At 57.4% G+C, this 116,617-nt stretch overlaps 32 protein-coding genes and 3 non-coding genes across 35 annotated transcripts; 14 read left to right on the top strand and 21 right to left on the bottom strand.

The window, feature by feature from the left end:
- Window positions 1–5,904: 5,904 nt before the first annotated feature.
- VTJ83DRAFT_788 (uncharacterized protein) lies at window positions 5,905–7,392 on the bottom strand (the record flags this gene model as incomplete). The annotated part of the gene is made up of 3 exons (XM_071014469.1): window positions 5,905–6,228; window positions 6,306–7,201; window positions 7,335–7,392. The coding sequence occupies 3 exons, from the start codon at window positions 7,390–7,392 to the stop codon at window positions 5,905–5,907; spliced, it is 1,278 nt and encodes a 425-aa protein (XP_070870141.1).
- A 1,323-nt stretch (window positions 7,393–8,715) lies between these two features.
- On the top strand, window positions 8,716–9,220 carry VTJ83DRAFT_787 (uncharacterized protein; the record flags this gene model as incomplete). The annotated part of the gene is made up of 2 exons (XM_071014468.1): window positions 8,716–8,850; window positions 8,918–9,220. The coding sequence occupies 2 exons, from the start codon at window positions 8,716–8,718 to the stop codon at window positions 9,218–9,220; spliced, it is 438 nt and encodes a 145-aa protein (XP_070870140.1).
- Window positions 9,221–10,929: 1,709 nt separating this feature from the next.
- Window positions 10,930–13,025, top strand: VTJ83DRAFT_786 (uncharacterized protein; the record flags this gene model as incomplete). The annotated part of the gene is made up of 2 exons (XM_071014467.1): window positions 10,930–11,617; window positions 11,683–13,025. 2 exons carry the CDS (start codon window positions 10,930–10,932, stop codon window positions 13,023–13,025), a joined length of 2,031 nt encoding a protein of 676 aa, XP_070870139.1.
- A 1,620-nt stretch (window positions 13,026–14,645) lies between these two features.
- VTJ83DRAFT_785 (uncharacterized protein) lies at window positions 14,646–15,704 on the top strand (the record flags this gene model as incomplete). The annotated part of the gene is made up of 1 exon (XM_071014466.1): window positions 14,646–15,704. The coding sequence occupies one exon, from the start codon at window positions 14,646–14,648 to the stop codon at window positions 15,702–15,704; it is 1,059 nt and encodes a 352-aa protein (XP_070870138.1).
- A 394-nt stretch (window positions 15,705–16,098) lies between these two features.
- On the bottom strand, window positions 16,099–17,066 carry VTJ83DRAFT_784 (uncharacterized protein; the record flags this gene model as incomplete). Its single annotated transcript, XM_071014465.1, has 2 exons — window positions 16,099–16,978; window positions 17,062–17,066. The coding sequence occupies 2 exons, from the start codon at window positions 17,064–17,066 to the stop codon at window positions 16,099–16,101; spliced, it is 885 nt and encodes a 294-aa protein (XP_070870137.1).
- Window positions 17,067–17,748: 682 nt separating this feature from the next.
- VTJ83DRAFT_783 (uncharacterized protein) lies at window positions 17,749–18,430 on the bottom strand (the record flags this gene model as incomplete). Its single annotated transcript, XM_071014464.1, has 2 exons — window positions 17,749–17,973; window positions 18,065–18,430. The coding sequence occupies 2 exons, from the start codon at window positions 18,428–18,430 to the stop codon at window positions 17,749–17,751; spliced, it is 591 nt and encodes a 196-aa protein (XP_070870136.1).
- Window positions 18,431–23,106: 4,676 nt separating this feature from the next.
- Window positions 23,107–25,226, bottom strand: VTJ83DRAFT_782 (uncharacterized protein; the record flags this gene model as incomplete). The annotated part of the gene is made up of 6 exons (XM_071014463.1): window positions 23,107–24,088; window positions 24,148–24,224; window positions 24,280–24,585; window positions 24,651–24,718; window positions 24,774–24,810; window positions 24,891–25,226. The coding sequence occupies 6 exons, from the start codon at window positions 25,224–25,226 to the stop codon at window positions 23,107–23,109; spliced, it is 1,806 nt and encodes a 601-aa protein (XP_070870135.1).
- Window positions 25,227–27,503: 2,277 nt separating this feature from the next.
- VTJ83DRAFT_781 (uncharacterized protein) lies at window positions 27,504–28,824 on the bottom strand (the record flags this gene model as incomplete). The annotated part of the gene is made up of 3 exons (XM_071014462.1): window positions 27,504–27,565; window positions 27,643–28,387; window positions 28,450–28,824. 3 exons carry the CDS (start codon window positions 28,822–28,824, stop codon window positions 27,504–27,506), a joined length of 1,182 nt encoding a protein of 393 aa, XP_070870134.1.
- Window positions 28,825–32,535: 3,711 nt separating this feature from the next.
- VTJ83DRAFT_780 (uncharacterized protein) lies at window positions 32,536–34,021 on the top strand (the record flags this gene model as incomplete). The annotated part of the gene is made up of 2 exons (XM_071014461.1): window positions 32,536–32,537; window positions 32,638–34,021. Coding segments are annotated over 2 exons (1,386 nt in total).
- Window positions 34,022–34,885: 864 nt separating this feature from the next.
- On the bottom strand, window positions 34,886–36,263 carry VTJ83DRAFT_779 (uncharacterized protein; the record flags this gene model as incomplete). The annotated part of the gene is made up of 4 exons (XM_071014459.1): window positions 34,886–34,913; window positions 35,108–35,276; window positions 35,349–35,675; window positions 35,756–36,263. 4 exons carry the CDS (start codon window positions 36,261–36,263, stop codon window positions 34,886–34,888), a joined length of 1,032 nt encoding a protein of 343 aa, XP_070870132.1.
- Window positions 36,264–36,886: 623 nt separating this feature from the next.
- Window positions 36,887–37,924, bottom strand: VTJ83DRAFT_778 (uncharacterized protein; the record flags this gene model as incomplete). The annotated part of the gene is made up of 4 exons (XM_071014458.1): window positions 36,887–37,050; window positions 37,145–37,419; window positions 37,508–37,748; window positions 37,834–37,924. The coding sequence occupies 4 exons, from the start codon at window positions 37,922–37,924 to the stop codon at window positions 36,887–36,889; spliced, it is 771 nt and encodes a 256-aa protein (XP_070870131.1).
- A 2,137-nt stretch (window positions 37,925–40,061) lies between these two features.
- On the bottom strand, window positions 40,062–40,819 carry VTJ83DRAFT_777 (uncharacterized protein; the record flags this gene model as incomplete). The annotated part of the gene is made up of 3 exons (XM_071014457.1): window positions 40,062–40,227; window positions 40,318–40,541; window positions 40,607–40,819. 3 exons carry the CDS (start codon window positions 40,817–40,819, stop codon window positions 40,062–40,064), a joined length of 603 nt encoding a protein of 200 aa, XP_070870130.1.
- A 1,859-nt stretch (window positions 40,820–42,678) lies between these two features.
- On the top strand, window positions 42,679–43,217 carry VTJ83DRAFT_776 (uncharacterized protein; the record flags this gene model as incomplete). The annotated part of the gene is made up of 2 exons (XM_071014456.1): window positions 42,679–42,925; window positions 42,979–43,217. 2 exons carry the CDS (start codon window positions 42,679–42,681, stop codon window positions 43,215–43,217), a joined length of 486 nt encoding a protein of 161 aa, XP_070870129.1.
- Window positions 43,218–43,589: 372 nt separating this feature from the next.
- On the bottom strand, window positions 43,590–44,702 carry VTJ83DRAFT_775 (uncharacterized protein; the record flags this gene model as incomplete). The annotated part of the gene is made up of 1 exon (XM_071014455.1): window positions 43,590–44,702. The coding sequence occupies one exon, from the start codon at window positions 44,700–44,702 to the stop codon at window positions 43,590–43,592; it is 1,113 nt and encodes a 370-aa protein (XP_070870128.1).
- A 1,788-nt stretch (window positions 44,703–46,490) lies between these two features.
- Window positions 46,491–48,238, bottom strand: VTJ83DRAFT_774 (uncharacterized protein; the record flags this gene model as incomplete). The annotated part of the gene is made up of 6 exons (XM_071014454.1): window positions 46,491–46,493; window positions 46,551–47,166; window positions 47,230–47,496; window positions 47,548–47,688; window positions 47,951–48,058; window positions 48,111–48,238. The coding sequence occupies 6 exons, from the start codon at window positions 48,236–48,238 to the stop codon at window positions 46,491–46,493; spliced, it is 1,263 nt and encodes a 420-aa protein (XP_070870127.1).
- A 6,897-nt stretch (window positions 48,239–55,135) lies between these two features.
- On the bottom strand, window positions 55,136–60,998 carry VTJ83DRAFT_773 (uncharacterized protein; the record flags this gene model as incomplete). Its single annotated transcript, XM_071014453.1, has 2 exons — window positions 55,136–60,715; window positions 60,831–60,998. The coding sequence occupies 2 exons, from the start codon at window positions 60,996–60,998 to the stop codon at window positions 55,136–55,138; spliced, it is 5,748 nt and encodes a 1,915-aa protein (XP_070870126.1).
- A 1,133-nt stretch (window positions 60,999–62,131) lies between these two features.
- Window positions 62,132–63,814, top strand: VTJ83DRAFT_772 (uncharacterized protein; the record flags this gene model as incomplete). The annotated part of the gene is made up of 2 exons (XM_071014452.1): window positions 62,132–62,648; window positions 62,715–63,814. The coding sequence occupies 2 exons, from the start codon at window positions 62,132–62,134 to the stop codon at window positions 63,812–63,814; spliced, it is 1,617 nt and encodes a 538-aa protein (XP_070870125.1).
- A 1,755-nt stretch (window positions 63,815–65,569) lies between these two features.
- VTJ83DRAFT_771 (uncharacterized protein) lies at window positions 65,570–67,943 on the top strand (the record flags this gene model as incomplete). The annotated part of the gene is made up of 4 exons (XM_071014451.1): window positions 65,570–65,648; window positions 65,753–65,783; window positions 65,844–66,160; window positions 66,217–67,943. The coding sequence occupies 4 exons, from the start codon at window positions 65,570–65,572 to the stop codon at window positions 67,941–67,943; spliced, it is 2,154 nt and encodes a 717-aa protein (XP_070870124.1).
- A 596-nt stretch (window positions 67,944–68,539) lies between these two features.
- On the bottom strand, window positions 68,540–69,611 carry VTJ83DRAFT_770 (uncharacterized protein; the record flags this gene model as incomplete). The annotated part of the gene is made up of 3 exons (XM_071014450.1): window positions 68,540–69,281; window positions 69,351–69,504; window positions 69,560–69,611. The coding sequence occupies 3 exons, from the start codon at window positions 69,609–69,611 to the stop codon at window positions 68,540–68,542; spliced, it is 948 nt and encodes a 315-aa protein (XP_070870123.1).
- A 1,117-nt stretch (window positions 69,612–70,728) lies between these two features.
- On the top strand, window positions 70,729–71,908 carry VTJ83DRAFT_769 (uncharacterized protein; the record flags this gene model as incomplete). Its single annotated transcript, XM_071014448.1, has 3 exons — window positions 70,729–70,742; window positions 70,813–71,593; window positions 71,678–71,908. 3 exons carry the CDS (start codon window positions 70,729–70,731, stop codon window positions 71,906–71,908), a joined length of 1,026 nt encoding a protein of 341 aa, XP_070870122.1.
- A 382-nt stretch (window positions 71,909–72,290) lies between these two features.
- On the top strand, window positions 72,291–72,378 carry VTJ83DRAFT_t20. The gene has a single exon. It is a non-coding gene; the product is annotated as a tRNA-Lys (tRNA).
- Window positions 72,379–73,304: 926 nt separating this feature from the next.
- VTJ83DRAFT_768 (uncharacterized protein) lies at window positions 73,305–74,681 on the top strand (the record flags this gene model as incomplete). Its single annotated transcript, XM_071014447.1, has 3 exons — window positions 73,305–73,337; window positions 73,469–74,529; window positions 74,594–74,681. 3 exons carry the CDS (start codon window positions 73,305–73,307, stop codon window positions 74,679–74,681), a joined length of 1,182 nt encoding a protein of 393 aa, XP_070870121.1.
- An 806-nt stretch (window positions 74,682–75,487) lies between these two features.
- VTJ83DRAFT_t7 lies at window positions 75,488–75,647 on the bottom strand. The gene is made up of 2 exons: window positions 75,610–75,647; window positions 75,488–75,522 (listed from the first exon to the last, which is right to left on the bottom strand). It is a non-coding gene; the product is annotated as a tRNA-Ser (tRNA).
- A 2,014-nt stretch (window positions 75,648–77,661) lies between these two features.
- Window positions 77,662–78,556, bottom strand: VTJ83DRAFT_767 (uncharacterized protein; the record flags this gene model as incomplete). The annotated part of the gene is made up of 2 exons (XM_071014446.1): window positions 77,662–78,481; window positions 78,534–78,556. The coding sequence occupies 2 exons, from the start codon at window positions 78,554–78,556 to the stop codon at window positions 77,662–77,664; spliced, it is 843 nt and encodes a 280-aa protein (XP_070870120.1).
- Window positions 78,557–79,156: 600 nt separating this feature from the next.
- Window positions 79,157–79,969, top strand: VTJ83DRAFT_766 (uncharacterized protein; the record flags this gene model as incomplete). Its single annotated transcript, XM_071014445.1, has 3 exons — window positions 79,157–79,226; window positions 79,294–79,527; window positions 79,611–79,969. 3 exons carry the CDS (start codon window positions 79,157–79,159, stop codon window positions 79,967–79,969), a joined length of 663 nt encoding a protein of 220 aa, XP_070870119.1.
- A 2,934-nt stretch (window positions 79,970–82,903) lies between these two features.
- VTJ83DRAFT_t6 lies at window positions 82,904–82,975 on the bottom strand. Its single transcript has one exon. It is a non-coding gene; the product is annotated as a tRNA-Thr (tRNA).
- Window positions 82,976–84,363: 1,388 nt separating this feature from the next.
- On the bottom strand, window positions 84,364–86,269 carry VTJ83DRAFT_765 (uncharacterized protein; the record flags this gene model as incomplete). The annotated part of the gene is made up of 4 exons (XM_071014444.1): window positions 84,364–85,344; window positions 85,434–85,637; window positions 85,708–85,906; window positions 85,959–86,269. The coding sequence occupies 4 exons, from the start codon at window positions 86,267–86,269 to the stop codon at window positions 84,364–84,366; spliced, it is 1,695 nt and encodes a 564-aa protein (XP_070870118.1).
- Window positions 86,270–88,946: 2,677 nt separating this feature from the next.
- On the bottom strand, window positions 88,947–91,300 carry VTJ83DRAFT_764 (uncharacterized protein; the record flags this gene model as incomplete). The annotated part of the gene is made up of 3 exons (XM_071014443.1): window positions 88,947–90,425; window positions 90,485–91,206; window positions 91,276–91,300. The coding sequence occupies 3 exons, from the start codon at window positions 91,298–91,300 to the stop codon at window positions 88,947–88,949; spliced, it is 2,226 nt and encodes a 741-aa protein (XP_070870117.1).
- Window positions 91,301–93,579: 2,279 nt separating this feature from the next.
- Window positions 93,580–94,848, top strand: VTJ83DRAFT_763 (uncharacterized protein; the record flags this gene model as incomplete). The annotated part of the gene is made up of 2 exons (XM_071014442.1): window positions 93,580–93,611; window positions 93,717–94,848. The coding sequence occupies 2 exons, from the start codon at window positions 93,580–93,582 to the stop codon at window positions 94,846–94,848; spliced, it is 1,164 nt and encodes a 387-aa protein (XP_070870116.1).
- Window positions 94,849–96,951: 2,103 nt separating this feature from the next.
- VTJ83DRAFT_762 (uncharacterized protein) lies at window positions 96,952–97,301 on the top strand (the record flags this gene model as incomplete). Its single annotated transcript, XM_071014441.1, has 2 exons — window positions 96,952–97,142; window positions 97,235–97,301. The coding sequence occupies 2 exons, from the start codon at window positions 96,952–96,954 to the stop codon at window positions 97,299–97,301; spliced, it is 258 nt and encodes an 85-aa protein (XP_070870115.1).
- A 695-nt stretch (window positions 97,302–97,996) lies between these two features.
- VTJ83DRAFT_761 (uncharacterized protein) lies at window positions 97,997–100,864 on the top strand (the record flags this gene model as incomplete). The annotated part of the gene is made up of 2 exons (XM_071014440.1): window positions 97,997–100,494; window positions 100,570–100,864. The coding sequence occupies 2 exons, from the start codon at window positions 97,997–97,999 to the stop codon at window positions 100,862–100,864; spliced, it is 2,793 nt and encodes a 930-aa protein (XP_070870114.1).
- A 941-nt stretch (window positions 100,865–101,805) lies between these two features.
- Window positions 101,806–104,440, bottom strand: VTJ83DRAFT_760 (uncharacterized protein; the record flags this gene model as incomplete). The annotated part of the gene is made up of 4 exons (XM_071014439.1): window positions 101,806–102,932; window positions 102,991–103,932; window positions 103,981–104,080; window positions 104,141–104,440. The coding sequence occupies 4 exons, from the start codon at window positions 104,438–104,440 to the stop codon at window positions 101,806–101,808; spliced, it is 2,469 nt and encodes an 822-aa protein (XP_070870113.1).
- A 2,646-nt stretch (window positions 104,441–107,086) lies between these two features.
- Window positions 107,087–108,022, bottom strand: VTJ83DRAFT_759 (uncharacterized protein; the record flags this gene model as incomplete). The annotated part of the gene is made up of 2 exons (XM_071014428.1): window positions 107,087–107,583; window positions 107,644–108,022. 2 exons carry the CDS (start codon window positions 108,020–108,022, stop codon window positions 107,087–107,089), a joined length of 876 nt encoding a protein of 291 aa, XP_070870112.1.
- A 1,922-nt stretch (window positions 108,023–109,944) lies between these two features.
- On the bottom strand, window positions 109,945–111,288 carry VTJ83DRAFT_758 (uncharacterized protein; the record flags this gene model as incomplete). Its single annotated transcript, XM_071014417.1, has 3 exons — window positions 109,945–110,310; window positions 110,375–111,141; window positions 111,219–111,288. 3 exons carry the CDS (start codon window positions 111,286–111,288, stop codon window positions 109,945–109,947), a joined length of 1,203 nt encoding a protein of 400 aa, XP_070870111.1.
- Window positions 111,289–112,762: 1,474 nt separating this feature from the next.
- On the bottom strand, window positions 112,763–115,772 carry VTJ83DRAFT_757 (uncharacterized protein; the record flags this gene model as incomplete). Its single annotated transcript, XM_071014406.1, has 4 exons — window positions 112,763–112,803; window positions 112,903–113,572; window positions 113,660–115,634; window positions 115,750–115,772. The coding sequence occupies 4 exons, from the start codon at window positions 115,770–115,772 to the stop codon at window positions 112,763–112,765; spliced, it is 2,709 nt and encodes a 902-aa protein (XP_070870110.1).
- Window positions 115,773–116,617: the final 845 nt, after the last annotated feature.

Here is a 116,617-nt window from a genome sequence, read left to right as displayed (position 1 = left end):
GCCCGGCACCGCCCAAGAATCGCCCCGGCCGCCGTCCTCACCCCGGCTCGTTCTCTTGCCCCCAGCCCCCGCCCCGACCCCGACCCCTTCGTCCTCCCTCTCGTCGTCCTCCTCCTCCCCTTCTTCCTCCTCGTCATCCTCGTCGTCCATCTCCGCGAGGGGCAGCACCTCCAGCAGCGCCTCGAACCCTGCTTGAAGACGGCAGCGGTACTGCTTCTCGACCCGGTTGTGGTTGGTACGCGCCCGCTGGCGCGCCGGCGTCTCGCCGGGCTTGGGGGCAGAGGCGGCACTGTGCGGATGGCGGCGGGCCGCGGTGCGGAGAGCGGGCGCTTGCTTTGCACGGGGATGGTTCTTGCTGTGGTTCTTGTTGGTGACCGGGGCCGGGTCCCCCGGAAGGGTGGCGGAGGGGGCAGGTTTCGAGTTGTGATGGAGCGTGGGCGGGGCGGCGGTCTGCGGAGCGGCGGTCGGGCTTGTGCCGCTGGGCATGTCGCTTGTGGTCGCAGCTGGGATGGAGAGAGCAGAGGTGTCGTTCGGAGAGACGGCCGGGTTGGCGTTGGTTGCATAGGTTGTTGTTATTGTTGTTGTTGTGGTGGTGGCGGTGGTGGTGCTGCTGGTGGTGGTCTCAGGTACGGATTTCGCGCGGGTGGGGTTGATCATGCCGCCGTTGCCTTGATCGACGTCGGGCGGAGCGTAGGCGGCGACCTCGCGAGAAGGCTCCGCGGCCGTCGTGTGAATCGCGGCGATAGCCACGGCGTCTGGTGGCAGGTCGGTGGGTTGCACAGCAGCCGTCGGTTTGCGCTGGCGGGGCGCCCTGATCTTTTTGGGTGGCTCTTGTCCTTCTCCGCTTTCATACCGCGACGCGGACGGGGCGCGCTTCATACCTTGCAGCGCCGGACGGCCGCGTGGCTCTGTTGACGAAAAGGGCTCGGCCGTGCTGGCTCGGTCTTCCAAGGGTCCGGCGGGAGGTATTGCGAATGACGCGGTGGAATCCATGGACCGCAGGCTCGACGGCGGCGGCGGCATGGGGATGTGCTCGGGCCACGGGGCTCCGGCGACATGGAGCTGCTGGTACAGGTCTTGCGGCACGGGAACTCCCGACAGATGGTCCAGGGACCGGTGGAAGTCGGCATCGGTGACGGCATCCATCGATGCGCGCATGGGCTCGAGCGTCGCCGGCGTGATGACGCCGTCGGGGCAAGGAATCGTACCGTACGCGACGCTGCTGTAAAGCCCGGCCGTTGCTGCCGCCGCGTCTCCTAGGCTCGGGCTCATGGGGCTGGCCGGAACCCAATCCTGAGGGCCCGCCGGGGCGGCATGCCAGATGGTAGGCCTAGGCCAGGCCGGCGGCGATGTGACGCCGGTGAGCGCCGGGCTCGGCAGCGACTCGATGAAGGACGAGGCGGCGTGGCCGGGCAGAGGATTCTGCGTCCACGGAGCCGGAGGGTTGCCGGCAAACAAGAGGGGCTGGTCCGTCGGGGATGACGCTGAAGAGAGCATGGCGACATTCGGGTTGCCAAAGGCCTGAGATGAGAGGGTCTGTGAGCGAGGATGTTCATGCTCGTCCTGCTGTCCGGGAATGCCCAACGGCCAACGGGGGGGGAGGGGAAGGGAGGGGAGGGGGGGGGGGGCTCAGCATATGTAAGCACGGACCTGATGATGACTGTTGACGATGAACATCGGCGGCTCCTCCACGACTGCGATTTCGGGCCGCCCGAGCGGTACCGAATGGTCGGATTCCATCGCGTCGCAGTCTGAGCTGCGTCGTGGGGTTGGAGAGAACGTAGGGTTCGTGCTGGGAACTTGCAGTGAGTGACACAGGATGATGCGGCTGCCAACGGGGAGGAACCCAAGGGCCGGATGGCCGGGGGAATCGCGCAGTGCAGTCGCGAGATTTGTATGGCCATTACCGAGAGCTTGCTGGCTTTCTCTGAGCTGAAGGGGGCGTGTTCTGACGGGATCAAGATGGCTGAAGGTGCATGGATGTGGAGGATGGGGGGTTATCGTTTGGGGCGGCCAGCCCTGAATCCCCTGGTCGATCAGAGCACCCCCCCCCCCCCCCCCCCCTCCCCCCCGGTTTTCCGGCCCAAATAGTTCCCCGTCCAGGCGCTGGCCTATTCACAGCCGTGCTGTGTCAAACATATGCGACTCAGGCCGCCCGTATGTAGGGTTGCTGGCAGCCGCCAGCCGGGCAGCGCCCTTCAGAGTTGACCCAAAAGCCCTCTCGGCGGCGATGCCGCCGCCAGAGTGGATGTTAAGTACCGGTATTAAGTAACTATATATGTCCTTGGAACCAAGCGCAGGCTTGGTTCCAGGGAGAAGACAGCGGCTGCTATGGGGTTTACCGCTCCCCGTGCTTTCGGGCGTCCAGACATGCAGCAGAGCTCTTCGGCTCGGCCAGCGCCCCGGCGGGGAGGGTCATTGCAGGTTGACGACCGGCCGACGAATGAGATGAGCCGGTTTCCTTTCTCCGTGATCCGCCTGCCAATGAAACGTCCCGGAAAGAGAGCCACCAATCCGCGCTGCGGCCGCCCCCGGGGGATGTGACACCCTGGGCGCCTGGCGGCGGGCTGATCAGCCAAGGAAGATCACAATCCCATCCCCGGGGAGACCGGATTGTGCGTTGGCCTGTCTCGGCTCCTAGAGGGCACGACGTCCTGGTCAATAGTCCAAGGCAGAGAGGGACGAGGATCGGGGCTGTGGCTTTGCGTATCCATGTCCTGGTGTCTTGTCAAGGACACCATGCCATGCCGGCTCCATTCTCCTTCAACAGGACAAGCAAAGAATGGCCGAACCAGCATCTTGTCGCTGGCCTGGCGTCCCAACCGCCATGGACGGGTTCCATCTACGACGCCGTGAGGATGGCCATGGATGGTCGTTCCTCGAGCGGACGGCCAGCTGGCGCAGGGAGGCCAGAATTAGGTACCAGAGCACCCTTCTGCAGCAGCCACTCCGGCATCCCGTTCGTACGGCACCTCTGCAGATTGATCCCGCCGGCCCAAAGCGGACGGAACCTCGGGGACCCTCCCCATGTTCCCGTGAAGAAGCGTCGAGGCGGTCTTGAGCGACCAGAAAGCCGCCAGAGGCAGGAGCCTGGGTTTTTTTTTTTTTTTTTTTTTTTTTTCGCCACAACCTGGCAGCGGTTCTCGGGACCTGCGCGCACCCGCGCACCCCAACCAGGCACCGCGGGCACGAGGGCAACCGGTCCGCGCCGTCAGGCTGGTTGGCAGCGGCGGAGGCTGAGTTGTCAGTGAGGGAGGGGGCCGAGACAACAAGACGCGACGGCGTCCATCGAGGTGGCGCTCGTGAGCCACGAGCGTCAAACGCCCGTGCTCGGGTGGGTTGTAGGCAACTATGTACAATCCAAGTACCGTGGACTTGCGTACTGACTAATAGTTCGCAGATGGCGTTGGCAAGCGCCTCGCGAGCGAGGCACATGGCCGCTTCCAGCTGGTCAAGGAGAGGCTAGGCGTGTTCTTGTGCAGCACCGCTGGCTCTCGGTGTTCGCAGGTGGTAATTCATGCAACCCGCACCAAGGAAGGAAAAAGGAGCCCCTTCAACACAGCACTGCGCAGGGTGCTGCGTAGGTACTGCGTACGCAGTACATACAGGACTCGTGATGGCTCCGCGGTAGCACAAAAGTAGTCATCCGGAAAAAAAAAAAAAAAAAAAAAAAAAAAAAAAAAAAAAAAAAAAAAAAGAATGCAGGAAATCCTAGGGCGCCCCGATCGGGAACGGTACCTAAGTAAGGTGGCCCTGGGGAGGAAGACGAAAAACATCGAGCGAGCGACAACGAATAAAACGGGGGCAGAGCCTTGACGTTGCATTATCGACTTTGCTCATGGGAGCTGACTCGCGCACACACCAATCCGGCCGATCGCCGTCCTAGAAAGGTCCCGTGCATCGAGGTGCCGCAGGAAGAAGCATCGTAGGGGTTGGATTGCGTCTCGAAACAAGCAATCAAGAGCGCCGCCAGCGACCACCAGCAGCATCTCGCCGACGTCGACGTGCATCGGATACAACCCTAGGCCCGGGAGGAGGCGAGCCGTGGGAGAGAACCACCAAGACAAGCTAAGATGCTCGGCTGCCACACCCGACGGGAATCACATCCCGCCCCCCCCCCCCCCCAAACCATCCGAACCCAACCTCGGTTTCACGTTGTGTATTTGTTTTCCCTTTCTCCTAAACGCCGAGGGTCAACGTTCATCACTGCCACAGGGGGCTGGGGGGGAAAGGGGGGAGAGGGGGGGGGGGGGGGAACGGCGGCGAAGGACGAAGCCTTCAAGAGGAACCTGCGCAAAAGAAAAGAAAAACCCCCTCCAAACTCTTTTCGGCGGCCCTAACGCTTGGTCCCCGACTGGCAGACGCCATCGTACGATTCCGCGGGCCTCGAGACGTGGACGTGCCAATAAAGAGGCCCCCTTCCCCCCTTCCCCTAGGACCCCAAGCGTCTTCCACAAAGGACAAACCCCGGCGCGCGGCACCGCGGGCACGCAGGCCGCGATTCTGCGATGTGCAGGCCCTGCGTGCACCCTAGGCTCTCTCTCGCCAGTTTCTCCGGTTTGGGAGGTGCTGCAGACGGCCAGGACGCTAGCTAGCTAGCTAGCTAGCCGTCACCCCACATGCTGCGTACTGCGTAGGTACGCAGTACAGGACACCCGCATGCCCTTGGCTTTAATTATGCGTTCGGGCCGCTCGAGATGCGGCGTTAACGCCGAAAGAGTTGGCCGCCGAAAGGGGGGCAGAGAGAGAAGCGACGCGCCCGGGAGATGCGATGATGAGAGCACATCGTGGTAGGGGGGGTTTTCAATCGCAGGTTCGATCGCATAGTATTCAAACGCAGTCCCTTTGAGGCTCGTTATGTGCAAGGTACCTCAAGTGGTCACACACCAAAGCCCCCGTGCCGTTCCTGGTGTTGGGATTTTGGTTGGTGTCGGGTTGTCATTGAACGTCTCCACTGAACTCCACCGCGCCGATCAACGTACTGCATAATACTGTGTAGTTGGTTTATGGCCCGGACACTAATGTAGACAAGGCCCGCTGCCGCCGTCGATCTTGGGATCTCCACTCCGCCGGGAAACGTTGGTGGTGGAGCCCCATCGTCATCATCATCGTCGTCGTCGTTGTCGTCGTCGTCGTCGCCGCCGTTGCGCTGTCGATCCTGTCGGCCGCCAAGAGCCCATCAAGGCACCGCTCGGGAGCTCCCAAAGACGAAGCCAGCGTCCATTTCTGGTTCTTTTTTTTTTTTTTTTTTTTTTTTTTTCATAGGTTGGGTAAACCTAGAAGTGGGACGCCAGGACGGGCCTCCCCGAGACCGAAAACGCCGGCGAGGGGAGGCGAGCGTGTTGATGCGTGCTGATCAACCTTCTCTGCAGGCGTCGTATGAGCGACGGAAAAGGCGTCAAGCTAGAGGGGTAACAACGCTCATGTGTGTCTGGCGTTGAAGAAGGGTGGCGGCCACATGGTGTGTCGCAAAGACGATCGTCGATGTAGGTAGCAAGACACGCCACACCTTGTCTATGCGCATCTTCCATCCACAGGGCGGGGAAACGCTTGAGCTGGCCCCAAGCAAGAGTGCCTTGCAGGTGCCGCCGGGAATTCTCGTGTATCCGGGAATGCACCTTGACAGGCAACATGGTGATGATGATTGATCATCATCTTCTGGGGGGGGGGGGGGGGGAACACCTCCTTGGCCTTGGCGACGAAGCGAGATACATATAGTAACTAGTTACCTACCTACCCTTACACCCAAGAGAAATACGAATCAAAAAATACAAGACCGCACCACACAAAGAGCCTTCCATAAAACCTCCCTTGGCTAATTACCTAGAAACCCCCATCCACCCAGACGTCACCGCCTCTTAGCCCACCCCCCCCTCCCCACCTCTACCCTGCCTCTCGCACCCCTTAATTGATGCGGTACGCATCATACACAATCTCCCCGCCCCTCCGGCAGCCGCTGGCGACCCAGAGGCCCGTGTTGATGTCCTGGTAGCGCTCATCGCCCGTCTCGAGCTCCATGGTGGCGCGCAGGCGGTAGCGGTGGGCCGCCACGTTGTCGGCGGCGACGGGGTCCTGCAGGCGCTCCATGACTTCGCGCTCGCCCGTCAGCCAGCCCGTCATCTTGCACTTGATGAGCGCCGGGTGCTCGTCGCTCGTCTGAAGAAGGTAGGTGGCGTCGATGCGCGTGGCCGTGTCCTTGACGGCGGTTTGGATGTCTTCGCCGCTGGGCTGTGCAAAACGAAGGTGAGCCAATGGGCAAGCAAAGGAAGGAAAAAAAAAAAACCGATAGACGTTCAAAAGCTTACCAGAAGAACGCCCTTGCCCCAGCTGCCGGCCCATTGCCCGCCCGTGCACGCGATCCAGCTTTGCTTGCCCGATACCGTGGCCCCGATGCTCAGCTTGGGCTTGACCTTGATGCTCATGCGGAAGTCGAGGTCAATGGACGGGGTCGGCAGGGACAGCGAGCTGGCCACGTCGTCCTCGTCGAACTGGTGGCGCAGGCTGTTGGCGGGGATCTTGTCCTTGAGGACCGCCTGGTAGCCCGGGCATGTCATGAGGTGCTCGCGCTGGCGAGACGTGTTCTTAGCCCGTACTTGGTTGCAGTATTTACACCTGGCCGACAGGCACTTGTCGTCCTCCTTTGCGCGGAACTCGACAAAGGCGGCGTGGACCTCGCGCAGCGGTATCTCGGGCAGGTTGGACCCGAGCGAAGGCTTGGTCTTTTGCTTCTTGGCCGGCGTCCCGTCGCCGGGGCCCAGGGACGGGCGCGGGTGGCTGATGGGGGAGCCGTTGATGCGCGGGTTCGGCATGAAGCTCAGGCTCGTGTGGTCAGCGGCAGCCGCGGCGGCGGCGGCGGCGGCGGCGGCGGCAGCGGCGGCGTCGTGAGGGCCGTACCCGGGGACGGGGCCTACGGGACCCGCGCCCGGGTGAGGGGCATGCTGAGGATGCTGAGGGGCCTGCGGGGCATCGCCGGCGGCGGCAGGGGCGGCGGGGATGACGGGAGCCTGGCCGGCGGGAGGCGGCTGGGCCGAGGCGTCCTGGGTGGTGGTGGCTGCGGCGGCCGAGGCTTGCTGGAGGGCCACGTCGGGATGCGAGGCCAGGTAGCCGGGGCACTGCAGCAGATGCTGTTTCTGGCGCGTCGTGTTCTTCGCGCGGACCTGTTGGCAGTAGATGCACTGCACCGACAGGCACTTCTCGTTGCCTGGAGCGGACGACGAGGGTGAAGGTGTTAGTCAGGGGGTTTGACGGGATCATGAAAGGTAACAAAACATGACGAGCCTCTGGTACTGCAAAATACAAGAGTAACGAACAGGACGGGGGCCCGTCATTCTTACCTGACCCGCGAAACTCGACGAAGCAGCTGTGGACGTCTTGATCCACCGCACGCGGCATGGCTACGACGCGTAATCGACAGCTTGGTGGGGAAGGGAGATACGAAACACACGGCGGAGTCGTCGCCTGGTCGTGAATGAACGGGCTGTCGGGTTTGCGATGATGTCGATGCTGCGCGACGCGTCGCAACAGAACGTTGCGAAATACCCGTATTCGGGTGGAGTGCAAAGTTTCGCGAGGACCAGCGGGCGGGCAGGAGTCAATGGCGGTGCTTGGTTAGGTAAGCACAGGGGGTGGGGAGAGGGGGGGGGAGAGGGAGGAAGGGTGGTTGATTCGGTCACGTGAACCGGACCCATAACAGGGCATCGCGGTCTTGCTGCGTACAACGTCCAGAGGCTGGATCTGGACAGCTCCATTCCAACTTCGCATGGGGCTCCAACTTGAACCCATTCAAGGAAAAGGTCTTTTCCGCGTGCACGCCCGGGTGGCCAACAGCCCTTTGTATCGGCATGCGAGGGTTCCTCTGCGGGATGGTAGAAGACAACCCGAACCCAAGTCGTTGCTGCTGGGGGGTTTCGAATCCACACAAGCCATGACAGGATACAGAAGCAATACCGTATGGTAATAATGGCGGGACCCTGGACGCCATCGTGGAGCGTGAGGTACGATACGCGCGGGTTCACATGTCCTCATCTTGCAGTCATGGGCACTCCAAGGGTTTCAGGAAGCCGTCATGGGGAAGCGTTCTGGACATCCATGGGGTGAGGTCGGCCCAACAGCAAGATGAACACTTGGCCACCTGCTGACGCTATCATGAGATCACCTTCCCGGGTTCTCGGCATCCAAACCGCCATCAAGGGCTGCCTCGCTTCTGCCTTGTGTAGGTATCTTAGGTACCTCGACGGGGAATGAACGCATCACCAACCACTTCTTCCTGTGCTCTTGCAAGTGGCATCGATCCAGGTCCGAAGTCTCCGTTCCCGACTCCGCGCCGTGGCTTCTGTCCGATGTCCTGGCCCTCGACCAGCCTTTGACCCCCCTCCAAAAAAAAACATCGGGTTCTGTGCCTGTCAGAATCCTCCGTGTGTAATTATCTCTAGTAGGTAGCTTTGGCACCGCGTCTCCCTGCAAACGCCCTACCTGAAACAACAAATTCCTCTTCGGCGCTCTGGCCCCGAACAACCATTGACCTCTGCCGCAACCTGATTGTATGAATCTCCCGTCCCTTACGCCTGGACGGTCGGGTTCTTCCTCCACCGTCGTCTCAGGGCTCCGCAGCGTACATCATTCAACATCCACCAGCTGTATCCTTGGGTTTCGCCATCCACCCGATCGTTATCCGCCCCGGCTCCATCCCTATCGTCAACAGCCGGCATCGCAACCATGTCGTTCAAGAACCCCTTCGCTCCGGAGCGGCCCGAGTTCGATGGCCCAGAGAGGGTGGCGAAGCTCCTGCGCGCTCTGGAGGGCAGCACCGCTCGAGCAGAGACCTCTCGCCAACCGCAGTCAGCACAGCTGGTGGGTGGGCACCCTCGCATCCTGCTGGATGAGGCACAGGTCCCCGCGGCTGACACATGGTCGCCAGCATTCCTATCCACGCTGGGAAAGACCAGAGCACAGGGTCAAGGACTTCCTCGACTACCGCTACTGCTGCTTCAGGACGCTGCCAATCCACCAACGCTACATGGCGTTGGTCCGTTCGAAACTCCGGACAGTCACGCTGGTGACCGACCTCCCCGATGAGCCCGAGAAGGACGAGTGGGCCGGCGACGATTCCGACTCGGACCCGCCAGACATCAGTGGCAGGAGTGACTGCTGCCATAGCGATAGCGCAAGCGGCCCCGAGAGGAGCGAGGCACTCGGGCTCGATTGGCCCATGTTCCTATAGGAGGGGGTGATTCAATTGGGGCATGAGCCGGTGTACACCGTGAGTTGATGGATCACATATACACAAGAGGACGCCGAAAATAGAGAAGAGCCGGTTCGTGGCCGAGCGTGGACGAAGCGAACAGGGGGGGAAATTGAGAAGAGGGAGGAGGAAGAGCGGAGGGTCAACACCGTCCTGGGGGGACAGTCATGGCACACAGCGACGATCGTATGCCAGACACAGACAAGCAAAAATAGTATTATAGGAACCCGACGATGCTAGGAAGTCGTCGAGAAGTGTAGCCAGCCCCTGCCGGATTAGCGTAGGACATCACCCTGCACCGAGTCTAGATTCATTCATCAACGCCCTGGATACGCAGTACACCATCAGAGTAGAAGTTAGAGTGAACCAGTTATGACCGAGCGAGTGGAAGTAGGCTGTCCTACGACAAGAACGCTGCTAGCAGCGTCATTTGGCACGCATTTCCGGTTGGTCACTTGAGACGACGCGTGGATTTGGCCGTGGTTTTGATATCATGGCCCCCCTGGCCTTTGACCATCATCACGACGTCACGCTGACCCAGTCCACAGCTTCTCCGATGCTGGGGCCTTGGAGAGGGCTCGATGCCAGGCCCGAAACAGCAGTTGCCAGTCCTTTCCCAAGCACGGCCGGACGGCGACAACCCTCGCCTTGGCCGCATCAGAGCTTGTTGTGTATGGAACATGGAGAATGACACATGGGAACCCAGGCTGGTGGCTGCTCCGTCGATGCCTTTCACCATCACGGGTTTGAAAACCAGCTAGGCGTGTAACAGGGCATCTCCGCCGGTCAACCACGGTGGATCGGCAACCACTGCGAAGCAGCAAGGTTGATCCTCGTCATGCAACGCAAACCCGATGCTCCCGGAGGACGTTGTTGGATCGAAACCCCACGGGTATCAAAAAGGGCCCCAAGTCCATCGCTATGAATATTGCTTTACTATACATACGAACGGTTGCCTCCCTGCGGCGTGGTACCCAAACGCTCGGTTTCGTCTCATGACGCCGGTGGGAGTTCATGGATCGACGAGACCATGCCGGGCCGCTCGCACAAGGAGAAGATGAACATGTCCACGACGGCCGCGATCGTGCCAAGGAACCGACAACGTCAAAAGAGTTTGTGGTGCCCGTGGAATGCTATACTCGGATCCTTCAGGGATTCGCTGCATGCGTTGCACACACTGCACTGGGCTCCTGGATGGCTAGATGCGCACGCGCCGCGAGACAAGCAGAAAATAGCCCAGCAGAAGCAGATTCAAGCTAGCCTTATGGAAAAATTTCTGCTTGCGGCTCGGGACGCGAGTCTCAGCTTTCGGGCGCTGGAGCTGGCCACAGTGCGGGCGCCGCTCGCGTTTTTGACGGACGGCGAGAGGCCGAGCACGGCGGGCCAACCACGGCGCCCGACGGCGAAGGCCGTTGCGAAGAAATCTTGACATGCCCCTAACCACCTTGCCCGAATCGACGACGGAGCTCCACCGTAGCCACTCCTCAGGGTAGGCCTTCTGCGGTTTTGCAAGATGTCCTTGCCGGATCGGGGGTCCGCCATTGGCCCGAAGGGCTGCTCGCCGACGGGGACCATCCCGGATCGCGAAGTGCTTGTTTTTCGGGCATGCGTCTTGCCTTTCAGCGATGGCGATGTAGCCCGTTTCGCGGTCCGCGGCGCGGAGTCGAGGTTTTATCGCGGCAACGCTCATGCCCGAGCGGCCCCGATCAAACGCCGGCCCCGGGGGCCATGGAGCCATGCCTTATTATAAGACGTCCCGGGGCCCTCGGGGCCGTCGTTATGTTGCCAGCACCAATAGCCGTTGGCATCCCGTGTGTGGTATCTCGCGCCCCTTTCATCCTCTCTGCTGGCGAGGCGATCCCTCTTTTTCCAGGTCGCTCGTTGCCCTTCGCGATATCATCTCTTCGCTCTTTTACACGCAGCCGAGGGGGGCCAACTTACACATCACTCCTTTTTCTTCAGGGGCCAGGAAGCCAAACACGCACGATCGCCAACCTCGAATCATATCCACCCGTCCTTTTTCTTTCTTTCATCTTTCTTTCTTTCTTTTTTGTTTTGGGCCTGCCATACCGGACATAATAGCAGAGCCCACGCAGACACCATCCGTCATGGAAAAGTCCAACAAGCTCCCCAATGGGGAGACCAGCCAGGACTACAAACTGGTGTTCTTCGCCGAGGGGGATCCAGAGAACCCCAAGAACTGGTCCAAGGCGTACAAGTGGTACATCACAATGGTGGTCGCCGCCACCTGCTTCGTCGTCGCCTTGTGCTCCAGCATCGTCACCGCCGACATCATCGGCGTCGAGGAGTCTTTTCACATCAGCCACGAGGCCGCTCTGGTCTCCGTCACCGTCTTCGTCGTTGGCTTTGGCGTTGGTAAGCCGGTTCTCCTTCGGGTCGGCACGCATCGGCCGGGGCAGCTCGCTAATAACACGGTCCAGGCCCCATGATCTTCGCACCTCTGTCTGAGGTCTACGGCAGACGCATCATTTACGGCTCGACCCTCCTCATCGCCGTCGTCTTCATCATTCCCTGCGCCGTCTCCAAGAACATCGGCACGCTCATCGTCTGCCGCGCCATCGACGGCATCGCCTTCTCGGCGCCCATGACCCTCGTCGGCGGCACCCTCGCCGATCTCTGGCGCAACGAGGAGCGTGGCGTGCCCATGGCCGCCTTCTCCGCCGCCCCCTTCATCGGCCCCGCCATCGGCCCCCTCATCGGCGGTTTCCTCTCCGACGCCGCCGGCTGGCGCTGGCTGTACTGGATCCAGCTCATCTTCTCCTTCGTCGTCTGGGTGCTCATCACCTTCACCGTGCCCGAAACCTACGCGCCGACCATCCTCGCCTCCCGCGCCAAGAAGCTGCGCAAGCAAACCGGCGACGCCGGCCACGTCACCCAGGAGGAGCTCGACCCGCGCCCCTTCTCGGAGCGCCTCGGCGTCTTCCTCATCCGTCCCTTCCAGCTCCTCTTTGGCGAGCTCATCGTCTTCCTCATCAGCATCTACATGTCGGTCCTCTACGGCCTGCTGTACATGTTCTTCATCGCCTACCCCATCATCTTCCAGGTCCGCAAGGGCTACAGCGCCGGCATCACGGGTCTCATGTTCATCCCGCTCGCCGTCGGCGTCGTCCTCGCCGCCGTGTGCTCCCCCCTGGTGAACAACCACTACCTCAAGCTCGTCGCCAAGCACAACGGACGCCCCCCCGCCGAGGTCCGCCTCATCCCCATGATGCTCAGCTGCTGGTTCATCCCCATCGGCCTCTTCATCTTCGCCTGGTCTTCGTACCCCTGGCTCACCTGGGTCGGCCCCTGCCTCGCCGGCCTGCCCGTCGGGTTCGGCTTCATCTTCCTCTACAACTCGGCCAACAACTACCTCGTCGACTCGTACCAGCACCAGGCCGCCTCCGCCCTCGCCGCCAAGACCTTCATCCGCTCCTTCTGGGGCGCCGGCGTCGTGCTGTTCACGGAGCAGATGTACGACCGCATGGGCGACCAGTGGGCCTCGACCTTTTTGGCCTTCCTCAGCCTGCTGTGCTGCCTCATCCCCTTCCTCTTTTGGAAGTACGGCGCGACCATCCGCAAGCGCAGCAAGTACGCGTACGGCGGCGATGACGAGGCGCAGAGCGGAGAGACGACGGCCGCTTCAGGGTCTGAGACCGATTTGGAGGACGGCCTGGCCGCGCACCGGCGCCGGAGCCGGCGGGGCTCGGCCGGCCCGAACGCGCCCATGCACGAGGATCCTTTGGATCTCGAAAGGGCGTTCAGCTACGTGGCGAACCCCTAAGATGGTGATGCTGTAGGAGGGATGGGACGAGGGGATCGAGCGAAGCAAAATACAAAAAGAGAGAAAAGAGGGAGCGGGGACGATTTTGGTTGAAGGCTTTGGTTTGGGTACTCGGCGTTCTTTTGGAGAGGAGGGATGTAATCCGGGACATGGACCCTTGGACGCTGCATCTTCACGTCGTTCATGGAGTCGGGGGGTGGTTTGCAAAGTTTGCGTTGTCGGTTGCCAGCTTCAAAGAGATACCACATAGGAATAATGAAACACCAAAAGTACAATCATCATGGTTGGATCCCATCTTGGATTCCAACTGGATATTCTGTGCCGTTGTTGTTGACCTGGGCATTGCTAACCGGCCCCGTGCGCTTCTTCCATCGTCCTGCCAACATCCGGCACGCGGTACTTCGCTCCGAACAAAGCGACCCGGCGGGACGGGAGGCAGGGGCCGACCCGGTTGTGAGTATCGCCTCATGCCCCCATGCACACACACAGACACACACACACACACACACACACACACACACACACACACACACACACACACACACACACATGCACCCCAAGCTCTCTGCGGAAGACTCGGATGCTCGGTGCTCCAGCAACGCTCATGCAATTTGACACACTTAGCAAGACAGCATCCTAGGCCAATGGTATGCCAGCTAGGACCGAGGAATGCCCAGTCGACGGGGACGAACCATGGCTCTCGACGGCAAGGCCCTCCCCCAAAAGAATCCCTACCCGGTCCTGACCAACTGCTTGAGAACGCGTTGCTCGCCGGGGCCAGCCCAGCCCTACCGGAGGCCGGCCATCAGCCCATCCGCCTAACCATTGAGCACGCACCCTGCTGCAGGTTCGCCAAGGAGCGGGGTCGGCACCACGTTGTACTGCCTACATAGCTCCGGCTGTTGATGGCCCCGTGCCGGCCCGGATCCGGGGGTGGGGGTGGGGGCGGGAGGCCTGCGTTCTCGCTGGGACGGAAAACCGTCGCTGGAAAAAAACGAATACTTTGTAACTCTTGGGACATCGTGGGACGTTCCTCTAATTGCTCATTAAGGCCCTGGAGCGGGCTTTTAGGGTGGATGCTGCGGGACTCTTCCATTTTGTCACGTATGTACGCTACGCTACGTACTGTGTACATACGGTCGGTGTACCAAGAGAGAGGCCTTCGGAACCCCCCGGTCGGTGAAGCATGGCCACACCTTCGGAGCCCGGAAGCGACCCCGGCTCTTCACCCACGCGCTAGCGAGCAAGCTTCCCAGGTTGGGGATACGGCTGGCAGCTCAACCATAGGACAACAGCGATGCTAGAGAGGGGGGGGTCTGGGGGCCGAAAGAGGCAATGGAACCAGTCACCATGCAGATATAGAATATTCGGGCACCATGGCGAGAGGCAAAAGCGGAGGAGCCGGAGAGACCGCAGAAAGGTATAAAGCCGACGAGGGTTTCGCGTCGTGGTCCTCTTGTCGGAGGCTGCTGTCATCTTCTGTCCGTTCACCGGGTGCAGCAACCCACTACTGCTATTTCTCCCGCCGCTCCTTGTAACACCGGGGGAGGACCTTTGCCACACTCCAACCCGCCGCTCTTAGCTCTTCGCCCAGAAGCATCCCCGCACGCGCTCAAAAACATGCGGGTCACACGCCCCGTCCTCCTGGTCCTCTCGGCGGGAGGCGGCCCCCTCGCCGCGCTCGCCGCCACCCTCACCACCCTCTTCACCGTTCCCGGCCCTACCCTCCCCGGATCCTGGTTCGAGAACGTGGCCGTGCGCCCCAACGGCAACATCCTGGCGACGCGCGGCGACGCGCCCGAGATCTGGCAGATCGACCCGGCCACCGGGTCGGGCGCGCTCCTCGTCAACGTCACGGGCGCGTACAACCTGACGGGCATCGCCGAGGTGCGCTGCCGGCCGCTCTGGCGCCGCGACGCCGACGCCGACGCCGGCCCGGGCGGCAAGGGCGGCAAGGGCAAGGACCGCCGGCACCCGCGCGAGACGTACGTCTTTGGCAGCTCGCACATCCCGGCGCCCTTCACCGTGGCGCCGGGCAGCGCCAAGGTGTGGACGCTGACGTTTGGCCCCGGAGGCACGCCGGCCGTGGCGCTGCTCGCCGCCATGCCGAGCGCCGGGTTCATCAACGGCGTGGCGTCGTGGGACGCCGGCAGGGTGCTGCTCAGCGACACGGAGCTCGAGCGCGTCTACCTCATGGACGTCGACACGGGCTCCTACACGACGCCGCTGACGGGCCTGGCCGGCATCAACGGGATCCAGACGCGCTACTCCGCCGTCGGCCGGGGCCACGGCGGCCACCGGTACGTGTACCGCGCCGATCACCTGCTGTCGCAGCTGAGCCGGATCCCCGTGGACGCGGACGCCGTGGCGACGGGGCCCGCCGAGGTGCTGGCGACGGGCACGCCGATTGACGATTTCGCCATCCGGGTGGATGCGACGGGCTATGGCAAGGCGTACATCGCCGCCATGTACGACAACGAGGTGGTCGAGGTGGACGTGGCGGCCGCGCCGTCGAGCGGGCCGGGGGCCAGCACGCTGCTGGCCAGCGATCTCACGGGCACGGGCGTCGGGCTGGTGACGGTGGCGGCGTTCGGCCGGAGGTCGACGGATTCGAATGTCTTGTACGCCACCGCCGGGCAGGGTGGAGGAAATGCGGCCATTGTGAAGATCGAGCCCTGAGGTGCTGAGGTGATTCGCTTTTTCGCTTTGTAGGGGGTTGGGAGGGTGTCCTCAAGAGGAAAGGATGAGGTGCGGGGTGGGAGCTGGGTAGCTGGGGATGATGATTTTGTGCATATGATGATGAAGATCATGACGATCATGATGATGATGATGATAGTTTTAATAATGATGATAATGATGGTGAATGATGGTATTTCACGCTACAATGAGACCACCGATTCTTGGAGATGCGTGGCTCGGATCCGGCTCGGATCCGAAGTGTTTGCCTTCCGTTGGCTCCCGTCGTCCTCGTCGTTGCGCGCGCGCAAGCGAGAGGTCGTCATTGGATTCGTGCCATGATAAAGCTAGGCAATTCGATGCCATGGCCCATCCATCAGCAAGGCCGGAGAAGCCCTCACGGCCCCTGGATCCCAAACCGCTCATACGGAAAGCCTTCCAGGGTCTCCAACCTCTCGGCCCAGCCATCATCCAGCTGGCCCAGCTGGTGCTCATCCCCGAGCTCGGGCACCAGCCCCGTCCTCCCCGCGAGCACTTCCCTCGCCTTGTCCTTCCACTCCTCCCACAGCTTCTCGTGCGGCACCCACACAACCCGCATCCCGGCCCTTCTCCCGGCCTCCACCCCCGGCACGCTGTCTTCAAACACGAGGCACTCGGCCGGCGTGATGGGCGGCTCGTCCGCGTTCTCCTCCCTGAGCGCCGCGTTGATGGTGTCGAGCGCCAGCAGGTAGATATCCGGCGCCGGCTTGCCCCGGCCGGGCCTCACCCTCGGGTCGTCCCCCAGCACGCGCAGGTTCTCCGGGATCATGTCCAGCAGGCCCTTGGCCGCCGGGCGGCTCGTCTTGAGCGCAAAGTTGTCCGTCGCGGTGCTGCTCGCCAGGGCCACCCTCACGCGCCTCCCGTCCACGTTCCGCGCGGCGGCGGCGGCGGCGCTCTCCCCTCCTCTCCCGCCGCCGGTCAGGTGCGCCAGCAGCTCGGTCGCCCCCGGCAGCGGCTCGCACTCCGGGAAGTGGACGGCGTGGTGCTCGGCCTGCTCGCGGGCGTACTGCTCGCGCGAGATGGGCAGCTGGGCCCAGGCGTGGAAGACGTCGCCGTTGCTGCCGCCGGGGACGCCCATGAGCTTGGCCTTGACGGACCACGGCAAGGGCGGGCGGTTGTACTTGGCGAGCACCTTGTTGGCGCACAGGCTGTAAATGTCCTCGGTGTTGAGGAGAAGCCCGTCCATGTCGAAGAGGCAGGCCCGGATGGGCGGGAGGCCGGAGGTGGCATGTTGGGAGCTGGCGTTGGTGAGGTTAACAATCAAGATTGGAGGGATTGAGGAGAGAACGAGAACGAGGGGAGGGGGGGGGGGGGGGCGTACCCCATTGTTGACTCAAGGTTGACCACTCTTGTCTGTCTGTTTCTTTCTCTCTCTGTCTCTCTCTCTCTCTCTCTCTCTCTCTCTCTGTGTGTGTGTGTGTGTAGTGTGTGTATGTGTGTTGGTGGGTGTGCGTGTGCGTGTGGGAGGTCCGCCGGTTGCAACCCAATGGGATCCCAGTGTTGCCGTCTCACAGATTTAATTATGAAACCCGCACCGCCATGAAGCGAATCACGAAGGATTTGTGCAGCGCTGAGTGGGGACCTCAACCTTTCTGCAGCTCAAGCTTTTTGTTCGCCGACTTCCCGCCAGGCCCGGCATTTGGAATCCAAACTGGCCTACCTAGCCAGGTACCTCGGGTAGGTTGAGTTTTGAGTTGGGAAGTCCTCGCAGATGAACCAGACATGGTTGCACGGATTGAATCACACCAACACGACTTTCCAGAATCATTTCAATAAACAGGAAATAAAAAAAAAAACGAGTAAAAGACAACAATCAACATGAACAAGCCAACCAACCAAGCCTTTTCCAGCCCTCTAATATGGGTGTGTGGGTGTCCACGATGCTCTCCCAACTCCTAAGAGAGACGGGGCCTCTCCCACGGATATCTCAAAACACCTCATCGCTTTCCGTCTCTCTCTCTCTCTCTCTCCTCTCTCTCCGGCTTTCCCCTCCGCCCGTTCATCGCGTTTAGCACTTCCTCCACTCAACGTCCCACTCCTCGCTGTTGGCCTCAAAGTAGGCCTTGGCATCACCCGAGAGCACGGCGCGGAGGTTGACGTTGAGGATACCCGTGTACCCGTCGCTGCCGATGCACGGCGACCACACCGTCCTGCTGTCAGAATCGCCCGTCAGGACGACTGCGCGGTTGATGGTCTTGTTGCCATCGTTGGTGATGGTGTCCTTGAAGGAGCCCTGGAGGAACCAGCTCGGTCAGTCATGCAAGCCCATACTACCCCCCATTCCCCGTCGGAGAACCCTGATCTCGGGCCGGCGTTCTGCTTACCGTAGCGGTGGGGTTCTGGCTGAAGAAGATGGTGGTGTAGCGCGTCAGGGAGGTGCCCGGCTGCAGCACGACGTGGCCGCGGACCGTGTTGCTCTTGAGGGCGAACTGCCAGCCCTTCGAGCCGTTGCTGGCCTGGATGTGTGCTTGGCAGTGGGTGGTCTGGTTCTTGCCCGGAAGCGCGGCCGCGAAGTTGGAAAAGGTGAGGGTCGGGTCGTTGAAGGTGCCCGAGAACTTGGGATCCTTGACGCACCCGCTGCCCGAGAAGGTGATGCTGCTGATCTTGGGCACGGCAGGGGTCGCGGCCGTGTCGGCAACAACGGCCGAGGTGGCCGCGAGAAGGAGAGTGAGGTTGGAGAGGAGGCCCATTGTGTCTTGGTGTTGTTGGAGAGTAGCAGTGGTACAGGATCGGTGGTTGACGGGAGCTTGAGTCGCGAGCAGGCTTTCAGTCAAGGAAGAGCGATCGCTGGCAAATCGCGAGACCAAGGCAGGCTGGAAATCGACTGGATTATATCTTGAAGGTTCCTGATGTACGGTGACTGCTACATGGTGCAGAAAGCAAGACCCCCCCCTGAAGCTGGATGATGTCCCCCGTTCTTATACACAAAAGTCAACAGCATGACCTGGGTGGATCGCCCGTCGGCGCCGGTCTCCCCCAACGAGGCAAAAACATCGCGATGGTCCTGGATCGTGGTGGTTCCTGTTCTGTCGCCACCGTGGTTCTCGCGCGATGGCCGGGTCGTCTAAGACGTGCGCGTGCGGAGCTTGCAATTTATCCATATTGCGTCGCCGCGAAGCCGGGTGCCCGGATTGGCAAGACCCAGATTCTAAATTAACATCCAAAAATAGGTGCCATACATTCAGCGTCTCGTTTGCCCGCCAAGACGACCCCAAGCCTGGCTCGATGGCTCGGAAAGAGGCGAGACTCGGAGCTTCAACCGGGGGAGGGAAGACGCAAACCCGGAATCCCCAGCCCAACGTTGCGCCAGGAACCGCACATGCTGCTCTCGGCGCATCTCGTCAAGCAGTGTGCAGACTGAACGGCCTCGATTGAACCGTGAAAAAAAAAAAAAACAAAAAAAACAAACGAACCTTATGCATGGCGTGGCATAGCAGAGCTGTTTTCCAAATCCTCAAGACAATAAGAAAGAAAAACAAAGGGCCGGATCTGTTTTGATCGTTACGTTACTAGCGTACATCAGGTAACTAACTACCCACGCTACCTCCACGCCGGTAACTATGTAGCTTAGACATGGACAGCGGGGGGAATTCCGCCTTGAGACACACACACACACAAACACACATACACACACACATAGTCCTTTCACCCCCAAGAGCCGCACGGGTTTGATCCAGGGCAGCCCTCCCTGGATTGGCAACGTCTTTGTTCATCATGGGAAAAGGTCCTGTCGTCCCTCCCCAGTGACACCTCCGCACCCGCAATCTGGGGTTGACGGTCGTCTCCGCCGCCACGTTGCGGCACAGCACAGGAACGGCCACTGCGGAGCTCTATTCCGCGCCGTATCTGGTGTCGATGTTACTGCGCCGTCCCCTCCCCCCCCCTTCCCCCAAGCCAGAGAATGTTCCGACATTTCCAAGAGCCGCCCCCCGCCAGGGGGGGATTCTGCTGCTGATTCGCGGTGCCTGCTGTAAGCTTAAACGGTCGATGCCAAGCCGATATGCGTGTGCATCGCTAGCTGCGTAGCATGAGCTGCCCGCTACCAAGCAACGAGCGCTCGCTCGCTATTTTCTCCTTCCGCGAACAGCACATGCAACCGAGTCGGTTGCGTCGCCTTCCCAACGAGATGCTTTCCCCCTTGCTCAACCAACGTTGGATGGCGTGCGACATGATCGAGACAAGGGCCAATGCGCTTGTTCCTATTTATGGCAGCTATCAAATACCCCGATGTTCGGGGAGCCAGACCCTCGCGGAATCTGGTCCAGCCCGCTGCAGTACGACTAGCTATGCTAGACACGGCAGCCATGGAGGCACATGCTCCTGGCGGCCGATCAAAAGTTCCCAAAGGCTGCTCTCGATAGATATCCCCGAACGATCACAACACCGTCCAGCACTTCCTACCGTGCAGGCGCGTACCGCGTTCCTTGTCGTTCGGGAGACGCCTGGCGTAGGCTGCTCCCCGATGGCTCCAAACAAGGGACGGATGCGGGAAAAGACGCTCGTCGCACACAGACTCGGCTTGCCGTGGAGGGTGGCGTTCCGAGGCCGACAGGCAGAGCCGACTCACTTCGTTTGTACCGTACCTTACATCACCGCCTGGCGTGCGTCAGGCACTGGTGCATGGCGTCGTTAACGGGCCGTCTGTGCCCACTCGAGACACAGGGGCAACGGCGGCCTCAGCAGCACGTCACCAACGCTTCTTGGCCACCGTCGCTCGTCGTCCGGTCCCCGGCCGAGCTCGGCTTGGGCCTCCCAAAGCTCGGAGCGCACATTAGGCTCCGCTCACACACCTGTTTTCGGCCTTTCCGAGACAGACGAAGGGTCTCCTCACAGCAGAAGACACACCGCATCTTCCACGCGTTTCCTTCCTCAGAGCCATGCCATTGTTCACTCCAAGCCAGAGGGCCATAAGGCCATGGCGATCTAGGAAACGCTCTGCGCAACGCTTCTTCGGCATCCAAGGACGAGGATCAGGTGATCCCAACCAAGTTCCTCCAAGATCTCGGGTGATCCTACCTACAGTTACACCTGGGGAGTGTTCGCCACGAGATGGTCAGGGCAATATGTTCTTCGGTTGATATGTCCGGTACCAGAAGCATCAAGACATGGACGGTACTTGCTCGTCTCGGTCGTTTACCGCCCCCCCTGCCTGCGCAACAATGAAACCACAACGCCCAGGAATAGGTTCTCCGTTGCAACTGACACATATTGCTGTGATAGTGCTCCGCAGCGGACTGCGGTGCCAGCACTTTGGTAATCTCATCAATGGCATCGTCTACGGAAGGTGGCCGAAGCTTTTTAAAATGCCGAGCGCCCCTGGTTAGCGTTACACCACAGCATCGTCGCAGGACCTTTGTTAATGCCAGTGTACGAAGCATTATTATGCGGCCGATTCAACTTGCGAGATTGCTGAGGCCTTTCCAAAAGAATAAACGAGAATCATTATTCTTTTTTTTTTCAGAGTTCAAGGATCACCTGTTTCAACCCCTCGTTCAAAAACGATGGAAGTAGAGGACATGTTGATTACACCAGTCCCGAGATTCATGGAACGGGAGGGAGGGACCTTTACAGCATCTGCCTACAATGTCCGCCGTTCAGCATTACGGCAGCCGTCTTTGGCAACCTCAGAAAGAAATCCATGGATGCTTGATAAGCTGCCTGGGTGAGATATTTGTTTAATATTAAGGTGTGCTTTTCTTGGAGAAAAGCGGGCGAACTCGAGCACAGAGTTTCTGTAATGAAACCTCATCATCCCTAGCCTAACGACGGCCGGTTGATCTTTGCAACTCACGCACTGAACCACACGAGCCTGTTTCTACCGGCTTCCCAAAGCGAGGCCTTGAGAAGTGACGGAATGGTGGCATGCTGCCCGCGTCCCAAGCGACTTCTCCTATGCTGAGGAGCCTCATTTCAGTGCGGCGCCCATGGGGATGAATGGGCCCTGGCGTGTTTGAATGATGGACAGTCGGTTGATTTTCGCTCACACATTTCCCACGGCACACACAGCCAAGGTGCTAACCAGTACAGCCGTCGTGCCAATTAAGGTTGGGCACCGTTCCTGCGGGTCCTGGAGATCCGGGACACAAAGCCCGCGCATGTTCGGCAAGATCCCGGCGTGACCGCGTCCCCTCCGTCTCGTGGGAAATTGGGAAGAACGCAAGAGCCCCGACATCCGGAAGAGAGAGAACAAGGTTTTTGTAAAAAGTCCAAGAGATGTCTTGCAGCCACCGGTAGAACAAAGATCCACCAAAGACAAGAAGAGATCCTCCCGGGATGGACCAATTGATCGAATTCGAATCAAGATGCACGGCGCACCTGATGTTAAGAAACCGTCTTTGCGTTGTTTTTATTCCAGAGGCAAATAGATGATGCAGCCAAACAAGATGCCTGGGTTTACAGCGTCTTTTTTTGTTTTGTTGTTGTTGTTGTTGACAGGAACGGAGGGTGGACATGAAGCTCAACGACCATCCGGATGTCTGGCGACTGTGAATAACCATTGTCGAGATATATGAATGACATGTATATACATAGTTGGCAGGGATCAAGTGAGCCTGAACCGGACTGAGGTGAGCGGCGTAGTCGGCGTAGGCAAAGTAGGCAAATAGGTAGGCAGGGTAAGATACAGAACCTGGGACGGAGCTTCAAGCATGACGGCCCCAATAAAAGATCTGGACAACCTGGGAGAGACAAAGCCAAGAGCATGTGCTGAAGGAAAGCGGATGGCGAGGGGCCTCAACCATCTCAGAACCATGCCTACCGGAGGGCCCCTCGCCGTAATTATTCAAGCAGGCTGAGATGATAGAGCTCGGTATGGCCCTTGGTACGCCGTGCTGTCTCTGTTCGTCTACGGCATGCCGCATATCAAGGAGGTCTAGCAAGGCACAAGATGTTGAGACCGTGATGAATTAGGTATTTACATGTGAGGTGGTGATGAAATAGGTATTTACATGGATCCTAGATTAATACATAAGGTGTAGCTCATCAGCCATGCCCATTTTACATGACTCCCGCATCCTATTACAGAACCCGCCCTTGTCCAATTGATGACATGCACATGAGAATGGTATCATGGAGTCGCTCCTATCCCGCCACCCCCCCCAAGTACCCGAACGCCTGAAAAAAAAAGAAAAAAAAAAAAAAAAAAAGGGGGACTAAGAGAGTCGGCCCATCCGATAATCTCCCTGCTACCCCCCATCGTTTGATTGGGAAAGTTGGCATTGCGCTTGGTCGACTCCTTGCTCATCGGCTTGGCCGGAGAGTCAGGTTAAACAACTCCCCCCTTTCGTCTTGTATTAAAAAAAGAGTCCACCGCTGGTTGGGGTGAAACCCGAAATGTCCATGGCTGCATGGACGCTGGTGTCTGGATTCATCCCCCCTTTGGACTCAATCCCTCAAGCGCGCATGGCACCATGAAATGCGCCCTGGGTGGCGCCCTCAGGGACCCCCGGTCCTCGCCGCCGCCGTGGACCATGCCCCTTGGGCTAACCGCTGGGGAGCCGGGCTCGCTGCTCCTCACGCTGGAGACGCTGCTCGACCTCTTGGGGTCCTCATCGTTATCGCCGGGTCCGAAGGGTCTTTCGGTGCCGCCGGCGCTGCTCAGAGCTCGCGTCACGGCCGTGGAGGCGGTCAACGAGGAGAAGCCTTCGTGCTTCTCGTCCATGCAGTCGTCCCGAAACGCGCGCTGGGCCTCGAGGTCCAAATCGGCGTCGAGGTCGTACGTGCCCCTGGCGACCACAGTCGCGTCACCTCCTGACGCTCCACCTCCGCTGTGGCCGCCCACGCTCGGCTTCCGCCCGGCGACGGCCGTAGGCGCTGTAAAGCCGTGGTAGTAGCGCGACGTCTCGAGAGCGTCGTGCTCGTGCTCGTGCTCGGGCAGGTTCCGGAGGCCCGTGCCCCCGATGCTGCCGGCACGACTGCGTACGGGATAGAGCGCCGGGGCGCTCATGCGACGCGGGGCGTGGGCTGACGATGGCGGCTGGTGCGTTGGCGTCAGCGGCGCGAGGGGGAACGATAGCGAGGTTGGAGAGCAAGAAGAGACGCGCTTGACGGGGCTGCTGTTGTTGTTGCCGCTGCCGTGTTCGGTTTCGAGAAGGCTCCCGTTGGAGATGGGCGTGATCCACTGCAGGGTTGGGTCGCGTCGGTCCTCGTCTGGGGAGAGCAGACGCGGGAAGACGTGTTCGATGAGCGGCTTGAGGGTCATGATGCAAGCGCAAGAGATGGCGGTGTTGACTTCGACCGTCGTCCAGAAGATCATGTGAGCGCTTGTGTAGGAGCCATCCATGGTCCACCAGTCTTGCTTCGTGGACATGATGAGGTACGCGAGGCGGATGATGGAAATGACACAGACGCTGTGGAATCGTTGTTAGAAGGGCCAAAGTAGGGGTTGTGTCCTGAGGGGACGACGCACAAGAAGCCGAGAGCAAAGACGCCAATGATGGCGTATTTCTGCCTGCGGGGGAGGGTTAAGCCGGCGAGCACAGGCATCTGCGGTGGTTAGACTCTTGGGTCGTTTCGCGACGGGGGCTTCTAGGTCACGCACCGGAAGCGCCATGATGACGAAGTCGCTCCCGATGTGGAACGCGGCGTTGACCCACCACAGGTGGGCAGGCTGGCAGTAGACATGCGTGGTCCAGTACAGAGACCAATCCCAAAAGGCTTGAAGGGGAATGCAGACGGTGAAGACCGAGATGGCGAACCAAATCGAGGTGGCTACAACGATGATCAACACAATCTGCGTAGCGCGCTTGATCCAGTCGTAGACAAAGATTCGCTTGTACAACAGAAGGATCGAGATTCGAGAGAAGCTGAGGCTGAGGTTGTAGAAGAGCATGCCATACCACGCGGCCTGGCGACGGTTAGCCGAGCAACAAGGCGTCGGGGGGTAAGGATGGTCGGTGCGTAGGTGCGTACCCGCTCAAAGTTGAGAAACTTGGTTGGGTCAAAGTTCCACCAGTGCTTTCCTGCCCCGTGCACCATTTCTAGATCGAGTCAGCCCGCGGCTTTGTGGCTTGGGAGGGGAACAACAAGACGTACGCTCGAGGGAGCTTCCTGTGACGCCGGCAGAACATAGCTGGACCGGGGGACCCAGTGTCAGCGTCGTCGGGGTTGATATGTGGCAGATCGCCTTGCAAGGCGACCAGGGGAACTTACCAATGCTGGCAATATCAACCAGTCGCTCCAACCGAGGACATGGCTTACGTAGCCCCGCGTATAGAAGCGGAGGCCGACAAAGATGGAGGCGATCAAAAAGGTGATGACGGAGCAGGCTGCGATGTCGGCCTGCAGCTGGCGACTTGGATGTTCCGGAATCAGCGAGTAGGGATACGTGGCGTTGAATTCGGTGCCGTTATTGCTGTATGGCAAGTCTCCGGCGGGGGCAGAATCACCGGGATATGCCGCGCTGGGATCGGCCCAGGCCACAACGGTGTCGTTGAGGGCCATGACGGCCGCCGGGCGACGGCGGACGCGGACGCGATGGCCGCGCATGCAGCCCTGTTCAACAGCAGCCGCAGCGGGGACGGCAGCAGCAGAACCTTGCCGGCGTTGCGGGGTGACAGGGTGACGAGAGCGTGTGGTGCAGGTGACCTTGGTATGTTGACCGTGCCAAAGCCCCAGTTGTAGTCGGGGCCGGAGTCGGCGTCAGCGTCAGCGTCGGCGTCGGCGTCGGCGCCGCTGCGTCCTCGTCCGAGTCGGGTCGGTGAAATCGATGCGGAGGCCGTCAGAGGTGGTTGGACGGCGCCGCGCAAGGCGGGAACGAGGTCTTTTGGTGTGGGACGGCAGCCGAGAACACATGGACGGGTGGCTTTTCCCCGAGAATCAACTTCCCCCGCAAAAAGCTCCGGGGTTGGCGACAGGACATGTCCCTGTGTTTGGATATAATAAAAGTCGATCTGCGCCGAGCGGTGCTTCCCTCTTAGTGGTGCAACCCAGAGAGTCCGGGGTAAGGCGCATTGATCGGATCCTTTCAGCCGCTGTCAAAGAGCCATGCCTCTTGCGTGCGTGCATGCGTGCGTGTGCCGGTCCGTCTGGGGAGTCATTGACATGTGTGGATGTAGTAGTATTTGTGTTGTCCCGGCCCGTGCGTCCATCAATGGCCTCAAGTCGCCGGGCGGGAGGAGTGGGCTGGTGGAGAAGGTTGGCCGCCGTGCTGGCGTGCGCCCTAAACAAGTGCGGGAGGGCAGGAGATGGGAAAGCAGAGCGGCAGGATCGTCGCAAGCCAGAGAGGCGAGGGGAATCAGCCGGTGATGGATGGTATGTTGCTGGTTGGCTGCTTGGGCCTCCTCTTAGGGCCTCACGAGCCGGGTTCCAACTTGACGTACCCACCAACGTCGACATGCTGAGCCCCCGGGGTCGGATACGACGTGGGGTTGCATACTCCAGAGCCCGAAGGAGTTTGGCCGACCTGGCCTCCTCTGGCCAGGCCTGGCTGGCGTCTTTACCGTGGGAACGCGGAAACGGCGAAATGGCGGCATGGATTCGACAAGGGCTCCTCATCAATAACTAACGCTACCTCACTTTCCCTTCGTTTTCGTGTTCACGCTTGCCGGGCCGGAGATGCGCTTGGAGAGGTGGGGGATTGGCCTTTTTTTTGGCTCATGGAATGCCGCTGTTTGTTGGTTTCCCCTGAAGTGAGCAACTCAGTACGATGAGGCCTTGCTGGAAATGGCTGCTGCTTCCAACAGGCCGGCTGGGTCGATCCGAGCCAAAAGACCTGTTATCTCAACGGCCTCTAAGCCTTTTCGCTTCTCCCGGAGATCGTGCTTGCAGGACCGCCGAGATGTGCAGATGGCCATTCCAAGGCCGGTTTAGCCCCGACAAAACTCTCTCGCGCCGAGGCCTGACGGTGGATCAAGTGCCGTGCCAAGATGGCTCCACCACACCGAGACTTCCGCCAATGCCGCCTCGTGGGAGTCGAGAGGCTCCAAGGCCCCCCAATCGGGCAACCTACGCAGTAACGCTTCAAGCCCAAAAGGGGTATGGTTCCATCCAAATCTCTTACCCTCACTTGCCCTCTCTGGTCGTGTGTCATGATCAGGTCTGTGCAGGCAGTGACAGGGGGAGCGGCTGCTGGTCCCGATCAGTTACTCAGTACACTACATACAAGCACCCTACACCCTACAACAAGCACTACAAGTACCTACCAGTACATGCTGTTCTTCCTACTAGGTTCGCTTCAAGTGCGATGGCCCTGAAACAACCGTAGGGATCGAGCCAACTTGACCAGGTGCACTTGCATTGGCGCGTCCGAGCATTCCATTTGGCTCTTTTCACTTCCAGGTTTCCTCGTGCAATGGCAGCCCCATAAACATGTGGCTCAGGGATCCAAATCCCTCCGTTTCAGGGTCAACGGGGCCACCAAGGCCGTGCGTACTTGTACTATACCCTAATTACGGCATAGTACATGGTCCTCCTCAATTCCAAGCTGGTGCCCCTCAGCGGGATTCCGCTTCAGCCACTGTATGTACTACTACTGAGTAGGTAGTTATTCCGTGGACGGACATCAACAACGCATGGTATCCCGTCGGAAGTTTCCGTGTTCAACCGAGCGCTGTGGCAACGAAAGCACGCATCATTGTCACCCACGGATTTGACAGAGATCTAGACGGGAATGCGCGAGCATGGACCCCGAGACAGGAGAAAACTCATACCTTTACCAGACATACAAATACAGGGAACCCGCTCTCGGGGACCTACTTTTCCCCTCTCAGCGATCCACCATGCGCCCCTGGCTCCACCCCCCCGAGGCGGCGACCTCATGGCACCTCATGGCACATATTTCTTGAGTAGCGAGTTGTAGTAGGTGTAACCCGTGCCCGAAGGCGGCTCTGCGAGAAATCCCTGTTAGCCTCTGTGTACCGTGGCCGCAAGCCAGCGGGGCCGGAAAGAGCTTCGAGAAACCTACCAAACGAATACATGTAGTCGCCCCACCACGGGCCGCCCGCCCACCACAGGGCGCCCGTCCACACGTCGCTGTTCTCGTGCAGGTGGTTGAGCATGCCCTCGATGGCCTGGCGGCAGACCGAGTTGGCGCCGCCGGCAAACTCGCCCAGCAACCCGAGCTTGCCGTTCTCCCGCAGCCACCGGGTGGCGCCCACCACGCGCTGCACGCCGACCTGGGTGCTGACGCACGCCTCGCTCGTGCCGGAGCCGTCCGAGTCGAGGTACTGGTGCATCTGGAAGACGAGCTTGCTCTCGGGGTCGCGGAGCGCGCCCAGGTTGGTGTTGGTCGTGTTCCACGTCCACGCGCCTGTCCACGAGTTGCCCTCGACGAGGATGTACTGGCTCGTGGCGCCGGCGGCGCGGATGGCGTCGATGGCGACCTGGTTCAGGTCGAACACGAGCTGCTGGTCCATGTCGTGGTACTCGTTGTTGGTGTCGAAGACGACGCGCGGGTTGGAGGCGAAATGCGCGCCGAACTTGGTGAAGAAGCTGCCAAAGGCGGCCTTGTCCGTGATGATTCTGCCGTAGTAGCGGCCAAAGTTGTGCGGGTCCAGGACGGCGTACGCGCCCTTGCTCGTGATGAAGTTGACCGTCTCAGTCAGGTTGCGCAGGTAGCCGGCGTCGAACGAGTTGGTCAGACGGTCGGGAGCCAGGCGCTCCATCGAGAAGGCCACCCGGAACATGTTGAAGCCGTCATTGATGTGAGTCTGGGAAGGAGGTCAGCTGCCGCTCTAGAATCCCATCATCCTGCTCGGCTTTGGCGTCTTACCTGAATCGATGACGTCGACGGGAAGGTGAAGTGCTTCCCCCAGAGGCCCGGGTACGTATCCTTGCCGAACTCGGCACACGACTGGTTGATGCCGAACCACTTGAACTTCCCCTTGGACGGCGTCGTCGATGTCGCGGCGGGCGCCGACGTGGTGGCGGTAGTGGCCGCCGCCCGCGTCGTCGTCGAGGTCCTCAGCGTTGTCGGCTGAGCGGCGCCCGGCTGGCACTGGCTGTACCACTCGTTCATGTACACGCAAGCGTAGCCGGACACGCACGTCGTCGGGCCGTTGAAGCCGACGCCGCCGCATTGCTGCCACGCCCCTCCCTGCGCTACCGCGCCGGTCGCGAAAAGGCTGGCGAGAACCGAGGACTTCATGGCGGTGATCGTGGCTGTCGCGAGGATCCTGCGGGCTTGACCTGTCGGATCTACGATGGCGAGGACGGACGAGAAAAGGACCTATCGATCCCGTCCTGGGCATGCGTTTTATCTTCTCTCGGTGCCCTTTAAAGCGAGCATGATGATGGAGTCGGCAATGCCGACAAACGGGCAGTTTCGCCGTTCAGTGTTGCACCACCCCTCGGCTTTCGCCGCACCGAGGACTCGGACGCCCGGGACAAGGCAGGTGGGTTGATGGGACGAGGTGGCATCGCGAAGGCTTGATTCCTCGTGAATCGGGACTCTGGGATCACGACGGATGCTGGACGGGGAGAGGGCCCCGCCGAGCTGCCATATCGGCGCCGAGCGAGCGCGGGATGGCCCAAGCCGAGTTCCTTAAAACGTCGTGTTGGGCCAAACCGATTGACGACAAACGTGTGTATCCCCCACCGGTGCCTAAACTGATTCCGTTGTCATGTCATTCTACAGACCCCGGAACCCCGGGGGCAGCACGGCCGGCACCGCCAGCTTGGGTTGCTGTCTTGAAAAAGGAGAGGTGGAAGGGCGGATGAAGGGGCTCCGGCATTGATTTGGGGCATGAGGCTCCGCGCGCCAAGCCGTCGATCAACGCCAGAGCACCCCGTACTCAAGAGTCGCATTCATCAAACGTAGACGACATGGACATGGACAAATGACTTTCATAAACGGTAGAAATGATCAAAAGATTGATGGTGCTCCTTTGATGGCGCTGAGAGAATACACTACGCGCTTTTCTCTCACATCAACGTATCTACAAGGGCCGGGGCCCAGTGTTACGGCCGCCGTTAGGACCATCTCTGCAGAAAGGCGTCCGTGCTGTAACAAGCTCTAAACTCTATATGGTATGTTCACACGATTGGCAATATGGAAACAGGGCTGGCAGAAAGATTATGTGCTCTGTTGCAGTCATGAGTTCGATCAAGAAGGACAGACGCCTGGCGCTGTTGGCTCCAGCGCTGGCTGTGGCTCGCGCCGTCAACACTTGGTACGTACACATGGAGACAAAGGAGCAGCATATCATGTAACAGACCTCCATTGTTTCAACGGGGTCTGAACTTCTGTGATTTACTGCATGGGTTCTTCAGCATCGGGGTTCTCTCGTCAGCGCCAAAGGGTTGGCCGCCAGGCGGGGTTGCGGCATCTGGCTGTTCGTATAATTATCTGGATTCCTAGGTAGGTAATGAAACAAGTCCAAGGAATTCGGTGACCCGATGCCTTGGTAGAGAGTCCCTGGCTCGGGAAAGGTGGAGCAGTCCCCTAGACGGTGTGGAGACTCGCCGGGCACTCTGCCGGGACGGAGCGAGCCTCGGGTCGGCCCCCGGGCCGGGGTGGGGGTGCGGAGGTCGGGGTCTTGTGCAGCTCCAAATGTGTGCCAAGATCACAGGCGACTTGGAGCGCTACGATAATGATAGTTCGATGCATAGCTACCTTGCCTTGTCTGGATATATGATCATGCTGTAATATCCTTCCCTTCGTTGCCAGTCACCGAGTCCGCAACGCGCTGTTGTTCCTTGGCCGTTGTCCTTGAGTCTTTGCAACTTTGGCGCTGCCCGGTTCGGCGGCAACGTCAACGAGCTCCAGGGCATCGCGATGCCGCGCCTATAATTATCGAGCACCAGAAGTGATTCTTGGCATGAAATGGGGCCATCCCGTTGATCTTTGTGGTGTCGGGATGGCGGTAAGATGCTGTGCCTCGTTTCTCTACTGTGTCGCGTTGCGAAACACTGACAGCATCAGGCCTGGACCATGATGCCCGCGACCCGTCTCTTTGATATTCCTTATCGCTGCGGATATGACAAGGAACTGCAGGATGCAGTGGTCCTGGCCCATGTTATGGTCGCCATCCTAGGACTGCCGCCCCCCAGAATTCCTCGCGCGGAACCAAAAGACTAAGAAATACTGGAATGAGAATGGCAAGTTTCTGCAAATGGCACATTTCTGGTCACAATCGCTTTCCAGGATGCCCTCACCCACCGTGAAGCTCAAGTGGTACACAGATCTAACGACGCTGTTGCTTGCCCAGGCAATTGGAAGCTCCAAGACACCGTGCCTATCCCTAAGGGGAAGCCCCTTGAACCACCGGCTAATACCCAGAGCATGTCGGAACAAGAAAGGGGCCACTTTGTAGACTTCATACGGTCCTTGCTCAAGTGGTTCCTGAGGAGCGGGCGAAGCCTGGGAAGGCTTGATTTTCTGGGTGGCTCATGCAGTGGTAGTAAAAGAAACCCTCTTGGGTACCATGGCGCAAGTAATTCATAGTCATAAGTAAGAGTACAAGATCTAGGTAGTCTTGGAAGAATGGATTGAATCAACCAGAACCTGGAAAACAGGATTTCCCTGCCAGACTGCTCCAGCTTTCCTCTGATGTGGCTGACAGCTGCGCGAACCTTCGAGCGTCCGTGGCCATTCCTCCGGACCAGCCCGAAGCACGTAGAAATGAATCGCTGGGCAACACACCCTGCTTGACTTCTTGCAGCCCTGGCACCAAGTTGTCCATAATCATTTGTCCATACCATTGTGGCGCATGGAACCTCTGATGACAAGACAGACAAGCATCCCCCAGCAATTCCTTTACTGGCTAGCTGCAGGCAAGGTGACACGTGAACCTCTTAGCGTGCATTTTCTGATTCAACATCACGTTGTTCCCGTCGCGATATCGTTTCGGGGACGGCTCCGTTCAACAATGATCAGGTAATATGGGTAGTGCATTACCATCACGTTCCAGAGTATTCTGCTTCACTCTTGAGTGCACAATGTGTGTCATGCTAAAAAAAATCCCAACCACCTAATTTCAGTGGATGTGTGCTGTCAATATGCTTCAATAGGCCTCATACAGCCCGGCAGATTGTATGCTGTGCTGCGCATGTCGTTTGGTTGGTCGAGTGGAATTCAGGGGCGTCGTATGCAAAGTGCAGCCCTACACAATCCCAACGCAAAAGCGACAAACCGTACCGAGTTTCTTACATGGATTGTTGCTGCAGGCACCACGTCGAGAGAATTGAGTGGTCGGAACAAGCCTCGTATGCGGCTGAAGAAGTTTGCTGCGGCCTGCCCGTCCGTCTGTGCGGCTCCAGTGCCATGTGTGGCGATGCTCTTGCGCGATGGAGGGGTAGTGCATCCGGTTACCATTGGCCATGGCAAGAAGCTTTCTCATGAGCCCTTATGGATGTGCCCTCATGGAAGAGGGCTGGTTCGTCGTTCCTGGCGTGAGACTTGTTGATCGCTTGCGTGCAACCCCATCTCCTTGGCCATCGGATTAAACCTGCGGCTGGCTTGTTGATTCATGGCGAACCGTTGACACCACCATGACCGGACGCCACTAGTCCATCACCAGGGTGATTCTCACGGTATACGAGAGGCTATTGACAGCCCCAGAGGCAGTGCCGTGGCAGATGAACTCATTACGGAGATGACCCGGCTGAGAGGTGATCTGATGAGTTGCTGAACCGCATAACAGGCTCTGCCCTGTAAGGTCCCAACCCATAAAAGGCGGTGGTGTTCGTTGCTTGAAGACTCGAGGTTCTAGCAGTCTCAGACATCCAAAGGTTGACCAACTTCTCTCCGTTCGCTTCAGGCTTTGTGACGCCCGGAATCACTCCCTTGTAAATCGGACCCAGAGGGACACTCGCTACCAGTTCATAACACAAACGGCACATCAACCGCATAGACAACATGTAGGTTCTTTTCCTGCTTTCATGTTCGGTTTGTTTTCTTTGGATGAGCCGTCGTCCAGCTCGCTTCAAGGCTTCCGTTAACATGATTGCCCGCTCCAAGGCGCCTCATCGATCATGGATTGGCCTTGCTCACGGCCGGTCTCGCCCTGACGAGCCAGGCCTTGGCGACAGACGACTCCCCGGCCAACGCCACCTGCGATCCCCTCTTCGGCCGAATCGACGCCGGCAATGGCGGCCGCAAGGTCGGCATTGTCATTGACGCGTCGGGATCGATGTATGACAACGACCCGGACGACCTTCGGCTCCAGGCATCCAAGCTGCTGGTCGACAAGCTCGTGTCCGCCTCCGAGGCCTCCGGCAACCAGACGGCCGACCAAGTGACCGTGGTCGAGTTCACCCAGAGCGCCAGCGTGCTCTACCCGCTGGGCGACCCCGACGGCGCAGGACCCTCGATCGACGGAATTCTTGCCGTGGGCGGTACCTTCATTGGCGGTGGCATCAACGCCGCTGTCCATGAGCTCACCAAGGCTGAGGCCGGGACGACTGCCGGTCGGACCGGCATCCTTGTGCTGACCGACGGCGTCGATTCGACCGCGAGAAATGCCATCGACACCGTTGCCGCCATCCAACGCGCAGCAGGGCTCGGCATCCGCGTCAACTTTGGCTTCCTGTCGGTCGACTCGGCCCAGCAGGAGCCCAAGATCACCGAGGCCATTCTCAGCTCGGGCGGCATTTTCTCCACCATCAGCTCCGCCTCGGACATCTCCAAGCTCGTCGCTCAGGTGCTGCTCAACGGCCTGGTCGGCGAGGCGGGCGACCAGCCCACCACGCTGCTGCCGGGCCTGGACACCGCGGGTCTGCTGAGCCAGACCGGCTCCAACACCTTCAGCTATTCGGCCCAGGCCGGCGAGTTGTTGAACCTGACCGTCACGGCCATCGACGACATCTCCCTCAAGGTGACCCTCAAGGGTCCCGACGGAGGCGAGATTGCCTCGGCCGTCACCAACGCCACCGGCGTCGCCGTTGTCGAACAGACCATCGACGATGACATCGTCATCTCCATCACCGTCACGGGCGTGGGCGGAGCGACGTCGGGTCTGTTCTCGGTGCAGATCAGCAGCTCTCTCGATCCCTGCGTGGACGTCCCCAGTGACAGCGACAGCGACAGCGACAACGACGACGATGACGTGCCGTCTTCGTTCACCACCTGCTACGGATCCTATGGGTCCTACGGATCCTTCTCGACATCTTACACCCGGTCAACCGCCTCTGTCCCTGCAACCTTCACGACGTACACTAGTGACACCCTGACCTCCGTCCCAACCTCCGTTCCGACCTCCGTCCCGACCAAGGTGACCTCCACGCCGTCGGTGACTGGTCCTGGAACGGTGGTTACGGCGGGGGCCGCTCCGGTGCGCGACGCTGGTATGGCTGTGGGGTTCGGCATGTTGGTTCCGGCCGCCCTCATTGGGCTTGCATTCTAGTCGATACGGGCTTAGACGACTTTTTCTTTTTCCGATGGACTAGCTCTCTACCTTGCTACTGCAAACATGAATGTTTCCTGAGGTTTTCATTTACTGATGCTTTCGATCGAAATGGTCTTTTTTATCGTACCAAAGGTGTTGGTGGTTGGTGGTCATGTCCCAGTTGTTTGGCCGAGGGCCAACTCAGTTGGAATCTCATCCAAGCTGATTGATGTCCCTTTAAATGTCTTTTTTTTTAGCACGAAACTTCGATATTGCATTTCCTGAAAGCCTACTTCGGCATCAGGTTTAATACATCCTTCATTTTCCCTTGTTCCCGTGCAACACCGCATAGCCATGGTCTCTGTAGTGTTGGAATTTGCTCCTTGGGACATGGTAATGTTCTTGAATGAATAGAAAGAGGTGGACATGGTTGATATAACGAACGTTGTTAACGGTTGACTCTAATGTACCTATCTCCGATAAAGATATTATCTCGAACCACCACGCTCATCTACTAGAAAGAGCTGCATCCCAAGACCACACGGAGCCTACTACCCCTTTCCTGGAACCTCTCTGCGTTTTCGCCTTCATCGCTGCCTTGGCTGTGAGCAAATAATACTCTTGTACCATCCAATCCTATCATATGTGTGAACTCTACCCAGGTTGGGTCTTGGTTCATCGTCTTCCAGAAGAAATGGAAACCTTCAACTGAATATTCTTCACAACCGAAGTCCTGGAGACCGTGGCATGAGTTCCACAGGTACAGCAGCACCTCCTGTTTCCTTCACTCCCGGAGCCTGGTTGATCAAACTCTTCGCTGGGCTTTTCAGCTGCTCATGCAACTTCTCAGGGTCCGCTTCCAAAGTTTTCGACGTCACGGCCTTACGCCGAGACCGCCTCCTCTGCCCATCTGCTACCATCAACGTGTTCGTGGTTCGGGGGGCTAAGGGTCTGCGCATCGCCTGTTGCATCTTGAGTGCGCCAGCAGCCTCTAGAGATACATATGCCACGTGAAAGCTCTCTCGCGGCCAGTACAGGGCAATTAGCTCATCGCGAAACATGGCAAGCCGGCTCAACCCGGGACTGCTAGGTCTCTCGACAAACCCTGCCGCGAGAAGGGCATCCCTCGTTGAGACGCCCGTCGCTGATGCCAGCGTCTGCACGCCGGCCCAGCCCTTTTCGGTGCACCGCTTGGCGCCCCAACTCAGGAGCAGCTGTCCGATGCCGTCGGCGTCGTGCCAATGGAGAGGGGATATGACGAAACTGCGCAGAACTGAGATAAAGCAGTTTGTCAGATAGCTGGCCAACAGAATGGCAATGAAGGAATCCATGGAAAAGGACGTACCCAGGTCCCGTCCATGCACATCGCCCCAGGGACCAAAACAGCTTGGAATGACGTCCTTGCACCACAGCTTCCAGACAGGCGAGCTCTCGGTCAAGGCCCTGGTTCCGGCGCTTTGAATTGACTTGAATGCGTCGTCGAAGCGAACTGCTAGGCCATTGGGCAAAACAAGCAGCGTATGGTGTTGGTGGTCAAGAGAAAGGTCATGGAGCGCGATGTTGAACCTGGCCAGATCATCATCTTCAAGTTTGATCTCGTCTTCTTCATTGACCGTCTTGCACAAATCCAAGGCGTCGTTGGGCGTCACCAGCGGATCTTGCCATTCGGCCCCTGTGGATGCATGGAAAACGAGGTGTCAACCGCAGCCTTTAAATGCTCTTTATGAAGCTAGATCAACCACATGTACTTACAGCCCAGGATTTCCTCCTTTGCCCCTGACGCGAGGGAACGACTTGACAGATAGCCCGCCGGCTTCTTCAGGTACGTGGCGACGAGAAGATGGCGTCCTGGAAGGCGGCGGCAGTCTCGGAGAGCCGCATGTCTCCATTCGCACTCGGCGGTCAGCAGACGCTCGGCGGCAGCTGCCTCGTGTTCGTCGCCCATTTTGATAGCCCGGTGGCGGTTGAAGTAGTCAATATCGCGCTCGTGTTGGAAGACCTCGTTGGCCATGCGTGCCATGCGCCGGAGGTCGTACGCCTGTGCGGACCGCAGCCGGAGGCCTGGGAAGCGCTCTTCGAGGCGCCGAGCCAGCTTTGGGGGTTTCGTGGGGAGTGGCATGGTTGGATGAAAGAGCGTTTTCTTAAAGTCTAGGCGTATGCCCCCGGCATCACAAAAGAACAAACGGGGAGTAAACGAGCGGTATTGCCCAGAGAAAATAAGGGTATTCTCTTCCCTATGAGGAACCAAGAGACCATTCATTGGCTGAACGGACGAATATCAGCGCAATAATAGGCTTGTAAGTCCTTGAGGTCAATCACGCTGGAATGGTTCCATGGGAGGAAGATGCGACAAGCACAAGCAGGCATAGAAAGACAGGAAGACCTTGCATACCTTACCTTCTCAGCGTTGTGCGGACCTATGGATACGTGCTACCTTCCCATGATCGCGTCGCCATTTCCATGGACGAGGGCCTGATATGATATGGCATGAGCCCATTCATCGTGTATTCCTGCTACTGACAGAACTTCAAGCACAAAGGCAACATCTCACCCCGACCCGAAGGTGCTAGTGGTCAATGCCACGAGGCCAAGTTTCGCCCTCTGCCTAAGGAACAACCCGAGGACACGTTGGGCTTTTCTTTTTGGACTAGGCAATTTTGCTATGGAAGCTAATACCCGTCTTCCAGGCAGCTACGCATTGTTGTTCCGGCCATCGCCCTGATAGCTCGAGCTACATTGTGACGGGCTGTTATAAACCTATCCAGATCCTCTCAGCCAGGTGTGCTGCCGATGCGACAAGTTGGTCATGAACCTCCCTGAGATGTCCATCATCCAGTGACACGCCTACATGAGCCAGGTTGTTCTTTTGCCTCTGTGCGAGCCTCACCACCCAAAGTGGGACGCCGCTCTCCGCTTGACTGGGTCCGTCCCGCCCGGCAGGGTGAGCGTGATGTTCCGGATCCGTTCCATGTAGATGTCGAGATGTTCGGCGGTAATGGCTTGGCTCGGCTTCTTCCAGCCGAGGTGCGTGGGCAGCCGCTCGTTCTCTGGGAGCGACACGGTCAGCCCCAATCCATGCCGCGCAGAACAGGAAAAGTCATGAATCGACGACCTAAGGGGGCGGAGAGGAGGGGCACTCACCAAACCAATACTCCACCCACCTTCGCTTCGCCTTGCCCGTGTTGATATCGCCGAGGACCATGATGTATGCGACCGATTCGCCGTAGGTGAAGGCGTCGCCTAGCTCTGACATGGTGTACTCCGGGTTGGTGGCTTTCGAGGTGATGATGCGGCCGAGACGCGCCCGCGCCGCCGCGGCAACGTCGAGAATCTTGCCATGGCCCCAGTGCTGCTTTGTCTCGGCGAATACGGTCTTGTTAAACTTCAGGACGTCGCCAAAGTAGGCATCGGTGCGGCTTTGGATTCACCAGAGCTTGTCAGCCGTCGTACACGAAAGAGCAGAGAAACACCGGCGCCAGAGGACGAGGTTGGTAAGAGACACACCTGAGACTCGCGTCATGCTCCAAGATATTGTGTCGTCCTAGATCATCCAGAGAGACGGTGGTCGCGTTGGGTTCGGGGCTGGCCATAAGGGCAAAGTTAAAGAGGGTATCCCCGGTGGTCTTATTAATGTTGAGGCCGTTGTACAGGCCATCGATGACCTGCTGGCGAGTGAGGTGCTTGCCGTGGTGGGGGAGGAAGCCGTGATTGGCGAGGGTGTTGAGCATCGGGCATGGAGCGCGCACTACGCATGGATTGTCAGACGAATTGATGGCCGAGCCTTACATGGATACATGATGACAATGGCTTGACGTTCGGTTTGCTCGTACCGTCATTCTTTCCAGGGGGCTTCCAGTCGTGGAAGCCGGCAAACGCCGGCGTGATGATGAGTGGAAGTATGGAGGTTATTGCAGCCTTCATCTTGTTGACGACAATGGAACGGCGGATTGGAAAGGGAGGTCCCAACGGCAATGGCAACACGGGGATGGATATGAAGTGGGAAATGGAACGAAATCACGGCGGGCATTGGTGATATAATAGAGGGGCTTATATAGCGCGATACTGCTGTTTCCCCTCGCCCCTAACAGCCTACAACCAAGGAGACGAACCTGTCATCCTCGTCGACCACACTTGTACACGGCGCTGTAGAGCTTCTGGTGGTCAGCATCGGTCGACTGCAATGCAACATGAGGCGGATATCTGGAACGCGGTGGTGTTGTTGGGTGTGATGGACATGGTACCAAACCGCGTCACTTTGTGCTGCAACGCATCAGATGCATTCCAGGTTTCTCCCCATCAATGTGCCTGAGGGCCTGCGTAGCTACTGGATGGGATTCCTGGAACGGCCCACTGGGCGATGCATTAGCTATTAATTTCTCACTGCTGACCCCGGGCCCTCACTAATTACCCGTCCAGCGGGCCGGCCGCGCAGTGGCTGACGTACGGATACATTTGGGGGGCGAATCGGACAGTTGGTGTTTGTCATCGCACTGCCGATACCTCAACATAGGATGGAACCAATGGTCCGCAGGTTCGGACTTGGGAATCCTCCCGAACCCGTTTCTCTCTTCAGCGAGACGGTCACAAGACTTGCCCGACCCAGCGTGCGATGGGAGATTGCTAAGACCCCCGAGAGTCACGACCTAAGCTCCTGATTAGCGTTCCAGCACCCTATAATTGTAGATCCGGAAGTCCGCTGTGAGACGGCGCCATTGGGCAGCTCTAGAGGGATACTCGGAGCTGGCGTGAGGGTCCAGTTGCGGTTACCAGGCCTCGATTATTTCGCCTTGGGGGGCCCTCGGCATATCCAATGTCTAAGCCCCGAAGGGATTGCGTACCTGAGGTGGCCAGCGTCCGAGATAAGGCCGTGAAGGGCCGTTGATGAATGGACTACGGAAACGACCAGGGATGTCGCTCCGGGACTTCTTGTTTGGTACCGCTTCATTCTCTATGGTTGACATGGCTCGACCCTGGCATATGGACGCGGCATCACACCATAACGTATCCACCTAGAGGCGATAAGTGTGTTGCGGATACAACAGCAAAACGGTCTAGATTGTGTTCCTTTGACAAGCTACTCGATGAAAGAACTTAGCATGCTCTTCTTGCGCTTGCGTATGCCCCAAGATTCCTAGCCAACCTTCCATCATTCTTTGCCCCAATTACTTCTTCTCCCCGGTTGGGTTCTTCCACTCCCCTGCGTCCTTCGTGCCCTGAGCCACCGACGCCATTCCAGCCTCGACGCCCGTTCCGACATTGGAAACCGCATCGCCCAGCGGCTGACCCATTCCTCCCGTTGCTGCGTTCACCGTCTCCCCCAGGCCGCGCGAAGCTCCTCCGACCACACCGCCGACCGTGTTGAGAAGACCGCCAGCAGTGTTTCCCACCGTTGATGTCACAGTCTTGGCGGCGCCTGTTACGCCGCTGTCGCTCTTTGAAGTCTTGTCGATGCCGGACATGGTTGGTCGTGTGGACCTGGCTTGCTTTGGAGGTTCGGTGCCGATGAGGTTGATGAGATGCGTCGTTGAGCTGACTAACCGATGATGAGATGGAATGAGCTATTGCAAGTCTCAAAATGTAGCAAATGCTCAGAAGGTCGCTAGAGTTGGAGACGCCTTGGGCGTTTTAGTATACGCCCGCCGGCGGCCAGTTGCGCCGCCTACGTCATGTAGGTTTGCCCCTCGTCGATCCCAAGCCTTGATCCAAAACCAGGTAGATGGAAGATGGCAGACTTTCTACTGCCTTCCACTGTCGAAGGCCTGTTTGTAATAGCGATCCATAGGGGTATGATGCAACACCCTCGATCGCGTTACGGTTGTGGACGTGGCTTCGCGCCTCGCTTGCGGCGAGAGTTCATTCCGCTTTCCGAGTGTCTTCCCGTGTGTGACTAGCGGCTCTATGAAACAGCCATTTCGAGCAGCTCCGGAATAGTACGCTGTGGGCTATCCTTCCCATCCCTTCTTCGTGGCGCCAGATTCCACGTAGAATCCGGGGAGGGACGTATCCCTCAGCCCGCTGGTTTCGTGTGGGATCGAAGCTTGGTCGATTCGCAGAGGGTTCATCCCACTCTCGGTTGGCTCGCAGCTTGCTGACGTCGCTGGTAGAATTCTACTATGTTCTTTTGGCTCTTTTCTAGCTGTGCCTTCTTCATGTTGTGTCGGTTGACACGGTAGCTGTACACTATCCCGGCGACGGCCAGGACAAGCAAGGCTGCGTGCAGGATGCTGTTGCTCTCAAAAGAGATTTGTTAGTCCATGTCCACGTCCATCTACCCAGGGTAGACCGTATCTTCGAGGTCACCGCTGGAAACCCACCTGAAAATGATCATAAAAATCATGGCGTTCGTCATGTCTTTGGCCCAGATAGCACGGAGCTGTCCCGATCCCTTGTCGGCAAGGCCAAGGACCAAGAAGGCAAAGATGGCCACGGCGATCATGGTGACGTCAAGGAACATAACTAGGTAATTGACTGCACGACGTCGTCGAAGGAAGAGCAGCGATATCACCTCGTACATGTCTACGATAACTCCCACGATAACCTAGAAGCGATGTCAGGAAACGAGGCACCGGACGGATCACTGAATGGTCTCCTGTCCGGACTCACGGCGGGAAAAGATGGAATCAGGAGATCGACTCTGGTCGTTGGCTCCCGTTTCCAGTGGTCGTACAAGTATGCGATGAGACTGAGAGCCCCAAGCTCAAGGAGCACCGCCAGGAACCGTCCAACAACTTGAGTGCAGTTGAAGTTCCATCCGAGCTCCCCGAGGACTGGGATATGAGGGGTGCATCTCCCCCTCTCACCTCTCTCCAAGCCCATAGGGATTCAAATCGCGCAGGCTGCTGCTGCTCCCTATGGTGATGATACTGATCAGATGCTGCTGCTGCTGCTGCTGCTGATGATGATGATGACAACGTTGTTGTAAGATGAAGAGAGAGGGCTTCGGTAGGTTTTGGCAACGTCAGGAGGATTTTCATCATGACACGAGGGAGGAGGCTTGTTCCATCCACGAGGAGAGCTAGCCGGCTCGTTTTGTCCCGGTTTGCATGGAGGAAACCAGATTTGAAACAGGCCTCGTAATCCTCCAATGCCATGCTTGCGGCACAGCCCATACAGATGGTCGGCAAAGCTCCGATGCACTGACATGCCCTTGGCTGCGAGGACGAGATCCAAACGGTCTCCCTGACGTCATCTCTTCCAATGGCTGGCTGCTGTTTTGCGAGCGCTTATGCAGGGGCTGGGTGGCGTGAAACCCCCCCCCCCCTCTCCGATGGCGCTTGCATGGCCTAGGTAGAAACAGGGAACTTCGAAACATTCTGGTTAATACTGTACCAAAGGGAGCGCTCCGGTGTGTGTCCTGGCATCCAACAGTGTGAAGTAAGCTTCGGTTTACTGCGTAGGGCTGAGCACCCTGTTTGAGGGTCCTGAGCTGCGGCTCTCCATGAAGTTTCACAAAGTTTGGCTCGGGACTTTGCTGTGTTTCACGAGCGCATAATTCTGTGATTTCGCAACAAATCCCATTACAGAAAGGGCAGCAGCTGATAACTAGGGAGTTTTGTGATGGATGATAACCATTGAAGATGGATCAGGTAGGCATCTACTTCGTCATTTGTCAGGCTCGACGATCAGCATGAAAAACATGGTTCGTGCTCAAAGAGTAAGATGTCAAAAATACATCTCTTGGAAACCACCATCTATACATGGGGTTCTTCTGGTTCAGGGACGCGAGTTCTGAGTTAACTTGGGTAGGTCCTATCTTGCAATTACTCTTACAGGACGTCAGCGTCATTGGATGAAGGTGTTGTTCCATTTGGACCCTTTCAGTCTTGGGAACTTCAACTCTTTCGTTTAGGTCCAAGTCCAAGTCTGTTCACTTTTCGTCTTTGACTGTTCTGCCAAGGAGGGCATCAAAACTTCGGATGCTTTATCTACCGTACTTCCCGCCGCATCGTTCCCGACCCGACCATCGTCTTGTGGTAACAGCACAACTCCCATCGTGAGACGAAGCGTTGCTCGTCAATCCCCTCTTCTCAGCCTTAACTCTGATTATTCCAACAGCCTCGCACCAACCTTTATTTACACCAAGGCCCTTACGCCTTACGGCAATACGCGTTCGCCGATGCGCTCAATTCAATGTTGAAAACGTTCAATCATCACCCACTTACACCCTAGGTGTACGCATCTCCGCATCTGCGCTTCTTTGCCAGACCGTCCGCATTCCACTTCTCACCATGCCCACCCAACCCACCCATCCCGGCATGTCGCTCATCCACGGCGACTCGCCGCCGGCCTTGGTTTTCAGCCTGACCAAGTTCCATGCCGTCATAGGCATCGCCCTCCTAGCGACCACAACTGCCACCAACTCGATCGGCGGCTCGCGTCACCACCACCACCACCACCACCACCACCACCACCACCATCACTACCGCGACAACGCCGCCACCACCATCAAGCATGCCGACGCTGGTATCCCCCACAGCCCCGGCATCATCACCACCGACATCGTAGCCAGCAGCTCGCTGGCCCTGGGTATTCTCACCTACGTCCACCTCTGGTGCGCCACCCTCGGGCTTGCGTGGTGGTGGTTGGCCATGTGGGCTGGTCCGCTCGGCAACGGAACCTGCTCACGGTTCGTGAGGGCCGCCTAGAAGCCCGTCCTGCACGTGCTTTGCGCAGGGATGCTGAGCGCCCTGGTCTTCGACATGGTGGTCGTTGCTGCCAGGGCGGTGTTTGGAGCAGAGAACGATAATACCGCTGCCGGTGTTGGTTGTCCGAGCCCCAGCGCGGGACCTCTCTATGTTGTGGCGGATGCCGCGTTGCAACGGGACGGTTTCGCTGATAGGAAGGCGATGGATGGGGCGGTCCCCGACAGCAAGCTGCATGATAAAGTGTCTTCGTGGGTGGCGGACGTGATGCTATGGACTGGTAAGTTTGCGTTTTCGACTCAGCATCGTGTTCCTATGTCCTGACTATCCTAGGTCCCTTGACTGCCATCGGTGGCCCCGTCGGTCTCTTCGTCTCCTTCATGTGGGTTGCCGTCCGCTCGAATATCCGCATTGCAGGACGGTCGGTTGGTCGGATTCTGTCTCTCCTGCTACGGGCCCTGCCCACCATCACGCCAGCAGTCAAGTGGTTGCTCTGTGGAACGCGTTTTGTCGTTGCCTGTCTTGTCTGGATGGCCGCGTTTTTTCTCAGGTTCTTCTGGGGATTGGCTTAAGGGTGTGCCTGCAGCAGGTGATATGGTGGCCGGAAGAGGGATGGTCGCGGAAGGAGGATCGTAAGCCAAGTGGGAGGAAAGGCTTCGTGGTGGAAGCATTTGGCGAATCATGTACGAAGATAATTCAGGTTCAGAGAGCCCCGTGACAAAGATCTCTCGTCGAGAACATGAAGCTTATCACAAGACAGTTGTCATTACTTAATTATGACTTTATGTATTGCTCTAACCAATCTAGTTGAAGGGGGTTTTGCCTCGAGTCTCCTTTATCATCTCCTAAAGCGCCTCGCCTCTCATTAGTTATTACTCATTAATACTCATTACAATGTAAAATATAGCCGTCGTTCTCTCTCACGAATTACCGGAATCAACGTCTTACAACGCCCACACGCCCACCAGAGCCACCAACGCAATCCGGAACATCCTCGCCTTCGCTGCGCTAGCCGCAAACCCGGTCCCATTCTCCTCCTTGCTATTCTTGTTCCCGCCCGCGGCGCTGCCAAACTTCTGGGCATTCGCCGGGACAACTCCAGAGAAGGTGAACCCCTTGCCGGTGCCGGCCCCGTTGGGCGCGACGCAATGAACCTGCACCAACGGATCCCCACGCTCGGCTGCGGTCACGTCCTTGTCGGGGCTGACGGTCGCGTTCACCATTGCGGTAACGATAACCCAGTAATTGACAACAGCCGCGTCCCAAAACGCCTGCCGGTCCTCAATGCCCCGATAATCATCGTCGCCATCGAAATGCCAACCGTCGGTCAGCGTCACCGACCCGTTCAGGTACGGAACCGGCACGCCTCCGGACGACGGGACAGCGATGCCCGCATTGCCTGGGCCGTAATCCCCGCATTCGTCGGGCGTGGGGAGGCTCCCGCACGTCGTTACTTGTCCGGGGAACCAGGCGCGGGACTCGTTGACGGACGAGGCGACCGAGTAGCTGTCGCGCGTAGCCCGCTCCAGAGCAGCGATGCACTCATCCGAGAGGAACCCGACGCAGGAGCCGTCGTCGGCAAGCGGGCGGTTGTCTTTGTTGTTGAATCGGTCTGGCGTACGGTGCGGGGGTGATGCATAGTTCCATACGCACATCCCCCAGCTGGGATGGGCGTTGACGACCTGGGTGCCTTCTTCTTCGCCGGGCTTGAGCAAGGACTCGGGCGCCCGGACTTTCATGCTGTGTCCAATCGCGGCATTGCCGTCGCATTTGTCGTTGATGCAGCTGCGGCGGGTGCTGAAGGGGAAGTCGAACATGGCAAGCTGGATTGCCCAACCGTCCATGGGCTCGCCAGGCCAGGGTTTGGACACATCGTAGCCAGGAATGTGGAAAATGCCCGTCGCGTTCGAGGCCGCGATGGCTTGTTCGAACTCGGTAGAGTTGGCGTCGAATGGGCCGATGCGCCCTGGGGAGCTTCCATAGCCGCCGAATCCGTTCCAGCCGAGCGCGTTGAGGGCTGTGACCGAGCCGCTTAAGATGCTGGCAGACGCTGCCATCGTTGGCAGCAACTTGCCGAGCTTCGTTGTCGTAATTATGGTCATGGTAGGGAACGCATGAAGGTATGGAATTAGATGGACGGAGTATATGGGTACGAGCTAATACGCATCTCACTTTAATACTAGCGCCGCTGCTGGGATATTTATGTCCTTGTCGATTGTTCGATTGTTGGGTCCGCTCGCGTTCGTAGTATTAGCATGTCGGACCAAACCCCTGTGGGAAAAAGTGAGGATGTGCAGGTTGTGGTGACATTCGAGTTCACTTAATTAACATAACGGGCGGCGAGGAGTCATGCCGGAGACGTCACAGCCCCATCGAATAATAGGTCTCCCACCAGCAGACCGTCGGAGCATGGTTGGTTGCTCAGGCAGATGCCCACATCCGTCAATGAAGATGAAGCAGGCAAGGCCGCAACAGACAATACACCCGTTCACTAATGCCCAACATCCTGTTGCACACCACGCTACATCAAACCGAAGCGGAACAAATCTACCACCTCCCTGAACAGACCAGCACCTTGCCAGTTCTGACCCAGCCAAGCCAGTGTTGTTGTCACAAACAGCAAGCGGTGGGACAAGCCAGCAAGCCAATAAGCACAGCGGCTCCAAACGCCCACGGTTTCTGCAACCCCGTCTCCGTGGGCAGAAAAAAAAAAAAAGAAGAAAAGAGACACAGGAGCCAAAGACGAGAATCCCGCAAGCAGAAGTGCAACACCCAGAGACCATGGAGAAGGACTTATCCCAGCGTTCCCTCACAATCTATCCCAGCTCCCCGTTTCGGCAACCCATCTCAGATAAAAGCAACCGCCCAAGGGCAGACATCGGACTGCTGAGAGGACAACCACACGGAGAGCGCGGTGAGACACAATGCGTCGAAAAGCGCACCGCTCTGGCCCAAGGGGAAATAAAGCGAACGAATCCTCCTCCAATACCTTACTGAATGTACTTCAATAAAACAAGCTGGATGGGCCAAGTTTAACACCAACCCAGAGACAGAGAGAGCAAGGACCAAGGAGAGAGGAGACATACGTTAGAAACAGAGCCAGCGCTCGCAATAACACCGGCACACGCACAGATACACACACGCCGAGAGACACATGAGAGAGACGCTCACACGCAGACCTCGCTCCCAGGAAAATGTGTCCAAGCAGAGCAGAACGCAGAGTAGACAGACCTCGGTCGCTAGATCATAGGCACGCAGCAAGTGGACGTGAAGGACTAGAATGCATCGCATATCCCGCGAACAAAGGCTTTTTGCTCATGAAGAAATCATCTCACCTCCCCTCCAACACGCCGTCCTTAGCGCGTTGAGCCAAACCTAAGAACTAATAGGCCAAACTCCGCATGCGGGAAGACGAATGGACGAGGTGCTAAAGCATGCAGTACAAATAAACCATAACCCCCCCCCCCGAAAACTAGGTAGAGAAAACTCAATCTTCTGTTCTGGCGCAGCAAAGTTGCGCGGATAGAGTGTTGAGGAATCCAGTTAAAACCCAGCGCAAAGAGAACCACCTGCCCAGAGACGACAACCCATTGCAATTCTCAATTCCCCCATGTCCCATTCCGGTTCCGTTCCTCGTGAATGACCTCGTGTCAATGATGAGAGAGCATTGCGCGACGGAAAGGCGACAAAGAGACAGAGCGGAACCCGGAAAACGCCAAGCAATGCCTAAGCACAAGCTGACCGCGAAAGACCCGAATGGCGCCCAAAAGGACACCCCGTGATGCTTTTTCCGTGAGACCGTTACACCTCCCGAACTCCGTGCAGGAACGACGCGAAATCAGAATTTACTGGGAGCAGATGTTAGCGCTGATGGCAAGAGAATGCGTCGGAGATGATCAACTTACGGCCATGGGGCCGCCGGGAGGAGGGGGCTGGGGGTTGCTGGCCCCGAAAGGCCCGGTGCCCGGCGGAGCCGGACCGCCAAACGGACCAGGAGCCTGGGGAGGCGTAGCACTGAAAGGAGGACCGCCGTACGGGCCAGCCGGGCCACCATGAGGAGGGATGCCGCCGAGGTAGTGAGGCGGGGGAGGCGCGGGGCGGTAAGGAGTGCCGACGCCAGAGTTGTTCTGAGAGCGGCCCCAGGACAGGCGAACACGAGAGTTACCGATGGGATAGCCTTGCATCTGGTTGATCGCCATCTCGGCGGCGTGACGATGGACGAATTGCACGAAACCGCAGCCCTTGCCAGGAGGAATCTTGACATAAGTGATCTCGCCAAAGCCCTGGAAGAAAGAGCGAAGCTCATCTTCCGTGACGTAGCCCGAAAGGCCACCGACGAACACCGTCGTGTTGTTGGGGTCGGTGAATTGGTTCATGGGCTGCATTGGACTATAAGGGGTCGCCTGGCCGTAATAAGCGGGAGGCGCACCCCACATGGGACCGCCAGGATGGCCGGGGACGGGCGGGATCATGGGGTTCGGCGCGTTGTGGCCATGGCCGTGGCCGCCGTATTGGTGCGACCTGCGGAATGTCAGCCGCCGCTGCGTGCATCAGTGGCGAGAGACGATAGGGTGTGCGACATACCGAGTCTTGGGAGTCGCAGTGGAAATGCGCATGGGACGGTTGCCACAGTAGACACCCTGCATCTCGACCAGTGCACGCTGCTGGTCTTGCTCATCGGAGAAGCGGACGAAACCGTAGCCGCGGGACTGACCAGTCATGGCATCGGTCATGATCTTGGCGGACTTGCAGCTGGGGAACCGGCTTTGGAAAAGCGACACAAGTACGAACTCATTGACCTCGGGACCCAGGTCGCCGACAAAAATCGAGTACTCGGGACCGCGGTCATCGCTGCAACCTTATCAGCCAGGACCCTCGGCGAAGCGGGACGAGATAACTCACCGGCGATCGACAAGGCCACCACCCGAAGCCCAGTTGAGCTTGAAAACGCGGGTGGAATTGGGAACCGGGGTGCCGTTGAGAGCGAGAGCCTTCTGAGCCGCCTCAGGAGTCTGGAACTCCACGAAGCAGTAGCCGGCGTTGCTGAGATGGAGGTGTTAGCCCTTGGACTTCCGGATACGGCAAGGGGGGAGTGCCAAGAGGTTTAGGATGTGCGCCAAGTCGCCAAGGGTCAAAGTGCCAAGAGATCCAAGCAGCCGCAGGCGGGTGCCAAGATATCAGATCGATGCGAGACATCAGACCGCAACAACGTCGCACGACGTTCAGATCGGTTCGATGTTCGCATCGATCTGAACGCGGAGCGAGGACGAAACGAGGAGCAGTGGGAAATAAAAAGCGGACATACCCGGAGTTGCGATCACGAATGACCTTGACTTGAACGGACTCGGCCATGACAGTCTGGAAGACGTTCTTAATGAAGTTCTCATCCATCCAGGGTTCCATCTCGCCCATCCTGAGCCAAAGTTAGCCGATGCATCGGAAGCTAAGCTCCAGGCAATGCTTACCAGAGGGTCTTCGAAGCCTCATTATTGGGGCCGATCGGGGGAGCCGGAGGGAAATTGTTCTCGGCCGTGCCGTTAGGGCCGTTGGCGGGGGCGCCGGGAGGGCCGGGAGGAGGGGGATACTCGGCCATGGTGACTAAAAAGCAACGTTAGAAGGATTGAAAACATAACGAAAGGGGATGATTTATCGAGATCGATGTTCAAAACGATTTAGCAACGGGAAATCGTTCCCGAAATGATGTTTTGAAAATCATTACGGAAATCGTCCCCGAAAATCGTTCTCGATAATCGTCGCTGAAAATTATCTTTGAATATTATCTCGAAAAATCGGTGCCAAGGTGGTTCCCAGAATCCTTCTTATCCAGAACGATTTTAAGATCGACCTTGGCAACGATTCTCGGTGATATGTAAGCGATTAAAGTAGCTGGTTAAACATACCGAATGAAAATACCGTCGTTGCGGGTACGATAGTCTTTACGGTCGCGATAACTGGTATAGTCGCGACAGTCGTGACGGTCGTAAGAAAAGCGGAGACAGTTGGATTCGGCCAATGGCTTGATGCCAGTCGATGTTAGTCGTGAACGGGGACTTTGGAGTTGAGAACGATGAAGGAGGAAAGCTGCTCAAGGCCGAAAACCACAACTATAGAAATAGTATGGAGAAGGGAAACGCCTGAAGACCTGGAGCTGAAAAGATCGAAAACGCAGAAACCAGTGCGCGCGCGGTTGTTATCGACTTGGAAGAGGAAAACGACCTCGCTAACACGAAGGTTGGAAGAAGAAGCCTGTGCGATACGGACTGCGATGCACAGGAAAAAGAAGGAAAACGAACGGGATCGATGGGCTGAGAGGTTAAGAGAGGAAGAAAAGAGAGGGTTGAGAAACAAAAGAGGGGGGTCTTATAGATCGGTCTGGAAAAGCACTACAGCTTCAGACCAGGGGTCACGTGCAGCCCCTTTCTTGCCCTCAAATTCTGGCAGAATCGTACGCAAGGCCATAAACGAGGTCGATAGGCCTCTAAACGGTAAACAATGGCATACAAGTAAGACCGATAGTCAGGATATAGGACGAAGCCCACGTGAGTCCTGATTACGTCGCCATCCTAACGCGTTGAAGCGCGTCGGGGGGGAGGGGGGGGGCGCGTCGTACGATCTTCAACCCTTCATCTAACGCTCTTCTTAAGAGATCGTAGGTCCCCAGAAAATAGAGAAGAGTAAAGGCACAAACCCCAGGGACCTGAAAGTTAAGAAAAGGTAAAGGTAAATGTAATGGAACCATTGTAATTCCTTGAGGTCCTTCAGAGGCATATACCTCGAGATCTCGAACCAGCACTTGAGGTCCTTAAAAGAGATCTACGGACTCCTCGGAAATAAACAATGCCAAATCGATAGGATCAGGAACTGGGGGTTAAGATAAGGTATACGTAATGATGACGTGTCGCCCCAACTTTTTTTAAGGGTACACGCCTCTTGATCTTTTTCAGCCTCCATCTCGGCGTTGTAGAGGTCAAAAGACTACTCGAGGCAAGAGGCCACAGGAACGACGCAACGCCCGAAGATTTTAAAATAGAGGGTATATAGATGCTTTAGTAACGGCACCCTCCCAGGTCGTTACCGAGGTATAGAGCACTGTTAGCAGAGCCGTTGAACTTTCAACGCCCAACTAAAGGCCAAATCAATTGATACCCAATGGTACCCTATATCGGCACCGGCTTAAGTAGTCACCGGTGCTTATGTAGATTGCATGTTGAAATCGAGCCAGGGGTCGGCTGTTTTCTATCTTCCAGTTGCGGTAAACTACCGTCATACCGGCTTCTAGAATGACACACACCCGGTAGAATATATCCAATGGGGCAATATATATCTGGACACTGTCCTACCCCATGTTGTCTATTCAGTTGAGGATACGGGTCGACACCGCAAAGGACAGCACCTAGAACCGCACACTTGCGGACCAGTGCTAAGATCCAAGCGAAGGCAAGACCACAGAGACCCCAAGGCACAGGCTCCCACTGGGAGGCGGCCTCTCGGTACAAGAGTTGCACTTGACGGCAGCAATGGCCGGAGAAGGTGTGGATAATGTGGAGTGATTGGTAGGTAAAAGCAAAGAGAAGTGGCACTCACTCGGATCTCCTAGCTGAACAAAAGCAAGCCTTCAGGAAGTCTATGGATGGGTCAGCGAGGTCTGCAAGGCTCCGGAATTCAAGCAGAGGCTTTGGAATGTTTAAAAAACGGGGTCTGGAATGCGGTGCTGCCCAGAGGCACCCGCGCCAGGTCTTGGCAGGGGACAGCTGTAAAGTGTGACAAACCCCGAAACTCGGTGATCCAACCGACAGGCAGCAAGACGTGCGGCCGCTGACTGGGACAGCAGACCAGATGATGGAAACCGGAAGCATTGAGGTGGAGAAAAAGAGAGACGGCTTACCTGCGGAGAGACTTGACTGAGAGACCTGAAGAAACGGAACAGAACTGGAGAAGACGAAATGGAAACTGTTTGGATCGCTTCACGCGCCTGATAGACAGCATACGTCAGCAATCTGATTTTCAGACCTCACTCTCAGCCAAGCGTGAGAAGCATCATAATGTATGAGATGGCGCAATCCCCGCCACGGTAACGAAAGGCGTTCCCGGTGATGCTTGACCGCGGCGTAAAAAGGCAGCAAGAGTCCAAAGAAAGCCAGCATTCGAGACAGGAACAGGACCGAAAGGACGCCTGACGCCAACGACATTGGCCCAAATTGATCATGGAACCGGGGGGCCGCGACACGAGACCCTCGGGAGGGACTGCCTGTGAGAAACCCAACCCATTTCGTTCCCCAACAGCACGCCCGAACCACCAGGCGCGTTTTCTCATGAGGCGCAGCGGGTGAAATGCCGATCTGGTGTGAGCCCGAGCCCTGAAGACGGCCTGGGCGGTCTCTTGGAGCGTGCGCAAGCCCGTATGATGGTTGAGTGGGGACTTATTGAACCAGTGCCAGCTGCAAAGTTTGAGCTGAACATGGGGTTCCATGCCGACACTCTCCTCGAAGGCTTTTCCTGAGCTAGAGCCGACCAGCCCAGTTGTTGGTAGCTCGGTCCTCAAAGCTCCAGCTCGGAGCTCGGCATGGCCCCACGCATGCTCCAATGTGGGGCAAAGACTGGCCGTCGAGCAAAGAGAATGCGCGAGCCCTGTGGCGCTGATATTGCTGTGCGGGCGTGATGATCGTCGCAGCGGAGTGGAAGCATAGGCAGAGGGTGTGGAGGCCGGTCGCACTCCCACAGATGGTCGAGTCTTGGGTCCGTTCAGCTGATTGGCATGAGACGGAGCGAAGCAAGGCGGGAGGGCGGCGCGAGGGGCAGCCGCCGGAGAAGTGTGGTCGTGCTTCATGGCGTCCGTTGGCTGTGTGCAAACCGGCGAGGGACGACTCTGCCAGATGCGGAACCGTGGATGGAAAGGATATGCATATCATGTCTCGGAGCCGAGGAGCTTGGCTAGGATGGTCGAGCCCATGTTGGATGCCGAGAGACGCCCGAGGAGGTGCTCATGCCCATGGTCATCAATGCCGAACGATGGGAATGGCTTAATCACGACCAGCAAGATCGCCTGCCTGGTGATCGAACTACCTGGCGGTTTGGCTGGCGGTTGGCTGCTCGGCTCCCGTCGACCCATTGCGCACGCCGGCGTTCGCCTTCTCCCATTCCTGGCCGCGGAAGCCGGAGCCGATGGGCGACAACGAAACAGGAAGAAGCTGGGAGCCTGCATCTCGACGGCCATTCCCATGTCCATTCCGTCATTCCTTCATCGGATAGCCACGGCGGCGACAAGGCATTGAGGGCCGGCGACTGTTGAGGAGGGCGATGTCATTGACGACATGTCGACGGAGCACGGTGTTCGAACGAGACGAAGGGCGGAGGGTGGTTGTCGGGCATCTGAGCATGGACGAAGGCCTCGAGGCTCGATGGTCGATATCGATCCGGGGGGGCATCGACGACGCGTGACGTCGGGGACAGCGGCGGGGAGGCCAGGGGTCGTCGGGTGGTTTGAGGGGCTCGCGGGGGTTCCTCGGGTGCAGGTCCCGGACCGTCCGTCCGCAGTCACATCCCATCCAGTCTCGGTCAAGTCCCGTCCAAGCGCACCAAACATCGCCGGCCAAGGTCGTCGTGGTACTCGATTCGATTCGGGGCTGGGTCCAACCGGGTCCGATGTCGTCGAAAACAACCAGCCCGGCGAGGTCAAGGCACATTCACATGGACGCATGCACACCAGGGTCCTCGGAGCGGGGAACAAACGGCTTTCTTTGTCGAAAAAAATGGCACTTACTCTAAACAAAAGCACCGAAGCCAGAACGAGTATCTCCTCTGGGTATTTGCGAAGAAGTGAAAGGCGCAGAAACCAGAGGGATCGGGAGGCAAGAAGGGGAATCGAACGACGTCGGCAGGGTGGCGACGGCGATCGAGCTTAGACTGCTGTTGTGGGAAGACTGCGGGAAGCAACACCAAGCCAAGTGCGATACAAGGACGGCAAAAAGCAACGCAAAAGGATGCTGGTGCTGAAAATCGCAGAGAAGGGGAAAAAACAGAACAGACAAGACCAACGGAAAATGTGCGGGTGGTGGAGGGGGAGAAAAGGCAAAAAACGAGGAAAAAGCAGAACACGGACTTTTTTTTACTCTTGGGGATGAGGCGTGGTGGGGATGGGGGGGGGGAGGAGATCGGGAAGCACACACCACGGGGCAGGGAGGACGGCAGTACGGAATCGCAGGTGCACAAAGAGGCAAGGAAAGACGGCGACAGGACCGGGGGGGGGCCAGGTGAAAAACCCGGAAGGCGAACCCTGTCCCAGCGGAAGCAGCCAGCCAGCCAGAGCAGGATTTTGCGCGGTTGGGTGGGCTGCGGTGGGGATGGGCAGATGGAGGTGGGGCACCGGCCTGAAGGCCGCTAGGTGGCAGCTGGGCAAAACCCCAAGCACAAACCTGCACGCGCGCCAACGTCGTGTCTAGGCCGAGGCCATACGAATCCCGGCTGGCCACGATGGTCATCGCAGATGATGGACCCCAGCAAGGATCTCCCATGTTTGCACCCGGCAATGGCTGTTGCGGCTGCTCCCAGCGTAACGACGATCCTCTAGTCCATGTAGGTGCCCGGTTGGTGGAGATCGGGATGCCAGCGTCAAACGGACGCCGATGAGCGTCCTCGGCGACGGAGAGAGAAAAGCAAGCAGCCCCAGCGAGAACCTGACAGTACGGCTTGTGCACGACACTCCCATGGCGCAGAGACCATGTGAAGATGCCCTTTTGTGGTTTGGCACGTTGCACTTTGGCCGCACACGGGGAAATGTCTTGGACAGGCTCAAGGGCAGCACGCTGTCTCACCCCGACGGCTGACCAGCCACGACAATGATCTACCACGGGAGCTCCCCGATCGGGAGCTCATGTGGAATTCGTGGACGTTTCCCCATGTCGCGGTCGACGCGGTGGTCGGCTGCGAGAAACGGATCTCCACCATCTTAGGGTTCTGATCTGCAGGGATGGTGCAGCCTGGATGGGCGTCGACGCCGGTGAAGTTTTTTTCTTTTTTGTTTTATCCGATAGTTAATGCTCCATGAGAAGCGACGCAGCTCGGACGGATGGGTGGCGGGCGTTTTTCCAAGTCCCCAACGGTCGATTTGTGCAGATCTCCCCTGGTGAGCCACGCTGCGAGTCAAATGCGATCGCTGCACCTCTATCAAATCACCTGCATGGGCTAAATCGACGAATCAGCCTGCTTCCCTTGCATGTTTGCCATATCATGTTTGCGGTGACACCATTGCAGCGTGTCTTTTCGGAGGCATCCGGCCTGTCGATGCAACTCTGTTTCCACTTTTCTACCCGGACCGGCTGCCATGGAAACCCTAACCCTAACACTAAAAAGACAGCCTTGCATAAATGTACGGTAGTTATTAACTAACTAGTTACTTGTTTGTGAGGGCTGTAACGAACCCTAACCCCTGTACCACCCAACTCTTCCGGGAGTCCTGGCTCGGGTCGCTATGCAGAGACGCCTGTCCACACCACACAACCCTTGTTCCCGTTCAGCAACTGCTTCTCCATCCTCTGGTGGTGTTGTCGCTTCCAAGTCTTCTTTACCTGCTGCCGCCGGGATCTTCGCCTCCTACGTTGCCTTGGCCAGGCGGCTGACCAATGCGAATGAAGCACCACGAGTCAGTTGCGTCAACCGGCTGCGGGTTCTCGAAACATCAGCCTCCAAGAGGGAAGGTGGGAGGACTGTGTGGGATCAGCAACAAGTTCGACGCAAATAAAGTATTCTGATGTATGTCTGTGCTCTCATTGACGGCATGACGAGAACTGGGGAGCAAACGGTCTGGATGGTGGTTGGAAGAAGGGCTCGGAGTGTGGATATCGTTCATCAGTGTCTTTCCTGCATGACTTGCGGGCACCCATCGAGCTTCCGCCACGTCCATGAGCATCATGTACAAGTACACCGAGGACTAGTGTGTCTGTATAGACTCGACAGACTTGCTGATGGTCCTGGGTCTCTCCAATGCATGGTCGTGCTGACGTCTTGTTTGTGGCCACAAGCAAGGGGTTGGGGGGGGGCATGTTGCCTTCATTGCTAGGACACATGCCAAGGTACCTATGTGATAGAGTCCATAGAACGATCTGGCTGAGATTGTCGTTATCCCCAAAGATAAATACTTCCTACCAGAGTATACCTAGCCGTCATTTTTTGCCCGGTAGAAAATTGGATGGCTAGGTTATTGCATCATCATCTCATCGCATAATATCTACACCACCTATCTAGATAGATGCTCTTTGTACACAGTGCACAAGACCATGCGATAGTAGCCGGGTTAAAAGTTTGAAGCCTCATTCAAAGACCCAACAACATATGTCCCGGACGAGACCAAGCATCTTGCGTGATTGACGAGTCCGAGACGTCAGATATTCCCTGGACACCCCGTCTTAAGCGTAAAGACTGACGCCATGAGCCATGATAGCTATCAGATGACACAGCATTGCAAGCAATCCAGAGGCGAAGTTACAGACACGCCTCACCCCTTTACCTCCTCTAAACATTCCTTCCACGCCTTCAGCACATCCGTCAACCTCTCCCTCGCCAGCGCCCTCTCCAACACTTTGTTCACCTTCGCCCTCAACTCCACGGCATGCTCGCCGCTTCCGAACCCTGCCCGAGCCTTGGCAAGGCGTAACACCGCCCGCGCCGCCGCGACGCGCCCAAGCCGTTGCGGTTCCGTTCCGGAGATGATGCCGTTGTCCTCGTCGCTGCCGCTCAAGCCCAAATCCAGGCTATGAAGGAACCACTCAACAACAAGCTGCTCTTCCCCTCCCACCGTAACCGCTGTTCCTTCGCCACCCACTGCCTCCTCCAAAACTTCCTTCACGCACTCGTACCAAAACACCCTCCGTACCGCTTCCAGCTCGGACCTGGCGAGGCATGGTGACGTCACAGCATTGTTGCCGAGCGTCTTAATTTCCTTGTCTGCCGCGGCCGACTCCAGCGCGAGCACCGCTTCCCGTAACACCGTCATCGGCCGCTCCCGCATCGCACGGCGGTTATACCCCCTCGTAATCGCCTCAATCGCCGCCCATGCCGTTCTGCTTTTCAGGTCCATGTCGTCTCCGGAATTTCCCTTTCCGCCAGACCTTCCCTTCGTCCGGCCGACCGGTTGATCCACGTCCATCTTATCTCCATCGTCCTCCGCAAGGGCGTTGACGTGCGGCCCGGCGATCTCGGCAATCTCCCCCAGTACGTCCCAGTCTTCACGCACGGCAGCGACCTTCCACAGGCAGGCGAGCGCATGCGGGCGGTAGGCGTCGTTGTTGCGCTTGGCTTCGCGCAGGACGATCTTTTTGAGGAGAGGGGCGGAGCCGCCGCCCCAGAGATCTTGGTCGAGATCTTGCAGCTCGGCTTCGACCTTCGCTGCGGCAGGATCGGTTGCAGAAGGCGAAGCGGCAGAAGCAGCCTTCACCCACCCCTCCAACGGCTTCAGCAGTTCTTCCTTCCCCTCAAACGTCTTGAGCGCCAACGCCCTCTCGTATGCCGGCCACAGTGTCTTCAAGTTCCCGCTGTTCACCCGTCCGCTCACCTCCCTGGCACTCACCACTGCGTCTGCCGCAGCAGCCACCGCCCGGGCACCCGCGTGCCTCAACCCCCACTGCGGACTCTCCAGGCACTTGTTCACCAACTCCACGACCTCGTTCAGAAACCTCGTCACCGCCACACCCAAGCTCCCGCCCCGTGCATCCCACGCTTGCTTGGCCGCCCGAGAGACGTACTCGTCATCATCGTGCCGCGCTACAAAGGCCAGCGGGAAAAGCACCGCTTCCAACGAGGAGAGGTGCTCGGGAGAGATCTTGGACAGCGCGAGAAGGGCATCCACGGCCTTTTGCCGGCGGACTTCGCTGCGGTCGTCCGAGGAGAGGTAGAGGGTGATGAGGTGGTTCGCGTAGCGGAGGCGGCTGGCCTCGGTCGGCACGACGCGGAGGAGGTAGGCGGCGGCGGCGGCGTAATTCTGGGAGACTTCGTCGTTGCGATCGAGTATTTGCTTTTCCATAAGGGCCAAGAAGCCGGCTGCGTACGGAGAGAAGGACAAGGTGTGGCGGGTGGAGAGCGTAGAAAGTACTCGAGCGCAGCCCAGCTTGGTGGGCATGCCCAGGGCGGACTTGACCGTATTTTGCAGTTGGGGAGCGAACTCGGCCATGCTGGCGTCGTCGAGGGTGCGAAGGCAGGAGTCGATGGCTTCGGCAAGCGGGCTGCGAGAGACCATGGCGCTGCGGAGCTTGTCGATCTTCTCGCGGCTGTCATCGCCGGCGCGCTGGTAGTGGTAGTTGATGGCCTCAGGCTCGATGGTGCTCAGCAGGCCGAGGAGGTGTGGCACGAGGGTGGGGATGTACGGCTTGAGCGCGTCGCCGCCGGTTTTGGTAATCTTGATGATGGTGATGATGGCGAAGAGCTTGACTTCCTCGGCGGAGTTATCGATACCCTTATCGGAGAGAAGAAAGGGAACGGCTTCGCGCATCATGGCCTGCGCCGTGGCGGTGAATCCGGACTCTTCGAGCTGCCGGACGAGCGTAGTTGACAGGGCGATGCAGAGGTGCAGTGCGGCGTTGCGGACCGTGGCCTTGACGTCATCAAGCACCTTGAGCGCCGCCGTCCAGATGTCCTTGTAGTAGCGTTCGTATTTCGGGAACGGACGCCCGGCAATAAGGTCAGAAATCGCCGCGCAGCTGGCCTCACGCACGCGCCACTCTCGACCGAGGATGCTCTTCAGTAGATCAGCCATGATGCTGTCAAAGTGCGTCTCAAGCACGGCGTTCGGGTCCTTGACAAGGGCCTTCCAGATGTCGTTCATGGAGCGCTGGACATTCTGGTTTGGATCAAAGCGGTAGCGGTAGAGCTTCGGGTACAGCTTGGGGTCGATTTCGGATTCGGAGAGGATGCTGCTGAGCCCGAAGCGGCCGAAGGCCGACCGGGTTGACCACGTCGCGGCGTTGGTCGCCAGCGACATGAACTTGTAGACCAAGCTCGGGTCGCCAACCTCGTTCGCCAAGCTGACGATATCCTTGTACGAGGTGATGGACTTGCCCTCACCCGTCGGCAGGGCGCCGGCCTCGAAGAGCTCCGTATCCTGATCGACCTTGAGCTGCGGGCCGGAGCCGGTGAAGGCCGCGACGAGGTCACGGACAAGATCGCCCTTGAGCGCAGCATCGCCCTTGTCGTACACAAGAGACAGACCGCGCGATGCCGTCTCCTGCACGAGCTCGTCCCTGGCGCTCAGGAGGCGCATGAAGGCTGCCTGGCACTCGCGGAGGCGCGACTGAACTTCGTCCAAGTGGGAGCAGTGCTGAATGATGCAGAACAACCAGATGCCAGATGCCTTGAGCAAGGATGGCTTGGTCGTCTTGCAGTCGGCGAGGAGTTTGTCCAGGACGGCACGCAGCCGGGTGATGCGTGCTCGCGCGCGGGACGCATTCCCCTCTGCTTGCACATCCAGGGTCAGCTTCACAACGTCGGCGTCCCAGCACGCGACGGCCGCGGCGATCGCCTCGCCGACCGCGAAGTGAACCTCAGCCTGTCGGATCTCGAAGAGCGAGTAGAGCTCCTGGAGAATCGCGCCAAGAATATCGTCATCTGGTCCGCTGTTGTCATGCGCATCCGCTGTCAGCAGAGCGATGGCAAGTCGCCCCAGGGCGGTGATGGCTTTCTCGTTGCCCTTCTTGGCTTGCGTGATCAATGGCTCAATAAAGCCTTGGGACAGGGGACTGCGAATGTCGTTGTCTCCTCCATCTGTCTGCAGCGTTTGTATGCCAGCCGTCCAGAGCTGCGTGTATGCCTCGAACAGTGCTTCTTGGGTCGAGAGGGGCTTGGAGGCCAGGGATGAGAGAGTAGGGAACGCTGTGGCAAGGTCACGGCTCTCTGGAGCCCTGCCGGCGTAGTATGTACGCCTAGAGACGAGACGAGACAGGGCAAGGAACGCGCCCTCGACGGCATTCAGCTCTGATCCCACCGCCGTCGGGAGCGCTGTGGTGATATTCACCAAGGACTCGGCGGACTTGACAAACGACGCTTCCGAGTTGACCGGGTGGGCAGCCAAGATGCCAAAAGCCGTCGATCCAAGCATCCTCAATTCTTTTTTGTTGGACGTGATCAATGGGTTCAGCTCTCTCGATCTGGTGGCCAAAGGCTCCAATGTGGCCCGGGGCGATAGCGAGGCCAGCTCAACGAACACGCGAGCACAAGGTTCCGCGACGCGCACGTCTTCCTTGATCATGCCCTCGAAGGTAGCACACAACAGCGTCGGCAGGCTGCCGTCCTTGGCTGCTGTCAGCGAGGACAAGTATCCTCGGACAGACTGGCGCGTGGTGAGGTCTGACTCGACCAGAACGCCCAGCCGACGCTCCCACGCCGGCTCAAGCTGGAAGTCCGTCAAAGCAGTGAGCAGCAACATGCGCCAGCAAAAGCCAACAGCAACCGGGAACGCTAGGAGCGTGTCCCTGGGAAAGTTGGCAAAGACCCCCACGTCGTCGGTATCCATGTTTCCGGACTCAGGGGAGATATTTCGCGGTGTGATGGCTTCCCTAAAGAACCTTCGCACCATTTCCTGCCAATCTGGCAAGGAGGCACGCGATTGGCCGTCGTCGTTGGCGTAGTAGGTCCACGGGTCGAGGCCCTTTTGGCCCTCCTCGACGACATCGCTGCGCTCGTCTTGTCGACCGGCCACAGCGAGGATGTCGATCCAGCGAGCGTAGACGTCCGAAAAGGCCAAACACTGGTTTGCCCACTTCGTGACAGCATGGCGGGCGCTGCGGACGACATCCCCATCGCCCTCGCGCAGCGTCATGTACGTCAGCAAGATCGACTGCAGCTGGGTATTGACGGCAAAGGAGTGCGGGGGACGAAACAGCGCCGTCAAACCCGAGAGGGCGCCGTCAATGTTGACGACCACGTCCGGCGTAGGATCCTCGGACAAGGAGCGGAACAGCCATCCCGCAAGCGCCAAGCGGTCAATCTCGGACAGAGAGGTGGCGCCCTTGGCCAGGATGCCGATGGTCTCGTAGGCACGGGAGCGGAGGGTGCTCTCGTCTTGCGACTGTCGGGCAGCCTTTGGCCATCCTTGGCTGGCGACGAAATCTCGGAGCAGCTCGATGAGCGGAGGGCCAATCTTGTTGTAGTCTGTCTTGGAGGGGCCGATGCGGGCGACCCAGTTGACGAACTCGAACAGGGCACGGTGCAGCTTGGTGAGCTCAAGGCCCGAGGACTTGCTGGCGGCCGGGGCTTGACCTTCTGCGGTCTCGGACGGCGCCGGGGCGGCGTTCCGGCGGAACACGGCAAGGATGTCGTCCGTAAAGGTTGTCGCCAGCTCGGATTTGCTGAGGATGCCAAGAATACGGATCCGGTACGGAGGGGGCAGTTTCCCGTGTGCGTCGTAGAGAGTCCTTATCAGGGCTTCATCCTCCAGCGAGACGGTTGCTCGCTTCAACAGCTCGTCGCCAACGCCAGAAATGCGGTAATCGGAACTCGCGGCAGCGTGTATAGCCGGGAGAAACCGTTCCTCGTCGGTGAAAGCGCCGCTGGCCAACAGGCTGGCAACTTTGATGCGGGTTTCCGCGGCACTGAGGCCCCCGGCTTCCAGGTTCCAGGTGTCGCCCTTGTCCAGAGTGAGAAAGCTAACATCGGCCGACGTCAAGCCGGGAGAGTCGGCTGGGCCAGACGGTGAGGTCCGCAGGAGCAACACCTTGCCAAGCCAGTCGGCAAAGAACTTGGCATCTTTTGGGTCTTCCAGACCGATAGAGGAGCGAAACCCCTCATCCTCCTTGCTGCCACGGGTGGGAATCCGGAGGGCGTGGAGCAGACGGAGAATGACATTGAAGAGGCGGCTCACGGAGGCGGGCGGGTCCTTGCTGATGCCGCGGAGGGCGGTTGGGATCAGGGCTCTTTGGTCCTCGGGAGACAGCTTGCCCACGCTGTGCTGGATGTAGAGCAGGTCGAAGTGTTTGATCAAGGCGTGGCTGGCGTTGGGGTTTTTGTACTGGTCCAGCAGGGCGGCGACATTGAGAACGATTCCAGGAGCCTTGATGAGCTTGTTGATCGTTTGACACACAGCTATGACCTACACGAGATGTTAGCGCTCATCAGAAACACCAAGGCCCATGTAAATTTTAATTCTATTTTTTTTTTTTTTTTTTGGGGGGGGGGGGGTGCGGCCTCTCGAGGACAGCCCGTACCTTGTTCCTCACGGCAACATTGTCAGACCCGGCCTTGAGCAGCAGCGGCGCCAGATACGTCCGGAGACAAGCCTGCAGCTTCTCCTCATCGGAAGACGCCTGCAAGATGCGCCACTCGACCTTTTCTATGAGTGCCAGCTCATTCTTGGAATTGGGCTGTGTGGCCATTGCCGGCGTCGCGAGATGCGGGTTGGCGGGTGCTGATGAACGGGTGAAGCCTGCAAGCGGCAGCCAGAGCGGGACGGTCCGAGGTTCAAAGGAACAGCGTGAGGGGCTCCAAGAGAAGTCGAGGTGGAGGCTTGCTCAGACCCAAAAACAGTCAGAGGAATGCCAGCAAATGGGTTCCGTCATTTGCCCTCGAGTGCACTTAAGAAGGAGAGCCTGGGTGCTGGGCTCCGAGATGTGGTATTGATGCGTTCGGTGTTGCGTACGGTAGGTACCTGAACTTAGCGGTGTTTGGGGAGAGGCCAAGGCCGGCAGGGAGGTCCCTGTGTTTGAACTTCACGGTTCCGTGTCTGTCTTTGGCGTTCTGGCTCCCCTTCAGGCAGCTCTCATCTCACGCAACACCTGAAAATCGACTCCGGAGCAGCCGAGTCCACCACCAAGGACAGAGTCACTTGGCTGGGGAGAGTACCCAAGAAAGTAGCTAGGTACCTTGCGTATAAAGGCAGATCAAGTGATGCCCCGACGGACTTGGTTGTTGGCAGCGGATGCATGTGGCAGACGCAGGTGATGATGATTCCATCACCAACCCTAACCCTGACAGTGTGTATGTGCCTGTGTGGTGCCCGCGTGTTGTGCGGGGGTGGGGCAACTACCAGAGGATTTGGCTTGGGGAATCTTGCGTCACAGATTGGCGCCTAATGCCTGCAACTTCCTGGCACTGACGGAACTGACGTGACCTTGACCTCGTCACCTGAATCTCGGACCAACACAATCACCCTCCGTGCCTGTGCTGGGTTCAAAGCAAACGCAAGCTTCCAAACCACCGGTCGGAAGAAAAGCCCACCTTGTCCGATTGTCCTCTTTGTACAGGCAACGGACGTCTGGTCTCCGAATCGTCAATGCTCTGAGGTTCCACGCCGCGGGGCTTAGCGCGGGACCCCAAGCACAGGGTCGCCTCGGTGTGTATCTCTGCCCCTCCTTGAAATCTATCTGCCGCTCCTATCTTCTACCGCCTTCCTCAACCACCCAACGCTTGACTCCTGGGTGCTTTGGAGTGCCTTTTACTGCCTAGAGTGCCTCCATCTCCGACCTACCTGGATTTTAACGCCTCCGACCATCTCGACTTTCGCATCAAGATGGCGAGCGAAGACGACATTGCCTCTTTCATGGCCATCACCGGAGCCAGCCGGACCGCCGCCGAGCGAATGCTGGAACTGTCCGGCTCTGACCTTGAACACGCCATACAGCTGTGGTTCAGCGACGAAGATCTCCAGCGATCGCTGAGCACCGCTGGCCCTTCCACGTCTGCCCCCGCGCAGTCCACGTCCCGATCGACCCAGCAGAATCGCTCGCGCATCGGCCGCGAGGACGCCCAAGGCGTCATCCATATCGATTCGGACGATGACGTTGACATGACGGAGAACGATTTTGACGACGCCGAGGACGTGGCCGAGATCGCCCGCAGAGCCCAAGAGGAGGAAGACGCCGCCATGGCCAAGAAGCTACAGGAAGAGCTCTACCAGAGTCAACCTGCGGACGAGGTTCGCGCTCCCATGGCCCGCACCACAGAGACCCTGGTCGCCCCAAGCTACGACGCCGATGACGATAGCCACGCCGCTCTCTTGGAGCAGTTCCGGCGACGCCAGGCGAGAGGTAACTCTCCCATGGGCCCTTCGTAGCGTTTTTAGGCAGCACGCTAACCGGTTGCTTGTTCCGCAGCACGGCCACCTCACAACCCATTTGCGCAGTCCGTCTGGGATGCCGACGCCGCTTCACGCCCCCCCGCCGTCGACGGTACCGCGCCCACGACCCGATCCTCGCGTTTGGCCGAGCTATTCCGCCCTCCGTACGACCTGATAGCCCGTCTCGACTGGGACGAGGCCCGCGACGAGGGCAAGGATCAAAAGAAATGGATTCTTGTCAATCTCCAAGACATGTCCGACTTCAACTGTCAGGCATTGAACCGCGACATCTGGAAGGACGAGGCCATCAAGGCCCTCATCAAGGAGAACTTTATCTTCCTCCAGTACGACAAGGACGACATGGCGGCCGAGCGGTACATCACCTTCTACTTCCCGAACGAGAGCCATCTCAACCCCAACAACTACCCTCATGTGTCCATCATCGACCCCAGGACGGGCGAGCAGGTTAAGGTCATCAGCGGCACGCCGTTCCCCAACGCCCTCGAGTTCCACGCCCAGCTGGCCGAGTTTCTCGACCGCTACAGCCTGTCGGCCAACCACAAGAACCCCGTCGTGCGGGCTAAGCGGCCTGCCAAGACCGTCGACGTGGACCGCATGACGGAGGAGGAGATGCTCGAGCTTGCCCTGCAAAACAGCCTCGATGCCAACGGCGGCACGAGCGGCTCCAACATTCCCGACCCGGACGAGCTCACACGATCCTTCACCTCGGACGGGAAGGGCAAGGAGACCGCTCCAGCACTGGTCGCTTCATCATCGGCAGCCACCCCGGCGCCAGAGCCTGCGCCAGAACCGGTCGCCGCACCGCCAGCCGAGCAGTCGGCCTTTGCAAGGATACCTTCCGACCGACCGCACGCTGAGCCGACAGACCCAACGGGCACGACGCGCATTCAGATCCGCAACCCGCCAGGCCGCATCATCCGGCGGTTCCGCCTCGACGACCGGGTCTCGCGCATCTACGAGTGGCTCAAGGCCGAGCCGCTTCCCGGTAAGGAAGGGGTCGAATTTGAGCTCAAGACCATGCCCCAGGGCGTTGATCTCATTGATCACTTGGACGAGACGATTCAAGAAGCGGGATTGGCGAATGCCGTCGTTATGGTTGAGTGGATTGAGGAATGATGGAGGAGGGAACAAGTGAGCAAGCAACTGAGGAGCGGAGAACGCATCTCGAGCGTGGCTTTCGGGAGCCATGTTGATCGGGGGAGGGGGAGCGGTCAGGGTATCTCGCGGCGTCTGGTCTGGGACTGGCTTGAACTGGGAAGTGCGCCATTGCACACATACTAGAATGGAGAGGCGCGGGTAGGTTGCGGGGACAGTGATAGACACATTGTGCATTGTGGTTTAAGCTCATACGGAGTCCTCAGGCTTCGGCTATGGGATTTATTTGTTTTTCGTTTTTCTCTCCTTTTTTATGGGTTGGCGGGTTTCCACGACATGCCTACTTTTACGTCGGGTTCCCATCCGTCCTCTCTTGCCTTGCCAGGTTGGGTCTTTTCGTTCTGGTCTCTTTGACGATGTGCATTGGAAGCCTGGCAGATCAATAAGAAATGCGAAGTGCAGAGGGTCGCTTTTCCATGGAAAAGGTTCGAGCAGGAGCATGCATGCTCGCCATGCTGACCTCCTTCAGGTTGGCTCACAACCAATGTTGAACCCCTCGGCTGCCTAGCGAACCATTCGGGTCTGGGTTTTGTGGGCTCGCCATGACATGATGCTGGTTGGATGAGGCCGGCCGGTGCCATAAAGGTGCGAAGCACTTTGCGCTGAGCCTGACCCCTCACATGCATGATGATGATCCTTGCCTGTCGGTCTTGCCCTTGCAGGAGAGGGGGGGGGGGGGGGGTACGTGGTACTGTCGGTAACGTCAGCGAGAAAACAACATGCCTGCGACCCGGCAACAATGTCTCAGCTGTCTGGGAAGTTCCATGTCGCCTGCGAGAATGCAGGCTTGTCCGATAAGTTGCGCTGGCGCCAATGTGAAGGAAAGGCTCTGGCTCCCATCCAGTCTGTGAGTAAACAAAAGAGTCTTGGCTCCGCCGTTGCTCGGGTTCAACCCCACATGGCGTGGTCCATGTCCGGGTCGAGGAAGTGGAACAAACACTGCAACGGTGGACAGTGGCGCAAAGGTTGGATAAGGGAAAAGATCTTCAAGGCGATTTGCTCACATTTTACACCCCGAGTCCCGGAATGTCTTTTTTGAGGGGAAAAGCGGTCGTTTGAGGCGCACAAGCTCCCTCTTCTGGCATATACACCGTGGGCCGCCAGGAACGATACAGTACCTACCTCACACAGTAAGGTACCTTACCTTACCTGCCCGACCTTGAGGTACAGCGTTACAGTATCGTAACGCAGCGACTGCTGTTGCCGGGGCAGATCTGAGCGCAACATTGCTTCTGGCTCGCCCAAGGGTAAACCACCCCTTCTCTCCGTCTCACGCAGCTTTCGGGATCCAGCGCTCGCCCAAAACACAAGGGCCATTTTGTTTTTTGTTTTCTTTTTTTCCCCCGAAGACTCCTCCACGCGGCACGGTCACCGGATTGCCGGCAACCAGTGCCAAGCAGCTCGCCTTGAGGTTCACTTGCATCTCCCCGCCTCAACTCGACTCGAAGCGTTGGAACGTCGTCAAGCCCCTCGAAGCAGCCCCAAACCACTCGTGCCTGTGCGCATTGGTCCTCGAACCGGCGTCAAGGCCGGCCTGCTCCTCTCGTACGAAAGCTTGCCGCCCTCCATTGCGGACCGCCAAGCAGCCAGACGAGCCCTTCGGCGTATGGGTGATGCCCACGACCACTTTTGTGTGCTGCCCGGCCCATTGGATCTGCAACACACCTCCAAGCGAGGGGTAGCCAGCAAAGAAAACAAGAAAGACGCTTCGCCGCCATGGCCGACCACCGGGACCAGCACGACAACGAGGGGTCGATCGACCCAGAGACCATCTACACCAAAGAATACTGCATTGGTGGGGTCCCAGATCCCTTCGCCGGGGCTTTCCCTGCTTCTTGCGTTGAGCTGTTGAGCTGTTGAGCTGGGAACTGACTTGGCTCTGTCTCCCACCCGCAATAGGAGGAGGAAGCTTTGGAAAGGTGTACAAAGGGTATGACCAAGCTTGTCCCTTGCTTGTCCGTCTCAACATCCCCTGCTGACCTCCCTACAGCGTCGACAAGCGCACTGGCCAGGCCGTCGCCATCAAGGTTATCGACATTGAGAGCGCCGAGGACGAGGTCGAGGACATCATCCAAGAGATCGCCATCCTGTCGGAGCTCCAATCCCCATACGTCACCAAGTACTATGGCTCATACGCGAAGGGCGCCGAGCTATGGATCGTCATGGAGTTCTGCTCCGGCGGCAGCTGCGCGGATCTCATGAAGCCGGGCCTCATCGCCGAAGAGTACATCGCCATCATCGTCCGCGAGCTCCTGCTGGGTCTGGACTACCTGCACTCGGACAAGAAGCTTCACCGCGACATCAAGGGTAGGTCCGCCAGGCCCACGTTGGCTTCGACGCACGCATCCGCTAACTCGTCTTAGCTGCCAACATCCTCTTGTCTGCCAATGGCCAGGTCAAGCTTGCCGACTTTGGCGTCTCGGGGCAGCTGTCGGCCACCATGACCAAGAAGAACACCTTTGTCGGCACGCCGTTCTGGATGGCCCCCGAGGTGATCAAGCAGAGCGGCTACGATCACAAGGCCGACATCTGGTCCCTCGGCATCACCGCGCTGGAGCTGGCCAATGGCGAACCGCCCTACGCCGACATCCACCCCATGAAGGTTCTCTTCCTGATCCCCAAGAATCCGCCCCCCAGGCTAGAGGGCAACTTCACCAAGGCCTTCAAGGACTTTGTCGAGCTTTGCCTGCAACGCGACCCCAAGGAGCGGCCCTCCGCGCGGGAGATGCTCAAACACCCCTTCGTCAGGCGTGCAAAGAAGACAAGCTGCTTGACGGAGCTGATTGAGAGGTACACCCGCTGGGCCGCCACGCACAAGCAGGACGACGACGACCGGTACTCGGATGACGACGATGATGGCAAAAATGAGGCCGGGAACCGTGAGTCTGTCAATGAGGACATGTGGGATTTTGGTACCGTGCGCCTCGTCGGCGATCGCGGAAAAGTCGTGCATAGACCGGGAATGCTCAACCCTATGAACGACTCGGCGACAAATTCTCGGTCATCAAGAGCGTTTGACCGGGCGGGCGCTTACGATGATAGGCGGCGGGAACCGCCTAGCCCGACGAAGGGCGCCGTCGAGAGCCCGACCATCACGGACAAGGTCAAAGGAGGGCCAGGGTCGAGACAGGTCTCTCCGCAGAGGAAGCCTGCCCCGCCACCGTCCTCGGCAGCGTCGTCGCCGAGCAAGGTGCCGCTGCCGCCGTCTCCACAAAAGCCTCCGCCTGGATTCGAGACGCCGCGCGCATCCTACGCGTCCAAGCCCGTGCCGCCGCTGCCGCCGTCGCACTCGACCGACGACTACGACCGCGTGCTCCAGAACCAGTTGCAGAGGGATATGGGTGCTATGAACCTCGGCGCCGCTATCCGGTCGAGCCCTTCCGTGCCTTCGACGGCCTCGTCACGCATCGGGCCCATGAATATCCCTCCTATCCCTCCTTTTCGAGGCCATCAGCAGCAGCAACAGCAGCAGCAGCAGCAGCAGCCCCCAAGACCTCATACACAAGCGCAGTCGTCATACAAATCCGGTCCCCCGCCCGCATCACCAGCGACCACCTATTCGCCTTCCCCATTCTCCAACCAACCACATAAATCTTCTTACTCTTCCCAGCACCGCCAGCCGCTCATCTCCAAAGAGCTCCCTCGGCCCTCTCAGGCCACCACGGGCACCGAAAGCCGCTCCTCCTCAGGGTCCTCAACCTCTTCCAACCCTCTGGCCTTCCCCACCCCGGTGACCCCTCACCCCAACGGCGAACTCGACGCCCTCAACGACGTCATTTTCCCCGCCCTTGAAGAAGCCTTGAAACGTCGCCAGACGAAGCTACAGCAAGCTTTTGGCCACTCTTCAGGCTCCAGCGGAAGCGGAGGTGCGCCATCACCTGTCACGCCCCGCCAACAGCGCGCCGAGGCCGCTCACGAGAGGATTAGGAGGCTTGTGTACAAGCTGGCGCACGTTTGCAAGGAGATTGATCAGTGGGATAAGCAGGAACCGGTGGGGATGGGGGGCGAGGTGGGAAGCTTTTTAGAAGGGGTGTTGGAGGAGATTTTGGTCAGGGTGGAGCCTTTGGATGATGCGGATGGGTCTCGATGACCATGTTCTACTACGACGTCAGAGATGATGCTGTGACGGTGGTGGGGGTGAGGGGTGTGTTGTCGGAATCGTGGGGAAAATGGGTCGGCAATGAGCTGTGTACAGATTACGAGAGCGTGAGTGTTGGGATTGTGTTCTTTTTCGTTTATGGACGGGTTGGGTTTCGGCTTGGTTCTGTCTGGCCGGGGGGATGGGAATCACTCAGGAGTTGGACAGGAGTAATGAATGATATAGTTATGTCGACAAATGATGATTCATGAAGGGACAAGGATCGTTGTGGTGTGTGCAAGAGTGTCGGTTTCTGGGTTATGTTTTCGGTCGTGAGGGTGATGGTAGTGATTATCAGTTCGCGATTTGTCCTAATATGGATTCTCATCAGGGAACGATGTCAACGACACTCTATCATTGGCTAACACCATATTTCCTCAAAACCATAAAGGATCATCACGTTGGAGTTTTGAAACACATTGCATGTGCAAAGTTGATCAAAAGTTTTTGTTATGGCTACCAGATACCTTCAGTCCTGAGAATCTCAACCCATCGCTGCATGAAAATCATATCCAAGCACCTCACCCCTCGGGTAGTACGCACCCTGCTTACAGCCGATCAACCAACTTCTTTGCCACATCGTTCTGGTTCACACCGAAGTTTTCGGGCGTCGTCTGCAGGTACAGCACGCCGTCCTCAATCACCACCTCGTTGTACGACGAGTCCTGGAGCGAATCCACCAAGCGGAACGCGTACTCGTTCTTTTCCACCGCCTCCAACAGGCCCTCCTGCACCAGCTCGTCCTCGCCCACCTTGACGTACTCGAGGTGACTCCTGAGGGCGTCAAAGTAGCCCAGGATGAAGCTGGCAAAGTTGTCCTGCCAGTCCTTCACGTAGATGTTCTCGTTGGCCTCGGTCGCCTGGGTCAGCCGGTCAAAGGTCGCGGCAAAGTTGGGATTGAGCGTGATGTCGTCGGCCGACTTGCCCAGCTGGGCGGCGATCTTGGCCTTGACCTCGCCGATCTCGGCGTCCCACCGCTCGCGGATGCCCTGGCGGACCACGAAGGAGTACGGGAGCTCCTCGGTCGGGGGCACCGCGTTGAGAGCCTTGAGGAGCTTGGGGTTCTCGAGGCAGTAGTCGACGTTGGTGCCGAGGTAGTCCTCGGCGAAGAGGATGCGGAGCTTGCCCTCGTGGATGTCGACGCCGCAGCCGCCCGATGAGATCTTGCCTTCTTCGTCGAAGTCGAGGGTCAGGATGTGGGTCGGGGCGAGGGCGTTGAGCTCCGTCTTGAACTCGTCGCCGTACTTGCTGACGGCATTCTTGAGCTGGTAGATGGCGCCGTTGATGTAGCTGCGAGGAAACCGGTTAGCTTAAGCTGAGCTTGATGGGATTGTGTGTGTGGAGAGAGAGAGGCCTTACCCCTTGATGGCGCTGCCGAGGTTCTCCTTGGCCCAGCCGTCGTTGTGGTAGGGCCAGATGGCGAGAGGGTCGACCTCGACGGTCCACTCAGTGCCGAGGAGCTCGGAGAGCTGACTCTCAAGATCCGCCTTGTTGCTGTCGAACTCGTCACGGACTGGTATGGGTTAGCTGATGCTGGACAGAGCATGGAGAAGCTGGAGATGACCTACTGTTCTTGCGAAGAGCAAGGGGAAGCTTCTCGGCGGGAGGAAGGCGGCCCATTGTGATGATGGTTTAGAAGAGTGGTGAGGGGGTCGTTTCGAAGAGGAGCTGGCGTTGATGAGAAGGTGCTTGGTGATTTGATGGCAGGCAAACAACTCGATTCTCGACGGCTTGAGGTCCCCCTTATATAGACGATGCTCTCTTCCGCTGGTGTTCTTCGTCACGTCATCCTCCTTGCTTTCTGCCTACAAAGTCTGCCGTCATGAGACGCGCTTTGGCATAGGGCTGATGCCATCGCTTCCCGAAGCAGCTCGCCGGTACGTTTGACACTACGCCAACCAAGGTAGATCCTGGTTCTTGCACAATGCCAACTGTGGAGAAATCAATTTGGAGCCGTGCGTATCCCCTTGGCTTCGCGAGGCTGGCCCAGAGAGGTAACTCCAAGCGGACGCTTCAACCTCTGGACGAATGACAGGACTGTCAGTACGCCTCGCCCTGCTAGGGCAGTTCCCAAAGCATCTCACCGCTGTGGAGGGGATGTTCCTATCTTGGGCCTGGATAGAGGGGTCGCAATGCTAGCTTCGTTGCAGGGTGTAGTGTCAGGATGTGACGCTGCGTTTGGGCTAAGCAAGTGGCTTGCAGATTGACACTGACGAAAAGCGGCGGCCGGGAACGGAAACTGCCGTCTTTGATGCCGTCAACGGTCTCTCAACCACAACAAAGCAGGGCGCAAAGGGGGTAACATCGCTTGGACGACGCTCGGCTAGGCAGACACACCACTGCGCCACAAATTAAGGTTAAGTTGGCTAACGCTATAAGGTTCATGCCTCCATCGGGTGCCATGATCAGACCCAAGAGTCACGCGAAATCCGCCTTGCAAGGGGGCTCCAGCCCCTGCCAAGGGAACACCCCCGCCTTCAGCTCAGCGCCATGTCAATGGGTGAGCCCAACCACCAGGGATCTGTCTGCGCAGCAGGCCTCGGCGTGTTTCTTCAAAAGGGAAAGCATGTAGCGGGGTAGTTAATTGAAGAAGTAAAAAGGGTGAGGGGCACGAAAGCCGCCGTGTGTGTGGACATCGACGTCTGAGAACCTCTCAAGCTCCTTTGGCCTTGCCTTACACGACCTGTTACGATCTTCGCACGCATACCCCGGGGCGAACCGTTCACATCAATCAACCATGACGGAAAAACTGTAGGCAGCAGCTCCGCTACCGGGCCGACGTTCTTCATGTCGTGATCCAGCTGACGCTTAGTCTTCACAGACCTCTCAAGGCGAAACTCGGCATCCGCGAGCACTGGACCAAGCAAGACAGCTCGGTGCAGCAGGCGCTCCGCGGCCTGCAGGAGCTCCTGGGCCACGAACTTGTCATCGATCCGGAATGGCCTCTCCTCGTGGCCGCCCTCGACTCTCTCTACGAGGACAAGACCAACCTGGTCGCCGTGGTGGCCGGCTGCGTGCAAGTATGGGCCAAGAGCATGACGGAGCTCCTCGACGACTCGGCCAACGAGGCATGGACTGAGAAGGTGCTCGAGAAAGTCTCTGGGCGGTTGCGTGCCTTTGTCGAGGTGTCTTCCTCGGACCAGGGGTCCACGTCGTGGTCCGAAGAGCGCGGCGGGTTCGTCATCAGCTTGCCCAAGAAGATGCTCGTCCAGCCAGCCGAGCTGTTTCCGGCGTTTCGGGGCGGGCTGCTGGCGTGCTTCGATGTGCCGAAGCAACCGCAGCCGCTGGCAGATCGGGACTGGGAGGGTGTCGAGGTGGTTGACGGAGCCACGGGCGAAGCTGAGGTGGTCATCCGTGAGGGCCCGCCTTCCAGCAGCAGCAGCAGTAAACCTGCTCCAACGACCCGGAGCAAGGTCGAATTTCTACCCAATGCGGCATCCCTCCCGAGGCCGGACGAGCTGCTTCTCAGGCCGCCGTACCATCTGACGCTGAGCCATACGGGGGACGGCATTGAGCTGCAATGCAGTCACAGCCCTACGCTGAAGCTACTTGCCGAGTACCTCAAGAAGTGGTGCCGGACCAACCACAACGACACACGCAATGTAGGTTTGTCATGGAAACACATCCCCTGTATTCACGGTGCCGAGATTCGGTTACATGGGAAGCTAACCCCGTCCATACGACAGCCCCCCGCGGTAAACATTCAGCTCCACCAATGTGCGTTTGGGCTAGGAGAACTGTTCGATAGGATGACCATGAAGACGGGCGACGGGAGGTATGGGTATGGTAGCTCCAACCCGTTTACCATGACGGTGCCGATGATTGTGTCCATTGTTGAGGGGGTGTTGGGATATGACCTGATCTCGACTGAGGGAACGTGGAAGTTTCGGAGGGACACTGAATTTAGGACGCTTTGATGGATGACAGATGCTCTCGGCTGTTAGCAACGACGGCTGGGATCAACAAGAGGCAAAGGCGCTGTATATTATGTACTGCGTACACAATAGTCCGTATTGTACTTCGTGACACTGGCTTATTTGCATCTAATCTCCGGTCCCGTGGGCTGCCTGGTGCATTTAGGGTCGTCCCATCCACCCATCCTCAGCCACCAGCCACCACAGCCCAAACGTACGGATCCACTTTTGCCTCCAGGCTCCATCCCAGGTTGCCATCCCCCGCAGTCTGTACACAGTAATAATTTTTGTTCGCATCCCCCCGAGCCACACGGCGGCCGATCCCAAGCGTGGGAAGAAAAAGCCTCACCCGGGCACCGAAAGCTCAACAAACAAACTAGCCACTGCCCGGCTAGCTCAATCGGTAGAGCGTGAGACTCTTAATTCAAGAGGTCACCATCTCAAGGTTGTGGGTTCGACCCCCACGTCGGGCTCAATTCCCGGCTTCGATGCCTCCTTTTTTCGCGGTTTTGTTCTCTTTTGCAGAGTCGCTTGTGGTAGATGGGATTCCATGCGAGCTTGTGCAGACATCCATCAAGCTTCCAGATTCTCTGGAAGCTTATCCATCTCTCTGAAGGTCTACTAGTAGGTAGGTAATGTTCACATCCCAAAAGTGCGAGCTGGTTGGTGATTTGCTTGGATCACCAGCAGCGGCGAGTTGAGCATGTGATGGGACATGGGCAGGACAGGGATGGCAAAGTTTTATGTACACGGTTCCATCGGGTGGCTCGTCGTGGTCTATAATATGCATATCCATCTCCGACACCGCTGCAGCCCCGTAACGGTCTGAGGGAGTCTTTCCGTTCGACGTGCCCTGGACCAGATTGACTACGTCGCCAGAGCTAGTACATCCACACACGAAGTACTAAAATATCCTAGAAAGGGATACCTAATGAAGACAGAAACTCCGGCTGTGGGACACCATTTGTTCACTTCATGTGATGACCAAACTGGAAAGTCTGTCCAACTGATAAGACCTGGTGCCCCGCTCTCGGCCTTGGGGGGAAGCGCCAAAAAGCGTCTGAAACCGCCTTTGCCCGCGCAAAGACGCAGACGTCACAGGCTGCAAGGCCTCGGCGCTAACCGTACAGGGATTAGGGCGGTGGTTTCTCTCTCGGCCGACCCACTCGTCCGGGAAGACGGAGAACGGCCAAACGAGCTTGCTGAGACCAACAAGGCAGGAGGCACAGCATCGCTGCATTTGGGTTTTGTGTTTTCTGCGGCATTTGCTCCGTTTCTCTGCAACACCACGTTTTGGTCTTCCCGCTTGTCGTCCACACCTCTCCCACGAGAAAATCTGCGTCGTTGCTGGCCGGCTCGCCCACACCCGATTCCCATTCCCTCTGCCCAATTGCCCATCATGTTGTCCCGGAACTCTGCCCGCACGGCCCAGGTAGGTTTTTGCGCTGGCTTGCGACCCCCAGCCGGCCTCGACGGCCACCATTCCCCGCCGTTGAAAAACATGCTCGACGTCCGCCACGCGACCCGTTTTGCGCTCTGCTAACAACGCCTCGCCTCTACCAGAACCTGCTCAGGGCTGCTGCCCAGCCCCAGCACCGGTTGAACGCTGCCCGCACCTTCGCCAGCGTTGCCGATGCCCCCTCCAGCCAGACTATTCACTCCGACATCTTCAAGCCCACCAAGTACGGCGGCAAGTACACCGTCACCCTGATCCCCGGTGACGGTATCGGCGCCGAGGTTGCCGAGAGCGTCAAGACCGTTTTCAAGGCCGACAACGTCCCCATCACCTGGGAGCAGATCGAGGTGTCGGGTCTCGAGGATGCGCCGTCCGGCCGGACCGAGGAGAAGTTCCAGGAGGCCGTCGCGTCGCTGAGGCGGAACAAGCTCGGCCTGAAGGGCATCCTCCACACCCCCATGAGCCGTTCCGGCCACCAGAGCTTCAACGTTGCCCTGCGCCAGGAGCTCGACATCTACGCCTCCATCTCCCTCGTCAAGAACATCCCGGGGCTCAAGACGCGCCACGAGAACATCGACCTCTGCATCATCCGTGAGAACACCGAGGGCGAGTACAGCGGCCTCGAGCATCAGAGCGTGCCGGGCGTCGTCGAGTCCCTCAAGATCATCACCCGCGCCAAGTCGGAGCGCATCGCCAAGTTCGCCTTCAGCTTCGCCCTGGCCAACAACCGCAAGAAGGTCACCTGCATCCACAAGGCCAACATTATGAAGCTTGCCGACGGTCTTTTCCGCGGCACCTTCCAGCGCCTGGCCAAGGACTATCCCCAGCTCGAGTGCAACGACATGATCGTCGACAACGCCTCGATGCAGTGCGTCAGCAAGCCCCAGCAGTTCGACGTCATGGTCATGCCCAACCTGTACGGTGGCATCCTCTCCAACATTGCCGCCGCCCTGGTCGGTGGTCCGGGTGTCGTTCCCGGCTGCAACATGGGCCGCGACGTCGCCGTCTTCGAGCCCGGCTGCCGCCACGTCGGTCTCGACATCAAGGGCAAGGACCAGGCCAACCCCACCGCTCTTCTCCTCAGTGGCACCATGCTGCTCCGCCACCTCGGCCTCGATGACCACGCCAACCGCATCTCCAACGCCGTTTACGATGTCATTGCTCAGGGGTGAGTGCCGATTTCATTTCTCGGGCAGCACAACACTGTATAGGGCGGCTAACCGCTTCCATAGCAAGGTCCGGACCCGCGACATGGGCGGCCAGGCTACCAACCAGGAGTTCACCCGCGCCATCCTCGAGTCCATGGAGAAGGCGCTCTAAGCGAAACGGATTTCGACTCAAGCTTGGATCACAGCACGTGCATATATCCGCTTGTCCGCTGCTGAGGAGCAACGGCCGCCGAGCTTCAGCATCCACCCCGCTCCGCCAAGAGAATGAGAGAGGGGGCAAGAGATGTTGTGCGAATGCGGCGTACGCCCTTGAGATTTGGAGATGGCCAGCAGGATAGCCAGGACGAAGCCATGAATCACAGCGGGACGGGAGGGGGACGAGGGGAATGAGATAGACGGAGTAAGAGCTGCTATAGATGGCACGTCTCTGTCTCTGTGTACATACACGACGGCGCCGGGGGACCCTAGCTTCCCTCTTTCTTTTTGCTAAGTAGGCGTTCTAACGAAGCCATGTGTTCTGACATGTCAAACGTCACTTGCTGGGTTAGATGCTCAAAATCGTCTTTGCTGGCCCGCTCTCCGATAAATTTTGTGCGCCCCAGCGGTCGCCACGAGATTTCGTTTCGCGAGATTGTCCCGAGCCGAGCGTGGCGTCCACCGGTTAGGGTTCTCGCCGTTTCTTGGCTTTCGGCTACGGCGGAGATATCGGCGGAGCTCTCGGGAAGCGGAGCCATGGGCGGACTCCACATCCCGGAAGCTGCTGACCGGGAGCCCGGTAGTCCGGTGTTGTCAGGGGAAGTGCTTGCTCGCGTTCTGGAGCCTGGATACGGCTCTATCCATGTTTGGAAAGCCCTGATGCCGCCGCAGATGATTTTGGACGCGTTAGGACTGCGGAAAAGAAGGACTTGAGACAAACAACAAGTTGAAAACAAAAAGGCAAGAAAGCGAAAAAAGAAACCCCCCAGGCAGGATTCGAACCTGCGCCTCCAGCTGCGATGTTTAGGGTAGATCCATGCAGGTGTAAAGTGGTCACCCGGTCGGCAGTGTCAGGGCAGTACACCTGCAGCTGCTCTCTACTTTTCAGCGCTGGCGTGCTATCCAATTACACCACCGGGGGTTGAGGTTGTTAGGTGATAGTCACGTGACTCTACTGTGCCTATATCCTTATATCGCGGCATGGAAATAATCAGACTGCGCCCCACAGTAACCAGACCATTCCCGCATCGCAACCACAACACAATGAGATTTCGTTTGTACATCGCACTGCAGCCTTCTCCGTGTACCCCTCCTTTCGTGATGCTGTGAACGTCTCTCCGCTTCCAAAAAAACAAAAAAAAAGTGAATTTGTGTATCCTTCATGCTAGCGATCCATCGTCAATGGAAATTTCTACCACCCCACCATCATATCTTGAAAGACGATGGCTTCAGAGACAACCCCTTGCACTTCCCTAACCTTGAAGACATCCAACATCAACTGCTCACACAATACATATCCATCTCCAGGGAATTCTTTTTTTGACTCGATACGCCAGGCTCTTTGGATCATTTACATGATGTATCACTGCTCTCGTCCATCTCAGTTCCTCCCGACTCATGGGGTTACGACTTTTGATTGACCAATAGCTGAGCCACCTGTCGCGTCTAAATCGTCGAAGGCTCCTTACGTCCCCTCAAACCAAGAGGTTGGAGTTCGCCCTGACGGACTAAACCTACCAGTTAAACACTTAAACACTTGAATGGAGAAGGCCTCTCTGCCAACCCCCCGCCCCCGGGGGCCCCAATCCTTTCCTATGTAATCACTGGAGCAAGGCCGAGTCTACTACCGTCCCCGCCATACACCACGAGCCGTCAACGGATGCACCTCGATACAACAGGAGAAGTATGCTCGTCCAAACCATCGAAAGTGGTTGGCTGAAAAGCCCTCCGGAAGGGACGCTTTGTGACGCCCATATTTGTTGGTCATAATGCCACAGCTGTTGTGGGCGTTGGTTGAGCACAGCTCGTCCATGCACATTGAGGCGGGGTTGGGGTGTGGTTTGTGGAGTTCAGAGGCGTTGACAGAGCGGGGGGGGGGACCCTCGTTGCTTTGCGCAACCATTGAGTTGGTCTTGGGGGGGGGGAGGGGGGGGGGGGGGGAAGCGAACACCGCAGAGGGCAGGGCTGATTCGAGCTAGGCGTAGCAAGGGGATTGGGATGAGGATAGTGGCTCAATGGGGGTGAAGTGTTTTAAATGATGATTCCTGTGTCAGTTGGTGATAATTTTTGGGCTCTCCTAGCTGGCAAGGTAGCGGTCACCCAGCCTCCGCACCAACCACACTGACCAAATACGAATCCTGTCAGCAGCATGTCCGGAAAACATGGCCGTCACAGGAGCTACGGTCTTCCCCTCTCCATCCGGTTAGATTGCCCGCTTCCCACTCTGCTTCTCCCCTACTTTTATCACACACGCATACACGACGCCCACGGCTTACCATACTCCGCCAGGCCAGGCTGCCACCTCAGTCGACGGGGTGCCGCTGCGTCGTTCTGCATGCTCGTGCTCCTTGGTGACTATGACGGGTCAAACCCCGCGAGCTGGACCACCGAGTTCAACTGCGTAGGCCGCGTGTCGGTGTTGGCTCGTGATACGAGCGAGACGGGCCAGTGCGCCAAGTGCAAGGAGGATGCAGCTGACGAGCTACTCGTGTCTGGCACCATGTCCTTGACGTTGACGTCGGCGCTGCTGCAGGACATCGTTGATAACGATGGGCTGACAAGCCTGAACCCTGAGGACGTCGTGCCGTCTCTCAAGGAGAGGCTGCTCGTGGCGCGTGGCGTTGTTCAATGACGAAGTGGTCGAACCTACCACGGTGCTGGGGTACAAGGTAAGCGTTGTGTCGACCAAGGTGGTCATTGGCAACGATGGACAGTCGATCTATAGCAACGACTACACCGTGCGGCCCGAGATTACCAAGGCAAGTCGGGGGGCCACGGTGTCGGTGAAGGGCCCCAGCCTGATCAGGCTAGATGTGAACGGACTGAGACGGGAGAGGCAATGGATCGGTTTGAACAGATGGAGGACAAATCAATGGGTATCGATAGTTTTTCCTTGAACCAGAATGCCAGACCAGAACGCCGTCCATATGCAAAGATCAAAACTGAACACGCCGTTTCCTCCCCGTGTACTTGGATGTCGCCTTGACGATCTTGCCCTTGCGCTCCATCTGCTCCTTTTTCTTGATGATCCATGCCTTGCTGCCCTTCTTGATCTCGCCCTTGCCGCTCTTGGCCTTCTTGCGGTGGTCGTGGATCTCTACGTTGTCCATGCCATCGACAACCCCCGTGATGTCACCATTTTTAGCAGGCACGGCGCTGCTGCCGACGGTCAGGACCAGGTACACCTTGACGTTTTTGGTGTCCGGGTCGTCCTCGAGAAGACCGGCGCCGAAGCCAGCCTTGACGGCGGCCGAGGTAATCATCTGCTTCTGGACGTCGTTCTTGGGATAGAACTGGCAGACGGCCCTGCCGCCGCGTTTCAGGGCGGCGTACAGGCCGTTGAAGAAGCGGGTGAGGCGGCCGGCGGGCGAGGTTTCGCTATTCTCGGCGTTGCACAGCCACTGGATGGCGCTAATGCTGATGGCGGCGTCAAAGGTGCCTGGACGGAATGGCACGCCCTGACCAATGTCGGAAAGCAGCAGGTCCCCCTCGACATCGCGCTGCAGGGCCACGTCAAGCATGTCGGCGCTGATGTCCATGCCAACCCAAACGTGCGGGCCGCCTTCTTCGGGGGGCACAGTCGACAGTATCTCGCCAGAGAGGCCGCTGCCGCAGCCGACATCGAGGATCAGGCTCGGGGACTTGAGATCCAGTAGCTCGAGGGCTCGCCTGGTCATGGCGGCCTGGATGTTCTGGATTCGGGAGCTGGTGGTGTATTTCCGGGCTTCGACCTCATTGTAATGAACGTCGGCCTGTCTGAGGAAGGTTAGCCGCAAGAGAATTGCGGGCACGGCCCAGCAAGACCTACAATGTGTCTTCGGGACGTGACATGTTGACGCGAGGGCGGAGGGCAAACGAGGTGATGCGGAGGGGTACTCCTCGGAGGGTGTGCTTTGTTCCGTCGTGGGGGGCTGTTCTGAGCGAGGCCTTTCGCAGTTTTCGATTGCCAATTCCTCCGAGAAGTATGCCGAAGACTGCGGCTCTCGAGCGGGAAGATTGCTCTCTTTGGCGGCAGGACTTGGTTCAAGCAGCCTCGACACCGCGAGGGTCCCACCAAAATTCTGGAAGTGTGCGGGCGGTGTCTTCTTATCTCTTATCTAATCTTATCTCACCAAGCCTGCACGCGGCCTCGACCTGCGTAGGTCAGGCATGCAACCCGCTTGGGTTGCACACGCCGACAGACCCACTTCCGCAAAGAAACGTACGGGGCGCCGGGCCGGGCACGTCAGCCAAGACACCGCACCCAACTGGCCACGCACCAACTGGACGCACGCAGCTCGCGACACCCATAACCAGCAAGCCGGGTCCGGTCAACAACACAACCTTGGAACATCCCCATAGGCTCCACGGCCTGGCAAAACAACCAACGACCGGTGCTTGGCATGGTCCGTCAGACATCGCGATAGTCCGGATTCATTTACAGTCGCAAACATGTGGATTTTGCCGCTTGTTGGCTACCTGGGCTCCGTCGTGGGCTTCTGCTTCATGACGTTGGCCATCGGTGCGTCCTGGCTTCGGAAGAGCACCGCTTGCTCATGCATCGCTAACATTCATGCTGCCGTCCCTAGCTTCCGGCCTTTACTACCTCTCGGAGCTCGTCGAAGAGCACACCGTCATGGCCAAGCGCTTCCTGACAAAGCTCATCTACTCCATCATGGTCCTGCAGCTGCTCCTCTGCCTCGTCGATCGGTTTCCCTTCCTTCCAACCGCCCTCGGCATATTTTCCCACTTTATCTACCTCGGGAACATGCGCCGCTTCCCTTTCGTCAAGCTGAGCGACCCCTTGTTCCTGACCTCATGCGGTATGTGGCCCTGCGCCCAACCCCATCGCCGACCCTGGCTCCCATCGCCACCACCAGCTGACCCATATCTTGACGCCCTCCAGTTCTTGTCCTTGTCAACCACTACGTCTGGTTCAAACACTTCTCGTCCCGCCAGGAGCACGCTTACCAGCACATGTCTTCGTACTACGACACTCCCAGCGACATTCCTTCCTTCTCCCAGATCGCTTCTTACTTTGGCCTCTGCGTCTGGCTCGTACCCTTTTCCTTGTTCGTTAGCCTGTCCGCCAGTGACAATGTCCTTCCCACCATGGGCAGCGAGCCCTCGTCGTCGCCATCCATGGACGTGGGTGGCAAGCGGAAAAACCAGGGCATGGCGAAAGCCCTGGTCGATGCCATCCGCGGCGTCATCGCCCGGGGGGGTGCGATGTTGGGGTGGAAGAAGCCGGAGGATCGGTTATGATGGAAATTGGTACGGGCAGAAGAATTATAGACGGACGGGCGGTATTTTTGGGGGCTTTGGATTTCGTCGAATGTTTAAAAATGAAGGAACTCAATAAGCTCATCGCAAATCCTTTCTCAACAACTCGCTTCGATGCCTCCCAGCCAACCCAAGACGGAGCAATGGCCCGAGAGCGCCAAAGGATACCTCTGCGGTGGAACCACCCTATCTGCCCAATTCTCAGCCAACGCGAAAGGGGGAGGAGGGAAAGGGGCCATCGACCGGCTTCTGCACCCTCCACACCTGCGTTAGCACCTTCACAGCGATGGAGAACGGTGACCCCCACAAGCCCAGAAACCAACCATCACTTTTTCACTTTCCGATCCGCGTCCTCCATGACATTTTTGATATGATCCTGCCTTGTCGTGGGTGTCGAATCTCCGTCACCTTCCCTATCCTTCTGCCTCCGACGCTTCTCATAATCCTCCGACGCCTTCTTCACGTTGTCCTCCGTCACGGGCAACGAGCCATTGCCCCCGCCCCCGCTTGTGCTGCTTTCACAGCTGCGAGGAGATATCGGCGGCGAGGCACGTGTGCCGGCTCCGCTCTGGTGCGCCTGGGATGTTCCGGACGACCTGTCCATCACGTCCACGCTGCTTAGAGAGGCCGGCTTGGCAGAGGTGGACTGGGGGCCCTTGTGGCCGCACACGCTGGGGATGGGGTCGCGTGACATGGGGCAACGATAGATGAATCCTACTTCCTGAATTAGATTGGTGCTGCTTTTGGTAAAGGTGTTTGCGAGGCCGGGGGAGGAGTATGTTGCGAGGACTGCAGATTGTGAAGGGTCAACGACTGGAGGAAGACCGTGCTCACTTTGTGATATAGATACGACAGACACTTTTGTGGATCTGATCAAAGGTTGGAAGGCTGTTGCAAGCAATACCTTCTGGGTTGGCAAGAAACGCCTCCTGCCCATCCATCTAGCCAGCGAGCGAGCAACTGGGGGGTCTTCTTATACTTCTTCCCCAACCCCCAGCAAGTCAAGCAATCACGGCTTGAGAGCCACAACTATCATCATCTCCAATGTGTTTGCGTCTCTGTTCTCCCTTCTCAACCACATCAGACTGGCACCGGCACACTCACCCTGTCCTTCAGTCACACGTCCCCCACGCCAATTGGGGAGGAAGGGGGGTCGTTGAGATACTGTCGGGGGCGGCAAGTTGCAGCCTTCGTGGTATGTTGCTCACATACGTCATGCCATTCACCCTGTGTTTTGACAGCACAGGTGATCAGCAGGCTGATGGCGATCCGTAGGGCCAGCACAGGTCGGGAACTGCCCCTACAGCGTACAATTGCCGGTTCCGGTCCCGCACCTGTGGTATCATGGTTAAGAGTAGACCATCAGGCACGCTGGAGGATAGAGGGCTGGGTGGAACAATTGGGCCTTTTATGGCCCGGTATCGGACAATTGTGGATGAGCATATCAGACCTAATGCTGTTCCGCGGGATGGCCCAGCGTTACTTGCGCTAGAGTTCTTCACGTGTCAGGCCTATGCTCACACGATGGCCTGTTGTTATTTGTACTTGTACTCACGTAGTAGGCTTGGGTAGTCGTATCAGTCACTGAAACGAAACACGAGAGGTCGTTTGTCTTGTAGATTCTCTCCGTGGTATACGACAGAGTAGCAATCAGCCTCCCATAAGCTGCTTCACAGGGATTCCCACAAGCAGGTTGCGCACGGGATTCATAAAGTACTCGCGCAGCTGACTTGCGTATAGTGTGTATAGGGGGCTATTTGAGTATCGTCGTCCCTGATACAATCGATATGGAGGAGTTATTTCCTCCCCTACAACATCATAGCACTATTTTATCACGTTGGCCGAGCAACGTTGTAGAATGGATTAATATCGTGGATAGTTCGGGTAAGTTCTGAGTTTCTCGCCTTTCAGATTACACGTGCCAGCGTGTCAAATTTCCATCCCTGTCGAAGGCCCACGCTGTGGCATCATGAGGGCCCCGATGACAGCAAGCAGGCTTGACTACGGGCCGCGAGCCGGGTTGTGCAACGGACCGTGACACCGCATGCTGTTGTATTGTCAGAGATGTTCCTGATTCAATGGTTACAATATGCTAGCCACGAGAGACAAGCAAGGCATGGGCTGCACACAGACTCTAATGCCCAGCGCGCTCATTCTCGGGCGGACCATCTGCCCATCCTGTCTCCGGGCGTCTGTGTAGGGTGAGATTCTGCACTTCACGTGTCGTTTGTAACCGTGAAGGTATCCAAGAGCCGGGGGCCAGGTATCCGGATGGCCATTCATTTCTGGCATCAAACATACCTGAATCAGTTCTCACAAACACCAGGTGTCTGATGCATTGTAGCTCTGAGGAATACGTGACCCTAGTCAAACACCACCGCCGACACCCTAGGGTCCAGCTATAATCATGTTTGTTTGACACAGGTAACCCAATGGCATGATCGCTGTCATGGGGTCTCGTGTGAGAGTTGAAGGGCTGCTGCATCCGGAGCGACCGTCCACGTTCCTCCATCCTTCGGCTGTTGATACGCTTAGCGACAGGACATGAACCGATCACCAGGGAGAGGAGGTTCTTTACTCAGACCATCTTATCCTGCATAATGAACACGGCGAGAAATCTAAGTACCCAGCTTGAAGAGCCTTGGAGAGCTCTGAGGCTTTTCCAGTCGGACCCGTGGAACAGGGCATAATTAATGACATAGTTTTTGGTTAGTTTTGCCCTGTGATACCTCGCTGTGGTCTGTGTGTGTCGTTTCGCCCCCCTGGTTAACTCCAGTAGAAACCATTCAACACCCGAAGCCCTTTGAGGCAAATGCCCCAAACGAAATTTTTTTTAGACGTAACATTTGTTTAAGAGATAACAAAACGAAAAAAAAGCCAGAAAAAAATATCAAAAGTTGAGATGGAAAAACTAATTGCCCACAGCCAGAATCGAACTGACGACCTTGTCATTACTAGTGACACGCTCTACCACTGAGCCATGCGGGCCCGCTTTGTTCTGGAAGGACCGTTTTTGTAGAAAAGTTAATAAAGGGACTGGTGGATCCGCGCATACTCCTTCTCAAATTCTCCCGCTGCTTCGGGATGAGTGCTCTTCGGCGCCTAGACGCGCAGAGTAGAACTGGCTGGTCGATATTTGCACTTTCCCCCAAGGACACATTTGTTCATCTCGATTTGAATGGGAAGTCATGCCACTACGACCCGATCCTAGCCGGTGCGAGTTCCCCTCTTCTCACCAGCCCCATCACTCTGGACGTGCCGGGAACTTTTAATGTGGGAGCCGTCCACAGGGAGTCTGTCACGGTCCTCGCCACAGCAAAAGCCAGTCATCTGGCGCAGGAGGTGGTCAGCCTTGTCTTAGCTTGCGGGTAGACCTGGCTGGAATAGGCGAGGCCTGCGCTGAGACAGCGCTGTAAAGACGCAGCGGATGTAATCTACCTCGGTAGACGGTGCTGCTGAAGAGGCTTTCGACGACTGACTCAGCAGTACATGCTCTCTCTTACTAAAAGTTCCTGGTTTGAGTCCCAAAAAAACAACGCTAGGCGTATCACCCGAGCCTGGAATGGCTCTTGCCATGGCGTCTGTATGAAGCGGTTCCAAGAGTCAGGCAATGACAATGGCCTTGAGGTTGACAGTGTCGGTAGGTATGCTACGGGACCTACTGTGTACTGCGTAATGGAGGAGGACCATGAAGGTGGGGACCCACCCCCCAGGATCCATCATGTCTGAACCCAAGAGGATCGCCGCTTGCGCACTTACAGGATTTGCTGAACGCTCTCATCAATACTAATAGAATGAACTATTCAGGCTAATACTCTACGCATAAAAAGATTATTTACACCACTGGGAATCAACTGGGACTTGGGTGCTGCGATGCCACCACCCCCCTTTTGTTTGTAAACAGTTACAATGTTGCCAAGACAACTGATGGGAGATACGGGGTTCAGAAAGCAAATGATGACCCTTGTGGTCATTCTAGATGTCGATATTGCGAGTCTTCTGAAACAACCTTAAGAAAGAAGCATGATGATATTCCTTTTATCATTCGGCGAGCACAGTTCCTGGAAGCTCAGACTGAAAATGGTGCGGTATCGGTAGGGTCTTCGACCCTCCAACAGATGACAAACCCAAACTAACTCCATGAGACGCCATGAAACCAACTACCTACACTCTTCACCCTGGGTATCTCGAGTCCACGCCCCACGCCAAACCTTTTCCCCGGCCAACTTCATACCATCCCAAACTTTGCGCGCTGCCGTGGAGAGCTGCGCGAAGAAAACGAACAAACAACAGAATCAAGACATACATAACAGACCACAGTGTGACAGGTGCGAAGCGACGCAACAGCAACACATGAACCTACCAAAGATGAAGCCCTAGAGCGAGCCGCCTTTGATGACACGCACATTTCGCATGCTCGCACGAGGGCTATACGGGCTATGCGGACTCGGCAGGTTCCGCACCTCGCGCACCCCAGCCCATCCGAGCTTTACCGGGCTGAGAGGGCTAACAGGCGGCTCCAACGTCCTGCCATGCTGCCCTTCGATCCTACCATCTTCGTTCCCTCCCCCCGGGCCCCTCCCGCCAAGGGGCCCAAACGGACCTGCCGATCCTTCGCCCGCAAGGTCGCTCGCCCTTGACTTCATCCCCCCAATGCTCGCCACGAGCGCCGCCACCTCCTCTTTCAGCGTCGTCCACGTGGTCGCTCCAAAGATGACCGCGTTCCAAAGCCCCTGCAGCGGCAGGACGACCGCGCCGGCGAGGTTGAGCGGGTAGCTAGCCGGACGATCCGGGTAAACCAGCGCGTACACGCGGTTGATGCTGCTGGGCGTCCACGTGACGAAAATGGAGAGCGCGAAGAGGAAGGACGTGCGGAGGTAGCCGAGCTTGACGGGGTCCAGGTTGGCGAGCTTTGCGCGGAAACGCCGCCACGAGCGGGCCACGGGCAGGAGGAAGTTACAATTCGAGGACGCCGGAGGCTCGGGCCCTCTGGGATTGGGCGTTGACAGGGTGAACAGTTGAGTTCCGCGCCAGACTCTTCCAGAGTCTGGGTCATGGAGGCCCTGTGGTCCGGCAAAGGAGGCGGCTCCGGCTGACGAGATGATGGATGTGACAGTGACTTCTGGATGTTGAAAGTAGTGAGGGGAGCTTTGGTTGTTCTTGCTCAAGGAGGAAGTCGTGGGCTCCCCGTCTTCGTCATCAGGGGAACCCCAAACGTTATGGACAGGTGACAAGGGGGCAGGTTGCCGCAGGACCGGTTCGATGGACCCAGAGGGCGTTGAGGGTGGCGTGGGGCTGGCTGAGGGTTCGGCAGTGACTCGAATGTCAGTAGTAACGATGCCGTAGGCTTGACCGCCCTGGAGCGAGAGTGGATATAAATTAGCATCGCTCTTGCAGCTTGATGAAGTTCAGGCGAAGCCTGTCGGGCCAACAAAACTCGGCATACTTTTTCATGAATACCAATCTCATCAATGAACGTCTCATTTCCCTGGTTGCTGAACGTCAAGTTCCGGAGTTGGCTGCGCTGGCGAAAGACGCGGCAACCCACGGCGAGATATATTGCAGAGCTTAGGAGGATGCACAGCCAAATTGGTAGATAGTATGTTAGGATACGAAGCTGGTTGTAATCGTCGTCGATCCAGCACCATAGCTGTCGCAATGACACATGACGGTTAGCCAGTAATCATTGTGATGTGATTCACCGGATATCCAAGACTTACCTGTGCGTGTCCGTAGATTCGCTTGCCCTTGGGCGCATACAAGAGACAAATGAGGGCCGGCACCGCAGGCCCCCCAAAACAGACCAGGCAGTAAAGCCAGAGATGCCTATGAAAATAACTCGTTGGATAGTTCATGAAGAACACCATGTAAACGTTTGCCGCCATGGCGAACGACCACCATGGATCAGACTGCATGAACCTATTGGGTTTCAGCGCAAAAGATCAGGGCGGAAGAAGATGGGGCAACGCACATTTCCAGCAGAAACGCTTGTGCCTGACACAAAGCCGAGTCGAGGCCTGCCGCGAGTCCAGCATACCCGATGAGGCAGGCGATGCTGGCGCCAAGGTTGGCGATGGAGGCAAAGAAGATGAATGTGTTTGGAAGCGTGCGAGCTCGCTTGAAGAGGCCGTAGGCAGCAAAGATGAGGCAGACGCCAATGACGCTGATTGATGCGCCTAACCTCTCGATACGCTCGATTGTGTCCCGCTGCTCGATGGTGAGGTCCTGGGTGCTCCCACCCCTGAGCGGCGGGGCATCGATGCCGTTCGTCTTGGAGAGCATGGCTTGATCGTCCTTGGTGACCAGCCACCGGCGGCCTGTGCTACCCCAGCTGCCTGGGATCGGCTTTAACGGAGATTTTGCGCTTGCGGAGGTGCGAGGTTTGTGGAAGGCTGGTGAATTGGCGTTGGGCTTTACAATATCGGCACTCAGATATTTTGCGGTAGGCAACGACAACGCGGTATGCTTGAGGCGGAGCTTAAGAGCTAGATCGTGTCGAATGTGTGTAGCTCCGCCTGTTCCATTGGTAGGACAACGGGCGATTGTGGGAAACAGGAAACCGAAGTTCAGCTCGGGCCGGCCGAGGAGGGCGAGAGGAGACAGGTGAGTTCACCTTCGCCAACAGGTCGGGAGAAGAGGCCGAGGCTGGAAAAAACCGTCTTTTCTGGAGTCTGGAAAGGACCAGGATGGAGATTATCGGAGACCCCTGGCGACTCTTTTGGACTGAGAGGTACCAGTCCTGGTGTCAAACGCCTCGATGAGCCTCAACGAATGGAGACAAACGGGAACGAGTGTCATAGACGGCGGGGTTGTGGGCGCTTGGGGAGGCCGCAGAATGTATCTCCTAGAGAAATGGAATGCATCTGGCGTCTGAGGGAGAGAGAAGACGGAAGAGAAAGGCAGGGGGGGATACAGGCCCAGGAAAGCTGCATTGCATTCGAATGTCAGTCACCGTCTCGGCTCACATCCAGTAGCGCGGATGAGGAACGGGATGGGAAAGACATTGAAGACGTCGGGTGCAGACTTTGCCAGGCTGCCACTTCGTAATGTGCTTGTCGCCGTATGCGCGACACTCCCAATTCGAAGCAGACTCGTGTCAATTCGGGGTATGCCAATGATGAATACCATGTAAACATTGGGACAAGCGCAGGCCGACCCTCGTCGCTTTTGATCCAAGAATTGGTCACCACTGCCGTCACCCCCACCTCATGCTACAGATCCCTTGTGATACCCCAAAGTCCTGGTAACATCAATCCTGCCTGGCTTGGCTGTATCTCGGTAGTGCGCCTGGGTCAGGCCACGACACAAATGTGTGTCTCTCCCGAGGCTGTCTCTCCTGCGGGCTGGCGTCACGGCGGCAACTTGCCGGTCGGCTAGGGGGGCTGATGAGCGTGGTAGTGGATCAGCACTGCCTTGCTCAATCGAACACTCCCGCTTTAATAAACTCATACATAAATTGCTTACCGTCTATCGCTCCAACACCACAAGGCTGGGACAGGATCTGCGGGGGGGCAGTGCCGTCACGCAAACAAGGCGGATACCTGACATTGAAGGCCAATGACAGGCACCCGACACTCCGTCGATGGGAGGTAGGCTCAGGTAGGGACCGAGGCCAGCACGCAACGGCCAGTTACATGCATTCAAGGTACCAACGGCCTGACTCTGCAGCAGATAACCGTCGCATCCGCTTAGTCATTTCCGGTAGTGTACTTTGCTGTGTATAGTAATAGACTCCCAACAACTCCCTCATGGCCGGACTAACAAACGGTCCGTCTGAGACTTGGGTACCTTAGCGAGTTCAGGGAGAAAACAGCAAACAACAGCCACATGAAACCCAAGCATTTGTGTCCCTGGCTAGATGCAGGTATCCCGTGCATACCAACCCAGCCGCCGTTACAGCCGACAGCACGTGCCATATCATCGGGGCGTTGAGGCATTGACGCTTGCGGGAAGTCACCCGGGGGGAATCCCACACGGAGGGCTCAAAACAAGGCTAGTCTGCAGAGGGAACCGAGCGTAGGTAGGATGGGAACAAATCACCATGCAGCGCGGCTCATGTACAAATAGGGAGTCACGGCGGGTTGCCAAAGGTTCTCATAGCTGCCCTCGGCTCATATGCAGGTTTCCACACATTTTCATTCGCAATGAGGTCTAAAGTTCTCCACCAGGGCTTTTCTTGTCTCTTCTTTGAATACCTCACGTTTAAGGGGGCACCCGGAAGGTTGCAGCGTCCTAACATCCCAACAGGGACAAAGCGCTGGGACTGAAAGACATCAACAATGGCTCGTCTCGAGAATAGCTGTCTTGCTTCCAACAAAGACAAAATTCTCTGTCGAGTAACTAATACCGTAGGTTGATCAGTGCTTCTGCAGAAAACAAGGATCCGGCACTTTTCCCCAGACCACAGTTTCGCCCGCTTCCCGGGCAAGACAAAGTCTTGGGAGCACCGGCAGCAGGCGTTTGCCCCACCCCCGCAACACTGCCGTCTTCCGCCGGGCGCCGTCAAAGTTTGTTGACTGTAATTTGCGAATACGGAGATGTGGGCCACGGCCGCCTGCAGTTGCTACCGCGCCCAACGAAATGACAAGGGGGAGGCTATCTTGGCTTATTTCTCCGAGCTAAGCCAGCTACGCAGTAAGCCGGTGACTGTTTGTCCGCGTTCCCACGAGCGCGAGTAAACTGCGCCACGAGAGCACACGGTCGAACGACGCCCTCTGGTTCCTCGAACTAGCATCTATATAGATACCTTGTCTCCACTTCGCGTCCTCTCCTAGGTTCTCAGCCAAATGCCTGCCTTAGCACTCCCCACGGACGGGCATGTCCATGTGTCATGGAGTGTGGCCCAACATCCCAGACCAGGGAGAGGGGTAGGTAGGCGCAAGCCTATTCAACTCAACGAGTGTATGGTATCGCGTTGAGATTTTTGGTTATCTCGAAATAAGAGACCACCTGAGTGTCATTATCGACTATACCTCCCCTCAATGGTATAATCCTTCTTTGGCCCCTTGACCGTGTACTCCAGCCTCCAATCGCCGAGGTTGACAGCCTTGAAGTTGAAGAGGTACTGCACGTCGTAAAAATCCTCGATGCACAAATGACCCGCGGTAGCCTCCCAGCCACCGCTCTCATCAGCCTGCCCAGCAGCGGGAGCGACAAAATCCACCTCATGAAAGAGATAATCTGCTCGCTTGGGGTCATCCGTGCGCACGAACCACACGCTGAGCTTATCCTTCTCCTCATCATACCTCCAAACATACCTCCTCGTGGCGCGGAAAGTCAAGCCGTTGTCTGCTTCGAAGTCTCCCTCCTCAACGTACAAGTACTCCCAACCAGGATCCTGCCCAGCCGCGACGGCCCGGTAAAACGACGACTCGCGCCCGTCGCCGGTGCCTTCGCGCAGCAGGAACCGCGCAGTCCCGCGGAAGTGGCCGCTCGGATGGCTCGGCAAGAGGCTAGAGATGCGGCGGTCAAGTTTCCACTCGCCTAGGAGGGAGCGGAAGACCGCGCGGGCGACGAACCGGCCGCTGGTCAGCCCTGCACGCGTGACGGCCTCGGTCTGTCTCAGCGAGTGTTGGGCCTCAGCAAGCTGCTCCTTGGTCGCAGAGGCTGAGAGGTAACGCGCGGGGGTAAGGATATCCATAGGCTTGTTGGACGGCAGCACGCGTGGCATGTCGAGAGCAGGAGCCGAGCGTGTCAATCCGAGCGCGCTGGCAAATTCCTCCATCAACCAGGCGTAGTCGCCCATGGGGAACTGAGATGCTCGGGGATCAGTGCGAAGGCGCATGGTCTCTTTGATAGAATCATCCTTCTCCAGGGCTTCGCGGATGGTGACGGGCAGCGATGGCGAGGCTGGGCCGCCGGCCGTCCACATTGCGGCAAGAAATCGAGCCTGCATCTCCATGATGCCCCAGTAAGGAGACCGGTAAAAGCCGACAAACCCGAGGTTCGGGAGATCGGGGTGGTAAGTTCCGTGGAATCCCAGAGCAACGGTGTTTTTAAGATCCGAACGGTCGAGAGCGAGCGTCTTTTTGACGGACTCTGGCAGGAATGCCAGTGAAGATGATGCTTCAAAGCCGGTCGCCAGGATCACGGCAGCAACATCAGTAATCGTCCCATCCGGCTGGGCCACAGCGGCCTCGTGATCAAAGAGCGCTGCCAGTCTGCCACGCGACACAGTGATGAGCCCGGTGCGGACAAAATCCATGTAGCAGTCGCTCACAGCCAAATAAGGGGGGCTGTCAGTCTCATCACCATTGATAGCCACGGCAGATGAGAAGATCTCCTGGTCGGTGCCGAGACTCCTCTGGTAGATGGAATGGGTAAGCTTGGCGGCATCGGGGGAAATGTGTCCCTGGAGGTTCGTCAGGGGATGGGCCCGGCTGGCGAGATTGTTGGAGATAAGGTCAAGCGGAAGAAAAGGAGGCGCGGATGATGTAGGCTAATGAGCTATCCTTAGCGATGTGCGGGAGGCGGCAGAAGACTTGGCAATGTATATACCTTCGGAGACGTGTGGAGTGGGAAGACCCACGCTGGTCGCTGAATCAGGTGATGGACGGTGTATTTCCCTGAGTTGGGGATTATGCTCTGGCCGGGAGAATGAGCAGCCGACGATAGGTGAGAGGCAATGGTTCCAGCGGTTTCGACGCCAGACATCTGCCCCCCGACGACGAGGATTTTCGTGCCTTTCCCGCCCGTCTTACCGAGCAGAGAAACAAGATCACGATACTGACTGCTATGGATGACTGGAACCTGGGCATCATCAGTGGCTGCTGGAGGCAACGCTGGCCGGCCAAAGTAGCCCGAGGCCACCAGAAGATGGTCGAACATCTCCTCGTTGGTGTCCCCCTGACTGGAGCGCGTCTGGACTTTCCAGCCGGGTTGGTGTGACTCCAGAGGCTCGGCCTTTTCCACGAGAGTCCCGAGCTTCAGCTTTGCTGCAGACAAATACTTGTTTCGGTAGCGAGCGAGATACTCGCCAACCTGCCATGCTCGCGGCAGCTGGGGCGAGTCTTCAGGCCATGCCAAGTCGCTGAACTGGATGGTGTGCTTGCTTTGGTTGGCGACCATGCGGGGATGTACGAGGCCGGCGTTGTCAGCTTTGTGAGCGGGCCACAGGCCGCCGATGCGAGACTGTGATTCGAACACAGTCACATCAAAAGTGCCCGGGGGCGCATCATGGAGCAGAGACTTGGCAGCCACGAGGCCAGAAGGCCCGGCGCCTGAAGCATCATGTCAGTGTTGAGGTTGAGGCTGAGGCTGTGTGACATTGATGACCCGTAAAAGCTCACCAACTATACAAACCCTCTTGGGCATGTTGAAAGCGGCTCTTCGCACGAGAACTCGCGGCCCAAGGCTGAGGCCTTGGTATTTGCCCAGTGCGATGGACTTCCCGGCCCTGGCTTGATATTACCCCGCACCGTCAGCCGTCAGTTTGTTGAGAGCATGTGGTTTTTAAGGTGCACAGGCTTGATACAGTGAAACAAGAGATAGAAGCACCAATTGTAGGATGATAGGGGGGCCCAAGGTAATAATTGTTTCGGCCGGCGAGGTTTCATTTCGACGTTGCAGGACCTCTGGGCACACATGGAGATTGCGTATCATAATTACATATTGGGACCTGGACGTTTGAAGCCATGAGGAATCACCGTACCTTTTTGAGATTCCGGACAACTGAGTTGGTGCCCAGAATCAAAGCCCGGATGTTGCAGGGGGATCGAAGCGTCGTTCGAGTGAGATCAGTGCCGAAGGATCTGGGGATTGCAAATGCGGAGGAAGTTCCAGTGATGTTGGGGTGTCGCACAAGTTTTCGACCTCACCAGAGCTCAGGGTTAGGGTTGGACAAGGTGGAAGAGGGGTTCTGGTTTCTTAGACAAGATCCGAGGATCACTCCTTCCACCGACTCATTTCTGGTGGGAAACCGTCACCCTTTTTGGTTCTGTGATGGCCCGGACCTGTGAGAGTGCATACGGCGGAAAGGAGTGGTTGGAAGCTGTTGTTCAAAGGAAGAAAACAACTATCTGATGTGCCTCTCCTGGAGGCTCCTTATATACACGATGGATGCCCAGAATGGCGGTCTGAGCAGGCAGAATGCCTGCTGGGGTTCAGGAGCAGGGTATGAGTCCCCATAGATCCTGTCACAGGTTCAACAATACACATCACTTCTGCGAAACGGATACATACCGTTGAGAAGACCACGAGGTTCATCAGAAATACCCCTTGAAAGGGTAGTACAAGCTACCAGTGGAACACACCGTGATGAACATGACTTCTTCTCATACCATGGACTGAACGCTGTGAGACCACGTACTTGTAGCCCACCGCCCTTCTTCTGCTGCCACTTGAACTCTATCCGCTGTATTGTAGCACGCTTCTTGAGTCCGCCATCCACTCCACGGCTACAATCGCCATCTCAGTTCAGTTACGTCTGTGTGATTGCCCTTCTTTTCCGCCCTTAGACAACGCCTAGGTCCAATTGGACCTCCTACCTCTGCCAAATCGACGCGTCGCCGCCCTAATGGGGCCATTTGCTGACTAGGAATTACCATTCGCTGGCATTGTCCGGTGATAATGGCAAGGTGACCTTATGAGCGGGCATTGTTCAGAAGCTTCTTCATGTTGACAGGACGCCTGCCTACTACATAGCCCGCGTGCATCATCAGCCAAGGTACTAGTTGTCAAGAATCTCTCGTCGCAGATAAACCTCCATCTCCATGGGCATCCAATATGTTGAGGGCCGCTCGCACGGTTCGAGGATGATGCAAAGGGAAGGTGGACCACGGAAATAAGTTTGGAATTGCTCGTCCCCGTGTTCCTCGTTCATCACAGCAAAGGCATCCCTTGCTGTTTTGCCTGAGTGTCGAAGTATGAACTACCTTAGGCAGTCATAAGGGAAGCTGGTCTAGGTTTCAGTTTCATCTAACGTCTCTGCTCCTGGCCACAATTCATCCATTTCCGTTGTCCAGCGTACGGTTTGGTGTCCTAGAACACTTTGTTCATTACTTGCATCCCCCACCCTCTCGTGTATCTGTCTTCTGGATTTCACCAAACCTCAGCGATCTTTTGTCTGGCTATCGCTGCCAATCCATGTCTAGCATCCTACATCCAAAACCTCTAGGCCTCCTCCAATACTGACTTCTCCAGCATGCAGAACGACCAAGATAACTCCTTCGGCGATGCTAATCCCACTCATGAAAGTCGTGTCGACAACGTGCCCCCGGACCCGGACTCGAATCTTTCCCCAGAGGAGAGGGCTGAGCTTGTAGGTAGCCACTTGATCAGCACAAGCCTTCCCCCAAGGCGCTGACGCCGGATCTAGGAGCGAAAACTGCTTTGGAAGCTTGATTTGATGCTGATGCCATGGGCAAGTAATATTCACTCCTTGCTGGAACACAAACTGTTGACTGACAAAAGCCGCCCAGCTCTGTTTTCTCTACCTTTTGGCCTTCCTCGACCGAACCAACATTGGGAACGCAAAGATTGCTGGCCTGGGAACCGACCTGAACCTTAGCACCACAGCCTACAATGCGACACTTACCATCTTCTTCGTATCGTATGCCATTTTCGAGCCCGTCACCAACGTTCTTCTCAGGCGAATGCGCCCGTCCATTTTTATTCCCATCATCATGTAAGCAGATGAGCCTCATCCTCGCGTTCTGGTGACGCAGACTCATCCATGCCCACGAGAGGCCTCGTTTCATTCGCATCATTGCCATTTCCTGACGCACCTCAGTATCCTTTGGGGCGCCAGCATGATCGGCATGGGCTTTGTGACCAATTGGCCTGGCCTCATGGCTGCCCGCTGGTTCCTTGGTCTAACCGAGGCGGGCCTCTTCCCCGGCGTCAATTACTATTTCTCGTGTTGGTACAAACGATCTGAACTTGGCGTTCGTGCGGCCATCTTCTTCTCTGCAGCTGCCGTGTCCGGCTCATTCGGCGGGTTGCTGGCGGCAGTGATCGACAACATGGACGGGATAGCTGGTCTCCGCGGCTGGGCATGGATCTTCATCTTGGAAGGCCTGCTCACTGTCGTTGCCGGCGTTGCATATTTCTGGATGGTACACGACTTCCCGGACAAGGCAACGTTCTTGACGAATGCTGAGCGAGCTCGGGTCATCCGCCGTCTTCGCCTAGACCAACAGGCATCAGCCGTCGGGGGGAATGAAAGCTTTCACATCCGCTATCTTGGCCAGGCCGTCCGCGACTGGAAAACGTGGCTCGCCATGGCCGTTTACATGGGATGCGGCATGCCGCTGTACGCCTTTTCGCTCTTCCTGCCCACCATCATCCACAACCTCGGCTGGAACACGAGCGTCGTGCGCGCCCAGCTAATATCTGCGCCCCCTTATGTTGCTGCCGCCGGGCTGACGGTCGCTATCGGCGTCTTGGCAGACCGCACCGGCGCTCGCGGGCTTTGCAACATTGGTGTTTCCGCCCTGGCCGTTGCTGGCTTCAGCATGCTGCTTTCGACAGACAACCCTGCAGTTCAATATGCAGGCACCTTTCTTGCCGCCCTCGGTATCTATCCTTGCATTGCGAACACCGTCTCTTGGGTCGCCAACAATGTCGAGGGGGTGTATAAGCGCGGCGTGGTGCTCGGACTGGTCATCGGTTGGGGGAACCTCAATGGTATTGTCAGCAGCAACATCTATTACAGCCCACCCAGGTTTGTGGAGGGCCACGCCGTCGTGCTGGCGTACTTGGTGCTATTTCTCTTCGGCGGGTCGGTGCTGATGACGTGCTTGTTGAGGCTTGAGAATGCACGCCGCAGGAAGGGCGAACGGGATCACAGGGTACAGGGGTTGCAGGAGAAGGAAGTCGAGGAGATGGGAGATCAGAGTCCGCGTTTCCTTTACACGGTGTGAGAGTTATGGGAGGTTGGGCCATGGAGGAGTTGTGGCGGTCAAGGACCGGAAAGCATGTGCGATGGGTTCTTCGAAAGCAGCCAGCGTGGGAAGATGGTTATGAAGCTTGTGCTAAACACAAGAGCCGTCCCGTGTCGTGCTCCAGATGTACCGCCACCACTGAAATGCGCTGATTTGCCACAGGGTATCCCAGTACGCAGGCTACAAAAGCCGTGTGTGAGATGTCCGAGAATCCACGCTGTTGCCATGGCGCTGTGAATTCGTCAAGCTGCGAGGCGGATGAGGCAGATGATATCGATAATAATTAACTTACCTTCTTCCCTCTTACTGCACATGATTTCGCAACTCTGAGTCACAGCGCAGAGATATCTGGCGACAATCCTGCATTGCACATCGTGGGACCGTCCAACCTAAAACATCTTTTGGGGACGGTTTTGGCATGTGATTGTTGATTTCCTACCTCCCCTCCTTTCATGACGAGCTCGGCTTGCCTCATGGTCAGGATAATTTCGGATGCAGCAGGAAGTGTGCAACAAGATTGCCTTCCTGCGAGGCCAGACTGAAGTAGCGGTCAGGCAAGCTGCCATTGTGTGTTACCGAGGAGGCGATGATCGGTTGTGGGTTTGTAAGCACGGGCCTGGGTTGTGGTGTCCCCAAGGCTGCTGGAGCTGGCCTTGCAAACGCCCGAGGTCGCGGTATGCAGGTGCACAGAATTTGGCATGTGAGCTGCATGAATCCGACGAGATCAGGCTGGCAGCCTTCTGCATCAGGATGGCATGTCGAACTGTATACTGTCGTGTCAGTCCTCGGTCATTCCGTTATTACACATCTCTTTTCCGGAGGGGTTGATCGTAGGTAGAGATCAAGTATGCTCGAAGATAATATGATTAGGTTTACATCAAGATTTTTTGGTAGGAAGATGAACTATTTTGATGGCTTCAGTCGTCAAAAAACAGTGGACATACATCTTTTTTCCCACCGCCCAACCCGATCATGTCTGGGGCTCCACGCAAAGTTTGACCAAGTTGTGTCTAGAATACGAACATTTTCCAGATTCAACCAAGGCTGTTCTGATGCCCAGCGGTCCGCCGGGCAAACAGCCCACTCGCTCTTATGGCGCTCGTTTGCTCCAAGATTGGTTGGGTTTTCTGACGCTAGAACCAACCAACAGCCAAAGCTCAATTATGCCCGAGGGACTGTCCCAGCCGTAGCGGTACCTATTGTAACCAAGTTACACCGCGGCAGCCAGCCATCTGCCTATGAAATGGCAACCGTTTGGAGACGTACCACATTGTCTCCCGGATTTCTGGCGCCCAATTGCCAGAACCTGGATGTCTGCCCCTGGCTCGGTCTGTGCAGTTCCACCGTTTTGTTTGGCCTGGGAGATTCCATCTGCGGTGGCATGGACGAAGCAAATGGCCAACCGTCTGCCCAAACCTGCACAAGTTACCCGGGCAGTGTGCTGTGCAGGTGACTCACTGCATGGGTCCGAGCGCAAAGCACGAAAGAGGGCATCCAGAAAAGCAAAAGAAAAAGTAAAAAAAGAAATCAACGGAACCTCCGATGCTGCCAGATATATGTGCTACGGCAATAGAGGAAAGTTCGATACTCGGTGAAAATGGTGCTATGCGGACCAGTGATCCTCGTGACCCGGAAGAGGTGTTGCACGGCTGCTGACATTGAATGGATGGAACCCAGCTGAAGGAGCTTGGTATTTATTCCTGCGTAGCGGTGTCACCAATGCCAACAACGTGCAGTGACAGAGACGGCCCCTGACTGTTTGATTGTCACCACAAGGCAGCCTTCCATCGCTGTGCCTCCTCGCCTACCGTCCTCGTCGGGGTGGGAACTAGGGGAACGGCTAGATGCCAATGGTCCCAATAACCCGCCGGGCTCTGGGCCGCCGTTCTGTTGTGCCTTGAGGCCAGACCCCAAAAGGTATCGCAGCGACAAGCATCCTCAACTTGAACTTTTTCGTCTTATAAATTTTCCGTCTTCCTCAGTCTACTTGCTTCAAACAGCTCCCCCACTTTGTTCTCAAGATATCTCGCCTCTTGGACCTGACTTACAATTAACACAAACCTACAATCCCATCCATTCATCATGCCCAGCTGGCTTAAGGAGACCATCCCCCCTGAAAAGGGGGCCTCTTCGGCCATCGAGGAATGCACGGCTAGTACCACAAAAACTGTGGCACAGGGGAAACCTCCCCCAACACCGATCCCACCGCCCAGCTTCCCTCTGTATGCCGATATCGACAGGGACGGTACCTTTTTCTGCGAATGCCCCTTCTGGTGCGTGACGAAATTCTCCCCATCTGTTTGTCTACCATGAGACAGACGCTTGTCATTTGAGCAGGGGCTGACCCGAAAGCATGGAATGATAGCGTGTGCGGCGAGGCTGTCATCTACCCTGGAGAGACATGTTTCGCCTGCCTGAAGAGGCACTCATAGGCATGTACTAAGTTTGAAGTCATGCTAGGGCATGTGAGATAGGGACGTTGTCAGGCTAGGGAGGGTAGGCATTTTCTTCTTCATATGGGATGGGGGTAGATAGATTTGACCAAGTACGGAGTACTGCGTACTGTGAAGAGGCATGGTTTCAGGGCCCTCTGGCCGTGTGGGAACAGGGCAGAAAAATGGATGGTCGGGAAAGGCGTATAATGTTTACAAGGACAATCGGTTTTCGCTGATGTTTGATTGATATTGTTTTCATCAGGACGTTGATCATATGAAAGCTTAAAGCCCGATGATGCTCCATCAATGTCACCGAAGGACTCAGCCGCTGATTACGCCGTGCGGACGGCGTAGAAGCGCTGTCTCCTGGCAACGGGAGCCCCACGTGCTGGCTGGGACGCTCTGGTCACGTCACTGCCCGGCCTTATCGATTGCCCCACTTTTTTCGATAAGCTTTATGGGCCAACCCAACACCAACCTGCACCTGCCATCTGACGCAGCAAGCTCGAGGTCCAGCTCCAAGCTCCATCAACAACTCCATCAATCCCTCACCCTCAGGTCTTGAAGCTCTCCAACGCGGTGAAATTCCCTACCTGTTTCCTTCAGCCCCTCCCAATGTCAATACACGACCGAACATAGCTCTTCCTTTCGCCCTGCACATTGCGCACCTGCGCATCCTACAGCGGCCAGCCATGGACATGCTGAGGCATCCCAACAACCCTTCCCTCGATCCGGACCCCGATGCGTGCCTTGGGGATAAATTCGTCGGCCCCAACACAAAGGACTTTGGGGTCCAGCTCGTCATCTCGCTCTCGCTCGGTCTTTCAGCCTTCCTGACGTTCTGCTTCCTCCGCCCACGATGGAAATCCCTCTATGCGGCCCGACGACGGCATTGCGACCCCTTCCTAGGTCTCCCCGCCTTGCCCGACTCCTTCTTCGGATGGATGCCAGTCCTTTACCGGATTACGGAGCAACAAGTGCTTTCCTCAGCCGGCCTCGATGGATACGTGTTTCTCGCCTTCTTCAAAATGTCGATGCGCCTGCTCGCCATCATGTTTTTCTTTGCCGTTGCCGTCCTCAAACCCATCCACGACCACTTTGTTGAACGCCCGCCACCGAATAACGGCACCGCTTCGTTTCTTTTCCCAAATCACTTCACGTACCACGGCGAAGACAACGACCCGCGCGATCCAAAAACACCCGGCGATGATGACGACGACATCAGCTTCAATAAAAACATGGGCTACCTCTGGTCCTATCTCATCTTCACCTACCTGTTCACCGCCCTCACCTTGTACATGATGAACAAGGAGACGCTCAAGGTGATTCGTGTTCGCCAGAGCTACCTCGGCACACAATCTACCATCACAGACCGCACCTTTCGTCTCTCCGGCATCCCCCGAGAGCTGAGGTCCGAGGAGGCCATCAAAGACTTGGTGCAGAAACTCGAGATCGGTAAGGTTGAGAGCGTCACGCTCTGTCGTGACTGGAGGCTCCTCGATAAATTGATCAAGGAGCGAAAAAAGGTGCTGGGCAGGTTGGAAGAAGCATGGTCTCAGTATCTTGCCGACAAGCCAACCGCGAGGACCGCGAGCTCCCCTCCTGGTGGGAGCGGCGGCGACGGGCTAATCAACGGTGCCGGCTCCGGCGAGCAAGATGCAGCAGATGAAGAAGCCGGAGAGAGTGACCGGCTGATACGATCAGGCGCTGCTGAGCTCCGCCCGAGGCGACGGCCCCAAACCCGCTTTTGGTACGGCTTCCTTCGCCTCCAGAGCCGCAAGACAGATGCCATCGACTACTACAGCGAGAAGCTCCGCCGTCTTGACGACCAGATTCTGGCTGCTCGCCGTAGGACCTACGAGCCCACCGATCTGGCATTTGTCACGATGGACTCGATTGCGGCCTGTCAGATGGCCATCCAGGCCCTCATCGACCCCCACCCAGGGCGCCTTTTGACCAAACCCGCCCCTGCTCCGTCCGATATCGTTTGGGAGAACACATACGCGTCCTCCTTCAGCCGTCGCTTCCGGTCTTGGTCCGTCACAATCTTCGTCACGGCCCTGTCCATCGTGTGGTTGGTTCCCCTCGGCTTCATCGCTGGTCTTTTGAGCATCTGCACAATCGATAAGTTCCTTCCCAACTTCGGAGACTGGCTCAAAGAGCACGACATCTGGCGATCCCTCTTCCAGACCGGTCTTCCAACGGCTGCCGTGTCGTTGCTCAACGTCGCCGTCCCCTATCTCTACGATTGGCTCTCGTACAAGCAGGGCGCTCTCTCGCGCGGCGACATCGTCCTGTCTGCCATCAGCAAAAACTTCCTCTTCACCTTCTTCAACATCTTCCTCATCTTGACCGTCTTCGGCGCCGTCACCTCGATTCTCGATGTCCTCCGGAACTCGCTCCGAGACACTACCTACATTGCCTACACCCTCGCCCGTCAGCTCGAGCGCTTTTCTGCCTTCTACACCAACTTCATCATGCTCCAAGGTCTCGGCCTCTTCCCCTTTCGCCTCCTCCAATTCGGCGCCGTCGCTCAGTACCCGTTCCAGCGTCTTCTTGCCAGAACTCCTCGTGAACGGGCTCAGGTGGCCCAGCCGAACATGTTTTACTACGGCTTCTACCTGCCCACCGCCATGCTCGTCTTCATTCTCTGCCTCGCCTACAGCGTCATCCCAGGCGGTTTCCTTGTTCTCGGCCTCGGTCTGGCTTATTTTTCGCTGGGTTACTTCACCTACAAGTATCAGCTGCTCTACGCCATGGACCAGCCCCAGCACGCCACAGGAGGCGCCTGGCGCATGGTGTGTTATCGGATTGTCTTGGGGTTGGCCGTCTTCCACCTCACCATGTCGGGCTATCTTGCCCTGCGCAAAGCCTGGATCATCTCCGGCCTCATCACTCCTCTATTTATCGGCACCTTAGCATATGCCTGGGTGTTTCGCCGGCGTGTCGAGCCTTTGACCCATTTCATCGCGCTGAGGAGCATCGATCCCAAGGAAAGCGCCCGCCGCCGAAGGCCCAGGATAGCGAGCAATGAAGACGAGATCTCGGAGTCGGCTATCTTGGACGGTGACGAGGACGTCAGGGGCGCCCTCCAAAGGAGAGATACCGGTGGCATCTTCCGCCGTGGAAGCACCGTTGATGAGGACCGCGAGAAGGGCGCGCGTTTTGTGAATCCCAGCTTGGTTGTGCCGTAAGTGTCCTCCGAACCATCTGACTTGTAGTCTCATCAGAGGCGGTGACGCTGACCGTGATCATCTTCTTGCAGCCTTGAACAACCCTGGATCTATGAAGAGGCCCCTCCGCCATTAATACCTTCCTCCCAAGGATCAGACGACTCATCAAGTGATTTGCTCATCCCTGGAGGCACGGGTATCGCCAATAGTGGTGGCATCCCTGGTGGGTTCGGCTTCGGGAGCAGTCCAGGATACGCGTCATCCCCTGACGCTCTTGGGCGACATCACCACCGCCGCCGCCGCGACCTGAGCACAGGTCCTGCGAGCAGCGACAACTCAGAGAGTGAGGTCAGCTTGGGGGATACCCACGTCTGGAGAGATGCATGAGGCGGTGAAGGGAAGGGTTATCTGGCTTTTCTTTTTCTTTTTTTTTCTTTACATATGAGCGGGATGCGTTACTTCTCAATTTATGAGGCATGACTCGGAATGGCATGGTATGAACATTCGTTTTCTTTATTTCTAATCTGCCTATACCCCCTTTAGTTTCTCACGTCGTTCAGTTCCAGGATAGGAACAGTGTCGCCCTTTCCCCTGCGATGTCCATTACTCTTCTGATGTGATGTAATGTATACAAGGGCGGGATTGTCTTGACATGATGGGAGATACTTGCTTCCCCCGTTTGGCGGCGTTGTTTTTTAAGATTGAGTGGAGAGGCGGTAATCGTGATTAACCCAGAGGAGCGGGCAACTTGTAGAGCTTACTGGTGCTGCATATTCCAGCGGATGGCGCTGAGGACAAACCGCTAATAATAGTGTTACCATGCATGCCTACGCACGTAATAAGATAACTAATCGACATGGCACATATCGTCTCTGTTTCTTTCTTTTCCTCTTTATGAAGGAGTACTTTGTGCTACGACTTGACGTAGCCCCGACATTTGCTTTGGCAACCATCGGTTTGTTTATTGCCTTTTCTCGTTCAGGGGCCCTTATTCCCCGCAGGCTGAGATGGCGGTCACTTAGGCTGTCCGCTGAAGTCATTCCGAGTGCCAACCGTATCCGCTGTCAACTGATGAGTTAAGAAGCATATACCATTGCCATGCCAGTCTCACCAGCGCTGCTTCAACATTGATGCAACAAACAGGTGACCTAGAGAGCAAATATCCACCAATGCTACTCCCTCCACATGTCTACTAGTTGATACCAGCCCGCACCTGTTGTTTGCTATCTTCCCCACAGCAGCGCTGCCAGCAACTCGTAAGACATCCATCTCACACAACACAGACGCATGCAGTCCTAGCATTGCTCACCGCCACGAAACCAACGCTGTCAATCGCCTTCCATCGGCTCATCTTCCGAGCCATGGGTCTGTTCCGTGCGAGCATACCAGTCCCTGAGCGGCTGGAACTGCTCAAGAGGCTGTACCTCGAGTACTGCCGCGTTCTCGAATGATGCTGCTGGATCGTCCGCCTCCGCCATGTCCACGTCTTCTGCATAGGTAAGCTCGGCGGTTGAGTCCGACGATATGGACACGGCTCGTTGCAGGCCGCCAAGGCGTTGGCAAAGGTGATGGCTGCTGTTCAAGACGCCATCCATCGACATTTCCACGTCCATCGGGGGTGGTGTAGCCGTCAAGACAGGCGATGTAACATCCGCTGTTGACGGCGAGGTGTTGTACAATCCGCTCTGAAGGCTACTCGGGGTTTGGGTGCGGCTCATCCTGGGCGTGGCTGCGTTTCTGCGCAGCTCCTCGATCAGCAGGCTACGGTTTACGGGAGTGCCGCGCACAGTTTGCGATGGTGACGCCCGGCTCAGGGTCGTAGCCTCTCTTCTGCCAGGCTTCTCTCGTTTGCACGGGTATGTTGAAGAGTCATCCATTGGATAGGGTCGTTTCATAGCAGCCTGCACAGTAGCCAGATCGGCGCCCAGTACCCTCTGCTCAGCCTCGTCGGTCTTGTGATTCCACAGCTCGAGCTCTTCAGCACTCGGGCTCTCCATGTGTGGCAACACGGCTGTCCGCTTTGCCTCCTCGAGATCCGTGTCGGTTCCATCGTTTTGCGCATCATCTGCGAGGCTCATGCGGACAGTGAACTCGGTCTGAAGTCTCTTGATGTACGACGACAAAGCACGAGCGTCCATGGATGATTGCTCGGCCTGCTTCAAAAGATCAGGCAGCGCGAGGATCAATTTATTCTGTTTCGCGGCGCGTGTAGCTGGGCCAGCTGTTGTGCTTGCTTTGATCTCACGAAGGAACCTCGCCGCATCATCAGCATACTTGATAACGCGGTTTGGAAAGAAGCGGCGAGCAAGATCCAAGCCGTAATCCTCCTTTTTGACTGGACCAGAAGCAATTGTATGTGGCAGCGAGATTTCGGTCGTGTCGCCCTCCTTCGTTCGATCACCGACAACATGCAAGGCGAGGATGTCCTTCGGCCTGGTGATGTTTAGGACTCGGGCTGTGATGCAACAGCTGTTAACAGAATCCTTCAAATTTTCTCAGGCTCGTCGTCTTACCAAGTTCAGTGAAATGGGTCGCAAAGAAGACGCGAGGCTTCCGCTTGATCAATTCTTCTGCAATTGAGAGGGCAATGGAGAAACCCTCAACAGTCGATGTCCCGCGGCCAAGTTCGTCGACAATAACCAAGCTAGACCTCGATGACTGTCTGCCAGACGTTAGTACTTGTTCCATCACAGTCCATGGTGGTGCCCACCTCAGGATCGCGTTCATCTCAGCCATCTCCACTGCAAACGTGCCCATGTTGCTCTCAGGCTTGTCCTCCGTCGACAAGCGCGTGTAAATGGTGTCGCAGATCGGCATCGCCGCGTACGTCGCCGGCACGAAGCTACCAACCTGCATCATGATCTGCATCAGGGCTATCATCTTGAGGAACGTGCTCTTGCCGCTCATGTTACCGCCCGTCACAAACACCAATCGAGCGCCACTGTCGCCCGAGTAAACATCGTTGGGCACAAAATTGGGTTTCTTGACCTCCAGCACGGGGTGTCTGGCTCCCTTCAGCACCAACGAGTCACTCAAAGTTGGTCGGACATAGTTCTGGGTTGTTGCCACGTGGGCGAACGAGCAGATCATGTCCAGGACTGCCATGGCTTCGTTGACGGCGAGGAGCGTTTCGGCGTGTTCGAGGAGAGCGATCCGTAGCTCGGCAACAAACCTGTCGCTTTGCGCTGCAACCACATCGGCGTAGCGTTGGATCTGGCTGCTTCTCTGGATCAACTCTAAGGTTTGGCAGTCGTAGTGTTGCTTCCTCCTAATGCCGTTCACCGTCACAACACCTCCAAACGCCAGGGGCCTCCAGTAGCCTGTGCCAACCCGGTCTTTCCCTTCGGCAGCAGCAACCTGCCTAGCGAGCTCGCGCTCGACGTCGGACCACTGGAACCTCAGGTAGTAGTGGTTGTCACTGAGAAACCGGAGCTCCGGGGCGACTCCCAGGTTCTCTGCATCCAGTGAGCCACGTGCCATGCCACACGGGAGGATTGACCAACCTTGAAGCGTCCGGCTGATCCCCTCGACATATTGGTGCATGTCATTTGTGCTGTCCCGGTATTTCATCCGGAACTCTTCTAACACGCTCTTTGGCTCTGCCTTTGCGGGAGGTGTTAGCAGGGCAGAGAGAAAAAACAACCTTGAGGGACGCCCCCTTACCTTGAATGCCCACAGTCTGTTGTTCCTGATGTCAACTGGTGCCTTGCTGTAAATGGCGTCCAGTTCCATGGAGGATGCGATGAGAGAAATGATGGGTGCCAAGTTTTCCTGGCTGCAGGTATCAAGAGCCCACTGGAACAGCTTCTCGGTGCACGCGGCACCTTCCAGAGCTTCACGGACTGCTTCGACACCGCCAAGGTACGCCTTGATCATGAGAATCTGGTTCAAATCGGTCTCGGCGTCCTTCAGCTCTTTGTGGCTGGGCGCGATGAACTGATGATACCCCTCAATAAGATCCATGCCATCCGGCAAAGGAGCGCGCGTATTTCGTCTCAAAGGTACCTTGTTTCGAGTCAGCAGCCGTCTGTCTGTTTCGCCGCGTGGTGGTCCTTACCCATGGGATGCAGCGTTCGATATCAATGTGAAGAAGTTTCTTGAGACCATTGCGAAGGCTGGTGAACAAGTCCTCATTGCTCGACAACGCCTCGACAGCCTCATGACGGGCCAAGATCAAGTCTCTGTCAGTGCTCGGCTGAAGAATAGAAGACCGAATCATCCGACGACCTTGAGGGGTGAGAGTATTGTTGAGAAGTCCAAACAAAGTGGACGATGCATTGTGGGCAGGCCGGACATTCTGAAAGAGCTCAAGAGAGGTTATGGTAGCTCGGTCAAGTCCCATGGTGTCTGCCGGCATCTTGTATCGAATGCGCAAGGCGTGGTCCCTGATCACCAGGTCGAAGCTCTGATTAGCGTAGGCGATGACCTGGAGTGACATCAGGAATGGTTTGCCAACTTCATCTTGAGGCTTATTCATCTGCTTACCGCGGAGAATGCACATGAAACGTAAAAGTTGTGCTCCAGATTTCGCCGAAGGGCTTTGGCATCCCTCCTCCAGGCGAGGCGGTCGATGAGCTTCAATCCATTGGACTCGTTCCAGTGATCCCTGTCGAGCGGGACGATCCGAGAATCTGGAAAACTTTCTTCAAGATGGGTGACGAGGCTGGATTTGGTGTGCTGGTCGACAACCTTTCTCAGAACGACGAAGGTGTTTGGAGACACGGGCATTCTCAGGAGCGTCTCGGTAAGGTGTCGGAAGCTTTGATCGTTTACGAATCGGGTCAGCTCAACATGGCCCGTATCAAGGTTGATGACCGCCATGCCCACCACATCGGAGGTGCGGCTTGAAGAGAGTGCGCAGATCACCGTATCATCTTCCTCGTCTGGATCCCTGATGTTCTTAATAGTCTCGAGACCGTTGCGGGATGGGAGATGTGTGTGAGGGTTTCTGTCTGAACCGATGATGTCTCCAGCTGGTTCCTCATCCGAGTCAAGCTCATACTCTGGAATCGTTGACGCTTGAATTATGGGAAATCCTCTTGACGCAGCGCGTCCGGTTTGTGATGGTTCATGGCGCAAAAGCTGAGCTGCTGCACGCGGCTTCAGAGGAGTCAAAATAGATGAATCTTGGGGTCCAGAGTAGGCCACGCTCCACCCACGATACGGACATGATCTGAGGTCTCGAGCACCGGTCCATGGTGTGGAGGTATGTTGTCGGGTCTTGTGCATGCCAACGGTTTGTGAATGGAGATAGGCCTTGCTCATTGTGCGGAGCTGCTTCGGGTCGGTGGTCGGCCATCCTTCAGCTCCCGAAGCTGCCGAAGGCGATGTAGTGGGGGTCAGAGTTTGGAGAGCACCACGGCTGATGGCGGACTGTGCGTCAACGGACTGGCCACGGCCGTACTCGAGGACAGGGGCAGGAGTTCGGCATTGGCCAGATGAGACGCCCTCAACGTAATGATTCGGACTTGAATTATAAGCTGAAGAGCCTGAGGTGCCGTGCTCTGCGTGATGACCAGCTGGGAAGCCGTAGTTCGATGTCGCGACAACCGGGGAAAGCTCGTAAGGGACATCTTGATTCGATTGTTCCCCATCCTTTACAAGATTTCCGGCAGGCTGGTATTGATCGGGGCTTGTGGGTGGGCCCCATTGTTGGTCATGATGGGCTGACGACGTCTCGTAGGCGACTCCGAAAGGAACCATGCTGCCGGACTCGAGAAGTGCCCGTCTTCGCTGATGGTCTGCGTCTGGATGGTCGAGCCCATATGAATTGGTGACAGGCTGCAATGCGGACGGTGAAAAGAGTCCCCGCATAGGTTGACGATGGTGCTGAATGGCTGGTGTGTTCAAACTTGGGTCGAGTTGTGCATGGCGCAGTGCCCCAAGGCGAGAGCATACTCCCCCATCGCTTCGATGACTGCTCCGGTTCATGAGGCTATATTTTCGACCGAGCCAGAGTGACCCAGGCACCTAGATAGGCCAGTCAAAACGCAGGAACAATTCTTGTGTGTAAGTTGGGATTAGTGACACGCTTTGACATCCACATGCAATGGGAACAATGCGAATCAAAATCTCTGCGTGGTCTCAGTCAGAATTTCAAGGGACTGGTTGCATTCCGTCGGTGCCTGATCTACCGGTTTGATACGGCAGGCAGGCTCAATACCTAGGTGTTGACTCCTTCCTCACGTCATCGGTTCTGGCATGAGTCGGGCCCGGATATCCTCGTGGACCAGTTCCCCTGCTCATTTGGTCTGTTTTCACCCACATCCACGGATAATCTTCACCAGGCGAGTGTTCTATCCCTACAAACGAAAGTAGGCTAGATTGGTGTCTTGGTGCTAACGGTTACCGTAAACGCTTGGTGTTTTGGAAAAGGTTCATGTCCTTTGGACGTGAGCTGCCAGCACTGCTGCGAAACCCGGATTAGTCACTGATATGCTGTTACGAATATAGCTAGGAACCTAAGCATACACCGTTGGCAGAGCTGGGCATGTTGACTGTAGAATGACAGACTAGAATGCGACTGCGCAGCATATTGAAATGATCCAACCGACAATTATCCAAAACTGCACGAATCCTGGACGTTACGAATACCTACCAGCTCACCCCTCAAAGCAGATGTCTCGGCATATCCCACCTCTCCGGCACGTTAAACCACGCCTCTGCCCTCTCCAGCTTGGTAACCACCCCCTTCTTCCCCAGCATCCCCGGCAAGAATTCCTCACCTTCTCCTTCTCCCTGAGAAAAGTCCCCCCACATCACCGTTGCCTTCTTCGTCTTCATTCCGTAATCGATGAGCGCAGACCACCCCTCCGTACCTGGCAGTTCACGGTCATGGGCGGATGGGCCAGCGTCTGGCAATGGCGGCTGGACAAGCTTTAAATCGAGGCCGATATAGCTGAGGATAGAACTGGTAAATGGGAAGCTAGGAACAAGGGGGATGGGAGAGATGGTGCATTGGAAGAAAGGCTTGGTTGTGGCTGGATCTGGGGGGGACGCCGGGTCAAAAGGCTGAGTGTGGTCATGAGGGAAGACGCGGATGTGGGTGCTGCCATCGGGGTTATCGATCCAGTGGAAGTGGGCGAGGTGCTTGGGGAAGTTCCAGACTGGGAGGCGTCAGTGGATGGGTACAACGGGATTGCAATGCTCTACCAGGGGTCACTCACTCGTCCTCCCGTTCCAACACGTGTACTTCTGACTGACATACAGGCTAGTAACACGCATGGCACTCTTGGTAGCCTTGCCGCCGCCCTCGTCCTCGACCGGGTACTCGAAGAAGCCTGGCGAGATAGCCATCTCGTCATAAGGCCCGACGGGAGTGGCATGGTAGCGGATGAGCATGATCAGACTGAAGCCACCCTTGGGGATCCCGAAAGCGCGCGACGAGAAGGCAGATTCGGCCTCCAGCGGGTGGTAGACCTTGACCGGCAAGCTGGCTGCAGCGCCCTGGCTGATCCAAAAGGGTATCATGTACACGGTGGCTTCGGTCTTCCATGGGGCCGGCGCTAGGGCGATGGGCCCGGTGGGTGCGGTAGTGGTAGACATGGCGGGGGTTTAGAATACAACGTAGGCAGGCACAATGCCACGTCCTAGGATAGGGAGGTTCTGTAGAGAAAAAGGGTCGTTTGGATGCGTTCGGTTCAACGACAAAAGTCCCCTCATGCGGCAACTCGGTAGGTGGGAACACCGGTTTTGTATGGCCAAACTCTCTGCATGAAGCGACCCGTGTTTGGCATCAGTAATCAACCATAAGCAAGCCAACCAGTGGCTTTGTGAGGGGCTGACTCAGGCCGCATCAGGTCGGACCCCCAACATTGCGCGACCTATTCTTGGCATTGTCGCCCAGCAATCGGTTCGGAGGCTGATGATACACCTGTGCACACCCACCTGCTCAGCATTTCTCTCTAATGGAAAATCTCCAGCTCTGCAAGTCCGTACTGAACAAGAGCCAGGTGCCTGAGAGCGCCAGTTATCCGGGAGCGACTGCTCGAGGCCCCAGGTCGGCCCGTCAGACCTGGCTTGGATGAAAACAACAAACAGCCTGAAGGGCCTTCCACAAGGTTCCAAGCCCTCAGATGACTGAGCATGAGGCGCGATTGATTTTAGAATAGGTCTGCGGGTCCCTTGACTGCTCGGTTCCATGCAAACAGTGTAAGCACTTCTTGTACGTTAAGCCACGGCTGCACGAGTAAGAATATGGGATCCTATGAAACGCCAACGCGTCTCAGACTTCTGGAGCGAGTATAATAGTCCAGTTACATGCATAGCCTGGTATCTTGACTCAGAATATATTGCCTCAGCATCGCTTCATGACAGAGCTACCATCTGAATCCTGAAACGGACCAGAGCCTGTTGAATATCTTATAACATAGGTTTTGTTTATTCTTTGAGGTTTGATGCTACGTTAGCACATTGGCTTCATATTAACTTGATTGTTTTGGATTTCCCGTCTTTGCAAACTCCGAAGGAAGTCGCTGATATGTTCCCCATTCTTCCACCCCAAGTCTCCGTTCAACACTTTGGATATAGGCTTGACAGAGGTTATACCTGGATGGATACACTATGGGAGAAACGTCCTGTGGATCCCCCTAGAGTACCAATCAGACGTACTTGCAATCTCGGGGGAGGCCATCGCACCAGGTGATTGTTCAGGACGCATAGCGCGGTCATTATGCTCTCAAAGGACCATGTCCTGGAACCGTATCAGGAAGATGAGGAGAACAGTAAAGCAGTGGTATAGGAGCAAGAGGAGGAAAATAACAGGAGCGAGGTGAAGCATACGTCAGGGAATACATTGTAGGTTTCTCGTACCAACGGACTGTAGAATCAGCCGTAATAGAGCGATTCCAACAAGATGGTTCAAGCCTTCAATCAGGACTGAAACGAATGGACGAACCCTTGCACAATGCAGAGTTCTGGTCTCTAAACCTGTCAAAGAACCGGAGATCTAGTCCCTCCGAGCAGGAGCAAATCTCTCAAATGGCTTGCGACTACTGCGCTATACCGGCAGTCTGTCTCTAGATGTTCCGTCCTTGACAGGCGTTCTGGCAAAGCCCTGGCCCAGAGACACGTGTTAGCCCGCTTGGTGTAGGTCTTGACGAGCCCAAGCGTATGATCAGACCAAGACAGGCTCTATTACGGGAGGAGATGAACAGGTTCTAAAGCAACCAATACTTCCAACTACATGGATTGCCATACGTGGGCCACTGAATATCGTCAATATCCGCCGACTTTGAGACGTCTCAGGTTCGGCTCAATGTTGCGAGGGTGGCCAGATCCGGGGATTTTGCCTTATCCGGATGATTTGAGCTGTCCCCTTCCCTCTCTCTCTCAGAGAAGAGGCTCAACACTTTCACTACGGCATGCAGCCCTAAGAGAAACAATGTGGCTCGGTGTCATTTTTTTCTTTTCCTTTTTTCATTCATCATGGTCTCACGCTGCTATCCGTTATCCCCAGACAGCCAGACTCAGTCCAGCTGATCCACAGTCTTCGCATCCACACCATTGCCTTGACCCTCGGCTGTAGCCTTCCCCAGATCCTCTTTCGTCACTTCAAAGCGCCACCCAAACTCATCCTCGACCCTGCCCAGCTGGATATCCTTCAGACGCGCGAGCAGGCGCGCGCAGACCGGCCCGGGATCCTCCACGCCCTCGGCGATGTACGTGACGGTCTCGGCGCTGCCGTCGGCGGCAGCCGACACGCGCGGGCTGTCCTGCGGCAGCAGCAAGCTCTCGCCGACACGCTTGCGCGTGATGGAACGGATGGGCACCAGAGCGGCAGCCGTGCCGGCGGCGAATACCTCGGCGAAGCTCGGGAGCTCCCCGTACTTGATCTGTGCGGCACGTGTCAGTATCTCGGATCGGGCAGCGAGGTGAAAGGGGAGAGAGAGAGCTCACCGCCCGCTTCTCGACGCTCCACCCAAAGCTCCGCGCGATCTGCTGCACGCTGTCGCTCGTGACGCTGTCGATCACCGCCTTGCTGTCGGGCACCACCAGCTTGACGCTCCCATCCTCGCCGCTCAGCACGCCGATGAAGCCGCTCGTGCTGAACTCGTCCACCTCCTCGTGCTTCCGGCTGTCCAGGTGCAGGGTGATGCCGAACCCCTCGTTGCGGGCGCGCTCGCTCCACCGCAGCACGGGCGCGTAGTTGCCGCCGACCTTGGCGCTTCCCGTGCCGTTGGGCGCCGCGCGGTCAAAGTCGTCCAGGATGAGCGCCTTGACGGGGTGCGTGCCGTGGTAGACGCCCGTGGGGATGACGAAGACGGCAAACGTGTACTCCTCGGGCGGGTTGAGCCCGAGCTGGGCCGAGGACCCGTAGATCTGCGGGCGCACGTACATGGCCGCGCCGGTCTCGTGGGGCGGGACGTACTCGGCGTTCAGCGCCACCGCGGCGCGGACGGCGTCGATAAAGAGGTCGGTCGGCACGCGCGGGATGGAGATGAAGTCGGCCGAGTGCTGCATGCGCGCGGCGTTGCGATCCGGGCGGAAAACGGCGATGCGGTCGTTGCCCGGCAGGCGGAAGGCCTTGAGGCCCTCGTAGGCCTGCTGGCCGTAGTTGAGGGCCGGGGCCATGCCATGGATGCGGATGAAAGGGTCGGCGACGAAGCGAAGAGGGGACCACTGGCCCGTCTTGACCGAGTAGTGCGACTCGATGTGGCCGTTGACTGGAGGGCAGACGTTGGTTAGACCGTGATTCCTTCCGGCAATGCCTCGTCGGCCAGGAGTTGAAAGAGATGCTCACCCTCCCGGACGCGGAAGCCGACGTTGGACCAGTCAATGGTGTTGACCGGCGGAGGTGGGAACGCTGCCATGGTGGTGGAGGGGTCGACGGGTCAGACTGCCAACGACGGTAGTCAATGTGAGCAAAGGAAGATGCAGTGTGCCGGGAGCTGAGGTCTTGTCAAAGTCCAGACGGTGCCCAAGATACCGAACTCAAGGCCGTCACACGTCAAGCAAGCACCACACCAAACCGTGTCCTAGGCAAAGCGAAGGGGTAGCTAGCTGGCCTGTCGGCACCGGCCCCGTCCGAGGGGGATCCCATCATAACGTTGGTTCCGCTCCGAATCGGAAGAAGAAACATCCGGGGTAGCTCCAGGGTAACTCGGGCCTCGGTCATGTTATTGGCCGAGCATGGCATGGTTCCGGAGTCTCGAAAACGAATATACCCCGCAATCCCGATTACGGAGTGATGTCATCGCAGAGAAGGTCACGTACTTGACGGTTGATGGTCGTGCGTAAGCCGTGGGCAACAGCAGAAGAGCAACGCTAATATGGATTTCGTTGCCAGCTGGCCCCATTTGACCTTCTTTTCATGATGGGTATCGAAATGCCTTGATAGTTCTACTACCTTCGGCCTTTTTGTCCCGTGTCCCCAGTGTTTGTCCGATGTCCCCTGCTACACATTTTCCATAGCATCCATCCCCTGCCATGCAAACCCAGGTAGTCAAACAAGCATCCGGTCCTCCGGAAAGTCCTTCATCGTGAGCCTCACATCATTTCATACCTATTCGGGTATCCAAGCAGCCTGAGTTATAAGCGAAGTGGGGGGCTTTGTTCAGCTGGTTCTTTTGGAGGGGCTCCTCTTATGCCAAATCATCTTGAGTGCATTAGACTAGAGAAGAGAATGAAGAGAGAAAGGGGTCCGTTGAGAGTGAAAACCCCTCGTTTCTTCACTAACGTCATTTAGTGTCAGGCCATCGCCCAACTTACCATCCCGGAAAGGATGCGTCTAGAGATTACGTGCACCGTGAGGAAAGTAAATTGACTCCATCTAAACCACCTTGTGTACATGTTCGTTGTGGCCACCGGCCTAGCAACCACAAGACAACACCCACCGAGGAGAGACCAAGCCCAGAATCAAGCGAGATAAAACTCCCATAAACAAGTAAGGAAAATCGAAGCTAACAAGAGAAAATGCAAGAGGCCACCCGAGGACACGCCGATCCCTTCCCAGCCAAAAGTATATGCCGCCAATATTCCATCCCCCTTTTTTTGTCTCCTTTATTTTTTTTCTGCTACCCCCTCAGCCTTCATGAACTCGTGACCCCATGGCGGTCGGTCCACACCAGCCATGGGGCTCGCACCGAGGACTTCCGGCGGTGGCGCGCCGGGACGCAAGACCTGCCGCGAGTGAGAAAAGGGGAGAAAGAAAAAGAAAAAAACAACAAACACAAGGCGCAAGAAAAGCATCGTGCCGCTCAGCCCCTAAGCCAAGAACAGAGGCCGGGCCGGATGAGGCACGCGGGAGCAGGAAACGCGTGAAAACAGCAACGCAGGGCAGCGTGCTTACGCGATCGACGCCAGCTTCTGCAGAGCGATCAGGACGCCTGTTGTTTTGTGAATGAGTTAGCTGCTTACTCTTATCGATTGTGCGATGGCTGTCCCGCAGAGAAAAAGGAAACGTCAAAGACGTGCAAAGAACTTACCGCTAACGCCCTGGGTCATCGTGGCTGTGGCCTCGGTGTTGCGGTTCCCAAGGCTCACGGTGACCACCTCCTTGACAACTCCCTCTTCACCAAGCGCATTGGCCCACTTGAACACCTTCTCGTCCTCGCGGCCATCGCCGATGACGGCCAGGAAATCCACGGGCGACTTGTGTGTCTCGTCCGGGCCCATCTTGGCCTCGAGGTCGGCAAAGATCTTTTGCGCCGCCGTGGTCTTGGTCCAATCGATGGGCTCCACGAGGACGCAGCCATCCATGGGAATAGCATGCACGCGCTGCTCCTCGCAGGCATCGTTGATGTGGCTGGCGGCGTCGGTAGCCTGGCGCTGCGCCGCCTCGTAATCTTCGGCCGACTTGTAGTGGAAGATGAGGGAACAGCGGCGGTCCTCGATCTCGGCGCCCGGGGTGCGTTCCAGATAGTAGGTGAGGATAGGGCGAACCGACTCCTTCCAAGCCCGGATTTGCTCGGGGTCGGCCATCTCGGTCCACTTGGTGCTGCCGCAGTCCTTGAGGAAGCAGCCGTTCTCGGCGATGAGGCCCAGGTTGGGCACGCGCCGGAAGATGCGGTCCAGCTCCTCGGGACGCCGGCCGGACATCACGTAGATGGTGTTGCGCTCATCGAGGAGAAGGTCGTTGAGCACGTCGAGGGTGCGCTATGCGTCAACGTCAGCTACTGAATCCGGCCACGTGCGGTAACAACCATCGTCCAAGGGGGGGGGGAGGGGGGGACGGCTACTCACCTGAGGGCTGACAGGGATGATCTGGTTCACCGGGCCCCAGTTGACCAGAGTGCCCTCGAAGTCGAGGATAAACAGACGACGCTCGCTGCGCGTGTATTGCTGGAGGAGGGTGTGCACCGACAGGCGCGGGACCGACGTCTGATCGCGACGTTGCTGCTCTTCGTAGACGATATCGAGGCGCGACATGAGTTCGGTGAACCAGTGAGCGCCCGTGTGATGGTTGACAGCCTCGTACAGATTGGTCCAGCGGCGTTCCTTCTCCTCGTCGCTCATCTCGAGCGCCTTCTTGATGGCTTCGGCGCAAGCGCGGTAGTCCCAGGGATTGACGCTCAGCTCGTTCCCGCCAAACAGGGAGGAAGTGCCCGTGAACTCGGACAGGATCAGAGAGCCGTGCTTCTTCTCGCAGTGCTTGCCGTCCTGGCAGAAGAGGTACTCGTGGGAGGTTAGGTTCATGCCCTCGCGCTGGCTCGTGATCATGAGCGCGTCGGCGATGCTGAGCAGGGCCAGGTACTGGGCGTAGTCGATATCCTGCTTCAGGTACACGACGGGCTGGTACGCAAGGTTCGCCCACGACGAGTTGACGCGCGTCACAATGTCCGAAACGGTGGCATCCAGCTCGCTCTTTTCGCTCGTCGACAGAGCCACCTGGATGAGAACCACCTTGTCGCGCCATTGCGGGTTCTTGTTCAGGAAGAGTTCGTACGACAGGAGCTTCTGCCGAACGCCGCGCACGTGGTCGAGCTTATCGCGGGCCACGATGAGCTTCTTGCCTGCGTAGCGTTCGCGCATGATGTCGAGCCACTTTTTGACTTGCTCATCCTCACGGTGCTGGCTGAGACTAACAGGGTCGATACCGATGGGGAGGTTGATGACGTCGACGAAGCGGTCCTCCAGCTGAAGGCCATCGGGCGTGGCTTCGGCGTTGAGGAGACGGCTGCAGGTCTGCAGGAAGTGCCGGGTATACTCGTGGATTTGGAACCCGATCAAGTTGGCTCCCAGGACGCCCTCGAGCAGCTGCTTGCGGACGGCAAGGCAGCGGAAGACCTCGGATGAGGGGAACGCGACGTGAAGGAAGAAGCCGATCTTGGCATCGGGCAGCTTCTTGCGGATCATGGCGGGGACCAGCAACAGGTGATAGTCGTGGACCCAGATGACATCCCCGCGCTTCCAGTTCTTGACAATCTTGTCGGCAAAGGCCTGGTTGACGTTGACGTAATACTGCCACGAGTGATCCTCGTACGCCTTGCTCTTGGGGTTATCGGGGATCTGATAGTGGAAGACGGGCCACAAGATCTGCTTGCAGAAGTGCGAGTAGTGTCCGTCAAAGTCCTTGTCGGAGCAGAAGACGGTGAGCATGTCGTGCTCTGCGGCCAGACGATCCTCAATGTCCTGAAGCTGCTGGGTGCCTTGAAGCGCATCCGTGGGCATGCCGAGGGTGCCGACCCACATGTAATCACCCAGCTTTCCCTCCCTGGCGGCCGCCTCGGCGGCGTTGCGGAGACCGCCGTTGCCCTGGTCGGCGTGGGCCACCGTCCAATCGGCGGAGGCAAAGACCCGGTCGTGGCTGGAGCTCCGCTGAAGACGGGGCTGCGTCACGCCCTGGCGGGCCATTTCCCTGGCCTTTTGCTGGAGCACTCGGCCCGGGTCAACGAGGGACCGGGGAGGCGGCGAGTTTGCGCGGGACATGGGCTGGTCCAGCCGTCCGCCCCAGGTGGGTGAGCTGCGGTCGACAGGGGCTCGGATGCCCCCCGAGGCGGTCTCGGTGTGAGGAATCTGGATCCGAAGGCCATCTTCGTTGGAGAATGGGTCCTCCTGCTTCTTCTCATCGGTGGGAGTGATCGGGGGGGTGATGCTCGTTGGTTGAAACAGGCTGGACTGCCGCTTCAGGGACGGCTTCCCGGACTGCTTCTTCTCGGAGCTGGAAGCGCGAGGCGGCGTTCCCGGCAGGTTGAAGTGCACCGTTTTGGGGAGAAACCTACATGTCAACCGTCGTCAGCATCCACCCGACGCAGCGGAGCAAGGCAACGACTCTGGGGCGCGCGTGTCTTTGACCGAGTCAAACGGACCGGCTGCCTCGAGGCTCTACTCACAGTGACGCGATGAAGACCGTCATGGTGGGCAGATGTGGTATGTTAAGCGGCGGTAGTGGAAACTTTGGCCTGGAGAAAGGGGCTCGTTCGACCGGATATGTATAGTCGGCACTGGTGAGGAACAAGTCTATAGCGCTCCGGATGTAGAGACCATGAGGAGTCGGCGGTGGTGATGGCCGAGGAGGCGGGAAGTTTTTGGAAGGTCCGGCGAGTTGAACCGCTCAAAAAACCCAGGCTCCGAAGCTGAGTATGGCCGGAGCACAGAGCTGGGCAGCAGCAGCCTGACTCAAACACACCGGACGACGGGATTGGCCGCCTTTCGGAGGGGCGCGGGTCCGGGCCGGGGAAGGAGCACGGGGGGTCTCGGCGTGGGATCCGTAGGCCGGGGCCGGAGACGCAGGATGGGGCCCGGGATCGGGTGACCGGGGGTCAGGGGGTGATTGCGAGCAACGGGGATGGTCGCAGTGCGTCGTGCGGGAGAGCAGCACAGGCAGCAATATGATAGATAGGATAGCCGGCTGCTGCACGGTACGAGAAGCCTGAGGGAGGTAGTTGGGCCCTGACTCAGGGGGAGGGGGGGGGGGGTTAAAGGTCAGCAAAGGCTGCAGTCACCCATGGTGAGGACGCCGAGTATCATGGTGCTACGGGTGGAGTGGCGAAGCGCTGGACTTTTATCATTGCCCGGGCTGTGCGGTCCACGAGGGAAACGGGCAGCATCGCCAGGCCGGGACGGATGACAGGAAGCTTTCCCTAAGCACCCAGTGTCCACTCTGGACGCACCAATCTGCACCCATCTCCCCGTCACCTCTGACGTAAGAGCGAGCCTGGGCGCTGCGGAGCCCAAGTCGATGCATGGTCTGCATGTGCT

Source organism: Remersonia thermophila, chromosome 1, assembly GCF_042764415.1.
Source record: "Remersonia thermophila strain ATCC 22073 chromosome 1, whole genome shotgun sequence".
NCBI classification, from domain to species: domain Eukaryota; kingdom Fungi; phylum Ascomycota; class Sordariomycetes; order Sordariales; family Chaetomiaceae; genus Remersonia; species Remersonia thermophila.
Note: the sequence above shows the minus strand (reverse complement) of the source record. Positions and strands in the feature narration are given on the sequence as shown.